This window comes from Diuraphis noxia, unplaced genomic scaffold (assembly GCF_037042655.1).
Source record: "Diuraphis noxia isolate RWA-SAM2 unplaced genomic scaffold, SU_Dnox_SAM2 contig0002, whole genome shotgun sequence".
In the NCBI taxonomy this organism is placed as follows: Eukaryota; Metazoa; Arthropoda; class Insecta; order Hemiptera; family Aphididae; genus Diuraphis; species Diuraphis noxia.
Window position 1 is genome coordinate 42,761,832 of NW_028301712.1, and position 121,896 is coordinate 42,883,727.

Genomic DNA, 121,896 nt, shown 5'->3' on the forward strand with positions numbered 1-121,896 from the left:
GCATACCTATACGAAGAGCGGAATATGTCGAATATATATGTATATATATATATATATATATATATTATATATATTATAATATACACACATGTTTTATTGATTACTATCATTTATCAAATATTGTTATATACATGATTATCGATTGCACGACGAATATTTTATAAGAAATACAATATATCTATAGTTTTTAATATTGACAGAAATATTCGCTAAACGCATAAGCAGCACTTGATAGTTTGGTTATGTTTAAACATCGTGTAGGTGAATTTTTTATTTGAAAAGACAAAATTGATTTAAGAAATACCTGCATCATATAGCGGTACCGCCGTACCACCACTTGTAAATATGTATATTGTACGTATATACAATGTCATAATAATAGTGTTATAAAATATAAGACTCTTTCGAGGAGAGAAATTATGATATTGAGCTGCTAAATAAACAAACAATTTCCACCTTTCATAAACATTAAGTGGTTTTAATAAATTCCAACGCAAGGCGCTTATAGACAATTCTCGTTATTGTGAACTATACCTATAATATTATAATTTATGAAGTTTAAAATATTTGTCTTCAAATAATGAATAATAATTCATAATGCAAAATATACACACTGGAATAAATATCGTAATTTAATTTGTGTTTGTCTTAAAAATTTAGTGTTTTCTTTTATATTCTTTTTTCTATACGCCCTTTAGTGCTTAAATTTTAATTTTTTAATTCAATCAAACTTTCCTTTAAAATTTGAATTTTAAACCAACTCCACAACAATAAGATTGAGTGATTGACAATATCTTCACGTAAAAACGTTCAAAAAAATTATTGTACAATAGAATCATTATATGTATTTTATAGTAGTAAAAACTAATAGTAATAACTAATAATAGATGATTAAATTTTCTGCAAAATATGTTTAACTGAGGAACATTTAAAAATGTATTATAGTATAGGTACCCAGAGAATTTTTAATATTTATTTTCTGAAAATTAAAGTCAACTTAGTGGTATTTCGAATTTTCGACACTTTTTTAATTTGTTCGTTACACATTTTAATATATAGTATGCAATATAGTATACTTAAATCTAAATAATAATAAAATGAAAAACGCAGAATATCTAACATATTCAAGCTAATAAAAATAATAAATACCTATATTATATGACACTGCATCAGCAATAAAATTACTTTTTGATTTTACAACTATTTGTTATTCAACTCGTTTGAGTTATTTGCCATCACTTTATAACGATCCTATAAAAATACCGTATTATACGTATATGCAACTGTCGAAAACCCATTATTTCAACTTGTACACACCCTGTAAGTCTTTTAATTTTAATTTGTATAGTGATTCATGTTTGACTTCATACTATATATTTAGCACTTATACAGTCGTACACTAAATTTTGAACATCTTTTTTCGCTTTTCCGCCAGCTAAAATGCATACACATGTGCTAAAATGAACCCCTTCATTTTATTATATATACACAGCTGCAAACGATCTGTTTAAAGTACATACTCGACTTGCACGTAGTACGTAAAATATGTGACTTGATTATACTGCATTATGGCCCTCGGCATACAACGTTTACTACAAAACTAGTACAATTTGTGTACACAATTTATTATACGAAACTTGAACCCATCCCACGTTTAAGACGATTAAAATCGTCAAAACATAATCTGACAAGCAACAAGTGTAAATAATATACTGCTCTTATGATGCTCTGTATTGATGTAAATATATATAAATTGCGATGACGTGAACGGATTTTTGTTTTTCCTAAGAAGTGTCCAAGTCCTAATAGTTACTCGCTTACACTTGATACAAACAACATAGTATGTACGAGTCTATAATATTAATGTGACACATATATTATTGTACACGCAATCAAATTTGTATTCGAATTTTTCTTTCTCTTTCTGTGTTTATTATTGCGTCTCTTTAGCTGTTTAGAAGGTTCAGGACGGTGTAACAATAATAATTATATAGGCACGGTAAAACTATAAAAATATTCAACAGAGAACTCGTCAGAATGCTAAAACAGAATAATGGTATCGATTTTATGGCTAAATTATTAGGGAATTGTGACTTTATTATGGATGTGATTTCGTGAGGAGAAATTTATGTCGGGGAACCTGGTAAAATATACATATAGGTCATATACATAAATTTTGGATAGTAAGAGCGTCTGTATAACTTATGTATACTAACTTTGGCCATTTTTCCGCATCGTAAAAAGAAACATAATTATAAATAAGAGAGACACAAGCAATAGTCCGAACAAGATTGTGCAAATAACGTATTAACACGTAATGTATATGGAACCAACAATCAATAAATCGTAATTACAACAAGCAAGAATATTAATTGTGATTTTTTTTATTTCAAACACATGTGTAGAGGCCACGTTCAGGGTATCGTACACATGTGATATATACAATGCGTAATTGCAAAAAAACGTTTTTCGTTCTACGAACAAACGGGTTTTTTTATAGCAATAGTTATATTAATACTATTATATGCCTCGTTTTGTTTTGATTACGGAGAACAAACGGAACATTTCAAATATATTAAATTTAGGACCTTCTTATGCATAATACTGACCTCAGTCAAATCAGTCATTTAAAATTGTTTTTGTTTTGAATGTTTAGGCTAACCCGGCGTGACCCAATGAGTCAATTACATCGATTGATTGTATGTTGGTCAAATGTTTATCAGACAAGAGACAATATTGTCTGTGTACGATTTATAAACGCACAGAAATAGGCACAAGAAAATACAATAAGCAAACGTTTTTTATTTTTTTTATTTAGGTATTATTGTGCCATGCAAACAAGATTTTGACATTTTCGTCTTTCATAAGGTCCTGTAATATTTTATTTTAATATATTATATTATAATATATATATTGTTTTTTTTTTAATATTAATGCAATTATTGTTATATACGCAGCCGCGCCGATATTATAAGGCCATAATAGCATATCCGCTAATCAATTTATTGATATTGTCTAATCGTATTAAAATATATTATGCATAATGAGTCACATTTATTTTATATCGAACGCGCCAAATTATTCTAAATACCAATGTACGATCTCTCTCTCTCACATTCCTTCTTGTAAGCGACTTTCGACAGACAACAATACATTTCATCATTGTACCCGACCTCACGCGTGATTAATTGGCACAATAATAATATTATTCTTATTTTTTTTTTTTTTGAGCACAAACTACATGGACGTATCGTTTCTACTAATTGTCGTAAAATCAAAACGGTTTAGTTTTCGTTTCCACCGAATAATTTCTGTTCGAAAATAATCATTTGAGAACCACTAGCCTAATCATAGTTCTGGTTACTGTTAAAATGGTGTTCTTAAAAATATATTTCCGAAAATAGTATCTACCCCCACTGTGTGGTCCAATTTCAGTGATAGTTACGCAGAACAACAATCAATCGCAAATCATTCCATACGCACATTCCAAGTCGAAACGGTTCTTCAAATCGTATCGCTATATTACTATATTTTTATGCATCTTTATTACAAGCGCTCATAATAGTGTGTTTACAAGTAGAAACATTTTAATTTAAATATTCAAAAAGATAAAATATTTAAAACAAATTAATTATCACATGCGCGTCAACTACAAAAACAAAGTATAAAACTACAAACATTATCCGAATGGAATTTTTGAAAACAGTATACCCTATATACGCATAGATTTAGCCGAAACAAAAATCAATCCTTTTTCCACTTTGATAAACATTTTTGTTTTCGCGAAAACGAATGATTTCCAACTGTAAATAATAATGGTTTACATTAATTGATTATTAACATTAGGATTAAATTGATCTATACATTCATCCTGACTATTAATAATTTGCGTTTCCTAAAGGTTCAATGTGTATGTAGCTATGTTATATAGGTTAGATTTCTGTACAGATTTTCGGGTGTGAATAATTCCTCCTTTCCGGTCTCTATAGAAAATTTGGACAGTGGACGATATAAATAATATGTGTTCGACTGTATACGCGTACAGCAGTACAAAACGACTTACATACTGGAGGTTCCGTCTTGGCAATAATATTACTATATATATATATATAAAGTGCATACAGCAGTGAGCATATGAATATCATATATGAATTGAATGCGTTTAACGGATTTTGAATATACCACCGGACTCACTCGCGACCAATCCGCATATAATAGTATGCATCATTTCGTGTGCAAGACGCGTATTGTAAAGTAGATAATTTATTGAGTTTTATTGTATACATATTTATTTGTGTTACACATATTATATTCATACACTTACTGGCACTTACATACGTAATATGTATATACATGATGTATACGACATGGAAGCAGGGCGCAGTTCGTTTTCACGGCAAATTATTATTCGGTCGAGAAGGGTTAAGGGTCCAATAAATCACGTGTGCCACCTACTATTGTCGCTTTGTCGCAGTCATCATACACACACGCACACATACATAAACGCATAATGTACGTATATAATATACGCATCGTGTTGCACAACCACTGATGACTGCACGTGGTGCACGGTCCCGTACATTTCGTGACATTTTGTAAAAATGCAATATAATTTAGGTCCGCCGAGAAACCCTTTTTGGCCGGATAATAATGGTCGAAGGACGAGTAGATGGTGAATTTATTGGTTTGTGTCGAGCGAAATCGTTGGACACACGGAGTGCGGTGGGAAAAAATAAGAGGAAAAAAAGATCGGGCGCTATATCCCCCGCATTGTCGGCGACCGATTTTATTTGTGTTTATAACAAATTTTTTCACTCTAACCCCGGTGTGAGGGTCAAGCGGATTTTTTTTTCTTTTATATTGTTTGCGTGTCATCCGCCGTATATTGCGTCATTTGGGCAAACGGTCGACGTCGTGTTTCGGGTTATTGAGAACCAAATATAGGAGGTATTTCTAAATAATATATCATGTACTAATAATATTGTTCGTTTCGCTATATATTCTCTAACTATACATATAATAATAATAATAATAATATGACGTTCAAAGAAATCGGGACTTTTCTTCACACGCAGGTAATCGCTCTATTTGTCGGCATATGTGGACCGTATTATATAGGTACAGAGCCAAATAGGCTTAGGTATAGAATATAGATACACAACGAACACTATACACGGCTTATCGTTGTTATAGAAGTACTGTCGATACACCGCCGGAGGAGAAGACGTCGATTTATTTGTATCCACGAGCTTCGATGAAAAATATGCGTTTTATATATAGCTACGCGTATTAATATACCATAATGTATAGTAACCTTGATTTTAATTTAATAATGACGATTTTATACCACAGTTAAATAATAGTTGTCTTAATGTTTAAAAGAACATAGATTATTGACACGTTAAACGACGATTCAGAAGAAAAATGTGCGTTTTTTTAATCTCAAACAACAATATGATATTATCTAAAGTATCGATTTTAATTAATATAATTTAGGTATGATTCTAATTTATATTTTATCTGCAACTACAATTTAAATGCTGGTATTGTCATTTGAGTATTTGACGTCATAGATTAAACATATTATAATTTGCATATACGCATAATGTTCTTTTTCGAATTAATAAAAGTAATTGTATAGACGTGTTGATCACCTATTTGTAATTTTTTAATTATACATTCAATAACTGACGAAATTTATAACTAGCTAGCCGATTCGTGTTGTCAAATATTTTTTTTTAAAGAAAGCATCATTATCCAGCTTTATTATATGTGTATGATTTAAAGTTATAAGAATTTCAAGAAACAAATATTGATAATTGTTCAGTAGCATAGGCGTGTCTCGTCGAAATATTATGAAGGGTTCTTCAACACACCCTGTAGTTGGGGTCTTGGATTTTCCCCAATGCATTTATTATTTGACGTCAATAATTATATATTAGGTTTACATACGCCGTTTAAAAACTTGATACCTCCAAATAATATATAAATTATTTTAGGGGCTTAATGTTTACAGCAAATTGATATGTTCACTGATTAGTTTAAGTTTCAATTAATTTTTCGTAATCAATAATCAGGACCAGCCAAATAGGCTATAGACTATAGAGACACCAGGCATGAGTACCGAAATAACTCGCGACTCTCTAAGGTTTCCATATTATATCACCACCGCACTCGAAACTCAAAAGTTAACAACTGCTTGTACGAACGATGTATATATATATATATATCATAGTCTACAAAACTCGAGTACCTCTACATATATAGGTAATGCTCAAAATATATGTTTAGTATGACATTTTGTAAAGTATAAAAATATAAGGTATAATATTATATATTCGGTGATTAAATTTAAAACACTGTCTGGCCCGCCTCGGCCAGACGATGTTATCAAGTTGTTGCTCAAATAACGATTAACGAGCGAGAGATATACGCACACGAGTAAAGTGTTATTATACTCGGAGGACGCGATCATCTGTTTCTCAAATGTTTTTGCATTTGATCATTTTTTTCGTCAATATTTCAGGACAAAAATACAAACAAATTTCAGTACCTCTGACATAACGACGTGCACTCATTCTTAGAGGCTCAACTACCCTTAAAACAAAGGTGAGTACCCCTCCCCCCAATGATTAGCGAAGCCAGCGATAATATATCAATGTGAAGCCTTTTTCGTAATTTTACCAAAGTTTTTAAAAACAAATATTTTTTAATCGGCTTTATAACGTTTAATTGAATCAAAAAATGTATAAATAATAATAATTATGAGTAACCTTTATACTTGGGTGTTAAAAAGTTAAGTGGTTCAACGTTATTTCTCAACATTAAAATCAATTTCACTATAGCTGTTTGGTATAAATTCAATAATTAACACAAGAAAATTATTTCTGCGGAAAGAATTTAAAATATATGATAATCTTAAATCTAAACAGAAGTATCGGGAAATAAATTACAGGTCATTTTCAGAACATTGAAAATATTACAGAATTTTTCGTTGAGAGTTTAACAAAATGTTTTAAATTATTGTGAAACAAATCAATACCATAATATTACCACTTATTATGTCCCGACTATTCGTATCAATTAGTATGACATCTGTAACTCCATAAAATATTTCTTTAATCCTATATAATTCCACATTATTAGAAATTAACTTAAAACCAATAACCAATCATTACTGATTATAATGATCATTGATTAGTTAACGCACTGGCATTTAGCTAATCGATGGGTGATAGCCGATAAATGTCTACAGTAAGCCAGTAACATTAATATGACGTATATATAATACATATTATGCATTTCATTTTATGTGGTGTGTATAATATATAATATTATTTCCTTACATCATTTAAAAGAATAAAAAAACAGTTTCACGCGTAATGCAATTTTTCAATCTACATATTATATTTTTTAAGCTCGACGCCGGGGCGTGAATCCCACAAGCCACACCCCTCCCCATAAGAGTGACCCAAAGTCTTCGGGGCTAAGATATACCTCCTTTAAACGATACAGTATACAATTTATACACCAATGATAGGGAAAAATATTAAATGAGTGCGATATTAGGTAATAATGTGACCTATTCCAACCGACATCGTGTGCAGTGCGTATATATTATATATTATTATTATGATATGATATGCGCGTAATCGCCGAGGTATACGACTCGGGGAAAACATTATTATTATGTGTACACGTGTTTTCGTGGAGGAAAAAAACTGTATACGACTTCCCACTCGTTTAAAACACTACGCCTTCGGCTGTCCTTTTATAATAATATTCGCCCGACAAAACGTATAATTTCCTAAACGTGGGGGGCTGACGACGTCGCGGTAAACGATACAAATAATATTATCATCATTATTATTATTATATACCTACATAATATACGATGTCCAAAATATCGCCGAGAAGGGTAACTTTATATAGGTAGGTAGATATTTACTTATATACATATATACTATCATATATATGTATACTATATTGCGGTAATTTACTCAAAAGGGCGGATTTATATATAATATCATCGACAGATAAATCGTATTATAATGAAAGTACACGTGTATGATAAAAATTTACATTTTTCCTGTGAGGAATCGGTGAAGTGTATACATATACCTAATATAATGTATTATAATATTATCTTATAGATGTATATGATATTATAATGCTGCAGGAACAAGATTTTAGCTTTATTAAATGGCAACCCAGCAGGTGTTTCGAGAACGATGCGTGTGAATGAAAATCATATATATATATATATAATATATATATATACATGTGTGTGTAATATAATGATGATTATTGTTTTGATGAATCGCCTAACAAGAATACATGTACGTCGCACTGTTAACGATGCACTAAATTAAGTGATAACTGACGAGTGGTATCTTTTTTTTTTTTGTATTTGTTTAGTAGAAATTATCCTGAAAGTCAAGTTCTAACGCGAGAAATGTGTAAATTCGACTTGCGTGATAAACAGTCGAGCAATATATTATTATTATTATTAATATGAAGATGACAAATTATAATATAATATAACGATTAACGAAACATAGCGGTGGAGCATTAATGGTAAATAGAAATTATGTAACAAATTAATACGTTTCTTATCTCGTCGTAATAACGGTATGGAATATTTTTTTTTAAATCGTATTAAATCCTATGTAAATCATAATAGACGCATCGACGTTTTTAGGCTGTACAAAATAGGTACAATAAATTCTTGGGAACCTATATATAATATTTAAGGTAGGTATCTATCACGCATTTTCATAAACCGCGTATTATTTTAACAATATATTATTTACTTTGTGTTTAAACCTTAAACCAACACGACTGACTGCACTGTGAATATAAAACAAACAGTAGGTAAGAAATAATTGAAATGTATATGTATTGATATTATAATCGTTCTCAACTTTGTTTGTGTGTATCCGTCAATAGGTGTTTTTTTTCTTCTTTTTATTCCGCACAATATTATCAATTTACCGAGCTAAAGTTTTGTGGTTCGAAAAAAGATACGGAAAAAGAGTAAAAATTATTTATTATTGAACAACACCAGTGGTTCGAAAACAACAAAAAACTGGTCAACTCTTTACTCTTTCGTAATAATATTCGGTACGATACCTACTCACGCGAGAGCTGATGTAAAAATTTAAAATATCATGAAGAGAGGCTCGCGTTGTACAATGCGTTATTCAACATGAACTATAGTAATGCCATGGACGTATAGACTTTAAATGTACGCAAAATAATTTCCAGCTAATGTTCCTCTATTGTATTTATAATTTTCTTGGTCTAATGAATAATAATGATAATTTAAACACACAATGTTTGTTTTAAGGAACGGAACGGGTTCGAAAACAAAATACAAAAAGAAAAAAAAAGCCGCTCGTATATTCAAATTCCGACGAAGCGTGTTTTTACCACAAACTATCAATAGGTAGGTAGGTATACGAAAAACAACAATGTTGAATATTTAACTGTATCGATGGGAAATAATTATTTTTTGAATAACTTGCGACGCGAAATAACCGCCTGAAAGGAACGAAACATTATGCAGAATACTATTTCGTACTCGACAATGAAAAAATACTACACACACACTCACACACATATTATATATATATATATATGCAGTGCGTTATTTTGTGCCCAACCCAGCTATATACCTACTGCATGTGCGTACAACACAAACGTTCGAAACCAATAATAAATATGTATGAGGTGCTGCCGAAAATAATAACACGCGCACGTAACCAAGTGGTTTCTAAATCGAACATGATAGTATGGGCTCATAATAATATATTATGGTATATAATATGTATAGGGTGACTAATGTTTATAACCGAGTTCGTCTCCCTGTCGATAGTATTCTTAAATTTTTTTTAAATAATTTTCTTAGTTGTATATTATTCTGACTTCCACGCCTCAAAGTATGTATTATAGCCGTATAGGTTTTGGTCCATCGATACAATAAATATTCAACGCGAGTGATAAAAACAAACGTTTATCATACTGATTCTCGGGTGCCTATCATAGTTTCTTACAGTCTGTTATATAGTCTTGTCATAGTCTTGAAGCCGCGAAGCACACTATTACTAACTTATATAGTTAATACAACTAATCAATTAGTAGTTTATATAATATAATGTTTTTAAATTATTTGCGATTGCCGCCAAACGATGGCCTTTCAAATCCATACAAATTTCGTACTAAATTGTGATGTAGTTAGACGAATGAGTTTATAATTTTTAACTCTGCAATGTGGGACTGGAATCACATCATCCCCCCCCCCCAACCCATTATTTTTGTCCTATAACGGGGAATCTAAGATCGTACAAATTTTGAAAAAAGACGTAGGTACAAATTCATAAAATTACGTACTATAAATATTGGTAAAGAGAATTTTCAAAAATTTGAAACGGGTGGGACCGAGATGGTGAGCGTGAAATATTTATGATGGTCGATGATAAATAGACGGGGGGGGGGGATGAACGAACAAACAGGGGATAAAAAAGTGACAGTGAAATGTAAAAAAAGGTCGCTGTAAACTGTGATAATTGTTTTGCAATTTATTCGAAGTTATAACAACGATGACGTGTATATGGCTTGTGCATGCAGGTACCGTCGTCATGGGAACACACCTATATAATATTATGTTCCGTGCTGCGTGAGTGGTGCGTGCAATTGCCGTATAAAATTAATGTGAAAAATAAATTAGCTTGTGCAAGAAAATTTTTCGTAATCGAAACTCCGATAAACCGACATCGATGATGTGCATTGTGCAATTTAAACGTAAATTTACCGACAAAATTCAGTAAATTTATATATTTTTTAAATAACCGTCATTTTGCCTGTAATATGTATAACTTATATTCCTTAGATTAGTTGGTTAATGGTTATAATTTATAATAATTCGAATCAAAAAGTTAGGTTATTCTACCCATTATCCTATCTTTTCAATTTACCAATTTCTCTAGGTACATTTCCTAATAATTTCAAAAAATGTGTAATTTTTCCTTAATATAAAGTAGGAGATTCTAAAAATATCACTAACTATCGTCCAATAGCAGTATCCTTAACTGTATCTAAGATATTTTAAAAATGTATAAATTATAGAATACTATATAGAGTTTTCAAACAAAAATAAATTCTTCTAAAAAAATCAGTTCGTTATCTAACGATGCATTATTTCTTTAAATCAACTTATACATGACAAATTAGACAGCGACTCCGATAGGTTCTAGGATTATTTCTAGATATTTAAAAAAAGCGTTTGATTGTGTTAACCATAATACACTAAAAAAAAACTTTATTATTGTGGTTTAAGAAACAAAATGTATAGTTTATTAAAATCTTACCTTTCTAAAAGGACACAAATAGTTAAATTAAATAATTCAGTAAGTACATCACTTGATATAACACATGGTGTTCCACAAGGCATTGTTCTCGGCGGTTTGTTGTTCATAATATATATAAATGGTCTTTTAAATATTAATTTTGATGCTGAAATAATTTGTTATACAGACGATACAGCTATCTTGGTTCATAGTAGTTCTATAGAGTCATATATAAAAGCAAACAATGTTATTAAAGATATTTTAAAGATTGGTTTGAATATAACTTATTATAATTAAATTTAAATAAATCTAAACATATTCACTTTAATATTAACTCGGACGTAATTAGTCCAGAATTAAATATATGCATATGTTCATATAAATGTCGATCTAGTAATAGTGATAATTGTGTTATTCTAGAGAATTCTAATTATATAAAATACTTAGGCCTTACCTTGGATAATAAACTTAAATGGAATAATTATCATATTCATTTTCTTACAAATACAATTCGAAAAATGTTTATGTCTTTTATGATTTAAGGCATATATTATTTGGTATTGATATGAAACGTATAATTTATTTAACTTTAGTTCAATCTATTTTATGCTATGATATTGCATTTTGGGGGCAAGCATATGAGTCGCATAAACTTTTTAAATATTACTTTAAATAACCTAATCAAATTTATATTCAATTAATCAAGGCTACTTACTTTATACTTATAATGAATTTGTGTACAATGATTTTAATCTACTTAATATTAATAATTATAATAATTATATTATAAGAACGTATTTATAATACTCGTTATAAAACTAATATTTATCTAAATGTACCTCTATACCAAAAACTTTTTGGCTTGAAAAGTGAAATTTCAATGGCAATCTGATTGTGTAGAATAAATACACTAATTGATATGTGATTATCAATTAATAACATATGATGTAATTTTGTAAATTTATTTTATTAATATGTATTAAATTATCAGTAATTGAATTCAAATAAAACTCCCCATCACAAGTTATGCTTATTGGGGAGTTGCAAATCTTTGTATTTTATCTTATTTTGGTACATTATTTGTACATGTTTATTGATTTGCGTGATATACTATTATTATTATTAATAAAATAAAAAATATATTCTGAAAAATTCAATCCATATAAATAAACAACGATGTTATCGACATAAGTGCAATTTCAATGAAAAAAAAAACTAAGAGTGCAGCTTAAGCTATGCATTTTCTCGTTTTTGTTTTTTTTTTGAAGAAGAAGTTTTTGAGACATAATTAGGAACAGCGATTGAATGTGCTAATTTTAAAATTGAGCGGGTTAATACCCCTAAGCCTCCCCACTATTTTCACCTAGATTTATCTATATCAAATGACGTGTTTAAAACAGTGTTTTCCTTTTGAAAATAGATATTATGCAATAAGACTAAGTACGATACGTTATTGGTGACGTTGGTGTATAATTATATAAATAGTACATATTAGGTATACCTAAACTATAATATTGGTGTTATGCATGTAAAAAATCATTTAAAATGGTACAGCATCTAGTATTTAAAACGGTATAAAATCCTCTATATAATCTACGAAATATTAACTATATAGCTCACGTTTTTATTAACGCGTATTATATATGATGTTTGGTAGGCAACGACAGCGATCGTGGTGAAACGTCCGCCGGCAAAATATTTCTATAAAATTTTGCGGTACGAGCCGGTTTTTATCATTAATTTTTTCTTTGCTATATTGTATCTATGCCGTCCGCTATCGTGCGGTCGATTATGCTCGAAATGGCAACTGCAGTTCGGAATACGAAACGAGGCTCGAGGCGGTGGTTTTCTGTGCACACATAGGTATTATTAATATTATAATATTATTATATTTAGAGAGAGATACCTGCCTACTGCTAACCTCTTGCATTATAAATTCGTACACAATATGCGTTACACGGAAATAATAACGCGTTTGCGTCGCGGCGAGAGAGGCGTTTCCACAAAACTGTCGAAACTAATAGTAATAATATATCATGTACCACTACGCTGCACAATATATCCATCATACCGAATCTCGGTCGTAATACAGGGTGTTTGGCAAATAGCGTCAAAATAGAAAACGCGATAAACATACAGTTTTTTCAAAAATTAATTTTTCATGTATTTGATTTGAGTATGAAAATACAATAGGAGCAGTCGTCGTGGATACAAATGTTTATGTTTCCGCAAGGACGATCTTAAAAAAAATTCATAGTGCGTGAGAGGGGGGTGGGTAAAATTCCGAATTTTGGAGTTTGGAACCAATTCAGCCAACTGAAAGTTTAATATTGCTAATAAGAGTACGTGTGGATAGGGAGTAACTTGGGACCATCTTCCGGGATATAGCACCGAATTTCAAATCGGCATCACCGTTTGTTCCCAATAAGAGGGTTGCTTACCATATGGTCCGATGGTTTGTTTCATATTCAAATCGGAAATCTTACCGAATGTGATCACAATAAAAATGTAATTTTTTGAGGTACCTAAACCGAATGCGATGGACTATTCCGAACAGTGGTCACCCTATATTCGACCCCGCGGTCGCGGTCGTCCACGGCGAATTATAATATTATACAAGCTCGTACTTATAATATAATATCGTATTATCATGTTATCATGCCGTAGTGTTATTATGATTATGATTATTATTATTATTATTAACTATCTCGGGTCGGAGATCGGCGGAACTCGGTGTGCGGTTGCGTGCGCCGCCCCGCCGATTTCGTTTTGCATACAGATGTTTCGCGCGGCGGCGGCGGTTTGACCCGTTTGCGCGGCGAAAACTAGTTCCGAGAGAGGAGAAGTGGAAAAGAAAAAAAACGACGCCAACGTTAAATTATTATACGCACTGGCTTATTATATTATGCGTGCGTATAATAGTGTATATTTTATTTATTATTATTACTGCCTTTTTTTATTTTTTATTTTAGCGAACATGCGCGAAGCCTACGGGCCGCCGCCGCCATATTATCTGCGAGGCCGTTGACACCGCCGCCGCCATTTCCCCCCCGAATGCCGCTCGCCCGCCGCTCGGGGCGATCGCCAAATTATCGGTTAGGTGCCGCCGCCTGCCTACCCGAATCTGGTTGTGAAAACGTTCTCCGTGTCGTTATAATATTTTTATATTCTTTTCGTTGTCTCGTAATCGCGAGTCCGACGACGGTGGTCGTTTAAAATAAATTACTATTATGTTCGTAGGCATAACAACAATACACGTGACGATAATTGTGGCGTTATGCGCTCGCGTGGAATTCACTACGACGACAAGCTATGTGTGCTAAACCTCGGCGACTTCGATAAAATACGATTATCATAGCCTATAGGACAATAATATTATTATGTCTCTTGACAAACATGCGTGCAAGGGGTTTGGAAGGATCTACAAGTCACAAAACTATAAACGTTTATGGTTTCGTCAATAATTCACACGATATAATATGCAGCTATGTGGGTGATGCGAGCGGTGGAAAACGGTGATATGTGGTTTAGATGACTGGTGAAATTAGGTAGAGTAATGCATATTATATTGTCGTGATGATAGAATTAAGTAAACTAACATCTCCTTTGGTCAAATATTTTTAGATTATGTTAGTCCGAACTTTACTGATACATAAACTTGGATAAAAACAAAATTGATAGTTCAAACATCAAAAATCAAAAATTGTAAAAAGTTGGTCATTAATGAATGATTTTGACTTTTTTCACGTCCTATACGTCTAGATTTTATAGACTCGAGGACAAGGAAACCTAGGAAATCATACTATAAAATAATATTGTTGTATTGGCTGGCCACTGCAAGGAGATTCGCATTAGTAATTTATTTGAATTATTAGTCTAGTTTTTAAACTGTCAGGCGTCTCTAATGGGTGGCTATTCTTATTAAAAATTTGCTTTTTAATTTTATTCAGTCATCACATTTACTTATTGTGCTAAGAAGCATATAGATTGTGTATTAAATATTAATTTAATGAAAAAACATTTCAAAAAAGTTTCCAGACAACACCAAAGAATTATATAAACAATTTCAAATATTTCAATCTATCTCAACCCTATCCTATCAACCCCCCTCCCTTTGAAAATCTTTAAGTACCTACACTATACTTATGATGCATATTTTATAGATGACGAATTACCGTGCGAGCTATTATTAATTATGATAACAAATGATTATTATTGTTATTTGTTATAATCATACGGTTGCTGTTACTTATTAGTTATAATATTCATTTCACGTTTGTAGTATATTATAGTTAATTCTAAGCGTTGAAGCATGCACGGAAACGCGAAAACGAACAAACGATTGTCGGTACGAAACGACCGACGTTTTCGACGGTGTCCATCGCGCGCTCCTCTCCGGAAATGGGTCCGAATAGACCTAACCACGTCCGCCACCATGCGATGCGATACCTACGCTGTTATGTTACATGTATATGTAATATTACGTATATAAGTATATTATTGTGGATGGTACATCATAAACTTATTCTGATGACTCCTAAATATATACGAAAATATACACAGTTTGTATTACAATCCCTGTGAGACGGGGAAGAGTTTTTGGAATTTTTTGAATAGTACTTACTAGTTATTTATTATTTTTTATGGCCAACAATAGTAACAATAACAATAGCTTTACTATAGCAATCACTAACGATTTACCTAATGTACACAGAAACAGAACGAGAATGGAAATGACAATAATTGCGAATCTTCTATTACCTAGTTCTATTTAAGAATAAAATATAACACGATAAAGGAAAAATACTATGTCTAACTACCATTACAATTAATGACACCAATCAAAACCATCAAAAGGTAGCTATATAAACTTAAAAGATTCGCTTTCGTTAAAAAATCTTTGAAAAAATCGAATATCCACGATAATATAGGCATATATTATTTATTTTATAGTAAAAGCATTTAATATCTTATAATATTATAATATTGAGATGTGTTTACTATATATTATACTAATCTTATATATTTATATCTTATTCTCTTTCTATGTTTGGTATAACTAGATTACTGAATTTGTGACAGGGTCGATCTTTTGTACCTACATTATAAATTTTAATTCTCCTCAAATCAAATCAAAAGAAAAATAACTAATCATAATATTTCATCCGGAATATAAATTTATAATATATTATATTTTATACATAGATTAAATAATTATTGGTTATCATTTACATTGAACATTGAGCGCACGAAAAAGTTGCTGAGACATTGCGAGGAAAAGCATAGAAGCTAAACCCGTAAATTGGTGCTAAGCACACGCCCTTGATCGCATCGATGGGAGGTGATAATATTGGCTTACAATCTAACCGTTTGGATCACTTAATATAATGATTGAAAAATTAAAACATATTACCAAACGCTTTAATCTTTTGTCATTTGCATCAGTTCGATGCAACCACGCTTGACGTATTCTGTTCTTATTTCACAGTTCTATAACGAAATATCGTAATATTTCGATTATGATGATTTCTTAGTTATTTTATATTAGAAGCAAACGCGTTCACTAAAAGCCAGCATTAAATCCATATACAATGTATAATCGTACAGACGAACACGTGGGCGCATTTTTAGGGGGAGTTGAGTTTTTTAATGAACAATATAAATATGCAGTCAACTTTTGAGTGCACCGTACAGTAATCCAAACGAATACACTTAAAATGTATTAATATATTATTATGTACGTTGCAGTACATTACAGAATCGGTAATATCACAGTTTATGTACATTATAACATGCAAGTTTTCGATGTAAACCGAATTGTACATAACCGAATTCGTATTGTGTTTAACTCAATATTTCACTACGGCAAACAAAATTAATATTTAGGTTTGAACGTTTAATTTAGAAGTTGTTTACGAGTTTCTCAATTAGCATAAACGTGGCGTCACGTTCTTATTTTCGAGCCAAGCGTTCGAAAGTCATCTGTGTACTTAATCATTGACATCATGATCGAGCCTACTTTGATTTTTATAAACCTACTTTTTCCACCTGATTGTGCAATTTCAATCTAAAAAAATAATACGCCTATATCACACAAAACGTTCGCCTACATACACGCTCGTGGTGCTCACAGCATTATGTCATTATTTTGACGCGTTTATCTATTTTCCTCGGCAAGTTCTCCGTTCGGGCGTGAAATACTGCACCGCTGCAGTGGCTTAATAATTAATAATATATAATAATGTATTGTTTAAACATTAAGTTCATCCAATTCGTGTTGGATAATTTATTATAGCTTGTAAACGAAAATAAATTCTTTAGTATATATAGCGATTCTCGTAGAAATATTGTAATAAAATATAATATTATACTAGCTGTTCTGCGACTCACTTCTTATGTGTAGTGTTTTGCTTTGCCGTCAAATCGTCGTAATAGGTTATATAATATTATCATAGACATATAACACTCGCGTAGAGCGCAACGTACGCAAATATAATCAGCATGAGCGATTCGGGGCAAAAATTGGCCGTTGTTTTTGCAGTCGTTGAACCCTATACAAGTTGTTATCGCAAAATAGGTTCAACGAAATCATTTGTTAAGAGTGACTACACATTTACATAACGTCTAAAACTACATAATATTACATAATATAACATAAGTAATACACATAAAAATTTATATAATATAATGCATAATATATATTTGTTGAAGTTAAAATCGACAGTACTTACTACGTCGTCTCATATTATTTTTAATTAAAATGATTTCGATAAATTAAACAGTCTATTAGTACATAGGACATATTATACCATTTGCTTTTGTACATATTAACCACAAAAATATTTGAGTTGTTGTATTTTTTTTTTCAGATGTGCAAACAATGTTTAATTTAAAAAACATAAAGTCTGATCTAATTTTAATCATTAAAATATAGATTAATCAAAGAAGTTTTAATTTTTTACATCGTTGTTAAAATTTTTTTCCAAATAGTAAATAATACACTAAAATGATTAATTTTCTGTTTATAGTTTTTATTTTAACAATTGTCTAATGTTTTGAATATGACACATTATATAATGGCATATCACAAGTTAAAAAAAGAAAAAACGTGCTCATTTTTCTAAAGGAAGTATATTATCATATTTTACATTAATATCGTTCAGAATTATCTATTTTAGCATATTATTATACATCAATATACATATACATATTAATTTTTCAAAACTAAATGCATCACGAACCACATTACTTGTATACGTTAAATCAACACTGTGATAAGAATTGTGACAATTCAACAAATTGTGTAAAGTAACTGAGTACTTACCTTTAACGTTTCACTAATAATTTATATGGTACCTACACTTGAAAAGTTTAGAAAAACAGTGAACTTGTTGTTTCAACTCCACTCAACAACTGGAATACTTTATTTTTTTTTTTAATAGATTAGTCTATATTATCAGCTAGTATTCAGTACGACAGTACCTATGTCTACAATGTCGTATTTAATATTGTACCTATATTATAATTGTATTGTATTGTGTTGTTATGTTTACCAACATTGAATATAAATATCGCGTTTAAAATTTTAAATGCTAAAAATTATTTTGATTCCAAAAAATATCATGGAATGTATAATTTATATTTTATATTTTATATCATTATATATAGATGCAGAAGAACAATTAAGAAGTACATTTTAAAGATAGTGGTTCATATTACCTATATATGTTTTAGATTCTGAGCGGAGTATTTTTATATTAGGTACCTATGTGTCATAAATTTTGAAAATACTTTTAAATTTGTAATAACCATATAAGCTTACTAATTAGTTAGGTATACAATAACTAGATATTTTCATAAAAAGTTATAGATATCTAGTGTTAACAAACTAGAAGATATTTCTTCGGAAATTCATAAACCTGGTTAATTTTCTGAACAAAAATAATTTTCATTGAAAAATGTGTGGCGATTATACCCTCAACTCTCAAGTCCTGACATGTATTTATATTATATCTATATTGATATATCAAATATTGGCGATATTCCAGTTCTTAATCAACTGTTACAGAGTGTAAAAATGCTAAAATAAACACAGTGATTTTGAGAATGTTTAATGTTTAAAGAATTCGGTTATTTTTTTTCGGAGAGAATATCAGTTAATCTGCTTAACTCACGTTGGATAAAAATGAAACAAAAATAACGACAATGTCCATGTACTTTTAGCCTTTAGGTCCGTGTATAATAATAGTTGCATGAATATTAGATTCTCATTTATATAATATATTATTATGTTATATTATGATACGTAATTTACGTATTTAGTGTGCTACTATATGTATGTATATTCAACTCAACCCTCTCAACCGATTGCGGGTTGTCAAACCTAATTAGAACCGCACGACCGGTTTGTTAAGTTGAAATATATTCCTGTTACCTATACGCATTTAGATTGGTCATACATACCTGCGTTAACATTATTCTAGCGATTTAAAAACTTCGTATGGAACTGGACTTATACTCAATTTATTATTTTAATTATTATACAATATTATAACGTGTTTAATTGCCTTGGTTGTTTTTTTTTACATATTTTATGGTAGTCTAAATATACGATGAAAACTCGCGTGGTTAAACACGTTTACCCTTTTAGAAATGTATTTTTTTTTCTTATTGAAAGTAAAAATAAATATACAAAAAATGCAGTCCTCTTGATTGTTTTCAAACCATATAGAATGTATACATAATGTAACATAGAACAATAATCAGTTTAATGAAGTTTATTTGAAAAAAAAAAACACTAACCGATTGAATAATACGTAATTTATAAGGAGGCGTGTTTTGACGAAGCGAATTGTTTTATTTCATCTATAGATGAACAAAAATATCATAACCTGCCGGCGTCAGTCACTGAAATTTTTTAGTCATAACACTCACAATGGTGATCGGTGGACAGTATTTTTTACGGCAAAGACACGGACACACCGACGCAGAGAGAGAGAGAGAGAGAGAGAGAGAGAGAGAGGATAAGAGAGTCTCTCAAAAAACGAAATAACAACTGGTACTAATTAGTAATTACTTTATAATATACGCATTGTACACTTGTATATTATAACGGATATACTGTATCCGTGTATGACAACAACACACGACCGACAATATGTCAATATATCGACTTTGTTGCAGTTTGTTATCTGCAGTGTGGATAAACTGTATAATATATTATATTATACGCACAAGCAAAATAATAAACCACGTCATATCCTCTGCTGTAAATCGTATCTACTCGTACATAATAAATAATTATATATATATATTAAACATAACATAATAGTTTAATTGTAATTTGTAACACATATGCGCGTATATCGTCCGAGTTTATTTTATCCGATATTATTGTATGATTGTTGGGCACGTTATCGTCGCGTGTTTCGTAAAACAACATCACTCACACACACAGACACTCAACAAATATTTAAATAAATAAAAATATAATAATATACGCACACGTCGCACACCCCTTGCCATGTATAATACAGTAATACACACTTGGCTACTCAATCTTAAATATGTCTCCAGGGGTCGCCAAACTATAGTTATCGTATAGTGTATAATAGTCTCGCACGGCTCGTGATTATGTCTTACCGCGAGACGCAAACAATTCTTTTTACCGATGTATTAAACATGTGTTTGAAACCGAAATACTTAGTACTTCATAATAATATGGTATATAGGTAAATTTAATAATAACAAACAACTGCAGGGACAATTATTGTGTGCAATAGTTTTCGTGTAATTAACGGTAGTCGAGAACCTTTTTTTTTTACATTTTATCTTTGAACTACATATTATTATTATTATTATTCATTTCATTGTGCGGCTCGCGAGTATCTTCTCTCGCTGGCTACCCCTGAGATGCATTGTATACATATATGTACGTATCGCATATATATTATATATATTGCTATATTATATTATTTTATGTACAGGCGTACAGCGTAGAGGGAAAGGGTTAAAAAACTTTGAACAAAAATGCCCAGGATAATAATATACACGGTTATACGGCGGCGTAACAAATCGCAGACAGGAAGTCCTTGAAAACGCGCTCCGCTATACACACCCGAGCAGTGTCACGGTCGAATCCGTTGCGTCGAGGCCACGCCGAGGATGATTTCAATGTCTGCTCCGTATACAATGTATATAAATGTGTATGTGTGTGTGTGTATGTTTGTATCACACAATGTACGTAGAGCCGGTGTTATTATTATATTATTACTATTACTATTATATTACTATTATTGTTCCAGTTCAATTAAACCACTGTTGAGAAGGTCCGACGACCGTAATCGATGCACGCCGAGATTTTCCACGGTTATGTGAAAAACAGACTGTCAGAGTGTCATCAACAGGCAACCGGATCGCTGTCGAAAGAGTATATAATAACATATTATAATACTAAACTTTCCGGGGTGATTTTTTTCTTGAGAACACTCGGCGACTCATCCCCATCGATGACCCGATCTCTTTTTTTGAAAATATTTTTTATAAATGATTTGAAATTACAGTGGACTACAGAGTAGAAACGTTTTAACAGGCTAATTTTGCACCATTATCCACTCAATAATCATCTACTGAAATACAATCGGGGTCAAATTTATTATTTTTTTTATGGTGTGGTGGAGGCGAAGTCGTGACTTCGTAATTTTTCCTTTAATAATCTGCTGGGTGGACATTTTTCAGAACTCTTCCACCAAGTTTATGTAATCGTTAAAGTAGATTCTAATAAACATACACTGTTAATAATATTATATTTATTTAAATTAACAAACTTATAATTGAATTTAATACAATTTGTCTGTTTTTTAAATTATTTATTTCCAATATATCGTCTTTCTACAATAATAATTAATAACAACTGTTTTAATGCCAACACCAATATCTTATATCATGAATTTATATTTTATGTATTATTATCTGTATCTTATTATATTACATTATTCAATATTATACGTGTTATTTATGCAATCTAAACCTTATATAAAAATTGATTCTTGTTAAGTTGGATAAGTGTAACATTTAGGTTAAATATAAATATTTCTGTGAATTATATTGGACTTAGTGACCGTAAATAAATAAAATACTAAGATATGAGAAAAGTTAAAACAGCAACAAATATACTCGTTCTTAAGCCAATAATTGTTTGCCTCATTGAAGATTATACCTATACATTTTAACTTTCTTTTTATATTTTATACCCATAATTTAAATTTTGAGGAAGTATGAAAATATTTGGAGCCTTATTAGCATCAGTAAAAACGTACAGCTATACATATAATATATATATATATATATATATATATAATTATAATAATGATGTTTATTCAAATAACTAAATAATTGAAAAAACGGCTCTAGACCCAGTGATACATAGTGGTTAAAATTTCACTACTACTAATATTTAGTAAAATAATAATATTATATAAATAGGTAATATGAATAAACAAAAACAATAGAATAATATTATTATATAGTTTAGCAATAATAATTAATTAATCACAATGGCTCAAAGTACAATATCTATATTGTTTAATAAGTCAAATCTTAATTTTAAAAAATATTTTGTTATTGGGGCACTTATTGCAAAGTGTCAGTGCTCTTGAAAAGGATGAGTTGGTGAGATAATTTGTATTGTAAGGGATACAGAAAATTGGGACAGAACGGTTACTGTAAGAAGGGACATTAGAAAGATAGAGTTTAAAAGAGGAGGAAAACTAATGAGCCCGTTAATTAATTTATACATAAAAGTTATGTCAGATAGTAGACGACGTAATACCTAATAAAGTTTGAATGTTCAGCTTAGATATAATCGGATTGTAATTGTGATTAATAATAGGTATATTAAGTTTGAATGATATGTATTTCACATAATTAACTATATATTCGTTTAAATTACGATTTTTATCAATTTGAATTCTCAGTAAAATATTTTACTCAAAAATATAAAATTAAAAATGTAGAATAATGAAAATAATATATTATTTCAAAGAAGTTTGTTGAAATAATGAGTGTTCAGTGGCATTATAGTCACTGTTGATATTATTAAAATAATAATCCTAACTACTGATTTTTTTGCGGGAAACACATTAATTATTAATAAAATATATTTATATAATATAATATACATGTAAATATATAATATATAAAATAATTGATTTATTCCATAATTGTTTCTAACAATGTATTTACAATATTTTTTAGTATAGGCGTGTAGCATAAAGATAAAGTATGTTTAGTGACGCATTAATTGAATAAACTAAAATGCGAAATTATTGATAAGTTTTAATTGTACATAATATAGTCTTTGGACCATATTTGTATTTTATAAAAATACAATAGCTAATATAGGCAATATTTCGTTTGATGAATTGTTTCTATACGTAATAATTTATACAAATAATCTCAATTATTATTTTTAAACGATCAAATCAAAACCCATTAAACCTCCTATAAAAAAGATTATAAAAAATAATAATATATTTTGATAGGTACATAAATAAATTGCTAATTACATTTACATTACTACAAGGACATAGTATAGAAGTATAATATTACAAAATTAAACCACGCACATTGTTCATAATTAAAGCAAGTAGTTCAACGAATTCATTAAATTTAAAATAATAAGTTGAAACTGTTTGTTCAACAATAAATGTATTTTCACATATTACTAAATTTGTATAATTTAATATGTTAGCTATATAATGGCTATAGGTATATTATTTATTTATGAATCCTAAACAATAATATACCATCATTGAAAGAATTAAAAGTAAAAAAACACTGCCACAACTACGCCGATGCCAAAACATATCTAAACATTCTGGATCATCTATATGAAGTACTTGGACCCAGTCTTGAAACCAACAACAACATTATAACATTTCTACAAAGAACCAAACTTTACAACCTTATATAAATAAATGTGTCAATGTATCTTTATTAATGTTAATGTTACCTTAGTTGTTGAGGCTTAAATACATTTTAAAAAAAAGTAGAAAAAGTTTATTATTTTGTATAGGTAATCTGCCAATAAAGTATATGTAGTATATGTACTATTATACTATAGCCTATATACTGTCGTACAAATACTTTATAATGTAAACAAATCATACATAATAAATAGGTAAATAAATATATATTATTTATACTTAATTCCAAATAAATTTATAAGCTTAATAATTTAAAAATGTCTGGTATAAATATAATCCAATATTGTAGAGCACACTATAATATATAACTTTTTTTCTTACCTAACGACAATTTATTTTAAAACTAATGAATCACATTTTAAACTTCATCCTATTACGTGATATCAATAATTTTAAGACTGATTGTAAATAAATTGCCTATAGTTTAGATTTACAAAAAAAAAAATACACGTTTTATTTACACGATTTCAGTAGAAACGTATACGTCATAAAATAAACTGCAGTGATTATTTAAAAAACTCTATTATATATTTCAATTGTCCTGTAATCTATGCTCACATTATATATATTTACAATGTTTGTTATTTACAATTGCACTTCGAGCGCCATTATAAACACAAATTGCATGTACGTTTTAAGAGCTTTTACTGGTGAAGGTTTGTATCACACTGTCCAAAGTGGCATATAATTAAAACAGTGTTAACGAAGTGGAACTGTTTAAATGATGTTTATAACATTTTTAAAATTATTAAGACAGTGCAAATAAAATTAAAAAGTAATTTAATATTTACTGAACTTATAAATTGTTAGAATCAACCGAAAAATTGATCATTTTTTAATTAATTTTGTTTTCTATTATTAATATTTACGTTTTAAAATAATTATAGAGTATTAAAAAAACATACAAAAATTATTATTTCACGTATTGAATACTGACATTGTAGTTGTACATATTATATAATGATAATTTAATAAGTAAAAAAAAAATGGGCTACAATTAAAAATGTATAAAAGTATACAAACTACAAAGTAAACTACCTTATTCTAATTTGAATTACCTACATGGGAAATATAAAATATTTTATATACACCTATATAAGTTTGTAATTTACCAAAAATAATGTTTTTAAGCTGCTTTGGCTGCATTTTTTTAATGGCACTGTGTATGTTTGTTAAATTATATGAATTTTATGGACTTATTATCTTTTTAATGATATTATTTGAAACCATTAAATAAGTGAACAAGCGAAATGAGCTCTCAGCACTGTGTAACAATGTTTTCCCCATATTTTCACGTGATAACAAAAGCCGAATTCCTACTAACAAGGTGATAACTTTTTTTAACTCTATAAATATATATATATATATTTTTTTTTGTGTGTTGCAATAATATTCGTAGTTCGGTATACGTTATCTCAATAAATGGGCGTATAAAATGATAGGTAGGTACATAATATCATATGTTTCCATATTGGCATTGAATACGTATTCCTACATACATAATTATATTATATTAAATAAAATATATTGCAATTGTATGTATATATCATACGAACAATTTCGGGAAATAATATAATTTATTTTTTATTAGCTATATAGTATATATAATATTTAATAGGCAATATCATATGTTATAGTAACCATGCATGTAAAAATGGACGTTTCTTTCTTTGACCACTATTTAGACTTAAAAACTATAAACGAAAATCGAATAGTTTTTGTTCGTAATGTAAGGGTTTCCATTGGTTACTTATAACGCAATAGTAATATCATGGTTGAATATAATTTTCCTTATTGTATTTTATTTTATCAGTTCGTCCAATAGGTATTCTATACAAATGTAAAATTGAGTAACATATATTATATATTATACTAGAGTCAAAGATAACGACCTATAACGATTGAAATATAGGTACTACGAAAATATTTGAAAAATGTCGACGAAAAACAATTGAGAATATTTAAACTAAAACAAAACAGATATGATAAAGATTAATTCTTATTGGTCAGGTTTTACTTATCTAAATTAGGTACGCATACTGTGCATTCACAGTTTTTCACCAATCTTCGCACCAAATGTTGCGGTACAAATTTTATATGAGATTTCGAGCGGGTCATATAAAATAATTGCAGAAACAAAAGCTACAACCCACAGGTAACAGATATTATACATAAAAAGTGTATAACTGAGACTTATAGAATAAAATTAAAAAAAGAAAGTTAAGATAATATGTATTGAATCAATTATTTTAGGTTAGCTTACTCACTATAGTCGCTATAATATCTGAGTAATAATATTAAAATCATAACCATATACGAGTATTCATTTATTTCTGCTTGTGATTATCACACGTTAGAAAAAAAGTTAGTATTCGGCGCAGTTGGATGCTCATCTCCGTTTCTTTTATCCCCTCTGACAACATTGGGCAATACAGCCAGTATATTATTAATTTATTATAAAATATATACGAGCTGAGTCTTTTTATAAATTGTAGGAAAGTGTAATATACCTAAAATTAAGTTAAATATACAAATATATAATTCGATAGAATATATTAATTTTTTTATATTATAATATGCAATAATAAAAAAATGTTACGATTATCATTTAACAATATAACATACCGGGCTACTGATCTTAATACTATGTGCTGCAACGTATATTAGATGTATCTCTATAAAAATATCTTTCAAAAATTATATAATAATACTACTTACTTAATAATATTAAATATTTTATATTGCAATGGTGATTGGAAGAATCATGGGTAGAAATCAATTAATTTAAATGGGGAAGTGGCTAACATTTTTAACATCAATTTTAACCCTCTGGCTCTGACCCCACACAATTGAAAAGCTATCTGTATTATTTTTTATTTTATTTTTTTTTTTTTGGGGGGGGGAGGGACTAAGCCCACCAAGTTCACCCGAATTCTGCATAAGCGTAGAATTTAATTTACAGAACTCTGTTATTGAGAACCCCTGTTATTAGAGTAAATTCGCATCGTACATTGACGAGAATCGTTAGGTTAAATTTGATAAGTGATATGTGTTGATATAACTAACCTTTATAGTGTAACATATCACAAGAGTTAAACAATCAAGTACCATTCAATAATGAATACACAGCCGTTGTAATGTTGTACACAAAAGCTTGACCGTTTAAATCAATGTTGCAGTACAAAGCTAAGCCAGCTATAAGGATCCGGACCCCCTCCCTACCTCTCAAATTTTTGATAATAGAAGATAGAACAAGAGTTTTCATATTTCAAACTTAAAAATTATGTGTTCAGATCCATATTTAAAAAATATTGCCCCTCGCCCCCCTCTCAATTTTTTTTACAATTATGGCCTTGGTTGTGTAACTACAACGTTAACCATAATGATGATAGATAATTATTTTAACAATTATTATTCATATAACATCATAATGCACTCACAAAATATACACAATCGTATAATTATGCGTAACGGCCATAACTCACATATTATTCACATTTCAATTAATTCTATTTCGTGAAACGTTTAAACAAAACATTATTTTTTATAAAGTATATGTTTTCTTGCAGATAATTTATAATTACACAACCATTTAGACTCTATAAATAGTAAGTCATTATAAAGACCTGTATTATGCATGATTATTTGATGGTATAAAAATAAAAAATAATTTTTGTTTTATAGATTTTTTTCAATTATTAATGGCTGTATCGCGTATGTTTCCGTCGTTATTTTTTCAACAACCTACAGTAATACCGAATATTGTAGCTCTGTTCGTGTATTATAGTTTAATTCGCTAACTAGGTAGTTTCAGACGAAAATGTTATTTTGTTAGTTTCCTTTTCTAATTTATGTGAACATGTGGCGCGTTGATAACCCATGGCTTATTAATGATTTTGTACAGTTGAAATTGCACGAACGTGGTACGTTAAATGTGGGGGAAATTAATAAAAAAAAAAAATAACGAGAGATAGCTCATGCGATAAGGGTTTGAATATTTATTTTTTGCTGCCGTTCTAATGTGAATTTTTTTCGTTTTTAAATACACAAATTAAATATTATACGTAACATACGTCTTAAAGATCGCATATCGCATAAAATAATAAATAAACTTGAACCAGCGTAATGTAACATATTTTTCATTGAAAACCAGGCACATATTACCATGTTTACCCACTACCTATTGGACAACTGCTCCCTAAATACTGCAGACAAGAGTGAATAGAGCAGGCTGAAATTATAATAATATTTGGTGTTGAAGTATAAACAAATAATAAGGAATATTGTAATAATTATTTTAGTTTATAATATTATGGAGAAATGGTGAACGGAATTGCTGTTCATTAGTCAACAGCAACAGATCATAATATTTGTGACATTATCCAAAATGCGACCTAATACGGATTTATTTTTGTGTGAATAATGTATATATTTGGACAATTTGGGTGTGACTATTGTTATATAAAATTATGACGACCCATAAAATTTAAGATTTTCAGTCGACCCAACATTACCAGCTATAATATATTGACAACTATATAGGCTTCTTGGGATAAACTAATTTTACTAATTGTATTTCTATACGTTACACTTTACCAATTTTGATCAATATAATAATTAACATAATATTGTGGCTTGGTGTGGGTGTGGCGTGGTTGTACGATCGACTGCGTGAACGCTCTAAGTGTACGTACCAGCCGGTGTCACTAGCTCCCGGATGGGTAACCAGTAACCACCTGGGTTTTTAGCAAAACATCGTCGCCATACATACAAAAAAAAAAAAACGTGAACCGCGCCTTCCCTCGCAGTCAAAAAACTTCTAAAAATAATCACAGAATGGCCTATATTAACGAAGGTAAAATAATAAAAAAAAAATTACTGAAAATGTAATAACAATACAGGCTTTGTTGTTTCGGTGATTTTGTCGGAAAAAATTGTTTTAAAGTTTAAGACTTTTTAAATATAAATAAAAAAATGTTCCTATATATTTGATAGTTGGTGAATAATACCTAGGTGGTGTAAGAATTTTTGGCTTTCGTTTAAAATTGTTGATAAATTTAAGTTGTCAAGCAAGTTTCCTATATTCCACTTTGTTGGTATATATAGTGTGATTAATTATTAATCATATATGGGTACTTAAGACGGACACCATTATATTATATAGGTAGGTAGGTATATAATAAAATTAAAAAATGAGAGTTACGTGTAGTTTTGGGACTTTGGGAACAATACAACGAAGTACGAATTGTTTTATGTGCGTTATAAAATTCTATGTTTGTATTATTTTTTTCGCGCACCCTTGTCTAAAGTCAATGCACGAAACATAGAACAATGTATGAATGTATAAACCTTATACATATATAACCACTGTTTTATACCTATCATTAATAGGGTGTTCGAGGGGGACATAAAACGACCCCTGCAGTGCAATGGGTTCGTGAGCTTCGTAATAACTAATGGTTTCGTGAAAGGTGCGCGTCTAGGTATATTATATCGAAAAATAACCACGAAAATATGGCAAAATAACAACTATATATATAATAGTATATTTAGTATACTGCAGTGCAGTCTGTGACATAGGGGAAAGTATATAGATCGATAAGGAAGCAAAAAAAAAAAAAAATAAAAAAAAATTAGGGTGATTTTCCAATGGTTGCTGAAGCCACAAATGGCACATGTATATATATATATATATAAATAATATATTTTACCTGCATAAATAGGTTTTACGCGTATTTTATTAAAGAGGGTGAACATAGTAGCACCACCCCGCCTATGCACGGGTATATATACGTATTATTGCCGAACTTAAATCGATATACATATATGTATAGTCATGTGGTTTTTTTTCTAGTTTAAAAATAAGCATTACATAAACAACCTTGCAATAGATTAGAATAATCTGTACAAATAATTCAACGTGTTTATCCAAAACGGTACACGGTCAGGTGTCTGCGGGGATGATATTATAATCTCCCGCACTGAAAACGCATTGCCATCGGTAGTACATTGCAGTATACCATTATTATTATTATCATTATATTATAATCTCTTTAGACACTTTACCGCGTATTACATACATTGATGTTCGCTATAGTGGTTACTGCCTACAGCCTACAGCCTACTGGTTCCCCGTGACCTCGAGTTCCCACGCAGTATGCTAATATTTCATTTCGTGACTGGTTTGAAAAATTCTATTGATCTGATGATGAACAATTACAATTTATACAAAATATAAATCAAATTTGAATTGAATTTAAATCCTTTTGTGTACTTTAATTCGCAATAATACAATATTGACTTTTTTTTTTTTACTATCAAAAGAACATTATTTGTGAAATGAGAAAAAAAATTATCCCAATTTCCTAATGTTGAGTTGCAGTAATATAAGTATAATATCCTATTCGCTTCTATATATAATGTCAATATAAATATCATTATTGGTCTTTTATCTTTTTTTGACGAATAGACTTATGCGTTAAGCCATTATCCATAAATGTAATCGTAATTGGTAAACAAAAACGTGTTGGAACGTACAAGCAGTTTCTGGGTGTGTCAAAAATACGTACAAATTATAATAGTATAAAAAGTACGCACCTGCCTTGTATAATAAAATAAATCGGTAGAATTAAAACTCAAAGAGATAGATATACGAGTATATATTTTTTAAACAATATAGGTACGTACTATATAATATGTATTCATAAATGCACAAATGTAATCGCTGTTCACAATAATTCAACTATTATTATTATTATTTATTAATCATTATTCAACATTTCTTGAAAATCAATCGAGTAAAAACATTTCAAGTTGAAGTTGAAAAAAATATAACAATAAATATTATGTTGACTTGAATATGATCGCGAAGGCACCACACTAAGATTTGTTATTTTGGTATGTCACACGCTGGCAATATATAGTAAAAAACTAAAAACTCGTTCGCACAGATGTGCTTTTCTTTCATGTTTATAATATGTGTAATATATATTATATGTCTTTAGCTAGACTTTAATCGTTTATAATTTTAATACTCGACATTTTTGGTATATTATGCTCAACATTCCTACACACATGAGAGATGAAATAAAAATTGCAGGTGTGGTGTACTCTAAAATTATACTTTAATAATGTGTTTATATTAATAATTCATAGGAGTATTTAGTTTGTTGGTTTTAATTTCACTATTGAACAATAATATCTGATGAGAATAACAATAAATGCCTATACATATAATAATAGGACTGTGCAATGTATTAGTTCTAAATCGTTGAAATTTCAATGTATAATATCATTTGAAATATTTGAAATCTATTATAATATACCTACACAGTAAATTGGTTTATCTTAATTTGTAATACTTCAAGTCACGAGTTGCGATAGTGTAAAAACACTACATAATACGGGAGTGCATTAACATTTAACATTTGATACTTATTAAGTATTTTCCACAAAACTCAGTTGTTGAATTCAACAACTAAGCAAGTATTTATTTTAATAAATTAATTTTTATACGAACAATTAGAATGGAAAAATAATATAAATCATAATAATATTAATGATTTACATTTATAAAAAAACCATACTTCTCAACAAATGAGATAGGTAAAATTAAGTATTTTAAATATAATAAAATAATAATTAGTAAAATGTAGTATGTATTGTTGAATTTTTTCAAAAGTTCTATTTTATACATAGTACATACAGAGACTGTAAAAGCGTGATTAGCGCGACCTCATGGCAAATCGAAGTAAAATATGATTAGATCAATGATTTAGAGGGAAATATTTTTTTCTAAATTTTGATTTATGTTTGAATTTATTTAAATGATTGAATGATTGAATAAACATCAAAAAAATCGAAACCCAAATCAGTACAAAAAATATAACATAATTAATTTTCTAGGTAATTAAAATAAAAGTATATATATATTATATATTATGATGTTGATAACTATAAAATTAAGTTAAAATACAAAAAAATTAACTGTGGGCTAAAACAATTATTATTTATCTTGTATTGATAAAATATAACTGGTTAACAAAACTTAAATTATTGATTCAAAAATGAAAAAATACAATATTTTAAGATATAAAAATTTAAAAAAATATTGCAGTTTTAAAATACTAAAATAAATATTCAACAGGAATTTCAAAACTCTTGCAATGTTATCTGACGCATAAAAGAATCCTTTTTATCACTATTTAAAAAGATGAATGCAAAATATTTATATTATTTATTTTTCATTTAAATATAAAATAATAATGAAAAAATTAACAGTTGAACAATTTTTATACTAATTTAGTATCATAGTAGAATACTTGTTTTTTTAGTTAAATTATTATTTGTGTGTTATATTTAAGAAATACGATATCTATTAGTATCAAACTATCAAAACAATTTTATGATCATTAAATACACCATTAAAATGAAAGAAAGTTTAACTATTTCTTTAATAAAACAATAAAATTAAAATAAATCTCAGAACTTTATTTGTTTTATACAATAAAATTATCACGATAGGCATCAAAACACTTAATATATCACTATTTATCCACAGTTTCTATTATATGGCTATCCTTCATAATGTGAGAATAAAATTATTCAAATCACAAACTGAATATTATAGCTTTGGGTCTGACGTAAGTTTTAACTATGTAATATTAATTTAATTAATATTTAATTTATTTAATTTACGCTTTTAGTAAATATTTTAGTTTATTAATAATACATTTTAACTTTAAATTTTATTAAATATGAATTATACACTGGCGTAAACCACATACACAAAAAAGTAAAACAATTTCAGGATCTTTTTTTTGAATTCAATTGCACTAATTCAATGGATGAAAATGGGTCTCTAAACAACATTTTGTATAAACATTTTTTTATACTTTTACATTTTAACTCTATTAAAAAATCGCATTCGATCAGCAAAACTGCCGATAATCAAGGCCTGCAAAAAGAATAAGGGTATTTTTTTTTACTCTAAGTTATTATAAAAATTGTACGTTTTTCCAAATAAAAAACACACGCACACCGTGTAAAAATGTACATTATTTTCTACTTAAATATACTTTTTATGGTACAAAATTTTTTCCGATCAACGAAATGGAGCACCAGAAAACGGACAAACAGCAGAACACTAACCGAACCGAACAAAAACAAAAACGGAAACTATACTCCAAGAGCAGTGTGCAAAACGATTGCCACGGGCGGACTGAATGCTGTTGTGAATAATTTCTGCTAGTTAACCCTTTATTTTTTTGCAGCCAATGGCCTCCCACTCCGGATAGTGCAAAAACTCAATTCCGTATAGACTGGTGGGGAGAACACGTAAGAATGTTTACATGCAAGAGAATTGTGCAAGGTCAATTATGCGTGCCAAAACATGGCGGAGTAGTGGCTCAACTCAACACAGATTGTCAATGGTCAGTTTGCAGTTTTCACGCCCACCCGTTTCCGGGCACCCCGGTTTATATAGACGCCACGTGCTTTCAACGCATACAGAGCGAGCAAATGTCGACGATATTCCCGAATAAGCTCAACGTTGTTTTAGAGCGCAAACTATATTTATACGATCGAAGAACAATTTTATACCTTAATAATCTATAATTATATTAAATTCCAAATGGATTTAATTTTCCTATATTCGCTCATGTGGCCTTGTTACATACAACACAATTTAATAATTTAAATTACAACCAATATAACATGTGTTACGCAATTTTTTATTGTCTAACTGCTGGTTTAAAGTTTAGATACTCTTAAAATTTTTATACCACTTCCTATACACAAGTAACTCAGAATTGTGTCAAAAAATAATAGTACTTAAATACGTTCCCACACTTAAAATTAAAATTGTTAGTACAATAGGCATATATACATAATAAACTATTAAAAACTTAAAATTAAGACAGATTAATATTTTTATTATATTCCGGAACTGGCAAAACTTGCTGTGATATAATAAGTTGATAAAAATTATAATAACATTGTACATATTCTACTATAATGCATAGTCCAATATCAGTTAAACATATTTTAAATTTAATTGATTTATAATTTAATATTGAAATAGAATCTTTTGGTATAATTAGCAAAACTAGTTTGTTATTTTTTATTTAAGCACTTTTTAAAAACCATCGTTATCGAATAACTACCGCAATAGTTAAAATGTGTACGTATATTGTTTGATCATTAATTTTTACAACACTCAAATAAACAATTATAAAGAATAGTAAAAATATAATTAAACATATTCTAAGGGGAATAATAAAAATAATATTACAAAAGACAGTAGAATAATGTAAAAATAATGTAAAAATAAGTATCCTCAAATTATAAAAAACAATTGAGATTAGTTATAGTGTAATTATGCCAATGTGTTAAATACAAAAAACAAAATATAATTATATAATTATTACATTGAATCTACTTTTTACAATTATCATAGACTATTTAAAAATTATGTTTATTTTCTATTTATTTTATTTTTAAATTTATTAACACATAAACATTTTATAAACATATTATGTATAATATATTATTACTTGTCCAAATAGTCATTATGTTAAGAAAAACATAATGTGGCTATCTATTGCACGTTATATATGTTATTAGGAGTATTATATGTATATTACATAACTATAAGTCTGTCGGATGGTACTACTGAGTGCTCTCAGTAAAAATCGGTCAGTCTCGCTATGAATATTGTTAATAAGTCTATCATTAAATACCATTTAAAATGATTAATATCATATTTTAGAAATTATTACGAACAGTTAGTTTACAAATGATATTTTTTTTGATCGAACAAAAAAAGTTAATGAAAGTTTGAATTAAAATTTTAAAATTATAGATCTAATTAATTTACTATATTAGTACTTATATTGTACATTTATATCCTATTAACGTTCAACTTTTACCTACAGGCCAGAATCACATTTCCATTTTATTTGATTCAATACGATAAAAAAAAAATGAAATAGTGAAAAACCAGTAGGTACCTGTAATATACCATAATAAATAATGAATTCAGAATAATTTTACATATTATTTGGATATTTTTTGCAAATAATGATAACTTCTATATACAATTTTATAACTGATATGCAATAATGTATAATTTTGTTTTTATCTGTTAACAATAAAAAACGAACCATCAAAAATTCTAATGGCTTAATAATTGCACTCGCCTATTAATTAAAAATTACTATATAGAATTAAATGTTATAACATTAACTTCAATTCTTTATATATTATTATTGTTAATTTATTTATTTTTTAGTGCTTCAAAATTATCTTTGGGCTATCAATTCGAGTTATTACACAATACATGCAGGTTTTATTTTATATGATATAATGTAATCGCGTAGGTTCCATATTGTATTATGGTATACGCGTATCATAAACGGCTCAGTATATTATAATATCATTAAACTACCTAATGCAAGACCCTATAAGTCTGAATTTTATGACTAATTCTAAGATCTGAGCAAAAAACTGCCCTTTTATTCGGTATTTCAAATCTCAAAATACTTCCGCCAAAGGAAGGTAAACCTTTTGATGTGTTCCGACAGAGGTTAAAACTTTCCCCCAAACAATATACATAATACATAATACACAAATAAATGAAATAATATTGGCATTAAATTCAGTACATCGAATAGAGAGTAATTGACGGCAATGTGTTTAACGAAAAATTATTTTATTGTACTACAGGCTCTACAGTTATTAGTGTATAGTTAGTTAATATATAGATGCCACCGACGAACTATACTTTTCGGCTTGATAATCAAAGAAATTGTACAGAGATTATTCACAATAATCATGTTCTCTATATCAAATATAAATTCCGTATGGATTATACACTAGTAAATTTTTATGACAATCCCTATTCCCTATGATTCTTCTATAGGTAAGGTATATGCATATAGGTATATGGGACATCTTCTCAAAAATATTCTTTCATTATTTTCGAATAATTATAATATATGTTCGTATAATCGTATATAACATAAATTATATACAGTGGCGTACCTGTGAAACATTTTTTTTTTTTTGTGGGGGGGGGGGGGTATAAATTAATTGCACATTTTTTTATGGTTATAAATTATAATATAATTTGAAATTGTATTATAGATTATTGTTAAATACTTAAAACGTGAATCATATACTACATTAATAAGTGATATCAAAAACTTTTGATATCAAACACGATTATAATCAGTAAAATTAAAAATATTTATTATTTAAGCTGGATAATGAATTTGCATTATGACATCAAAAAACTTCCCGGGGGATGCCCCCCCCACACCAGGCAAGCACGCCCGCAAGATAAAATCCCACTCGGGGCAAGATCAAAATTCTAAAACCAAATCAAAAAGAATATTTTAAATTTTAATATATTTCTAGTGTCTTCATTCTAAAATAGTATAGGTAACCTAAATAGAAAAAAAACAACATTATGTCATCACATAAGTCCCTTATATGTGTGGTTTAAAATATAATATTAATATTTTTTGAATGCATGTAAATGTAGATGCTACAATTTAATTATATTTATACGAGTATTAATCATCAAATAAAAGTTGTATGCGTCTTGGTTGCATACAAAATGATTAAATAACGTCTTCAATAATTTTTTTTTTTGCTTTTTAACAATGTCTTTAATATGCGTGGTATTAAATTAGCAAATTACTAATAGCAATAGTTTTAAAATATGTCCACTAGGGGCAATGGCCCCTTTGGCCCCCCTCTGCGGGCGCCCTTGTACCCACGTACGCCACTGTAACCAGAATTCTTAATAATATTATATAATATGATCATGGAGCGAAATGACGTATTAATAAAGCATATATAACGAGGAAACATAATAAATAGTTTAGTTTCAATAAAACATAATGTATAAAGAATTATAAGTATCAATCATCTATGTGATTTTTCGTTACTGCAGTTGTTTATGTACCTGAAAACAATCAGATTATTGTTCTGACAATCGACAAATTCCACGCGTGTACTGCACAATACTGTGTAAACGTATTTTATAACTCTAGATGATGTCACACGAATGAGTTATTATGAAAAACTCAAATTTTTTTGTAAAACCAATGAAACAACTGACGTGCGATATCTTCCGGGTCGTATATTACACGAGACGCGTTTCATTATATTATATGGTCCCTTGGCCTCGTGAATTATTACTAATTGAAAACAATATCGATGGGGGCCAAAGGGTAGAAATAGGATTATTATATATTATTTTACGTTCGCTTACGTACTGCCAACAGAAGACCAAATCGCCCTCATTCGTATTATCATTTATCTGTACACTGCACACAATATAATACAAACGACATAAACTGCACCACAATCGCCGCCGCCGCCTCGGCCGACATAATATTATTTGTCCGACGAAATATTGCAGTGGGTATTTTTCTTTGGTGTAACATATTATACACAATCAGACGTTACGATTTGTACCGCATGGTTTAACGGGTCGTAACACAAACAAGTATTAAATTGCTTGTTAAAACTAAGTGAACATACATTTTGAACCTCCGGCGGTCCTGTTTCTTTATCTGCATTGACCAATACATCCCATTATAACATTTTTAGTCCACCGCAGCCTGCACAGTGCCACCCTTTGTTTTCTGTTTTGTATAAGTTTCGATATTACACCAATAATAATGTTGATCTATTTGTTACCACGTGGTTATTAGAAAACCTGACTACGGAGTGTTTTCAAAAGACGTTAACGCAATTGAAAATGCTGGTATAGGTATAGGTGTTAAAATGTAAAAGCGGCAAACGCATAAACGTGCGTGCAGGTTATTATTCCGGATTCACGGATTTTTAGGTAGACTATAACACGGTTAAATGACACACCAGGGTTATTGTCAACATGTTGTTGTAACATATTATAATATTTGGTTATGAATTTATGATATACATTATACATATAATAGAAGGATTTATTTAGAAGTATTAATTAATATAATTCATAATTGGTGGTTTCGAACGACCACCTGCAAAGTATACCAAATAGCGTAGTGTATAATCTCTCTTGTATGTAATATATTATATATTATGATTAAGTCTCCTCTCTAATGTGAATTATGATATAGTTATTTTTATTTACAAAAACAACATTCACCTATACGAATAACCATTATAGCGGCGTTGATAAAATTTTAGGACCCCTGGTCTATAGGAAAAGAGGAACGGGAACACCATTAATCATTAAGGATTAGGGAGTCTGCAGTACAGCATTTTTAAATGTAAGTGTACGTCCATGATCTAAAAGTCATGCACCTTCAGTCCATACAATTGTCAATTACATTTATAACTTGTATTTTCACTTAATAAACTGCAACCATTTTATTTCAACTGATGGAAATGTCTTTGTTTAATTAAAACACATCATCATATATGACTAATATCTGGATCATTAGCAGAGCCCGTGCATGCTACACTATAGTAATATAATATATGGATATGAATTCAAAGTGTCTAGAACCTACCTATTCAATTCAGTGATTTTGCGATTTTTTTTGCACGTAAAAATGATTTGTTTTATAGTCGAATGTTATATAGATATTATAAAATTAATGTTGTTTTTTAATACCATACAAACTTCTACATCAATAATATAGAAGTATATTGATGTATTGTATTATGAACTATAGTCGATATAACAGCCTAATCATTTTTTTATTTTTTTATTTATTCAATCGCATAGGTATATTATTACTTATAGTTATACAGAACAACATGCAATATAAATTTTATATAATATATATCAGCAATGTTATCATTATTTATATACGTATAAAATATTGATTATAATTTATAATATATATGCATGGATAACGTAGGTATATAAAATCGACACAAAATCGATCACAGCGACTTGTTGTACATAATAATATACCGTGTATAGCGTTTTCTACATGAGAAATTTAGCAAAATGCATTTTTAACAGGTTGCATTGTGAATATTGTATAAGAAACTGCGAAAACACACGACCTTAGGCAAAACTATAATTTGCGGTCGCTAAGACAACATTTATGCAAACATTGAAGGGGTGAAGGATCGTATTATACGTATAATGTTATGTATGTATAAGCTATAATAAGGTCGTTGAAAAACGTACGGAAACCCACCATCAATATTTTATACAGCCATATAAGTATAATAAACAAGTCTATAATAATTTAATAACTATATGAACCACTATAATTTGTCTACATATAGGTCATGCAGGGGAAGTTTAATAGAATTTTTTTTTTTTTTAAGCTTTGTTACAAGTTATAATTTATTACGAGTAATTTTCAAGCTAAGAAAATAATTTTTTCTCATACACTGCACGTGACACTTTTATGCAATGCAAATGGTTCCACCCTACTCAAAAGGTCATCATATAAATAAGCGAGACCGGACAAAAGACCATAATTAGGCACGTACACCGCATGCAATTTACAATATGGTCATTATTTTTAGACAAGACAAAAACAAAACAACTTTATATAATGAATCCATTTACACTATATTTTTTGAACAGTGACTCAACTAGATCATACTCAATAATACATCTGTAGTTTAGCATTAAAATATCAATAGCCAGGCAAGTTACTCCGCTGTATATAATAGGTTTGAGTTTAACTTGTCAATATATAGTTATAGTTTATTGTAGATAATATATATTTCAAAGTTTAATTAAATGATAAATTATTGGATACGAAAAACAATTCTGAGCTGAGATGTATAAATCGTACATACCCATTACGACATTATTTCAGAGGACATTTTAAAATGTATTTATATTAATATAAAATATAAATACATAAGTAATCTGTAATACGATGTTTTGAACAAATTTTAGCGAAAATCATTGCATTTATGATATATCATCATGATGTATTCGTCATATCATATTACTATCTGTTTTAATATTATCGTAATGAACTCAAAAATTAATAAGTACCATATTTCTGTAGTATACTAGCATATAAATAGCTTTCAATTGGAGAAAATAATAATTTACCTACTATCTGTATTATCTATCAACAGCAAACAATTTCAAGTCCTTATGACTAATATTTTTTGAATAATAACAAAACAACTAAATTCATTAAAGGAAAAATGTTTTATGCATGTTAAAAATTAGGTAGGTACAATTCCGTCAAAACTAGAAATAATTTCCATAAAAAGTGGATTTTATACTAATGAATTTTCAATATTTTTAAGTGCCCGTAATCTTAAATTTTTTTTCTGAAATAGAAAATATAAACAGTTAACTTTCTTAGTAGTTGGTCGTAAGATTCTGAAGAAATCTAGAAGTATATAGTCTATACTGTATTCATCGACCATCACTTTGCCATTTTTACATTAATATAGGTATTATGTTACGTTATTTTCGATTATAAAATGGTTAGGAATGATTAGATATTTACTTATGTAATGATTAATGTCATCGATAATTTCCTATAGTATTTCTAAACATACGAGTTGAAATAATTGAATAAATAACTTGTAGTATATAAAATTAATGAACTACGAAATCAGAAAATCAATTTAATATAGGTTGTGTATTTGTAAAAATAAATCAACATCGTTTAAGTGGATTTAAATGATTTTAATGCAATTCAAAAATTATTGTGACATTTGATGCTTAGCATTTTTTTTTTACCGTCTTAAGAATTACAAGGTGAAACTGACTTAAACTACATAATATAATGGCCCGCGTAAGTGCAGTGCATTTTTGAAATCCTATTCGTTATAATATGCGGTGGACGGCACGATATCTAATTACGCTTCGACCTCGGAGTTGTTATTTTCGTATATACAGCTAATTTGTTTATTATTTGGCAATAATAAAACGCACTCGGGGCGTGCAACAAACTAACAATATTATTGTCGTATATTGCTCGACAACGGCCACCAAACATGGCATGCGATGTATGCATCTACCACATCGAAGTCAACTTTCTACTGCACATTCGTCGTTGTTATCGTATTTTCACGGGGCACGAACGACACGGAGAAAAAAAGTCATCCGCTAAACCTCACATAAATTATTGCAAAACATTTGCGAAAATGTGTAAAATGCATATCATGAAAATCACATGAACAGCAAACGGGTGATCGAGGGACTGCAGAAGTGTCGACTACAACACTGATGCACCGAAGAAAACGATAATAACTGCGTTATCAGCAGCTGCACACCCAACATTAAACCATCGGAAATAGCAATAGATTTACTTGTCCATAATATAACAACATTATTTTATTATAGGCGAACAACACGTGTGTCCGGCAGTTCGTAGGAGGTCCATGTGTCTGATGGTGACTTTATCATATAAGATGTTATAAATATAATATATTAATCGTCTTCAACAAACCAAAATTGACCTGATAACGAATTCTTCGAAAATAGATTATATTCATTAGTTGCAAACATAATGGTACAAATATGTTAAAAACATGCATTGTTATTGAAACTGCGGTTATGCCGATATGTACAAAATAAACGATTCGTGGAGAACAAAGATTTCACTTAATTTAGTGTAGGTCGTTTAGGGTAATAAAAGTTTAATGAACGAACACGTTTAAATGACCGATTAAAATCCATTTTTTATTATCCCGATTACGATAATGGTTTAATTTAATTTCCCATCTCTCCCTTAAAAACTAACCTAACGCCATGGAATTTATAACCAGTTTTAATTCTAATCTTCGTGTCTAGAACCGTCTTAGACTAAATTATATTAATTAAAAAAATATATAAGAAAATAGTTCATAAAAATAATAGCATACCACAGTGAGCATAATTATTATTATACTCATAATAACAATGTTATACACAATAAGCATAAATTGGAAAACACATTAACTATGATCGTTATTCAATTTTAGCAAATATAAAATACAATACAATGTAAACATTAGTCATAAAATTAAACGACGCTACGACATTAGCTACAATTAACTAATTTCAGATAAATTGTGTTTTGCTAATATGTTCAAGGTTTACATGCTATTAACACTATTTTTATGCAGTAAGAAAGTTATTCATTACCTAAACATATAATAATATTATACTATGTCGTGTTTAGAGTACAAATCTGTCACAGCTCGTAAGAAAATGCCAATTACCTTCAAGTGTGGGTTTTTAATTTTATAAAAAAAAAAAAACTATTGATCAGAACTGATTTAGAACTTATGTAGGTAACAAATATAATGAAAACATGAAGCACCTATAACCTATATCAACTTGAAAGAAATGCATTCAAGCGAACAACCAAAATTAATCCTTGGCCAGTATTGGAAAAGATATAGGCATTCTACTATATACAAAACAAACTGTTTACTGCAGCTTTAAGACTTGCGCAATTTTAAAAGCTATTATTTTAACATTTATTAGTTAAAATAGCAACCCAATATAGCCTTGGAAAATAATGTTAAAAATGTTAATCACCATCATGAATCACCTTAATACCCGAACTTCGCAATGTCTAATACCTACCAGTTTTTCCTAGACGATTTTGTTTGTGTAAATAAAATATTATATTGTATAATATAATGTAATATGGTTATAAATTATCATGTTAAATGATAAAATATACATTTTTAAAAAAGCTTGTATATAGTGGTATATTATTTTACATTTAAAAATAATGTTTTATGACGTTAGATAATAGGTCCTATTGAATACTGAGTAAGATATAAAGATTATTTCTAAGGTATGTGTTGTACTGTTGTGTATGGGTACTTGTGTGTATGCATTTTTTGACGAGGAATTTTATTTTGATCCAGATGAATTCTATAGATGGCCCGTTCCCCGTGCAAACTAAAATCTGAATGTAGATTATTTTTAAATGTTGTCTCAAAATAGTGGCTCCACTACTAGTCTAAAACACATACACATGTAAATATGCGATCCAAAAAAAATATTGTAAAACTTCTCGGGATACCAGTTTTTCTATACGTACTATATTATTGCCGGAATATATAAAAGCAAATAATAACGTAGATTATAATAATATTATAGTAGACAATAAGTTCATAATAATTATTAAATACAGTTTACTAAGTTTGAAATTATATGATAAATAATATAACTTATATAGTTATATTTTAATGTTTTTATGAACCGATAATTAATAAATAATGACCATAATATTATACAATAATTAACTTATTTAATTTTATCAAAATTGTAAAGATAAAACAGCTTTTAATACATTGATTGGTTTCATACATTACTTTTGTAATTAGATCACGTTATGTATCACACTGCAGAGTATGTCAACGTCAATATTCTATGTTGTTCAGGTAAGACATTCTTTTAGAAAAGTATTTCGAAGCGTTAGGTATATTATGATTAGCTTTGCCAGTGGCATAATTTTAAGGTTGCTAGGATATAGAGAGGTGTAAATAATTTTATTTTACCTTTTTGTTATATTTTATACATTCATTGTATTTAAACTTGCAATTTGGATAAGATCTAAAATACAAAAACAGCCAACGGCCTTCGCTGCCGAGGCTCATTTCTAATAAAAATAAAAATAAATACAAAATATAAACAAAGCATATATGGAAGATCCCTCATACTTCACCACAATAATTTAAATCCTGACTGTTGCAATTTACAAGTAGGGGTAGTTACAACTTATAATATTACTAAATCTTAATAGTGTAGGTATGAATTATTCATAAAATATGGATGTTTTTGTAAAAAACAAGACGGTTCATTATTTTCAAACCCAATCAAAGCCGCAAATCATTTCAATAGATGACCGATTGAAGCATATTCGTCGTATTGGTAGTGGCCTGCAAACGGGGGGGGGGGGGGGGAGATGGATTTCGGGTGTTCGTGCCCTCGTCAATCGCCCATCATCATTCAACACTAGAAGAGAGCCTATATACACACAACAACTTTAAAATGTTTATAATGATATTATGATGTATGGAAATGTCCGTGTAGGTCACTGCCGCGTGTTGGTAGGGTTGATGATATCGTACCAGCTAACGAATGGAGTAAGTTCGCATAATTTTGTCTCAACTCTCTCGTGTGTCGCGTGCAGTTTCACATCGGAAATCGAAAATACAGACGAATATTACGGTCGTAGCGGACTGCGACGAGTGCTCAATTGTCGTGCTCAATCGTCGTGCGCAAGCGTCGTTCGCAAGTGTCGCTCGGAGCATCGGTTGGGCGAACCGTTTCCGACGTCGCGTACTGCGCTTTGCATATTATTATTGTAGAATTGTTGTTGTCAGAGCCCGCCACGGCGGCGTCGCCCGTGAAATACTTTTCGGCGGCGGGCGTGGGCGTGGGCACGAGGCGCGAAAAGTCAAAGAACTCGACGCGCGCGTGCGTTTGTTTTTCGCTTCGGCCTCTAAAAATAGCGCGGCCGGGGCGGTCGTTTCGCGGTGTGCGCACGGCGAGAGCTCTCGTTCTCGTGCGACTCGTCGTCGGCGGCAGCAACGACTCGGCGACGGATCAAAATAATGGTAATAATAATAATAATAATAATAATAATATACCACGTACACGTGGTGTGCGTTCTCGGCGCGCCCGTGCAAAGAGCGTGGGCCTCGTCGCGCCGCCGGTGACCCCTACCGAATGCGACGTATGTGCGCGCGTATTTTGTGTTATTGTTATTTTTAAAGCGGCGGCGTCGGCCCGTCCGCACAATTTCCGCATCTCCAGCTCCATCACGTCTCTCTCTCTCTTTATGTATGCGTACAATATTCATTATTCACCAGCGCTGCCGCCGGCAAAGTCCACCGGCTGTTGTGTGTTATGTGCCCGAATATTCGATTCATTATATGACTTATAAATATTGTTCTGCGGTACCGAGAATGAAGGGTTCTCTGTTCCCAGAAATAAGTTTTTTTTTACCCACCCTTCCGCCGTGTAGTGTATTTATACCTAATGCCCCCTCCCCCCGCCCGTGCGTCCGAAACGGCGACGACTGATTCGAATGTCGTTTGCCGTCCGCGTAAGTTCTGCGTCAGGTTAATAACAAAAAACAATAATCATATTATATAGAATATTAGAATAGTAACATTATAGGCCTACACTTATTATTGAATTCTATGCGATCGACGGCCACTGCCCGGACGGTATGCCGCCAGCGATTTCGCGGTGATCGCGACCGACTTTGAATGACGCCAACGCGTCTTACACAGTTGCGCTCGCTTTTTTACCCCGTACCAAACGCAAACGACGTGTATAGTTTACGCGCGGACTCAAATAATTTTTAACAGTATTCCGTTTGTTTTCTTGACTATTTTTAATTTTTTTTTTTTGTCCTACTTATCGTTTAATAAATCGCATGTTGAAAATATGTTTTTTTTAAATTAATATTTTACAACGTGACGCGGGTGTGAGGGAATTTCATGCCTGATTAAAAATCGGCTGCTCCTCAAATCGCTTTGTGCGTATATACGCGGTATTTCAGTATATAATAATATACTGTAATATACTATATCAACGTTTCTTAAACTGTGTTTCCTGGAACCCTGGGGTTCCGCGTAGATCACTTCAGGGTTTCACGAAGCTAAAGTAATTTTTAAAAATGTTCAAGAAAATTACTTTAAAATATTCATTATGAAAAAAAATAATACTTGTATATTAAATAATAATGTATAAGCCAGTTGAAATAAATAATAATCTATCAGCTAACTCTATATTCAATAATCTATATACTTCTACTTAATATTATAATTTATTTGCAAATAATTCTAAAAAAAACCTAAAAAAAATAGGGGTTCCACGATAGAAAAGGACATCAAAAAGGGTACCACGGATAAAAAAGTTTAAGAAATTCTGTACTATATAATTACGGGAAGGGAAGACATTTTAAGTGACATGATGTAAAAAAAATATTTTATAATTATTTGTGGTTTTCAATATTGTCATATTACAGTACTATTATTACCTACTTAGTATTTAGAAGATACCAAAATGAGTATAAAAAAATATTTTGAAAACCACCGAACAAAATACCCGATATTTTATGGATTCCTATATATTATACTCTATACAAGTATTTTTAATTCGTTAGAGTCTTGTAGTATGTAATAATAATAAATAATAGGTATGTTTATGTGTGTGTGTGGGGGGGGTAATTTATTTTTATATTTAATAATGTGTGAACATTTCAAAGAACATTTTTTTAGTATCAAATACTTCAAATTTCTCCGACCAGAGCCATGTTTCAAAACATAAAATTCTAATGATTATTTTCGAAAAAATCTGAACATAATATGTATTCGAAAATGGCCTTTTAAAAGTATACAAACTATTTGTATGTAATTAGCATTCGAACAAAGCCACACGACTATTTATTAACTATTATAGAGCATAAGGTGTTTTCATTGACATAGTCCATATTATATATATATATATATATATGTTTTTGGACTGAGTACAATTTTTACGAGACCGATTTTTATAACATTTTGTTTATTGCTATAAAAACACAAATAAAAAAAAATGATTTTAATACAATTCTAACAAAATGTATATAAAAGTAAATACATTTTTTCCATCATTGCTTTATACCCAAAAAACATCTTTGATTTCTAAATTTCCATTATAAAGGAAAATTAACATCTTGTATCAGCTGGTTTGATTTAAGCCCTGATACACGTAATACCTACAAATATATTTTTTAATGTTGTCACCTAAATACGTGGAGTATCCACGAAATGTTTTAGCTATGCATCACAGTATGTGACAAACACATCTAAATATGAAACCATATAATATTATAACGGGTAATCGTAAAAAATGAAATCCATTAAATAATTTAATGAAGGACTCTAATAGATCATAATAAGGAAATTGTGCAACTAAATATTTACCTTATCTTGGAAATGTATTCTTCTGTTTCTTTCATGATTTGCCGAATTGATTTTTATTGTTATCTTGTTTACAAACAATAGCGTGACCTATGCCTCCTGTGATGAATAACGTCCTTAAATAGTTAAATGTACAGAAGTAAAATAAATTGTCAACATTAACGATTTCTATTATTATAGACATATTTTGTCAAAATATTTTACTAGTAATTTATAATACTAATTGGATTTTAGTATAAATTTCGTGAATCAGCTTAAAAATATTTAAATATATACAAACATAAAACATAATGTCATAATGTACCTACTTTAAAATTATATTAAATTTTTGCAAGATAATATATGATAATAAACAATAACACAATACGATTTTGGTTGACAGATTCTAAAAGTAGATAAAACGAGAAGTGAACAATATTCATTTTTAAATAATTGTTGTATTTATATTTATTTGTATTTTTATGTACATATATATATTAATATTTTAATTTTGTTAGGGTCAACAATTAATTCAAAAAATTATGTTAGCAATATTATAGTAGAACATTGATGTAAAATAAAAATTGTTCACAAAATTCGATATTTATTATACTACAATAATATAAAATATAATATGCAACTATAATACTAGTCTTTACAAGTTTATACAATATTATCATATTACGTATACTATAATATTATACTATACTGTCTATTTGTATTATTCAATACAATAAGTCGGTGTCACTGTCACAAATTATAAATAGTTACTATGATCATAAATTATTTGTGTTAGTAATTAATAATTGTGACCAGTATTCACAATACTACAATTATTAGGTATATAACTAATCTACATTAAGTATTTAATAAATTATGATAACATTAATTACATTTAGGTCTGGTGCTCAACGCAGAAAATGTGCTTAGTACATTTGCGTCAGCGATTTGACAAAAAAAAAAAATGTATCTTTATTACTATTGACAAAAGATTACCAAAACAGTACAATGCAGCGATCTTATAAACTTTGTGAACTTTGTGTACGCTGAACATTTTAACACAAGAATATAAAAAATTATTTGACCATTTGAATACAGAGTACACACGTTTATTAATATTCAACACGGTATTAGTGGGGAGGATACAAGATATTATTAAATTTAATATTTTATTAAAACATAAAAAACTATGAGAAACTTTAATTCGCAACGAGACGATTATTTTAAACTAGCTGTATTGTTTTTTACGTTTGTGTGTAATACAACTTATAACAATCGGAAATCATAATGATAATGATAAAACTAGAAAATCGTCGTTATTTTCTATCATTTCTTTTAGTGAGTTTTGTTTTTATTTAATAGGTGATATGTATTGATACGATTCGGGTTTTAGATCGTTAATTATTAGATCTTAGTAACCTTGAGTTTTAAAACAATGTTATTAGATCATCGATTTTAGTATTAAGGTTATTATTACAATCTAGAAGCACACGCAATTATAAGTCTTCGGCGCACAATATAATGTGAACAATTATTTTCTACTTAAGTCTGAGTAGACGGTTTCTGTAAAAATAAGTTTTGAATTCATCGCCACTAAATCGATTGACATTATTCGTTTGTCTGGGTACCTCGGGCTATAAGTAGGCCTACATATTCAGCAGTTTTTTTTTTTTTTTTATTCCTCGACCGCAAATCAAAAAACAGTTCAAAACACCGTTGTGATGGCGATATTGAAGTATTTGAAGTATGTGAAATTAGCCAGCTAAGCAGGGTAATAAGTAATAAGTAATAACTAATAAACCAATAAGACGTAATAAGTAATAACTGTGAAATGGGATAAACAATTTTTTCTCGTTGCAATTTAATGATTGAATTTCTTACATTTTGTGTACATTTATTCTACATTGCGCGTTATAATAGTTACATAGTAATACGTCATGTTTAAATGTTGAATAAATGTGTTCGCACTAATAATCTTATAGCTATTAATCCTTAATTTACAAACTTGCTCATTTACAATTTGTCAAAATTATACTAAAATCTTTTTAAATATCAGTATATTTTGTTATCCAATACCTAATCAGTTCTTAACATTATTAATTTTGCATATTTTATAATGCACTATTGCAGTCAAAACTTGAGTAGGTTGTTACTAGATAATAATAATAATATAATATTTTACCTAGAAAACGCATCTTTAATCAAACAATTTTTTATAATAATACAAACACTTTTGCTTATTGTTTACATTATATAATTAATCTAAAAATATAAAAAAATATTTATTTGCTGCGATGACCTTGAATTTCAATGTGTTAACATTGTGTTTTTTAACAAAGGAAATGCGAATTGTGTCAATCCTTATTGATTTAAAAAATTTTAATATGCAACATGAATCAAGGGAGTAATAAATTGTTGTTTATTATTTTATCTGAATACTTGTATTACAATGTCAGAATATTATATTATTAGAAAAAAAACCGAAAATTGTATGATATTTTACAATCAGGTCCATTTTGAACTAGTATTTAATCGTTTTTAAACGTGATTTAAAAATAACAAATTAGTAATAACGCAATATTTTTTGTACGTATTCAATTAATGTTCAATGATAAAAAAATCGTCTCCCTGCAACACACACATAGATATGCAGTAAGTATAATACTATTGAAACAACATTATTATTGTTGTCATTAAAAATTGGTAATATAGGAAGAAAATCACTTAAAAGTCTGACGGAAAACGCCGACGACGATCCCGTGATCGTGTGTAAACAAAAAATATGTTACGCGTGTCATTTTTCCTTTTCTTTTTCACTTCATTTTAGGCACCACTCCAGTTTGAATATTCAAATATTGTTGTGTGTATATATGTGTATGTGTATAGCATCCATGCGAGAGAAAGAGAGCAGAGCTCGCTGCGAGAGAGACGAAAACACACACATACATATATACATAAATACGAAAAGTCATAAAAAACAGGATACTCAAAACACATACGCATACACACACATGCACATGCGATATGCGTAAACGCACACACACACAAACGTATCCGCGTAGGACTTTTTCGGAGTAGGAGCAGTGCACACACACACACACACACACACACACATTCTCGCCTGGAGAAAGATAACGTATGGTGAATTGTACGTACATACGTAATATAATATACAGGGTGATCCAAAAGCACGCGCATCCCCCCCATCTTTCTTTTAATAGATAATGCAATTATTCAAAATCTGATTTTAGAAGTTTTTCTATACAATAAGAGACTATATTACTATACCATTCTTGAGATTTTTTGTACTACTTCAATCTTAAGGAGTGTCCTACGAAGACGATATTATAAAGTTGTATTTTTCAAACGAGAACCCCAATTTCAAATGTAAATTATGCACTTCTAAATATGTGTACTAAGAATAATTTATCGTAGATGTTTGATATTATGATATATGGGTTTGAAAGAAATAACTCAGTCCGACACTTCTAATCCGTAGTATAAACATTTCAAGACCTGAAAAAATACTCGGTGGAATTTCGAGTTATATTTACGTCAAAATTTCCAGAAAAATTATCAGGTGAGGAGGAGCGTTCTCCTTTGAAAAACAGAATTTTGTATCGCTACATGACATTCCCTTAGTCGTAGAACAAAAAAATCTCAAGATTTCAAAAATATGGAGCTTTGGTGTGTTTGAAAAATACCAAAATCTGAATAAATTCGTGATTAATTGAAAAAACTGGGGGTGACCGTGCTCAGCGTATCACCTTGTATAATAAATATTATTATCTGCATGTACACACACACACACACACGAGCAAACGCAACTATTACTACGACTCTACTACTATTCGATGACGGGGTGTTGGTGGAGCTGTCGAGGGGGGAAGGGGGGGAGAGAAAAAGTGCGTGAGTCGCGTGCGTGTGTGTGCACCGCCGCCGCCGCCGCCGCCGACCAACCCGTTTTTTTTCGGGAGAGAGAGTGCGTGTGCGTGCGAACGATACGTGGTCGCAACGTGCGTACGGGCGGCGGGGTGGGAGAGAGAGTGCGAGAGAGTGCGCGGCGGTGACGTTGCGCCGGAGAGTTTGTGCGAGCGGGAGAGAGTGCACGTGAATGCGTGCGTATACGAGTGCGGCGGCACATTATTATACGCGCGCGCGCTGCTCGCCGAAAGAGAGTTGCATTTATTCGGGCGCACCCTGTCGCCGGCGTTACAACCACCGCACTGCACACGCACGTCGCTCGCACACACCAACACACGTCACGCACACCGACAGTCGGCCCGGAGTCGAAGACACGACCGATACGCGTATACGGCCCCCGCCGCGAACGTCTTGCGACTCTCTCTTTCTATCTTTCACCACTTTCGTCGCTGTTGTTAAACGTATTTTATATTTTAATCGTATTTATTATAACAATATCATAGACAATTTTTATTTAACTAGATAATATAATTTATTATTTTTTTTTCTCTTATATTATTCTACTAAAACACTAAAACGAGAAAGAAAAAAAGTTGTTGATGTATAAAAATTATATGTCATAAAAGTTGTTCGTTTTTTTTTTTTCAATTTTTTAAAGTTTATCGTCGACTTATTTAGTATAATATTTCGTTTGTGTACACAATTCGCGTCGAATCGTCTGCTCGGGAGTGTGCTGGATGGGAAATCTGCAGTGGTCTTCCGGCTGACCCAGGAAATGTATCCTGGTACGTATTTACAAGTTCTAATTGGATTTTATTACACACACTTTGTATATTAATAAATCGTGTCGTAGTTACGATTAATTTATACTTTATACTGTGCATGCGGGTCTTATTATAGCCACTTGACGGGGTTGGCGAAATGTTCCCCGCCAAATATTAATTATGGAAATCACCGGATACCGCGGGTTGCATTTACTTTATTCAAATATTCGCTTATGCAAATAAACCGGTTAACCCTAATAATGTACCCTATACGGGTCACAGAAAATTTCTCGCGTTCCCATGTCCCGTATGAGAACCGTTTTTTTACTTGCAGCTGATGGTTTGCTATATTTTATATTGTCTCTTTAAACCAACGGTCTTGTAGACTGTCTCTGATTTTGAATACAGAGTAAAGTTGTAGTAAATCAACGGCTTAAAGTGATTCATATTTTTATAATACATAATCAAGCAGGGACTGCGACTTCCTACTGGACTATTTTTGTGTTTTCGTAAGCTTTTAAACAAATAATAGATATTTTCAAGAAAAAATTTTATTTTTCGAATACTGTCGTTTTATAAATAATCAGTGTAATCGGCAATCGACTGTCTGTCAAACGGTATTCTATGTTTACGACCTTTACACCTGTCATATGCTCAACACCTGTTAGCATTTACCTCACTTTAAGAAAATTTTGCTTGTATACAAAATTTGATTTTTGATCTAAATTTGAGAACTTAATTGATTTTTTGTACAGTTTATTGTTAATTATTAATTTTACAATACTAATTGTATTTCAATAAGTGGTATAGGAAATAAAACTAATAAAATGCTATCCATATTTTAAAATGATAAAATATTACGAAGACACGTATATGATCAGGTTCCGGTGATGAATTTCTTGGTGTGGAATCATCGGAAAGAAAATTATTTTTTTGCGATATTAGTGATATTCACTGGAAAAGGTGTGTTTCCAACCCCTCCGCACCTAATTTTCGACTGCCTCCTCATCGCTATCCTCGGTTAACCGTGCGCACTTCCTATTTCCCACCGATTGCGATGACGAGTATTATACAATTATATTATACTTGTTAGCTGCTTTTATATAACCAAACCATAAATACGAATATAAAATTAAAAAAAAAAATACTTATACCAGAATAGGGCGAATAATAATTTTATGTTAAAAATAATTACAATTCAAGTAATTTGCCGCCTATCATAGTACATGGTTGTTGGTTTGATGATAAATTTAAATTGGCGAAATATTCAAACTCTAGAATATTAAAATAATTATCTGCTTCTACGAATAATTGATTTTTGACACACTAAGATAACGAAATGGCGATTACGAGCATGGCGGGTGTGGGTGTAGGTACTTTAATTTTTAGGATAAAATAATATTTTTTCAATAGAGATTATTCCAACGACAAAAAAAATATCGCAGATACTTAGTAATTATTATATTTTTATGTGTTCTATAGTCCATTGCCGTTTGTTTTTAATGTGTTATAATGTAGGTACATATTGTGTATGTCAAAATGGATCATGGCTTATAAATAGGTAAAAACGCGTCTCTTCATTGTATTTAACTGCAACTATAAAGTACGGATTTTTTTTTTTTTTTTGAAATAACTGATTTGTTATTCTTCATAAATAATTTATAACATATAGCATATAATTATTATTGTATCTTTGTATCTATATTTCAAATTTGTTGTCATCTCCTATTTTCAAAAGTATATAAGTATTCTTATTCATTTTCGGCCTCTGAGTGAAAAATATTTCCGGTTTACTTGAAATGTCCTCAACATCTTATTGGTAATTGAAGGTACGGCATTACTCGTTGAATTCTAAATTTACGTTGCCATTGTAGCTTTCAATTATCCTTTCATATTATGAACATTATCGTATTATTTACTATTGATTTAAAATTTAATTCATCGCCAAAAATATACCATAATACCTATATCCCGAAAAATTATATTAGGAAAAAAATTTATTTTGTTTCATCAAAGTAGTTTTTTATCAACTTCATACAATTCCTTAATTCTAATTTTAGTTTATTTTATTTTATATTTCAAAATAATTTGTTAAATTATCATTACAACTAAATTGTAAGGATATTTTGTCTTACAAAGTTTTTAATGGGTTAATTTTAATATGCTCATAAAATAATAAAATAAAATATAATAAAATGCATAAAAAAATTAAGTGTGGTTCAACTTTTTAACATTTAATTAGTAACAGTATAAAACCAAGTTACATATAACACTTTGATCAATTTAATAATTTACTGACATGCGATTGATACTTATTCATATTTAAGGGACAATTAACTCAACATTGAGTAATTAAAAATCAATTAACAAAAAATGTACAGCGATTGTTTATGCTTTATGCATCAAGAAAACACAAAACCAAAATCATGAACTATTTTATACTTTTATTTTATAGATAGTAGCAAATAATGATAATATCTTAACATTTTGAAATACTTAATGTACCTACATGGATAATTATTGAATGGATATTATTTCAAGTTAGATAACTAATGAAAGTTTTTGGTTCATTTTCTTGAAAACACTTAGAAACGGGCTTAACTTAAAATTGAATTGTCCCTACTCAAGAATTGTTGTTACGGCGGTTGAAAGTTTTCTGTTTACATTTGTCATCAATTTAATTACGGATCGATATTTACAAAACGTTTTGAGTATATAGGGGTGACCATAAAAACTCGTCGATTGGCAAAGTCAACTAAAATGAAGCCATCGGGATACTCGGTGGACATATCTACCTCCATATGTCAAAACACGACATATTTTGTAAACTACAAATAAGATTATTTTTTGAATTATGTGGTACCGCGCCCGCAACGAAAACAAAAGAAAAAATAATACTAAAATAACAAAAAACATAATGTATGATAATCATAAAGTACCGTTTAATAACTGAATACACATTAGTTTACAAAAATGATTTATTTGATTATTATTATTTTTGGCAAGGGTTTATGGTGTTTCCAGACAACGGGTGAGCAGGTAAAAATGGGAAAGACATCACCCTCTGTTTCGCCAGACCCACGTTCCAGACACGATTGTCGTGTTTCGCAATTTTTTTTACACACGCTGATGTCTACCTACTTAAAACGTGAAAAATAGTTGCCACTGGTTGTGATGGGTGGGAGGGGTCCGTCTGGTCTGGCGGACTGTACCTAAAATACCGTGTCCCGTTCGAGGGTTGTTATGTCTGGGGCCGATTCCGTATTCGCGATGCCGTTATTGTATAAAAAACGTTTTGTTATTATGCGGGCGTGTGTGTATACAGAGTGTTTCAATTGCTTGTTGAATTAGTTTCTTGGATTTAAATAAAAATACGTTGGTTTTTCAATCATTATAAAATCATATAAAAGTATAGTTTAGGTATAATGATATTATTAGATATTAATGTATTTTAAATATTTAAATATTGAATATAATTCGTTCCTTCAAGTATCGGCCCCTTTGCCACGTTTGCACTGAATGCATATAGGTAATTTAAAAGGTTTAGAATTACATATATATGCCATATTAATTATCTTATAACTTAAGTTAAATCTTCCTGATCATTTTGTGAAATAATTAATACGTCATATAATATTTCTAGTCAATAAATTAATATCATTATATTTTAATCAGTCTGTATATTTATTTGCGAGTTTGTAATGTTACATTTTTGTTGCGTGGGAGTTGGTGGTCAGACTTTTGAAAAACAATTCAAATAAAAATAAAAATAATCAAAAATTATGGTATTTTTTTAATTATATTATATTATGAGAACATACTGTAGACAATTGGGGTTGTCGTTGTATACGGTTCATAGATATGGGGTAGACGAATGATGTTATGGTCTGTTGCTTATTCATTTTTTTTCAAATGTCAAACGATGTTAACCAAAACACAGGTGTCTTTTCTTTTATTTAACTATCATAATGAATTGTGTATTCTCTTTTCTCCATAACGGGAGATAAATTCAGACACATTTATGTTGGAATTTGCATTTTTTTTATTAGGTGAATCATCAGTTATTACTGTAAATGATTGAGGATTTATCAATGAATTGGCATTGTTTCAAAACAAACATAGTTGGTTACGTTTTTATATAGTAAAATTTTTAATTAATTTGCAATGCAATGTAATTATATTTTTGTGAAATTATATTTTGTGATGCTTTTTGCTATTTTCGGAGTTTTTAAGCAATGAAAAAACAAAAGATAAACCAATTTACCTGTATTGACGTCGATATTTAGATTTATATTTCATAATATTTTATTGGTAAATTTTACTGCTTTTAATACATTGAATAAATAGTCTTCAAACAAGTTCATGAATCTTTTTTATACGTATACTCAGTGGCGTAACAATACATTTTTCATAAGGGGGGGGGGTCTGATTAACCATCTTAATTTGTATAAATAAGTATAGAAGTATATGTTTTTACCTAAAATACTTATACGTGACAAGAAGGGGAGGGTGGTCCTTGACCCAGGGTCCACCCTCCTGGTATGCTTATTGTATTTAGTGGATACTGTACACAGATTGTAAATATTATCATTCTTAAAAATATAAATAGTAAAAATAAAAAGAGTAAATAACTGTAGTTAGCTGGAAGATAGTCTAAGAGTCGTTGTTATTGAATCCATACTTAAGTAGACCAATGCCTATTTATTTTTATTAAGAAAATAAATAATTTTTAATATGAAAATTAGTCACTTAAGATTACTAAATATTAGTTTATGTATGCAATAGATTAATAAAATCGTTAGAAGATATAACTAATTTATAAATTTATTTAATTTTTAGGTTTTTGAAAATTCAAATTGATGAACAGACACTAAATTATATTTTATCAAAATGACTAACAACCATTTGAATACGATTTCTGGACAAGATCAACAGTACTGTTTGCGATGGAACAATCATCAGACAAATCTAACAAATGTATTTGTTCAATTATTTCAATCTGAAGAATTTACCGATACTACACTGTTTTGTGAGGGTGGACCACCTGTCAAATGTCATAAAATGGTATTGGCTGCATGTTCGTCATACTTTCAGTCAGTATTTGCTGAGGTACCTGGTAAACATTCTGCAGTTGTACTGAAAGATGTTGGCCATTCTGAAATGAAAGCCATACTTGACTATATGTACAAAGGTGAAGTGAATATTGCTCATGATCAATTAGCCGCTTTGCTTAAGGTCGCTGAAATGCTTAAAGTTAAAGGACTCGTTCAAGACAATACATATCAACCACAAAGTGCAACTCCTGCCGTTGACGAAGACCGAAATATAATAAGTACTTCGTCTCCAAATCACGTATCACCTGATGGAAATACGAGCGCATCCAAAGATCTCGCCATCAATATTAACAATAATAATGAGCACAATGATTCACCTCCGCATAGTACTGGTATTACCCATCAATCACCATTTTACAACAAAAACTATTATGGGAAATCACCACCATTAGTTGACCATAGACCTGGAAGAAGTAACGTTCCAATGTGGCCAATGCCTACCATGCAGTTGTCTTCAACACCAGTGACAAATGCAATGTTTGGTGGAAGTTATGATGCTATGGTTGCAGGACATCCGGGAATGTCACCATTGCGACGCAAGAAATTATCTAGCATGTTAATGGGTCGAGATACACCTATATTGAGAACTGTGCTTGGACAGGGACAAGCTGATTCCTCACAACAACTTGCTCTGCCATTATATGGTTCTGAAGCAATGGAACATCATAGACCACAGTCGAATGGATCTGAAAATAGCAGCCAATTTTCAAAGGTCAGTATCTAATTTATTATTTTCCTTAAATATATATTCAAAAATACAAAACTTAAATACTTAATACAATAAATGTATTGCAGATTAAAATTGAAGGATCAGAACCTCATTCTCCATATCCTCCTGATATGTCAATGAATGATGATGAAGAAATTATAAGGGTAAATATTTAAAATAAAAAATACATATATCTATTGGTATATTTAAAACTGTTAAATTTATAATTTTTGTGTACACAAATTTATTTTTGTTTTGGTTATTCAAATTATTTGTATTAAAATTAAAATTTCAAGAGTCGACGGTATACTTAGATTAAATCATTGTTAAATATTAAATTTTTTTTTTAGATGGGAAAAATGAATAATTCATCCTCACCTCAATCAATGTATGGCGATTCAAAAAGTAATTATTTAATTAATTTACTTCTATTTTTAGCTTTAAAAAATATGTATGTGTTTTTTACCAAAATTGTGTGTATATTAACATAAATTATGTTACTTTATTAAATAGGTGGTATTGTAACTCCAGGAATTGCAACTTATGTCCCATCTCATAAGCCTGAGTGGAAAAGATACAAACAGTATACACGGCAAGATATTATGTCTGCAATAGATGCTGTTCGAACTGGCATGAGTGCATTACAAGCTTCTCGAAAGTTTGGAGTTCCGTCTCGTACTCTTTATGATAAAGTGAAGAAACTGGGTATAACCACAAGCCGTCCATTTCGTAGATCAGGAGTAAACAATGGCAATCTCGGCTTCGCGTATGGATTAGGTCCAGGTACTAGTAGTGTTATGTTCTCAGGACAAATGTCCGGAGCTGAAGATGAATCGGGTCATTCTACAGCCATGGAACATGCAACTGCTGGTTTCTTACATCATGCTCTTGGATTATCTGGAGTGCCTATAAAATCAGATCACGAAACTTCTAACAATGGGCATTCACCTCGTTCAGATAGAATGGATGATGGAGGCTCTCCTTGTAGCCCAGAACTGATCAAATATGCTGGACACAGAGAAGACACACAATCACCAACTCCGACAGATAATGATGACCAAGCACAAGATTTATCAGTTTCTCGTAAATCTGAGTCATCAATGCAAGCAACACCTACATCTAGAGTTATTATGGCGCCTATTAGTCAAACGCCCTCTGTACCTATGTTAGCCGCTGGTAACGATGATAGGGACTGAAATGGTGGTTTACATTGGATGGGCAGTATGTGCAATCCGAATTCAATAATTGAATTTAACTGAAACCCAAATCTTAGGTATAGGCTATTTGAAGTCAAACCTATTTTAGCTTTAGTAATGTCATTTTAAAATTTGCGTTAAAGACATACCAGGGTTAATTGGTGCAGAAAAGGTTGTACAATTAAATTGAGAATTTGCTCTTCATCATTCTCTTGGATTTAAATTATTTTAAGATGTTGACCCTATTTTATAAAAATTGTTAGTTTTTGTTTTATGGGTCAATCAAACTTGCAAATTTTGGGTATAACCTTAATTTAATTACGTACATTTTATTTACAATTTTAATTTTATGTGAATTCCAAGTCTGAAAAATTTAAATCAAAAAACATTGTTTCAGGTAGCTAAATAAATGGTTGTTTTTTACATCAAATATCAGGTAACATTTTTAAAAATGCCATTTAATCCCCACAACTGCTCAATTATCGTTATTTAAGAGTTCCTTGTATCAAAATATCTACCTAAAATTGTAGGTACCGATTGTAAATAACTGAATAATTACAAATGCTTATCCACTCTATTTTCACTTAAATGATTCCCTCCATTTATTATTATTTTTATTAATATTCATGAAACAGATATCTCAAACCGCATAAGACTGCTACTTGTTAAAATATTATGTAGTTAAGTAGTAATAATATACATGTATATTATATTTTGTTTAGTTAATTTAAACCAAGGAGACTGTATTTAATGTTAAATAATCTACACTGAAACTTCTAAATAATGTACAAATGTGTTCATGCAGTTCTATGTCATAATGTTACACAAACATTGTTAGAAGCTTTATTATATTCAATGCTCAGTGTATCATATATGAAAATCATGTGTTCATTAGTTTTAGCAAACACTATTTTGGGGGCCAATATTATATTTGTATGATTCAGTTACATTTCACATAGTTAAATAATAAGACTGAGTAGCCTTAATTATAAAAGAACTGATACACATTTTGACTGGTTTGATTTAAACATTCTCAGCTTTGTTCCTGCTGAGGTTTATCAATTTAACTACAAATCGCAATAGTATATTATTTATGATGTCTACAGGAACAAAGGTGTGAATTCAAGACTGAGTTGGTTTTTTGTTAAAAAAAAAAAAAAAAAAAAAACATTTAACTTGAATAGGGTTTAATAATTATATAATTTTAATTTTTGGTCATCTGTTATTGTAATATAGTTAATTGAATGAAAAAAGTAAAAAATTCACATTTGAATTTATTTGTCTGGGTAGGATGCAATTTAGACAAACTGGACTTTGTCGTTTTTATTTATTTGACATTTATTTGTTTTACACAAACTAGTATAAATCCTTAAAATATAATTTGAGGAAAAATGCTAAAAAATAAATTCTAAAACAAATTACTAATTTAAAATTTAAAATTTATTTATTTAGATGTACATGACTTCTAATTATTACAAGTATTTAAAATGAAATTAATAATATAATTAAAATGTATCTCATATTCTCATGTTTATGACCTTTTATTGTACATTTTATTATATATTACTATATTGGTATTAAAGACTTATGTTTTTATTTATTATTATTTAATAATTGTTTTGTTTTTGTTCGAGTTTTTTTAACTTTGGGCTTCATTAAGGGTATTTATTGTAATGCTAATTAAAAGTTTAGATTTATATGACATGTTGTTAAAATTATATTTACTATTTATTCTTTTTATACTTGCAAAAATTGTTCAATTATTTAATATTTTGGTAAATTGAAAAATTTATGTTTTGCGTTTTTGTTTATATCATAAGATTTCTACTATTTAGATTAAAAATTTAAAAATGTTAATTAAAATTTTTGTATTTAATATTAAAAAAATGAAGTTTTATATTTATTGTAAATGAAAGTTAAACTGATAAGTGCTTGAGCTTAATACATTTACATTTATGGAATATAAGGTTTAAAAATAAATTTAAGAATATTATGTTTTTCATTTGTACTAATAATACATTTGCAAATTTTAATGTTTTAAATAAGTGTTCTATATAATAAGTTAAAATTTTTTAATAATATGTTTAAATAGTTTAGATAGTTAGACTTACTATTATGATGATGATAATTTTATTATAATACTATTTTTATTTCGACTTCAACCCAGTTATAGTTTTTAATCTTTTTTTAACTAATTTTTTTAGGAAAATTGTTTACTAGGTATAATCATAAAATTTATAAATTATATTATATATATTACATATTAATAATATTACTATTTTATCTCATTTTTTAGAAGTGCTTATTTTTTCTTACATTGTTTTGTTACATCATATGCAAATTATTATCATGTATTAATTATTTATTTATTTTTTTTATTATAAGACTGAATATTGTTCTAAGTTTGTCTAACATAATTGATATAAATGTGTTTCTTCTCTTTAAATCTTATAAAAGTATGTATAGGGTTTATCCTTTGTAACAATAACTAATATGTTGTAGTAAGTTAGGTTTAGTAGTAAATCTTCATAGTTATATACTTTATAATATCAGCTATTCATCTGATTAAAAAAAAAAATTCTTTATAGAGCATGGTGTGTGTTTCATACTATCAATTATCATTGTATAGTTTAATAGTTATACATTTATTATGTAAATAATATATGTATTTTATATATATAAATAAATAATACAGACTACCTATCTATTACATATTTTTTAAATGTCTATTCATAATCCAATGGTAATAAAGTTGCAACTTGCAATTAGCCATTTTTTTTTTATTATAATAGACTCATTATGTATAACATTCATGCAATTAGTTAAATTTGTAAGTGTTAAACAACAATAATTTATCAATACATGCTAAATATTACAGCTCGAACTTGAAGATAAGTTTTTAATTCTATGAACATTTTAATAACCATATGGCTTGAATTACATATTTTTATTAAATCTAAATCCTGTAAACATAACTTTTTAAGTAGCCAGTAAGTAGGTATTTACAAATTATGGGAATTTAATCAATGTCTGATTGAATTTAGATACACTATCAAATTAATTTTGGGATTTGGACACCTAATTACTAATTTATACATTTGTCATTAGTCCATTACCTACCAAAATCTGTTACGTCATACATATATTCGACCAAGAAATATTATTGTAAAATGTAAATGAACAGGATAATGGAATTATCCTAAGTTTTTAGTTTTGAGTTTTAAATTTAATCGGTATTGCAATATCAAAGGTACCTAATAATATGTCAAAATATATTATCGTTTATATCTTAGACTTATTAATGTCTGTGATATTAATCACAGATCTAAATTACTTAAGTTAATTAACTTTGGTAATTTGGTTAATACTTGGCGACTGGGTTATGCATATACAATGCACAGCAGTGGCGTCCCTAGACCCTTTCATAGGGGGGGGGGGGGCAAACTTCATACATCACCTATATATTTATATGAAAATACACCAATTACTAGGTTTTTTACCAAATTTAACTCATCATCCGACATAGGCATAGTTATAGATACAAAAAACAAAGTATAATTAACAGAGTCACAGTTTTAAAATATTTGTGTACATATTGAATTATTAAATTTAAATGTAAATTAATGATATATTATATATATATAATAATTAGATATATTAAAGTAAAAAAGCAAAAAAAAAAATTTTTTTTTTCCTAGTGTTATATTTTTATAAAAATTATTAACATTTTAAGAAAGAAAATAGAGGTCATGGAGGGGGCGACTGCCCCATTCGCCCCACCCTTGAGGACGCCCCTGATGCACAGTCGTATGTATCAACATTTAAGTAGGTATATCTAAACGACGGTTATAACTGTGATCACAACAAAATTAAACTTCTAAACCTATACTACACATCAGAGCAAATTCCCCAAGTTTTTTTAAACAAAAACACTAAACAGTTAATAATTTGTGATCTTCCAAAAGGTGAATATAGTCTATATTATAATATACTTATGTATAATATATATATTAAAGGTCTGCACGGGCCGATAATTTACAGCCCGATCCGGCCCGACAATATTTTTTGACAGCCCGGGAATTGTTTTTTGTGAGTAAGCCCGGCCCGACAATATTTTTTGACAGCACGGCTCGACCCGGGAATAGTATTTTCCAATAGTATTTTCCACTCTAGTGACAATTTTTAAGAAAACGCGAAATTTTTCCAAAGTTGTTATTCATTGTAATTTTTAATTGTTTATAATTTTCACGGTAACCAGGAAACCGAATACCATGGTCATAGATTTAAGTATCCTACAGAATACAAATATCGGTAGGTTATAATATAACCCAGTGGTGCTAATCACCTAGTCTATGACATAAAAATCATGGAATATTTTTTTGATTGGTGGGGGGGGGGGCACCTTATGGTATTTTAGGGGTACTGCATCCAGAATTTACGTTAAAAATAAATGTTTAAATATTGTATTAACTATATGTAAGTGCTTTGATTTGCATCTGATGGTTACGTTTTTAAGAATGTGGCGTTGTTAGGAAGGGGAGGGGGGTGATGTCATAGTATAATATTTTGAACACTTCGACGTCACTGAATATGCTTGGTGAAGTCTATGCTTGTCTGAAACTTGTAGGCGCAGTCGGTGTTGAATAGCGAGACAACATATTTTGCAAATTTAAATATCTTAACAGTATCATTGAATAACGGGAAAAAAAATTTCTGATTGGGCCCGGAAAGTGATTTCAGCCGTCTATAGTTTACTAATTTTTTTTTTTTAATTAAAATTTATAAACACAAATTCTTAAAATAGCCGTTCAAATTCAATGTTTTTATTATACTAAATACAAAATATTATAATTATATACATAATATTGGAATGACAAGCGTAGGTATAATGTGAGGTGTTGGAAGTGCACGTGATGATAAATTAATTAAAGGAAGTAACCGAGACCTGAAATTAATTTAACAATGATGCGTTTTTTTTCTGTCAACGCCAAATATTTTTGGTATAATTAACATCTATTTTGTTGAGTATATTGTCTGTGAACATTCTTGTTAGATTTTACGCCACACAGATTGGGAGACGTGAAAAACTTATAATTATTTAATAAGAATGATAAACAGTTGTAAAAATTGCATTAAAAGCTACTAGTTCCAAATTTAAAACAATATTTCAGTTTATTAAATTACGTATAAATCAAGAAAATCTTATAAAAAATATATAAATATAGCAAATTTTTTAATTTAATTGTTTCTAATTAATTACAAAATAATACTTAGAAGATAATATTCATCTTCATCTGATGTAACTTGTGCTATTTTAATCTCAAAAATATACCTGAAAATTAACTCATAAATATGATGTCTACAAGGAAATTTGTACCATCTTTTTATATAATTGTATCTATATAAATATTATTTATTAAATCTGCAGGCGGCAGAACACGCCTTCTGAAAATGCAATATGTAGCCCCAGTTCCGATCGTTTGTACTTGTTACGTTTGTTCGTGTTATTTATAAATTATATATGAATTTAGTAATATAATAAATTATAATATTATGTCTCCAAAATATGTTTGATATTCATCGGTCGCTGTTTTCGTTGAAGCTATAACTTACTTACTACTTTCGTTCGGATATTCAGTACTAATAAGAATATTGAACATTGCAGTGATGTACGTGTTTTTACTATCAAATACGCCGGGCAATATATTGTTTTTTAACGAAATATGTAAAACAATTTATAATATACTACATTATTTCTAGCTGTATTTTATTACCCGAGGTTGCCAAGAGAAGTATAAGTATAACACCGAGATAGGTAATCCCCCTGCGTAGGGTTATATGAATTTACTATTACCTAAAACTTCCTTAAATTGCCCAAAATTAGTTTAAAATGTTTAGTAAGTAAATCTCAACCATAAATTAGATAATATGTAATATTATGGTTGTTACTCAATTTTATATTTATTTTGAAAAGTATTGTTAGCTTTCTGAAAACATAAGAATATTACAGAAAAATTATATACAATATTATGATAACAATTTTACAGTCTGTAAACAATTTCAATAATTTAAATATACAAAACGATTTTGATAGCTATTTAATATTAATTGGCCATTAATGACCATTGTAATGAATTACGTTAAAATTAAATTACATTGTTGCCAAATGTTCGTCAGTAAAATGCATTACACTTATGATAGTAACACTTCAATCCCTAATTTTGGTAGGTAGTAAATAATATGTGCTGGCCGCTTGGTGGTACCTTCTTAACGGCGTCCAAGTCAATCTCCAATATCCATAATTAGTATCCTCTATTCCTCCACCATCCAAAATCACCAGGTCACTAATAGTTTCCGCCAACAACCACCATACCAATCGGATCTTAGCATACAGGTTAGGTCACTTGTAAATTATATAGTATTATACAGTTTTTGTGCACCTGATCAGTGATTTATAAAAAATATTACCATCGTCAGTAACCAAGCTTTGTTTTGTTGTTGTTTTATCATTATTATTATTATACTGAAAACATATTCATACAAATTTTATCAAAACGATGTAGATACAAAAATTAAATGTTGACGAAATTAGATATTTTAATAAAAAATAACGATTATAGTTCCCTATTTTGTTGTAGGTATCTTCTATCTATTTCAAAACAAAGATTATTCAAAAACACAATTTCGTATATTATATATTATATAGTACACAGCGAATCTATAAATATAAAAAAATATGATTGTATACAGAGCATAAGATCTATGGATTTTTAATATTTATATCCATCATCTATGGTAAATACCAATCGTTGAAATTCATTGGAGAAAATTAACGGTTCTAATAATTTCATTGACCAAGAAAAAAAAGCCACCCATAGCCGAATTATTACTAAAGTATAAAAAAAATAATTGCATAATTCGTTTTATAAAATAATTTTATATTTTCTAGTTTCGTTATAAAGTGAGATGAAGACGAATGAAGATAGCTATTTCTTTGACGGTGGTGTACTGCACGTCTGTACTACAGGGCAGCTAGCTTTAACCGAATGAGTTTATTTTCCACGTAAGTTTATTTTCAAATTATCTTGGAGCTTAAACTTTGCGTTTACTTTTTAGTAGATATAAAAATAAGTATTTATTCGGTACCACGAATTTATATCAAGTATAATCTTCTAACTGCGTTACAAAAATTCATAAATTTTTATTCACAAATTCACAACGTATTAAATATGCGAGCCCGAATCATCCAAATCCCGTTTTAGTTTCACCCTCACACAAGGGTCGTGGAAATTATATATTTGAATTAATATATACTTTTATAAAAATTGTTACACATAAAAAACATGGGCATTCTTATGTTTGGTGAAATTGAATAATCATTATAATTATTTAATTATGAGGCCAATATTGTGGTTTCGAAAAGTTTACCGTAGGATTTTTTCTGGTTTTTTTCTGTGCTATTAATTTTAGATTCTGAACGAAGTGATGAATGTATTGATTTTACAATGATGTGTGTTTTTTTTTGTGTGTCTGTGTTCAGCATAACTAGTCGAAATAATGCTTCAACTTCAAACTTTGGGTGTGGTTTCCGATGTAAAAGTGAATATATTTGGTGCATTGTAGATGCAAAAGTAAACATTTTCCAACAGTTTTCAAAAAAATCTAGAAAAACAAAAAAAAAATGACAGAAAAACTGGAATTTTTACGCAAAACCAGTTTTCGACCAAATTGATTTTTTTATATGGTTGTAATTCAAAAACTAATCACTGTAAATACTTGAACTTTTCACAAAATGTTTATGTTAGTGTTATATATATATATACAGTTTAATTTTCAAAAAGTTTTGACTTTTTTCGAGTTATTTATAGACCACTGAAATTTTCGATTTTTATGAGAATTTTTTTTCGAAGTGTCGGTAAAAAATTTTGGATGACCAAAAAAACTTGAAAATTTAATACAAGGTTCCTTATATGTTGTTCTTATTGTAGCTAAAAAAAATTAAAAATTGTTAGTCACAATTTTTTTTTATAAGCGTTATTTATAGTTCAAATTTTTACGAAATATGTCGAAAACGAGAAGATTTGCAAGTAATTTTGAAGTTTAAAAATCATAAAATTTTTTCTGTTTATAACTAAGGATTAAAAATATAACATTACGTTTTCCATAAGTTTTCCTTAAAAGAGCTTTAGAGAAAAATCGAAGCGTCGTTATAGGAAAAATTTTAAGTGCGTTTGAATTTTAAATTTTTTCGAAATAGCGTAACGATAACGATATATCCTCAAACGATTTCAAATATTTGTTATTATTCAAAAAGTATAAGTCGTAGATACTTGAAAATTTTACCAGTTATTTAGATTGGCATTTTCTTTACATGATTTAATTTTCAAAATATTTTGACTTTTTTTGAGGAATTTATAGACAACTGAAATTTTCAATTTTTCTGAAAAATTTGTTTTGAAGTGTTGATAAAATTTTTTCGGTCCTATCAAAATACTTGAAAATTGAATACAAAGTTCCTCATAAGTTATTCTTATAGTAATTAAAAAATTATAAAAATACGTACGCACAATTTTTTTTTATTAGCATTTGAAGTTCAAATATTGACTAAATACGTAAAAATTACGAAAATTCGCAAATTATTTTAAGCTAGAAATTTATACAAAATTTTCTTTTTAAATCAAAGATTTGAAAATTTTTAATTATTTATAATATATCCTAGACTGACAAATCATCTCTGTTCAGAATCGTTTTTCGTATACAATGATACCTATCATTGCATTCAAATCTAATCTACCCTAGTCAGAAGTCCACCTCACCACCTAATGTACAGCAGAGCGACATCCACTTACCCGTTTTTTTTTTTAATTGTACCAGCACATTATGCTTTCGTATTTTAATTTCTTCAATAGATTCAATAGAAAATTTGCATTATTATATCATATATATTTGGACTTATATTATAGGCGTAAATGGTTTAATACAAAATAGGTAATCTATATGGCGATAGCCGATTGCCATAGTTGTAGAACACGCAGTCGATTAAAGAATATTAAATTACAATTAGCAAAGCATACGTACCTAAACAAAAAACAAAACTGCATTTCATTCATTTTTTTTTTATATATCCGAATATTTCAGTCTGATCTTCAGTACCTGTCAGAAGCGTTTCTACTTTGGCGTTGCAGTGCACTCGTGTCCACGGATACAACCAAAGCACAAAAGATTCGATATATAGGGTAAGTTTGTTTTCATATTATTTTGGGTGTTAGATTTAATTTTTGAGCTTTAATAAATATTTAATATCACGAAAAATATGTTATACCCAAGTATCGTTGACGCATATTTTATTTATGAACGCAAAACATATAGGACTCTTCAGACATTTTTCTAGGGATGGGTAAAATTAATGAAAAAAATAAATTAAGATTTTTTTTTACATTTTAAAACGGCGCGTTTCAGATAAAGCTTTTGAAAACAAATTTAAAATTTTAGGGGGTGGGAGGAATGTCCCGTTCTGCCCCCCCTGGCGTCGCTCATGGCACAAAATAAATAAATACGCGAGATCGAATAAAATAAACGACATCATCATTTTTCCGATTGACGGGAGTAGAATAATAATAGCTGATTTATAATTATGAACTGTATACATTTATTTTAAGTAGAAATCACATATTTTATTGACCATTAAAATTTATATAATAATTTATACAAAACATCGTTATGCTTCTAATGTATTAACACCATCGTAATCAATAATCAAATAAATAAATTTAGAGAAATAATTAAAATAATACAGTTATGATTAAAAATTAAAATGATAAACATTTTTGGTTACTTATTTTTACATCACATTTATTTATTTAAATGAACAATATTCATAAACTTGATACATGAACCTCTTTGGTATGAAAAGTTTGATTATAATATTATATATCTTTGGAATTGTCATATTAACGTAACAAAATACAATCTATGGCGATTATCAAAGTCGTCGCAGAAGACGTATTCGATTAAAGATACTAAAATTTCAGTTCGAAAACCAGACATAAACAAAAAAACATAATATACTGCATGACGAACGGTTTAATTTTTCAAGAACAACAATATTTTCAGACTTAAGTTTCCAAAGTGTTCCTACGTCGGCGTCGGCGTTGCAGTGCACAATCACACGTCTCGGATTTCAAAAATTTTTGGAAGCGTCGATGTTAAAGTAAGTTTTAAAAAGATATTATTTTGGTGCTTAAATTTACTTTTTATGATTAAAATAAATATTTATTTGCATGAAAAATATGCTTCCCGATGATTGTTGAAGCAATAAATAAGAAACAAATTCTTAATATCACGAAAAATATGCTGCCCAAGTCAAGTATCGTTGAGACGTTGACGCATATTCATAAAAAAATAAAATATCATATTCAGAAATAGAATTTGATAACGATGCAGTGTTTCAAAGACGAAGTTTTATAGCAGATATTGATTCGGATATGGGGTATGTATTTTTCTATTTTTCAGTAGGTTTCTTTTTAATATTCTGTATTATTAATCAGTGAACACATTTCTTGTAATTTTTCTGTTAATTGTATTGTAATTACTGGCATACACTATTTCGGTTATCGATTAAGTCACGATAAAAAATAGAAAATTGGTCAGGTACCTATATAAGATTAATAGATTTCCTTAATGATATTTAAATATTTTCACCCATTATCAGGTACGATGACCTGTTAGGTTAGGAGTGGTAAGAAAGGGGGGTGGGTTGGTAGAGAGGAATAGGGAAAGAGAGGGGGACAGATAGTGAGTAGGGGGTAAGGTAAGAAGGGGAGAGGGTGACAGATAGTGGGTAGGTGATGTAGGGAAGGGAGATAGAGGCAGAAGAGAGTGAGATGGGGGTAAAGTAAGGACTGGAGAGGGTAAATGAAAGGGGGTGAGGTAGGGAGAGGAGAGGGAGTTGGATAGAGTGGGTGGGAGATGTAGTGGGAGTGAGAGGGGTAGAAAAAGAGAAATAGAGAGAGAGGGCGAGTGAGAGATAAAGAGAGAGAGTGACAGGGGTAAAGTTAGGGAGAGTTAGTGGTGGTGAGTGAGAACGAGTGAGAGGAATAGGGAGAGAGCGAGAGAGTGAGAAGGTTTAGAGGGTTAGTTAGGTTAGGTGGCAGAAGGGGGAATAGTTAGGTAGAATAGTTGTGTTGACAATGCCGAATACGTAGGAAAGGATCTTGAATTGCATTGGTTACTCGACCTTTTGGCTGAAACTACCAAGTTAATAGGTTTACAACCTTCGACTTATTGGATAGAATAAAAAGAGTAGGTTGGTTACGCCGGTTAAGAAGATGTTAGTGCATTTCTTTTTTTTCTCACTGGCCCACTCACAACATAACAAATTTTATGTTCTTTATAATCATAATAATTTCTAAAATTGGAGTGAAGAGAATATTTGGATTATTATCTAGGGCTTATCATAAGCTTTTTAGTATATTTTGATTTATAAGCGAGTTACTAAATAATAGAATTGAGCCTAATATCGTCGTTGGGCGAGTAACAAGTCGTATCTCAAAAAAGTAAAATGTTTAGGAGAGACAGAAACGTGTTTATAAAATCAAGGTTAGCTGATAAATGTCAATTTTTTTTTCTCATCATATTAATATAATAATCTTTGATTGTAATATTACGGCACTTTCATATCAATTTGTACTTAGAATGTTTTCTGTGAGATACGATGTATTTCGATTTTTTATTTTTGAGATACGACTTATTTCTTGTGTATAAATAGTATAATACTATTCAGAATAATAAAAAAAAATGCAGCTCATAATAATATCAGACATACTTAGTATAATTCCTTTTTATTAATATTAAAACTTTTCAGAATTTTCAGGACCTGCTAGGTAAAATCATATTCTTTTTATTATTTAACATTATAATTTATAAAAACAAGTAACAATGAATAAAATACGTATCAAAATTGTTCAAACATAAATAATTTTTTAGTACCTACTTGGTAAAATCACATTCCTTTTATTATTTAACATTATAATTTATGAAAATAAGTAACAATTAATAAAATAAATATCAAAATTGTTCAAACATAAATATTTTTTAGTACCTACTTGGTAAAATCACATTCCTTTTTTTATTTAACATTATAATTTATGAAAATAAGTAACAATTAATAAAATACTTATACAAATTGTTTAGCACCTACTTGGTAGTAGTACATTTTATAATCATATTATAAAATATACATTATTTAAAAATATCAAATCGAATAAATATTAATAATAAAAAAAACATTTTTCAGTATAAATATAAAAAACATTTTTACAAGTGGTTATGTATAAAAAAACTATTTTTAATTTAAGGTAATAGCTTTGTTAATACTTTATTTTGTTATAAAACTCATGGCAGTCTTTTGGGAGAACAGATTTAAGCTGTTGCAAATGTTCCCACTTGGTTTTCTGAATTTTTAAGTCAGATGTATGTAGTGGCCCATATATTGTAGGAGATAAAGTTTTACTTGTTTTTTTTCTTTGTTTTTGAACAGAATTCAGATCTAAATAATCATCATCAAAATTAAGTTTAAATTCTATACTTCCATCACAGTTATAGCGAAGAGCCTTAATATTGGTAACAGTAGGATCTCCAGCCTTTTTACCAGGTCTTATAGTATCAAACCTGTATGAATCAAGTTCATATTTTTAAAAAAAATTTACATCACAATATTTTACATTGTATGGGAATGGTTTAGTCCTGGCACTTTTTGTTATCCTCATATAATCAGATGGCAAATAGATATCGGTATTTCTTAATTTATTTTCAATTGTTGAATGGACAGAGTCACATTCCATCTGTGTATGGCCTTTAGTTAAGTACTTTTGTTCAATAGAAATTGTATTATTAATGGCAAATTCCAATAATGCATTTGATAAAACACAATTTCTGTTTTGGTAACAGCAACCATCACTCCAAAGTATAATATTTTTTAATGGATATTTTAAGTTATACTCAGTTATTTGATCTATTATGCAACTTACAAAAGATGATGCAGAGAGGTCTGACTGTGTTTCATCCCACCAATAGCATGTACATTCATGAGAGGATAAATTATACATGGTAAAATTATGTACACATAATTTACACTTGTAGTATAAAGCACTTGCTTTTAAATTTGGGCAAATTTTTACTGCCTGGAGGTCCATAGTGAATACAATGATTTCATTACACTTAGCTTTTTCTTTGTCTCTATTTTTTTCTTCCCTGCTTCGATCTTTATCCTTTATATGTTCATTCCATTCATCCTCCCCGATATTTTTGGTTTGGTAAGAACAAAAAATGTCACATTGATCCTTTTTAGGGTGGTAAACAGAAAAATTTGTTTTGTTATAAATCTCATTAAATATTTTTCTAGACACTGGCTGTTTATTTTCTTCATTACACATTAAACCATACATATTGAACAATTGAGATATAGATTTGATATATGGCTCAAAATATAACCTTGAGGTAGATTTCCTACAATAATGTGAGGGTAGTTTTGGCAATTTTTCAAGAAACTCAGTCACAAATTTCCTTTTTATTTTTTCTGGAGTAATTCTCATTGTAGATCTTTTGTTTTTTTCTTTATTTGTCTCACAATTATTCAACTCAGTATCTTTTGCAGTTAGGCACCAAGTTAGAACTTGTTTTTCTCCTAATCCAAGTGTATTTAAAAACATTGTCTTACATACACATAAATATGCATCATTAACTTTTAAATTGTAAGACATAGTACTGTTTCTTCGTGATGATTCGACTGTTCGTTGTTTAACAGGAGTGGTTATTATTAAAGATGTTACATAAGTTTTTTTTTCATCCCAGTTTAAATTTTTCCAAAAATGATTAAATATTCCTAATCTATTTACTTCAGCTATTTCATTGCATTTTCTTTTTTGAGATTTTCTACATACATCACTATTACAAGCTGGCCGAATATTTTTACCAACTCTATTAACATTTTGTAAAATTTGATTCCTCTTTGACCGGCTATACCCTAAATATGGGTCTCCAGTCATCCTTAATTTCTGATTGAGTTTTCTTTTATAACTGACTGCCATACTTTCTTTACTAACTGTAACTGCATAATCCATATCCAAATCATTACTATCATCAGCACTTAACACCTCTACACCATCAAAAACAAGCTCATCTATATTGAAATTGTTATAAAATTGATTGAGTATTATAACATTAATATTATTTATTATTGTATAATAATTATATTATTTAGTTTAACAAAAAAACCTACTTTCGTTTGACAGAGAAATTTCCTCATCAACTACATTTTTTCCTGTGTTCTCAGTAATATTTTCATCATTCTCACTATTAATTTCATCATAACACAATTTCTTTCTAGCACTTTCAACATTTTCACTAGCAGATGTTCTGGGATTAACAGTATTGTCTACTTGAATAATATTATAATATTGCGTATTAATTAAAAGAAGTAGAATTCATTAAATACCTATCAGATTTTACTATCAAAAACTTACTATAGTTTCTAAGAGTGCACTCAACATCATTATTTGTTATATCATCAGCGTTATTCATTACAATATCATTACTACTCATATCCATATCTAAAGATTTTACACGTTGTTATTGGACAAGAATCATTTTATATTATGCGACAAAATATTATAACTAACCATAATCTGACATGTTGTCCATTTCGTTCAATAGTTTATCAATATCTTCTTCGTCCATCATAATTAATATTAAAAAATATACTTTTTTTTAATAACAAAGTATGGAATATAATGTAACAATATTACACTTAATTGACTAGTTACTTACTAGTCATATTTAAGGCTAGGATAACACATTTAATTCGATTTCAGTTTCGCCACAAATGAGTACACACTAATATTATTTCTAATAATAATATTATGTTAACATGCCATATTAATTAGTGATATTATCAAAAATCGTATGAAATGAGATACGACATATTTCATGATCAACATTTTAATAACTGAGTTACGACCATGATACTATTTTATTTCTAACCTCTTTGAAATTAAATAATGATAAGATGTAATTTTATCAAAAGATCTGTTATTTTTCCCTGCTTTTTTTGATGTATAAAACGCAAAATCGATTTTTTTTGAGATACGACTTGTTACTCGCCCAACGACGATATGAGATGTTCTAGATAATAATCATACCTTTAAATTTTTAAAAGAAGCCATCTCACTCTAACTTTAGGAATTATTTTGATTATATTGAACATAGAATTTGTTATGTTGTGCGTGAGTCAGAAAGATAAAACAGAATGCACTGACATCTTCTCAAGTGTTATCAATATGACCAGGCTATTGATTGTTGACTGTATTATTAGAATTTTGTACAAGAAACTTTTCTAAGTATCCAATTACAGCCGTGTATTCAAATTTAAGAACCTAATATAACATGAAAATGTAGCCCATGATGGCGCTGCTCCTACACTCCACATATATAATGTCGCCATCATGCCAAATGTAGCTATGTGTAGTGTGTACTTTAGTAGTTTTGAGATATGTTCATCATTGATTTATAAGTCCAAAACTTAACGAATATTTAAAATGCATGTATAACTATTATAACATAATTCTACAAAAGTCAATCTTCATAAATTTATTTAAACTAAAAAATCTTAATTTACTAATTTAAATTAATAATAAAAGTTGACCCCTTGACAGTGTTTTACTTGAGCACTTATAAAAAAGACCAACTAAAAGTATTATTTTGGTTATTTAATATTTTCTTAGTATAATTTTAAACAAATATTTTATTCACATCTTAAAGCTAACAAATTTTATATATATTTACAACGTTACTAAACATACTATAGCTTTATTTATCTTAACAAAAAAAAAAAAAAAATGAAATTTTTAAAAAATAACATAAAATTATTATAACAATTAAAAAAAAAAAATCAAACAACTTTAAATCATAGAAGTGATTTGCTATGGTGTAATATTATTGTGGTAGATTAGTCAATATGTAATTATATCCGGGTAACCGTATGGGAAATAATAGCATTACATTAGTTATACATAAAGTGATGAGCTCAGCAATTGGACAATAAAGTTTTTATATAAGGGCGTGATGGCGATTTATTAAATTCACTAAAAATAAAATAAGTTATGGCATAAATAATATAATTTGTATACTTTTCTTAAAATACTTTACGTCTTCATAAGACTGGATATCAACTTTAATTAAAATAATAAAATAGTATTTGGATATTATAACTCAAAGATCTGACTTTTTATATGTTACTCCATGTCATATACCCTTAAAAAAGCGAATCTCAGACCATTTATACTTTTTTTTATTGCCATAGATAATTGACTTATGAAAATAGAAGGACGATAATATTTAAATACAATAACAGAATTAAAAAAGATTTTGGACAGTTTTTTTTAAAAATGATATGAAGTTGTAATATAAATATATTCATCATTTAATATTTTAAGTAACATACGTATTGTAATTATAATCTTTTTTATCTTACATAAGAAAATTATGTTATTAATTTTTGATGGTTTCTATATAATGTATAAAGTATATTTGCGTCCTGGTAGGCACGATGGTTGGCCACGTTGGTGACTTGTTCTGAGGTTACGTATCGACCGACGTCGCTAGCTCCCGGATGGGTGACCACCTGGCTTCTTAGTGACGAATCCTGGTCCTATTTACATGTGCTTCAAACCAAACAGTAAAAAACATAGCCATGCAGTTTATGCCTTAAAAAAAGGAATTAACCTCTGGCCTGCTATATGCACACAACACTAGATACTATGTACCTGCAATCCCAAAAATAATATAATCAAACCTAATAATTGGGTACACAAAAAGTGCATATTGGGGCTTAGTGTGGCGCGGTGATTGGCTGTAATGTTAAAAGTGTGTCAAGCATCGTCTGGCGTCACTAGCTCCCGGATGGGTGACCACCTGGGTTTTTAATGACGAATCTTTGCCCCATATGCTCATACGTGTTTCTAAACCAACCTGTGACCTACAGAATGCTAATAGGTAGCCATAGTTACCGAAATTATTTTAGAAAATAAAAATGTATTATTTAATAATACAAATGATACGAATACAATATTTTACATTGCTTAAATCTATAAGCTATAAAGTACTTTAATTCATGCTAAAAAATTTCAAGAATATTAATTAGCAAATCGTATGTCATTTGATATATTATAAATGATTGAAATTTTTTCTGGACACATTATCTGTCTTTATGAATTTATTGTTATTAAAAAAAAAAATGTTTAGATCATTTATCATAAGATTATAATAATTAATTATTTCTGGTGTTGAGGGTCGTTTTTATATAGACACAATGGAAACATAAAATAAAATTATCATGATGCCACATGGTGATGATTGGCCGGTGCACATATATTGATAATAAACAGATTCCTTAGTTTTCAATAGTATTAATAGGTCAACTAAACCCTATACGACTTGTAAGTTAGATACAATACTGGAGGATAAATCATTAACAATTGTTTGTCGTCACATTTAAAATGTATATATAAATGTATGACAATATGTAATATGTCATACATAATATATGACTATACTCGTATGTATGAATATGGCGACGAAGTCCTAAAAATCTAAAAGGGTGAAAAATATTACAAGAGGTCCAATGTATTAATATCGGCAAAAATAGAGTACCATGTAGAGGAAAGTGGACAATATACCGTCCTATCCTAAATTTTAAAAATAAAACATTGGAAAAGGGTTCGGTGCCATTGATGGATGATTTAAGTTCTAAGAGGTTAACAATCAATAGATCAACTTGATATGCAAACACTTATGTCGGAAACCAACTAAGAATCTTTTTATTCAAAGTGTCCAAGGTAATCTCTGTTGGTCACGCGATACCTAAGTACTATTTATCGTTGTACCACCACTCAAATTGATACTTATTAAACTCAGTGCCGTATCCAGGATGCTACGGCACTGCCTTCCCCGTGTGACTAGCAGATGGTTACATAAGTCATAGGAAGGTATTTGTAAACCTATGGTGAGTTGAAGCTATGTGATGATAGATGACTATCATCACTGTCGTTACCTTTGCAATGATCTTTTCCTACTAACTATCAAGGTATTCGACATTGTAAACATAACAACGGGAGAAAATATATAAATATTGTTGAAGAAATGTTTTATAGGTACCTGACTAATATTACCATAATAGATAACACGGTTTTAAAGCCGAATTAGCGTAATAACAGTATTACAATCGGTTTAAGATTTTGAATATTAAACACTGCACTTTGTACTATTCATATTCTTAATCGATCATTTTTTTTTTAAATTTTTTTTTTGCTTCTTGAAATGCGTTTGCCTGCAGTGGGCACCAGGTCACCCCTCCGCATTTTTATTTTCTCTAAGTTCAATAAATTAAATTTTTTTTTGTTTCATGAAATGCGTTTGTCTGCGGGCGCCAGGTCGCCCCTCCGCATTTTTTTTCCATTTTTTCTCTAAGTTCATTAATTTAAAAATTGTTTTTTGTTTCTTGAAATGCGTTTGCCTGCCGGCGCCAGGTCACCCCTCCGCATTTTTTTTTCATTTTTTTCTACAAGTTCAACGTGTCCCCTTCACAACTTTTTTCAAATCATTTCAACAAAGTAAATTTTTCATTTCATAATTTCAACATTGTTAACCTGGTGCTCTCTCAACGATCATTCTCGAATAAGCTTATAATTATCAATTGTATTTTTTGTTTAAAAATTTTAACATTACACACTGCAGTTTCTACTATTCTTATTCTTAATTGATCATTTTTTCTTAAATTTTTTTTTGTTTCTTGAAAAGCATTTGCCCGCGGGCTCACGTGTTCCCCTTCACATTTTTTTTCAAATCATTTCAACAAAGCAAATTTATCATTTCATAATTTCAACATTTAACAATGTTAAATTTTTTTTTTCGTTTCTTGAAATGCGTTTGCCTGCGGGCGCCAGGTCGCCCCTCCGCAATTTTTTTTCATTATTTTCTCTAAGTTCAATAAATTAAAATTTTTTATTGCTTCTTGAAATGCATTTGCCTGCGGGCGCCAGGTCGCCCCTCCGCATTTTTTTTTTCATTATTTTCTCTAAGTTCATTAATTTAAAAATTGTTTTTTGTTTCTTGAAATGCGTTTGCCTGCGGGTGCCAGGTCGCCCCTCCGCATTTTTTTTTTCATTTTTTTCTACAAGTTCAATAAATTAAAATTGTTTTTGTTTCTCGAAATGCGTTTGCCCGCGGGCGCCAGGTCACCCCTCCGCAATTTTTTTTTGTATGTACTTCTCGCATTTTTTTTTCATTACTTCTCCAAGTTCAATAAATTAATTTTTTTTTTTGTTTCTTGAAATGCGTTTGCCCGCGGGCGCCAGGTCACCCCTCCGCAATTTTTTTTTCTAAGTTCTTCTCGCATTTTTTTTCATTACTTCTCTAAGTTCATTAATTTAAAAATTATTTTGCTTCTTGAAATACGTTTGCCTGCTGCGCCAATACCCTCCTTCTCAATTTTTTTTTTAAATTTAATTCTACATCATTTTTGTGTACACAATTTTTAAACCTTGAGTAACTATATAATGACCTCTAAATAATCATTCTCACTATGACCTGGAGACTACACACTGCAGTCTTCAATATGTATTCCTATGCCCTTGCCCTTGCCCTCGCCCTCGCCCTCGCCCTTGCCCTCGCCCTCGCCCTCGCCCTCGCCCTCGCCCTCGCCCTCGCCCTCGCCCTCGCCCTCGCCCTCGCCCTCGCCCTCGCCCTCGCCCTCGCCCTCGCCCTCGCCCTCGCCCTCGCCCTCGCCCTCGCCCTCGCCCTCGCCCTCGCCCTCGTCCTCGTCCTCGTCCTTGTCCTTGTCCTTGTCCTTGTCCTTGTCCTTGTCCTCCTTTTACTCCTTCTCCTTCTCCTTGTTCAATAAATTAAAATTTTTTTTTTGTTTCTTGAATTGCGTTTGCCTGCGGGTGCCATGTCACCCCTTCGCATTATTTTATCATCATCTAATTTTTATTTACAAGCATTTCAAATTAAATAGGAAGTAGGAAATATAAAGCTTTTTCTTAGTTTCTCTGGAAAGAAGCTTAGATCTGAATAATTTACTCATTGCATAATAGCCACGATTTGCCGTATTTAGCCTCAATCTGGTTAGGTTAGGTATATTATTATATTGTATACAGTGTATACACTGTACACAATATGACATTCTTAAATGAAATTTTTTTTAGTGCAATTGTTAGACTAGGTTTTGCCAAAGACACTACACCTCTGCTAAGTTCAAACTTCTATGATATGCAGTGGCGTAAATACGGGGGGGGGGGTTTGGGTGTCGTATCCCCCCCATGACCTTTTTTTTAAAGATTGATTAACTACATACCTATGTACTTCATTATCTAATAATATCTAATAATATTATTATTTTTTTTTTTATATAAATGTATATATTGAGTATATATTGAAATCAAATACCTCGGAGAATTAATATTATTATAAATAGCCTATATTTTATACTTTATAAAATAATACAAAAAAAACAAATCCTTTATGCTAGTTGTACATAAATACTTCATACCTAGTTCGTTAGGTTAGGTGCAGCCACGCAATTTTATAAGTATCACTATTGCAATATGAATATGTTTTGTGTAAGTTTTGAGTTTGTTAATACATTTGTGTAGTGGTACAAAAATAAACCACCGAGCCGTAAAGTATTATTTTATCGTGGATCGATGACGATCGAAAGAATATTGTCATATCTGTCCTATCTTATCCTATCCTAATATTTTTCCGTAGTCCTATTGAACTAAAAATAACTTATCGATTTGTACACTTAATCGGAATTTATTCCATGTCTCATGTGTACATAAATATATTATTCTAAATTCTGAAAGGTGCTTATAATAAATACTTTTTATTTTTTTTTATGGGAGGGGGGTATAGCCGTATAGGTAAAATGTTAAAATATTTTATCCCCCCCCCCCCCACAAACATGGCCAAATTACGCCACTGATGATATGCACAATAGAAAGTGGAAATCATCATATTTAGGTCCTTTTGCATCAAATTTGATGGCCGTACCTACTTAACGATTGCCTCGGCGAGAAAAAAGTAATATTTTTCGTCAATGAAATTCCAATGACTGTTGATAAGTATGGATGTACTTTATGTCCATGTACGTTGATCGAAAATATTTTTGATCCCATTGTTTCTAGTCCATCGTGTACGTTTGATGAAAATAATTCACCAGCTTCCATGAGTGTGTACAACAACGAATATACTCTTTCTAATTTGTTTATTAATTTGTTTTTCTTATTCTTTTTACTAATAACAATTATAATTTATGTATATAATGTATAACATCTTAAAATTTTGTTTTATGAGTACAAATGCATATAATATTCTAATAACATAATAACCACTATTGCAGTTCGTTATTTCACATCGGTTATTCTTTAATACATACTTAGATGTTATGTACCTACGTACTACACTACTACGCAGTGTTTGATATTTGTTTCTGAGATGTGTGATGAATGTATTAATTCACCCGAGTATACCTAAGTGTCTGGTTGGTCCATCGTTTAGAGTCTACTTTAGACAGTAACCATATTCTTCACTATTAACTGGCAGCTTAAGAGCCGGCAAGAAGGTAACTACCTCCAAACATCTCCTGTATGTATTGGGTGGGCAGGTTTTGATAATATAGGTAATTCCATGGCTGTTGATATTATACACCATGTTCTATAGTTGCGTTTAAACAGGAATTTTTCGTAAGCTTAGAGAAAAATATAAGAAAGTTTCATTGAACAAGCATTGGGAATTCCGTGTTACAGATATTGTTCTTATAGTTGACAGGAGGTTGCTTTGTCCTTCAATGGCTAAAGGCCGACTAACTATAGTTTGCGACACGGATACAGTTTCACCTAGTGTTGAGAAATCGATGTCTGGCAATCTGAACCCATAAGTTTTTTCTAAAATTCTGGAAATCTTTATTAATAAAATAACAACCCTAAGTTTATTGCAGTGTTGTCAGAGAAGTCTTTGAAATTATTGTCTAAAGTACAAAACACTCATAAAATCTACATTTTTAGCAAATGGACCCCGGCTGTGAGGCAGAACAGTGTAAATCCAATGTAAGGTTCTTGTTTAACTGTAGACCTCCATAAGTCACGACAGACTGGTTAGAACCTGAAGGTTCATCGCTAAATGTATGTATTGTTGCCTCATAGAGCACTCCAAGACAAGGAATCTCCTCATACAAGTCGTCGATTCCTATGAATTATGTCGAATAATAATAATAATTTTAGTTATTTTGTTGTAAATTGCTTAAAAATACTGTTCATATTATACTGAACCAAAAACGTAATAATTTTTAATAGGCACATAGGACCTTATGTTATATACATATACCTAATAGTTAAAGGTAATAATGGCGAACATTTTACTATTTTACAATATTGTTAAATAATTACAACAAAATGAACACCCCCCCCCCCCCCCAATCAAAGAATTTTCGAAAACAGCTATCCAAATGTCTTGTACGTCATTTGCATGAATTTGTTTGAGAGTTATTAGAATTTGTATGATATCTAATTTCGTCGAAATATGAATTTAAAATTTCTATAATAACTGTTTACATAATTTTTTGATTTTTGGTGACAGTATGAACAGTGTCGGCCTGGGATCTAAAGGGATCATGAGGAATTTTTTTCAAAGGGCCTCTCAAAAATACCGCTTTAACTTTTTTGTTAACAGCTTTCACTGTAGTAAAAATGTTCAAAATGTTAACAATATCTATATTTATACAATATGTAACCACAAAATATGATATACATATAAACAAATTAAATTACTTAATAGAACTAGATTGTTGTATTGTTTAATTTATATTAGTAGTCCTTTTTAATCAATTTGATGAGTTAGCCACATTGTCAATCAATTTTCGATTTCGATTTCTATATCTTTTTCTACAGCCATCATTATTAACGGACCCAAATGTTCTTGTTTTATAGTTGATCGTAATTTTGTTTTTATAATCTTTAGTTTTGAAAAAACTCTCTCGCACGAAATTTGTGTAGATGGTAAAAATGTGTAAAAATGTGTAAACTATAAATAAATTACAAAATAGATTTGATTCAAATGATAATTCTCGAATTATTACAAAAGCACAATAAATACAATTTCTGCATTTATTACAATCAGTTTTTTTTTGTTACTTCATCTTCACTCTCGGTATCATTAGATGATTCAGTTTGAGTATTTGTATTATTTTTGTAATTTAAATCACTAGAAGATTAATCTGGTAGGACATTTTTTAATTGAGAAGCATATTGTTTTAGCTCCAAGCATATTACTTGTCTGTCTATACTCCTTCTAATTCACAAATAGTTTTTAAAGCATCTCTATGTTTCATTGACTCGATGTCGGAAAATGATTTTGGGTCTAACCAATTGCAGTCTCTGAGTAAATTTGAGTAGCTTGGGTATCAGCACGCAGTGCGCACACGATCGGTAAATGTACGTTTGATTATACACTTGTATTTAAACATTTTCAACAAATGCAATAAGGCCTCATCTTGAAAAATACAGGTCGGGGCTTCGGATGCGATCGCCTCCTAGCCGCCTGGGCCAGCCTGACACTGAGTATGAACTACTTTATGAGAAATCTATAGTTTTAAATTTTAAAAACCCCCGTTTTCCACCATTTGTTTCTCATTTTTTACGACGCTTTTTCAAAATTGAAAATTACTGTGAATTCTTAATTTTGATCACTCAAAAGTACCTACCAATTAAATTCACAACACATATAAGTAAAGACGATAAAGTTGAAAATTAAAGCATCACCATCTCTTTTAAAAAAATGATAACGGACAGAAAAAAAAACACAGTACTATAAAATAAGTACGTTCATCGTTCTGTTCAGAATCTGAAATTTACATTAGTCTTTAAAAGCCTCGGAAAAACACAAACAAATAAAAATAAAAATCATAAGAGAAACTGAGAATTTTACATAACATCAGTTTTGTTTATTAGTGTTAAAAAAAATAAGAACCATGCATTCCATGAATCTGTAACTGAATGTATTAATAATTGACATATTATAGACATCGTACAAGCAGGCTCTCGTGTTATTCCGTGTTCTAATCTTCATGTTACCGATGATAACGTTATCAACGTTATCATATTCATTTCCGAAAAAATAAATAATATTATCTATATTATCTATTTTAACATTATCTAATTCAAAATTAAAAAAGTAAACAAAATTGACAATTTATTACTAATATTAGTAATATTTTAAATTTCAGATTAGTAATTAGTAATTACCAAAACTTACATTTTTTACTTTTTTCTGTCATATGCAATTGATTTTAAATAATTATTTAGTATTAGAACTAAAGCTTGTAGGTATTAATGAAGTGAACAATTTTTAGATTTTTGTAAAACATGAAATATAAGAAAATATCTTTGCCTTTTGACGAAAATTTTATCAGGTAAAAAATATGTAAAGTAGATAATCATATATATTTAAGCAAATTAATAATGGTTTAATTTTTTCATCATTTTTTTTATTTTTATAAGTTCTAACTATTTGTTTGTCGTTTTCTATCGCAATATTGCTTTATAATAATTTGTACATTTCTATAATTCTATTCATATAATATGTTATTAAGATATATAATCATTAGTTTAATTTGCAAACATATTTTACATAAAAATAATAACAATGATGTAGTATCATACTAAATGTACTATGAAACTAATTGTTGTTAATTTTTATCAAATCGATATAATATAGGCCAAACTTCAGAATAATTGTTTTATTTTTAATATCAATTTTTCTACAAAAACTAGTTTATTTTTATTTATTTATTTTAGTTAGTTTTCTTATGTTATAACTTTCTGAGATTTTAAATTTCTTTTTAAAAATAATATGATTTTAGAATGTTGAACAATATATTTTTATCTATTATAATAATCTAAAATTCTAACAAAATATTGATCATTAACTGTATACTTAAAGATGCTTATAGAAGTGTACAGAAAGTATATTTCTATGTTTAGTCAATTATTTATTAATTTGTTTATTAATATAAATTATCTTTATTATAGCTCAATTCAAAACAATACTAAACCAACTATTATTGTTTCTATATTTGGAAAATCTTCATTAATCTCAAAATCATGCAAGGCTCGATTTGTAAATGACTTCTATGATCGTCCAATATTTAATTCATCTTTAGTACAAGCGACTTCAATTTCAAAACTCCAGGTAAAAAATTCAAAATCTTATTAATTCATTTGATATTTTAAATGGTCAGTTTAAAATTTTAATATTCTTTATTCCTATACCTTATTAATAATTTGATTTTTGAACATTCTATAATTTTTTATTTGATATCTTTAACTATGTAATGTTATAAACTCATAAATAATAACATTTCTTCATCAATAGATATTAAGTTTAAAAGAAGTATTCTCATTTAGTGTGAACCTATATCACTTATGGCTATTTTAATTTTAAATTACATAATTTTAATGATACGGTTTATTTTCAGTCATCAATTGAGTGTTTTTATGACGAACCAGGCGGGATTGTTTATCTTCACTTAACTGGTATTTTTGATAGTTATACAATCACCCAAAATATTGATGAACTATCAACCGAAATCGAAGAAAAGGTAAGAAAAATATATTATTTCAAATTTTATTTGTACTGAATATTTAATAATATCTTACATGTTTGTCTTTTTTTAAATATTTTTAGGGTTTTCTGAGAGTTTGGTCATCATTGAAGTACAATTATGCATGTTCATTATTGTTTTTGTTTAATGTATCACACATTCTTGTACTTACAAATCCGGTCCCTGTATTTGACACTAGCTACTTGAGTTATTTCAAAGCTCTTGATTGTTCACGGTTAATTTCTTTTTTTAAATTTAACTTTCTTTGCAATTCTCATTGTATTTATTTTAAATATTCTAATAGCTGTAGTATTTTTATTCTAGATCAAAATTCTTCAATGCAATAAAATCTATTTTGTCAAAAATACCTAATGTATCTGCAAGTTGGATGGAAAACACCAGACTATGTTCACCAAGATTATTATTTTATTATGAAACATGTCCAAATGAATTTAAAAAAACCAAGTAATATTAGTTATTATAGAAATTTATAGAAATAATAATTTTTTTTATTTTACCTAGGCAAACAAATGGACCATGTCACCCAGGCTTAAAAAAAGCTGAACATTCTTTAGAAGACCAAATTTACTGTATACTCAGAAAAAGACGAATTATTTCAAATATAAGGTATTCAAATTGGTTAATTTATTAAATTATTTTACAAATACATGTTATACCTATGTGTATTAATTTTTAAAAATGCAGTACTCAATCAATTTTTGCTATCCCAGCTAATCAAGAATATGTATTTATGGATGACGCACCTGATCAGGTTTTAGACTGGGATGAGTTTTTAACCAACTCATTGATAAATTTATGCAATAGTTCATCTGTTGGTATGTATTCACTACATAAATGAGATATTTTGCTGTATAGGTGGATAATAATTAATAATTAATAATTTTAAAATTTGTCATAGAAATTAAAGATCGTTTCATCGATTGTGAAGTTAAAGAAGATACTGAAAATGATTTTTTAAATAAAAGTTTGTAAAAAAAATAAAACTACCTTTTATAGGCAATTAAATAATAAGGAACAAAATATAATTAAGTTTATGAAAATTTGTTTCAGGTCATAATATAAAAAAATTTCTATTTGACCATATTGATGTAGCTTTCAAAAGAGGATTTGATGATAATATAGGTAGACATGCTATTACAATTCCAAACTATTTTGAGGTACTAAACTATTTTAATTTGATACAAGATAATTAATTAATCTAAATTAACTAAAAAAAATGTCAATCGAAATTTTTGTAAAAGTAAATTATTGTTTTTTCCAATCTGTAAATTAGTATAATGCATAATTATGAAATGTTCCTCCATTATTATTTATTCATTACTTTCATTTTTTTTTTTTATAATACGATTCTTTTCCTAGATTCCACATAATTTAATTTATATACGACTGCCTTGATCTTCATCTACTTGGTTTCTTGGTTTCCCTTTAAGAGGACGTGATACCCGCATGTGTTGTCTCCGTCTTACAAATGCGTAACATGGTACATTTTTCGCTCAGCAGAATACGTGTAGCTCCGTTAACTTAAAAATTAGAGTGAACTGACCTCTTATAAAATTTAAAGGTAAGATTATTATCTAGACAACCTCATATGCTTTTTATTTTATATCAAATTTAAAGCAAGTTACGAGTATTTTAAAATTGTGAATTTTTTGTGCATCTTAAAATACTCATAACTTCCTTTAAAATTTAAATATATTAAAAAGCATATGAGGTTGACTAGATAACAATCATACCTTTAAATTTTATAAGAGGTCAATTCACTCTAATTTTTAAGCAAACGGAGCTACACGTGTTCTGCTGAACGTAAAATTTACTATATAATGCACTTGTAAGACAGAGACAACACATGCGGGTATCACGTCCTCTTAATAATTTTAAGCTTGCATTATTCTTTTTGAGATTCCATATCCACTCTCTTCTTTCTGCAGTTGTCATCTATATGATTCTCTTTTATCTCATAATTTACTTCTTCATTTGACACTCGATCTATCTAAGAAATTTTAATACAAATTACTAATTTAGCTTACACTAAGTTTCACAAGCTTCTATTTTTATTCAATTAGTATTCAATGTAGTGCATTACTCTATTCAAAATAATGTTATAATCTATTTTTGTGTTTTTCTGATGATTATGTTTGTTTTTTTGTTGGTGAATTGTTTTCTCTTTTTGAAAAATATAATCTTAACTTCAGCTATTCACAATTAATATCCATTGAACTTTTCTTTTCGCTTGTAATTTTACTTCCAAGGTTTGTAAAACTGTTTGTTATTGTCTACAGTTATATTAATGTCTACTTGTTATCTAATATGTACTAGTAATTTTATCTCGGTCTCATTAATTTTCATGTTATCGTCCTGTTTTAGTATCTTATTTATTTTTATAGCATTCTCTATACCTTTTTCACTGTCTGCTATCATTGTAATCTGGTACACAAACCTCAACTTTCTCATGTTTTCATGTTTGTTCTAGATTTAAATAAAATAATGTAGGTGATAAATTACACACTTGCCTTTTTGTATTTTGCTTTATCTTCTTCTTTTATTATACCTCATTAATTAACATAGGCATTAAAGTTTATATATTATTGACATCTGTATAAAAAGTTTATCTATATTTTGAATTGCTCGGTTATTCCTTTATCTTTTTTTCTTAAATTCAAATTGATTGTGTGAAAAATGTTCACCTATTTTTATTTCTATCCATAAGTGTACAATTTCCGTTAAAATCTTTAAATGCAATATTGGATTTATTTTTCTATGTTCCTCACATTTTTGTTTGAATTGAACCATAAATAAGACATATTAGGTATTAGGTGTATTCATGTATGATGATACATTTTATCCCTGTGAAATTAAAGAAGGCATAAGTGTTATTTTTTACTTATTTAAGTTTAAAATTTACTTGTTGTATGTTATATTTTATTTATTATACTCATTGTTTCAATGATTATTTCAATGTTTTTTTCCATTATTAATTATTGATACTATTTTATATTTGGATTTTCAATTATTGTTCTTAAATTTTTTTGCGTTAGGCTCCAGCTTTCGGTACATGGTGTCTAGTAGCAAATGAAATGTACAATTTATTTGTCTTGGCAAACAATCTTGATGAAGAGTCTAAAATTGCTATGGAAACGTTGAGATCAGTTTTAGATATTGATACCAATTTTAGTGAGAGACGCTGCCGTAAAGTTCAGCCTATTGCCATGGCAGCCTATCAGGAAAATTTGCCATCTCATTATAACAGAAACTATCATGACACTAAAGTATGATATGATAAGATACAATAAGTAGTTTAAATAAGATGTGTATAATTTTTTGTATTTTGTAGGTAGCTCAAGCACTTTCAGTATTCGCTCAACATGCCCGTGGGCCTTTACTCGATGATTATATTCAAATTTTAGTTCAAGATTGTGATAAATTATGGCAATCAGGTCGTCAAATGTGTGAAACTCTTTCTTTAACTGGAAACCCATGTACACAGCCTTTACATAAAGGGGGTACTGTTGATGGACCTATCAAGGAACCAGAACAAGATGACAAGTAGTTTTTATTATTTAAACCAGGATGGTTAACAATGCTTGCTATAATATAATGAACTCTGTTACTTGATATTTATTCTTGCAATAGAAATATTTGAAAATATTTTGGCTTATTTATCGCATTATTTTTATAGATAAAAAACTCAATGGCAATCAAACATTTTCCCAGTATACCTACTAATATCATTAATACTATGAAATTTATATTTTAACATGAAAAAAGGCTATTTAAAATGAATATTTTATCCGAGTTGTTAATAATGAATAAATAATTTTAAATTAATCCCAGTTTCTATTTGTTTAACCTCCTATGGGTTTATATATCTCTCATACAAAATCCAGCCACTCGAATAACGCTTAAATGTATTTTATTTAGTTCTATAGTCTATTATTTTATAATATTCATTATAATAATCATTAACTCTCTCCATAAACTATTATAATATTCTAGTATGTTGTTTAAAAATATGTTATTGGACACAAAAAACAGGTTTTAAAATTAATAACAAATTTTTTCTTAAATTTTACGATGGACTAAACATTTTTTTTATTAAAATAATACCTGGCATTGTGAACTTTGTTTGTTAATATTAAATTTAATATTAGTCTACAGTGAATTGATTATTGTTTTAGGGGCTATTCTATACAATTCAATTTGTGAGGAACAATGTTAATAAATATTATATTTTAATATACTGATATTAACAACTCAGGTTTCACAATATCAAATTTCAAAGTACTTTTTATTTTGGTATACAATTTTAAAAAACTGATAACATAAGCTACTTGATAAGTGTTTTATTTGTTAATAATAAATTAGGATAAAAATAAAATATTGTCCACTAACTACATATTTGTAGATATATTATGTTATGGTTATCAAAAGTAGGTAATTAATAACTTGATTGAGTGTACATATACTTCAATACTTGGTATTTATAGAGTTAAAAGATTAAAAGTTTCTAAAATACTCAATCATACCTCTTTACCATTATATATTTATAGGTTTCAAATTTTTTTATTTTTTTAATAATTCTGCTTAAAATCAATGTCATAATAAACAAAAAAAGTCAGTAATTCAAAAATATTTTGTTTTAAATAAATGCAAATTTTAGAATATTATCATATTTGTTTTACTTTATACTAAAAAAATGATTGACATTTTCTAATTAGCAGCTAAATTATTGCTAAGATGTGCATTATTTGCATGGTGTGGAGTAACATATTTTCATTACTTAATTAATACTAATTAGTAATGTTTATAATATTTATGATATTTTTTTATTTTTTGATACTTTTTAGTTAGCTGCATTAATTATTTCAGCGTATTAATATAAAGACTGTAACTAATATTATATTGACTGTCAAAAATAAAATATTGAAAATTGGAAGTTTTTAAAGTATATTTTTCATTGCTTATAAATGCATAATTGCTTAATGTTCATTTATTTACATAGAAAAAAATCCTTGGAAATAATTTTAGTTGTTCGTTGGTTCAATGTATATTTTTATTGGCTTTACAGCCATATTAATAGAGACGAACTACCTACTATGGAGCATTCAAGTAGTGTCATGTACTTGTCAGCATGCAACTGTGGTCACAAGCAAGGCACTCGTGAAGATCCATTTACAATTAGAACAGCTAACTATGATTTTTATCAAATTATGGCCAATGATTGTGTCTGTGGTTGTTTAGATAGAATTAATTTTCCAGTGTTTCAACCTAGTACACAAGATTATAGGTGAGATTTCTAGAAAAACTTATGTATAAACCTATAATGATTAAATTGTTGTTTACATAGAGCGGCACAATTGTTTGCAAAACCTCCTGTGATTGCTGGTAGAAAGAACAGTGCCAGTCTGTTACACACACCAACTCAAATGGGTCATACACAAGTATTAAGTTTAGGAGGTAAATAAATGTTGTTTATATATTATTTCTAAATTATTACATTATTTTTGATATTTTTTTCCATTTTATGCATAGGAGTTTTTGCCAGTTGTCATTCTGTAGATCCAATAAATGAAATTTTGGGTGAAGCATCTCGAAATAGAGAAGTTCCTGACAGACAGGGTCTGACTTCTGTTGAATTGACAAACATGCAAAAAAATGAAGATATCAGTTCTGGAAATCAGATTGTTATTAGAGTAACTGATGCAGATGGTGATACAAAAGGTAATATTAAATATTTTGATAATTTGTTAATATATTGACTTCTTATATACATATATGATGGATCAATTTCTTCAGAAAAATCATTAGTTCGACAACCAAGCACCACAGAATACTTACCAGGCATGTTGCATACTGAATCACCAAATAGTTTGTTGCCTCAGTTCCCATCTTGGTCCTTAGTATGTCTAGGCTCGTCTTGCTTGTACTCGCATAATATAGGACTTCAAGAAACACAACATCCTGGATTTTTAAATTCTACAGCTTATCTTCTACCTTGGGATGTCACTGTTCGATTAGAACATCATCCTAGAGATAGGTACTGGAATTCTGATAAAAGTAAAATTAATTCATCTCCTATTCAACGTGGAAGAAAAACAAAAGGTTCTCGAGGTAATATATAGCAATTTAATTAATTAATCCTAATATCAAAAGTAAAAAATGTAAATGGTAAAATTGTTGCTGTAGAATTTTCTGTTAAAATTTTCATCGGAGTTGAATATGAATGCCCAAGAGGTCATCGGTTTATGTGTTCAGCACCTGACAAGATATTAACTACTGCCGGTAATGGTATCGTAAAGGAAAATGGAAATAAAGTGTCTAATTCAGATATGCCATTATATTTTCCTTGCCCTTGCAGGTAATTAATTAATTCCAATTTTATTGTATTAAATGATTGATTTTAAAATTAAAATATTATTTATTTTACAGCTCAGCTCCTTTGATAGCTCAGCTAATGAGAATCCATATTGTAACTCCTAAAGCACCTGTACACGTAACTTTAAATCCTATGGTACAACCTGATGACAATGGTGGTCCAATATTTGTAACTGGATTTGATACACCTATTGAACTTACACAGAGTACATATTGGGTACTTCGACTTCCGTATCCTTTAGATTTTTAATTGTTTATATTTATTATTTTGTAATAAGTACTATTATATTATCATTCTAAAGATTGTTTTGAAAATTGCTTTCAATATTTATGCATATATCATATACAATACCTTAACTTGATCGTGTTTAGTTATGTATATGCAGGTGATCGAGGTCCATATCTTCCACCAAAAGATCCATCACAGATAGGTCAAGGAAAACTCCTCAAAGGGGTTTACAGTGTAGCAGAAGCAACAACAGATAACAAACTTAACATTTAAAATAAATCAATACTTTATTTTTGAAAATATTTTTATTATTTGGCACAATAATTATTGGAAGGACTTAATTACATTAATAACACACAATTTATAAATAATGAAAGCATTTAATTTTTGAGTACAGTGAAACAAATATCAGTGTATAGTATTATTTATAATAATATTTATAAAATGTAAATAATTAACTTTTCGATTGAAAATTACTCTGAAGAGTGTAATGGAATAAAATTGATTAGTTATAATTATAATGAAAGACAATTTATTTTAATTAGTCAAAAGGGGTTTTTTAAATTTTCTCTGTACTTTTTACAAAATATTTGAAAATTAGAGAATTACTTAAAAATTAAAATGTTATTTTAGCCAAGTTTTATTTGTCATCAGAAATGGCAGTTAAAATGCAATCAGATGTAGTGCTTTTTGGTATACGTGAATTTTTATAAACAAGTTGTAAGTGTTTCGACAATAAATCAGCATTAGCACTCTCTAACATAGCCACCTTTTTATGTAATACACTAAGGTGTCTGGCCATATTTCGTAACTCGTTCTCCGACATTGAAATTCTAAGAAAATTACAAAACATAATTTTGAATGTAGTATCACATATCATAGGTGTTATATAATCTGTGGTGATATAAAAAATTAAAAACACTACAAATTAGATTTTATTATTACCGAAAATCAATATTGCGTTTTTCTTCTTGCAAAGATCTGTAATCTGTTTCTACTTGTTTTCGGAACTCTTCTTCTGTCTTTAATCTGCGTTTTTGTATGTTTAATTGTGCTTTAAGTGATTCTATTTGACACTGATTAGCTTCCAAATTACCTCTGGAAAATAAAAATAAAGAATTAAAAACAGAATATAAATATATATACAGGGTGTCCCACAGAGATCTGACATTCTGACAAATCAAATAACTTTGTTCTAATCAATATTTTTAAAAAATTTCTTTTAAATATAATTCATAGACACTTGCGCTACATTTTTTATTTTTTATTTTTTAATACTGAAAATAAAAACTTAAAAATTGATAAAAAATGTTTTCGAAATATTCAATATAGCCAATTTGTAAATCTGATTTTTAGAAAAATGTATATGGTAAAAACACGTATTTAAGTCAAATGGCTGATTTTTTACAATTTTTTTAAATATCAATATTTTCGTTAAGTAAATTACGATCTAGTTCATGTTAGAAACCTTGTAATTTCAAATAATAATAAAGTTTTTTTAAAATATTTTATAAGAACATTTTTAAATAAGTGCATGTTAAAATCTAATTATTTTTTTTATTGTATTTATTTTAATAATATGTGATGTATAAACTATAAATTACTATAATTTACCTAACGAAAATATTGATATTTAAAAAATTTTTTAAAAAATAAGTGTTTTTACCATATAAATTTTTCTGAAAATCAAATTTACAAATTGGCCATATTGAATATTCCGAGAAAAAAAATTTATCAATTTTTAAGTTTTTTATTTTCAGTATTAAAAAATAAAAAATAAAAAATGTATTCTATAAATGTAGCGCAAGTGTCTATGGATTATATTCAAAAGAAATTTTTAAAAAATATTGATTAGAACAAAAGTTATTTCATTTGTCAGAATGTCAGATCTCTGTAGATCTCTGTGGGACATCCTGTATATATTATTATAAGGGAATCAGGTAATTATTGAATGTTCATTGTTTACTTTAAAGCTTCAATTTGCATTTTTCTTTTTGACTTATACTGTAAATGTTTAAGTGCCAGTACATTATATTTTTCACCAAGAGATGATACCAAGTTCTTGTGGGCATCTAACTCCACCTTAAATCGTTATTTATATTATTAATACAGTATTAACTGATGCAATTCCAAATTATTGGAAAGCTATTTTTTTCTCACATAGTAGCTAATTTTATTATGTAATAGTTTTTAAATTTGTATATGCTGAAGCAGGCCTATAAAATATTTAATGCTTATAAGTTATGATAATACCTTAATTTTTTTTAGTTCATCTGATTGATTATTAAATATCCCATTTGTTGTAACTGTTGAAATTTGTTGCGGAGTTGCTAATTCACTAGATAAAAAACTTGGTGATGTTGATTCTGGCCTATAATTTTCATAAACAATTAAAAATTGATTTTAATAATATTAAACAAATATTTATTATCCTTATTTTAAGATAAGTCACTGTATGGATACTTCTAATATAAACCATACAAACCTTTGGTCAACTTTTATAACCTGTTTAGTGTATTATTAAAAATATAAAATTTGTTTGAATCACAATCCTCTTAAATCAGGGTTAAGAAAAATTAAAGATTAAGGTGTTTAAATTGAAAATTGGTATATATAATATAAAATGTGTAGATGGTTTTTATTATAAGTATATTAACAGTATTTTCAAAAGTGAAAAATGTACCCAAAAGTTCTTGTTATTTCATTAACATTTTGTTTTTGATCATCTATCTTTTCTTCTTGTGCACAATTAAAAAAATCATTACAAAAATTGCTTGCTGATTTTGTTCTATCACTGAAAATATTATAAATAAATTTTATTAAAAACAATATCTCATATTATACTAGTTAGTTCCTCAATTACCTAAATAATTGGATGCTTATACTTGATGTGTCATCATTTGTTATATTTCTGTTCCAAGATATTGAATTATCTAAAAACAATTAATTGAATAGATAAAATGTGTATTAAAATTAAGATTTTTATTAATTATCTACAAAAACCAAAATTAAGCTATCTATATCAGTAACACGTTATTAAGTGAAATAAATAGGACAGTTAATATGTAATATTTTTAAATTTAAATTATTAAAACGATGAAATTATTTTAAAAGATTTTGTTATAAACTAACCAAAATTAAAAATTACATGCTCTTTAAATGGAATTTAATAAATATATTAAATAAGTATTAATAACATAGGCACTAGAAGTAATATTTTTTTAGGCCATGCATTCAACTCAACATGCTTCATTTAGAGTTCAAGAATAACTATGCAATTATAACGTATTATTTAAAATTTCATAATATATTCAATTACATGTTGTAAATATACAGCAAAAATCCAAGGAAATTTCCACAATTTTTTTTATTTAAACTTGAATTATATATTTATTCATTAATTTATTAACTGTTAAAAAGTATTTTTAACTACTCAGTTGTTATACAAAAAATATGTAAATATTTATCATTCATGCTCATATTTCAAACATAATATAATTTAAATTACATATCATGCACAAAAATATTAGATTTAAATTAAATTTGGTTATTCAGAAGTTGATAATTTTTTTTTTCATTTTTAATATTTATTAAAAAATAACATATAATATGATTATTAGTTTATCATATTATTTATTAATTGAAAATTCTCAAATTTTTACATTTTCATCCTAAAAAACATATTTTGTTCCTAATAATAACTTTTGGTAATATTGCATACAAAATTCAATGATGAAAAGAAATTTTCAACTTCCAAACTTAAATAATTAATTATATAATCTGCTATAACATAAACAAAAATTATTATTTTAAATTTATTTCAGCTCAAAATTATCAACAGTAGAAGTATAAAACTATCAAACATAATTGTAACTCATCACTAGAAATTGATTACACAGGCAAATCTAGAAAAATATATCAATTACCCAATAATGAATCTTTCCCATCAATTTTGTTTGAACTTTCTGATTGCTAAGATTAGAAAGAGCGCATATTAAATAAAAAGAAATAGATAATAATATTTTTTTTTTAATTTGTATTAAATCGCAACAATATTTTTACTATTAATTTTAATTGTTCATATACTTGCTAATAAAGGCAATGCAATATTAATGCAATTAGTTGAAATTTTGTTTCTTATTAAAAAAAAAAAATAGTTCTAAATTATTTGTTATTTTATTATTTTGTGTCTCAAATAGGAAATATAATTTATTTAATAATATGTTGAAATAAATATACTATAGAACGCATCACAAAACTAGTCACTTGATTTTGACACGTATCTTAGCCATATCTCTGTAAGGGTTCTTAAAATTATGATAGGAGGATAAGATAAATGTTTAAAACACCTGAATTCCTAAATACAGCAGGCGCGCTGCAATCAAGTGACTAGATTCATGATAGCACTATAAAATAGTACCTCCATAGATATTAGTTGAGTATTATAATCTGTTTTATTCATGTCATAAACACTTATCCGATCTTCTAATTCTTTAACTTGTCTTTTTAAAGATTCTTTTTCAGCCGAAATCTAAAAGTAAATTATTTGTATTTAATTTTAGTGTTATGATAGGCATATAAAGTGAATTGTTTACTTTAATCATTTCAACTATTAAAACATCATCAGATCCATTACATATTCCATTTATATCAAAACTTTTAAATTGTTTTAATATATTAACTTCATTCAAAAGGGATGTGTAACCAAGAATCAAATTTGAAACCTAAAAGAAAAATAAGTATTGTTAACAAACATTTTATTTAATAAAACGATTAATATTTTTCTACAACATTATGATATTACTATTATTTCAGCATCAAATTGTATGCTTCTAAAGTTAAAAAAAAAAAATATAATTAATTGTAATTAACATGGTATAATCTCTTCTTAATTTACTATCAAATTCCCAGAAAAATTTCACAGAAGAAGGGAACTGATCAACTTGTATAAAATTAAATTTAAAATAATACTTTTCAATTTTTAAGCTATAAGAAAGTAATATGTTTCAAAAAAATAATGATGTTTATTACATTTATTTTTACCCCATACTTCAATATTCTTAGCAAAAGTTAAACATTTTTTTTTATTATTATAAATGTACGATAAATAATTTTATATTTAATAAAGCATATTTAGTCTATCATATTTATCTAGTATTACCTTGTCGCAGACGTTATCACCATCTATCGATTCTAAACTGTTTAATTCACATTCAAGTCTTGCAACTTGCTCAGCAAAAATGGACATAGTTTTTTCCATATCATCAATTCGTTTATCAGCAAGCACTCGTACATGAACCATGTAATTTTCCATATCCTAAATATCATTTAGTTAATGTTTTTGAAGTTTAAGATTAAACTTATAATAGAACATACCTCCAATTCTTCATTCTGTTTAAAACGAAGTTTTTCAACCATTTTTCTTGCATTCTGTAAATTTATTTCAGCATCAACTAACCATCTCCAAACATGAATCAATTTCTCCTCTGTCTTCAAACGGCTATAGTCAATGCCTTCTTTTTCAAATCTTCTTTCAATATCTGACCATTCATCTTCACACTGAAATTGTTAGGGTTAAAAAAATGTCAAATACATATCAAAAAACGTCTTACCATTGTATTTTTCTAATGAACCTTTAAATTTCAGTTTTTGATTGAACTCAGGCTTTTGGTCTGAGCTCCACCAGTTTTTTAACTGGGAAACTTAACGGATAATTATATTAGATAAGAATTTTATAATGTACAATGTAGGTACTCATAGTAAATTAAATACTACGGAAGTACGGACTACTACCTATATAGCTTAGAAGACAAATTAAAATAAATCTAAATTGATAATCTTATCAATAATAATTTTTATTATAATCACAGACATCTATATTCTATACTTAATAACATAATATAATATATATAATTATAATTATAATAATATATAATTATAGAAGTCTGTGATTATAATAAATATCACGATAAAAATATTAAACGTAATTTATAATGCTGTTGCTCGGACACGGTAAGTTGTAAGTTTGCGCATCATTTCAGCGCAATCTTTATCACTTTTATCAGTTAGGTCAAGTTTTATTGAATTCTGCATACCATAAAGATTAGAGATAAAGAGATTAGAGATCTCTAATCTTCATGCGCCATACATTTGAATTTAAAATTTAAATGTTTTAAAATACAGGTTTAGGTAAACTTTAAAATTGCATTTTATCACTCATCGCTTGATAAATTACTGTAATTTTGATTGGTTTCATTTGTTGGTAGATATTTACTTTTTCTTTATTTTTATGACTAGTTTTTTCATTATATTTTTTGAATTGAACAGTGACAGTTTTAACAATGATAAAGTAGTATTATTAACTAAAATTTAGTATTAAAGTTTTAATAACCAAATTTATCAAGATACACGTCATGGCAATCTATTTAAAAGTTATGGAAAATTTGAAAAAGCTTTAAACGCTTTCAAATAAAAAACAAAAACAAAATTTGTTGACTATTGCATAAATTATAAACGATTGCAAGACTATTCACGGTAGGTACCTACTGCCTAATTTGATGAATTACTGCTTTACTGAACTTGGGCCATAGCGAGAGCAAATCAAGTCCGAGTTAGCTGAAACCCCACAAGGGCCATTACAATGCTCCCCTATAAGGCTACAATTCCCTATCAAATTCTAAGTTGCTCCATCACATGTAAAATATATTTCATGGTACAAAATTCACTTTAGCTACCAAGCATTTATTAAAAATTCATACGTATTTCGATGAGTTAAGGACGGTGGTGCAATAAGAAAAAATTGCGGAAACCATTATATTGGAAATTATATCCATCCAAAGTTTACATTTTTTCGTTTATACGCCTGCGCCCAACATTTTGCTGCCACGCTCGACGTACAGCACAGAATTTTGATGTTTAACGTAATTATTTAGTGTATAAAATATAGTTCATAAGTTATGAATCATAACACGTCATACACAAAGACAATGTTTAAAATATATCATATATTATAAATCAACTAATTAAAACTGTTTTTATTTTAATACTTCTACTTTCCCTGCTTTGAGCTTAATTGCGTTAATAATACATATATTTAGACAGGTACCAAAGTATATGTTATAATATTATTTTGTATATTTCATTTTCAGTAATTTAATTATACCTACATAATTGTAAATTTGTTATTTGTATTGGTTTTCCTTCTATATTTAAATCAAATGTCAACATCGCTATTTTATTACTCATATAAGGTTGATATTATTAAATTTTATATTAATATTGCATCCCAACTGACGCCGATTTATATAGGCATCAACGTATAAATTAGCTCTTGATGTATTTAAATATTATGTTGTTTATTTAACTTCATAAAAATAAATATAATTATGTGGTGAGCGCTGTTACGACCTGACTCTGAAATGTATATAGTTAAGAGTGTGAGTGATTTTAGTATTTTACTACCTGCCTCCAAGTGTCTTGTTTAGCCCTATCTGCTACCCGTTTGGTTCACATTTTATAAACCGTCTGACGATCTCTTATCCCCGTCTTCTTATGTATCATTCGGTCATTAGCAGTGATGGTGATGGTTGTAATGGTGGTGATCTCATGATTCAACTTAGTATGCTAACTGTAATGGATCCTTTCTCATGAATTCCAATCATTTCTGAAAAGTGAAGTATGAAAATACTTATGATTTGGTAAATTTTAGGTACAACCTATTCACCACGCTCCTATCGTTAACCTCCACATGCTTTTGATACTAATGGCTTATTAAAGTTTTTGATGTAAGCTACACGGCTACACCAATATAGTCATAAATGGGTGGTATCACGTACATATTTTACAGGTACGTAAAGTCACTCGCTTTAAAATAAAAATATAGTAATAAGCCTACGAGAAGCTCTTGACAATAATTTTACCTTTAATTTTTATAAGAGGTTAATTCACTTAAAATTTTAAACTCACGGAGCTAAATGTGATCAGCCGAGTGTAAAATTTGTTATGATACGCACTTGTAAGATGGACACAACGCATGCGGGTATAGCGTCCTTTTAATTGCAATAAACTATCAAGATTCAAGAATGATAAAATCATGTTTAAATAATTAATTTGAAGGCACACGGTTACTATAATTTAACAATTATGTGCACAAAATACAATTAGTGTTAAATTATGAAAAAAAATGAGAAGGGGTACATGGGCGCCCGCAGGCAAATGTTTTCAAGAAACAAAAAAAATTCAAGACTGCAATGTGTAATCTCAAGATAATCAAAACCAATTAAACATTTAACATAATAAAATCATAATAGAATTATTATTTGAAAGACTCATTGATATTAAAATTTAAAAATTGAGTACACAAAAAAAATTAAATTTAAATTAGCATAAACAAAAAAATAAAAAGGGATGTTTTGGGCCCGCAGGCAAACGTTTTTCAAGGAGCAAAAAAAAAAAAAAAACAATCAGAAAAAAATATGATGTAAGAATTCACACTAAAGACTGCAGTATGAATTCTCGTGAAAATTAAATTAAATGAACTATCAAGAACAATAAAATCATGATAGGTAGAATGATTATTTAGAGGGCCCATGATTGCTAAACTTCAACAATTGTGTGCACAAAATTCAACTACAATTTAACTATATATGAAAAAAAATTGTGAAGGGGGTCACGGATACTCGTAGGAAAATGTTTTTTAAGAAGTAAATAAAGAAAAGCGGGTAAGTGGATGTCGTTCTGCTGTACATTAGGTGGTGGGGTGTACCTCTGACTAGGGTAGGTTAGATTTGAATGCAATGATAGGTATCATTGTATACGAAAAACGATTCTGAACGGAGATGATTTGTCAGTCTAGGATATATTATAAATAATTAAAAATTTTCAAATCTTTGATTTAAAAAGAAAATTTTGTATAAATTTCTAGCTTAAAATAATTTGCCAATTTTCGTAATTTTTACGTATTTAGTCAATATTTGAACTTCAAATGCTAATAAAAAAAAATTGTGCCTACGTATTTTTATAATTTTTTAATTACTATAAGAATAACTTATGAGGAACTTTGTATTCAATTTTCAAGTATTTTGAATTTTATCAACACTTCAAAACAAATTTTTCAGAAAAATTGAAAATTTCAGTTGTCTATAAATACCTCAAAAAAAGTCAAAATATTTTGAAAATTAAATCATGTAAAGAAAATGTCAATCTTAATAACTGGTAAAATTTTCAAGTATCTACGACTTATACTTTTTGAATAATAACAAATGTTTAAAATCGTTTGAGGATATATCGTTATCGTTACGCTATTTCGAAAAAATTTAAAATTCAAACGCACTTAAAATTTTTCCTATAACGACGCTTCGAGTTTTCTCTATAGCTATTTTAAGGAAAACTTATGGAAAACTTAGTGTTATATTTTTAATTCTTAGTTATAAACAGAAAAAATTTTATGATTTCTAAACTTCAAAATTACTTGCAAATTTTCGCGTTTTCGACATATTTCGTAAAAAATTGAACTATAAACGCTTATAAAAAAAATTGTGACTAACGATTCTTAATTTTTTTTAGTTACAATAAGAACAACTTATAAGGAACCTTGTAGTAAATTTTCAAGTTTTTAAGGTCGTCCAATATTTTTTTACCGACACTTCAAAAAAAATCTCAAAAAAATCGAAAATTTCAGTGGTCTATAAATAACTCAAAAAAAGTCAAAACTTTTTGAAAATTAAACTGTATATATATATATAACACTAACATAAACATTTGGTGAAAAGTTCAAGTATTTACAGTGATTAGTTTTTGAATTACAACCATATAAAAAAAATCAATTTGGTCGAAAACTGGTTTTGCGTAAAAATTCCAGTTTTTATTTTTTTCTTTTTCTCGATTTTTTTGAAAACTGTTGGAAAATGTTTACTTTTGACCTCTATAATGCACCAAGGGTCTTCAATTTTACATCGGAAACCACCCCCAAAGTTTGAATTCGAAGCATTATTTCGACTAGTTATGCTGTACACAGACACAAAAAAAAAACACACATCATTGTAAAATCAATACATTCATCACTTTGTTCAGAATCTAAAATACAGAAAAAATTAAGATGAAAGAAAAAAGAATACATACTAAAGACTGTAGTATGAAAATTAAATGAAATAAACTATCAAGCATAATAAAATTATGTTTGAAAAATTAATATGAGGGCACACGGTTGCTATGGTTTAACAATTTTGTGCTAACACTTAACTTAAGTTTAATTATGAAAAAAAAATGAGAAGAGATACATGGGCGCCCGCAGGCAAATATTTTTTAAAAAGCAAGAAAAAAAAATGTAGAAAAAATTATGATGTAAGAAAAAAAGACTGGGATGTGTAATCTTAAGATAATAAAAACCAATAAAACATTTAACAATAATAAAACCATGATAAAATGATTATTTGAGGGCACACTATTGATAAATCTTAAAAATTGTGTGTAAAAACTCAACTAAAGGTTAATTTTGAAAAAAAATGAGAAGGGGTTCACGGGCACCCGCAGGCAAATGTTTTTTTAAGAAACAAAAAAAAATTCAGAAAAAATTAAGATGTAAGAATACACACTAGAGACTGTAGTATGAATTCTCGTGAAAATTAAATGAAATAAACTATCAAGCATAGTAAAATTATGTTTGAATAATTTATGAGGGCACACGTGGTTGCTATGATATAACAATTTTGTGCTAAAACTCAACTAAAATTTAATTATGAAAAAAAAAATGTGAAGGGGTACATAGGCGCCCGCAGGCAAATGTATTTTAAGAAACAAAATAAAAAATTCAGAAAAAATTAAGATGTAAGAAAAAAGACTGCAATGTGTAATCCTAAGATAATCAAAACCAATAAAATATTTAACATAATAAAATCATGATAGAATTATTATTTGAAAGACTCATTGATATTAAAATTTAAAAATTTAGTACACAAATAAACTAAAGATAATTTAGTTTAAAATAAAAATGGAAAAGGATGTTTAGCACCCGCAGGCAAATGTTTTTTAAGAAACAAAAAAAAATTTGGAAAAAATTATGATTTAAGAAAAAAAGACCGCGATGTGTTATCTTAAGATAATCTATAAATCAATAAAACATTTAACAATAATAAAACCATGATCAAATGATTATTAGAGGACACACTATTGATAAAGTTTAACAATTTTGTGTCTAAACTCAACTATACCTCATATTAATTATTCTATCATGATTTTAATATTCTTGATAAAATAATTAATATGAGGGCACACGGTTGCTATGGTTTAACAATTTTGTGCTAACACTCAACTAAAGTTTAATTATGAATAAAAAAATGAGAAGGGGTACATGGGCGCCCGAAGGCAAATGTTTTTAAAAAGCAAGAAAAAAAAATGTAGAAAAAATTATGATGTAAGAAAAAAAGACTGGGATTTGTAATCTTAAGGTAATCAAAACCAATAAAATTTGTGAAAAAAAAATGAGAAGGGGTACACGGGCACCCGCAGGCAAATGTTTTTTAAGAAACAAAATAAAAAATTTAGAAAATATTAAGATGTAAGAATACACCCTAAAAACTGTAGTATAAATTCTCATGATTTAAATATTCTCAAAATTAAATGAAATACAACTATATCAAGAATATTAAAACCATGATAAAATAATTAATTAGAGGGCACACGGTTGGTATGGTTTAACAAGTTTGTTCCAAAAATCAACTAAGGTTTAATTATAAAAAAATGTGAAGGGGTACACGGGCACCGCAGGCAGATGTTTTTTTAAGAAGCAAATTAAAAAAATTTAGAAAAATTATAATTTAAGAATACACACCGCAGGATAGACTGCAGTCCGTAATACATTTACTAAGTACTAATTATTGTGATTATTATTATTATTATTATTATGTTACTAATAATCCAATTTGGAATTTAGTTAATAATAATACAAATTATGAGGACAATGTGATTATAAGTTGAGATGCAAAAATCAAAATAATGACGAAATAAGGCTCGCAACCCATCCATGGACTGCAGTCAATTTTAAATTACATTTCATATTGTATTGAATAGATACATTATAATTAAAGAATAAAATATGAGCAGAAGACTCATTATTTAATAAATGATTGACGATATTTAGCTGTAGGAAATACTAGTTTAGCACTAATATGGCATTAAAATCATGTTAAGAATTATGGTAATATTAATTTTAATTTTAATTATAAAGAAAATATTATTGATAAAAATATAAAAAAAAAATAATTTATATTTCCTTGATGACTTTTAAATATTTTTTTTCATTGTTATGTTTACAATGTTGAATACTTTATTAGTAGGAAAAGGTCATTGCTAAGATTACGACCAGTGATGATAGTTGTCTATCATCACCATAGCTTCAACTCCCCATAGTCTATTTATAGGTACCTAACCTAACCTTCTTAGGACTTAATCAACCATCTGCTTGTCACGCGGGGAAGGCAGTGTCGTAGTCAGGGTTAGGATTTGGAGAGGGGAAAAGTATATACAGTACTATACACCCAATATCCCTCCGGGAAGGCTGACTACGCCACTGGGTTTAATAAGTATCCATCTGAATGATCGTAGAAAAAAATTATATCTGGGTAACGCGTGACAAACGGATGGTTAACTAGGACAATTTGAATAAAAAGATCCTTAGTTGGTTTCTGATAAAAGTGTTTGCTTATCAAGTTGATCTCAAGATTGTTGGCCTCTTAGGAATACCTCCTATTATTATTAAGATATTGGGACTCTTGAAATATTTTTCGCACAACTAGATTTTTAGGACTTTGGTACTATTACCTCTTGGATAAAATATCATTGATAGAGCCATGCATGCCCATATTTTTGGTGAATATAATTTTAAGCACATATCTAAGTGATGAGTGTCTGACCGAGATCCGAGATTAATGAATACGTTAAGGGAACTGTCTGCATATAGGCTCATTCATAGGAGTACATAGTAGCTAATTCGAAACAAAAAAAAATTGATCTAAACGCGGAAGTATGATTGAACGTAAATATTGTAGAAATAATAACTAATAACTAATAACTAATAAGTATTGAAGATACCAGAAGTTGAATTATTACAATTTTAAATATTTTTTAAGTGAAATAATCTAAAAAAAAAATTTTTTCACAATTTTTCTTTACATTAAAATGTAATATAATTTATTATATTATATATATATATATATATATATATATATATATATATATATAATATTTTGCTGTGTGATAGCTAGGTAATCTTTACGTCATAATGTCTTTTACGTGATATTTATGAAATATATGTTATTAAGATAAAGTTTCCACAAGAAAAATGGAATCATCTAAATATATTTAAAATTACATACTTATTGTTAATTATTATGCTTGAAAAGTCTTACAATGATTTATAATATCTCATATAGACTTAAACAATGTCCAATAGCAGGATTCGTATTATTATTATTTTTTTTTTTATGGTTAGGGCTTCGAAAACTGAGGCCATTAGCCTGGGGAACTGTAGGGGAAGGTACTGTAAGGTTTTAACTCGTGGGTTTTTTTGGCAGAATTTTGAATGGGCACCCGTGGGTTTCTGCCATGCCCGGTTGGGGGCCGGTGGCCTCTCTCTCCAGACATCGCGAAATGCCCAAAGAGCGATGCCGCCCGTGACCGAGATTCGAACCGGCGACTGCGTGCGTCGCAACCGACGCCTTAGTCCGCTTGGCCACTCCACCCCCATTATTATTTTTATGAACACACATATAATACATATTTTAAACATTAGCATCGGTATCTAAATGGCTATTAGCATTTTGTAGGTATAGTTACGGGTTGTTTAGAAACATGTTTGTGTACAGGGAAAGGATTCGTCACTAAGAACCCAGGTGGTCACCCATCCAGGAGCTAGTGACGCCAGGCGATGTTTGACAACGTTAAAGACTATACGGCAAACCACCGCGCCACACCAGTCCCAAATTACACTTTTTGTGTACTCATCTATTATATTCGAAATAGAAATGTTATTTTTGCTATTCGTATACGACTATTGTGTATATATACCAGGTCAGAGACAATTTTTTTATCAAAGTATCAACTACATAGGCTAGCTGGTTTTACTGTTTGGTTTAAAATACATGCAAACAGGGTGAGGATTCGTCACTAAGAACCCAGTTGGTCGCCCATCCGGAAGCTAGCGACGCCGGTCGATGCGTTGACCTCAGAACAAGTGACTGCGATCAACCATCGTACCACACCAGGCCTCATATTTACTTTTTAAACATATAGAAACATTATTGAAACCATAACATAATCTATTTCATGAGATAGTTACTACTTGTACGTCTATTGTTACGATTATTTTTGAAGTTTATTGAGATAATAATAACAATATGTATGTCATTTAAAATATTGAAAAGGTAATAAATATTACGTGACAACTAAATATTTTTTTTAAAAACGTCTAAAATTTAAAATTTAAAATATCAATTAGACTAGTCAAAAAAGTAAAGGACTAAAACGTCTCGACTAAAATTATACGTTTAAAAATGACTGTATCCCTCAAAAAAATCATCTATCACCGTATTTTATTTCTTTCTTGTATAAGAGATTTCGATTAATTTTAAAAAACTATTAATAGAAATTGCTTTAAATTTCGTTACGTAATTCTTATAATTCTTAATCACATTCAAAAGTTGTTTTCTTTTATCTGGACAAATTACTAATATACTAACCTTTATTTTATCTAATTTTATGTCTACTAGAACAAGGACTTTTTATGCATTTTATATGTTTTATAGTAAGCTTTATTGTATGCTTATTGCTTAGTTAGTACACAGCACATTTCAAAACGTATATGATCAAATTATAAATGTTTTTAAAGCATATTTTGATTGTATATAGAAAACCAATCATTTGAGTAAATATTTTCATGTATAAAGGAATAATTTTAAGATCTATTATTAAATATAAATTAAAAATGAAATTTATACTGGCTGTCAATTTTTTTTTATATATATTTGTGTATATATTATATAACATATTACAAATGGTAAATACATAACAAATTAAATTAAGTAATTTTTGGTATAATCTAAGAATGTAATTTCATATTATATTTGATGAATTTTTAGTGCATAAAAGTCCTTGCTCTACAGTTATTACTTATTACTTTTACTTTCAATCATGTCTACTTTTGAGTTTATTGTTTTAATCGTAGTTAAAGTCCAGCTTTGTAAAGATGTACTTAAATAAAAATATTCAAATAATTTTTAAATACTTTTAAATACTTTTTAAGTCTTTATATGAATACTTCGACAATGAGAATTTAGAATAATTTTTTTTTTTCTATGAATTATCATCTACCAAAAGCTCAAATACTTTTTTTTTGATTAAGTATTAAAATACTTTTCATAATTAGTATATGGTAGCTATAATTCATAAATTCATGTAGGGGTGTGGTCAATACACAATACTCTTGATATTGATCAGAGAGGTAACTAAAATATTTAGTTTGTCTGCGTTTTTTTGTTTCAAAGAGTTTTAAGTTCATATTAGTATTTATTTTTCAAAAAAAGTTATAATAATGTATTTTATTTATTTTTATGTTAATTATTTTTATTTTAAGTTATAATATGTTTGATAAAATTGTAAATATAAATGAAGTTTGTTATTTTAATAACGATTTAAATAAAATATTCATTTGATTGATTAGATATTTCAACAAAATACATGTTAGTAACAAGATCATACTTTTTACTTAGCCCTCCCTAATATTGTAACACACTGCTGTAATGAATACTTTAAAAATTATCTTTTACAAGACTGTAACAATATAAACAATCAACAATCAAGAGCTTTTTAAACTTGATAACACTTAAGAGGATTTCAGAGTATTTATTTTTTCTCTTTTTCACCCACGCACAACATACCAAATTTTGTGTTCACTATAATAATAATAATTTCTAAACATAAAGTAAAATGATGTCTTTTATAATTTAAAAGTACCTACTTATGATTATTATCTAGACTATCTAGAGTATCTCATAGGTTCAATTTTAAAGTGAGTTAAGAATATTTTAAAATACTCATAACTCACGTTAAAATTAATATTAAAAAAAAAGCCTATGATATGCTCTAGATAATAATCTAACCATTCATTTCACTCTAATATTGGAAATTATTAAAATTATTATTATTATATTGAACAAAAAATTAGCTGTATTGCGTGTGAGTCAGAGAAAAAATATCGCTGACATCCTCTTAACCAAAAACCAACTTTTTTCTTTTATTCTATCCCATAAGTCGAAGGTTGTAAACCTATTGACTTTGTAGTTTCTGCCAAAAGGTCAAGTAACCTTTGCATTTCAAGATCTTTTCCTACGTATTCAGCATTATTAACATAACTATTCTACCTAACTATTCCCCTTCACTAACCTAACCAATCCTAACCCTCGCCATCTCTCTCTCTCTCTCTTCACCCTCTCTCACAACCTTTCCATATCCAACCCTCTCTCCCTCTCCCAAACCATATCTATCTACTTATCTCCTTATCCTCTCTACCACCCTCATTCACACACTATATCTGTCTATCTATCACCCTATCTTCTCTACCATCCTCAATCTCATCCTATCCCTCTATATTTCCCTCTTTCCCACTTTATTTCTCTCTATACCACCTCTCTCTACCAAGTCCTCTCGTCCCCATTTTTCTCTCACACACCATATCAATATATCCCCTCAATATCCCTCTCAGCCCGTTCTCTCTCTCCCCACTCTCACACTCCCAGTCTCTATAGTACCTACAGGCCATCGTACCTGATAATCGGTGAAAATATTTAAATATCATTGAGGAAATTATTAAAAAATATTTTTAAATATTACACTTGACTAATTTCCTAATTTTTATCATGACTTTATTTATAACCGATAAAGTGTTATACCAATGGTTACAATATAAAAATATTTAAAAATAGCGGGCAATGTATCTTCTGATCAATTAACAATATAAAAGGAAACTTACTAATAAAAAATAGAAAAATACCTACTTACCCCATATCCGAATCAAATTCTTCTATAAAACTAGGTCTTTAAACACTGCATCGTTGACCCATTTCACACTGCTGAATACGATATTTTATTCTTAGTTGGCAAATTTTCTCTGACGAATACTATATCTGAAATTATTCGCATCAGTCAGTAAAATTTTCAACAATCTTTTATAACCTACATATATGCATTACATGGATGATAAATAGCTAATATAACCAATTCAATTTTTAATTTTTATTGCGTCTACCTAGTTATTATGTATTAATTTGTGTTTTAAATATCTTATTAAATAACTTATTAATTTTATACAAATATAAAGATGTAGCATTTCTTCACAAGCAAGTCAGTTACCTACTAGACCTCTGGTACCGGTTCTTTTTTATTTAAATAATTACTGTCTATATATAGATTAATTATTATTGCTTATTAGTTTGATCATTTATTTTATTTCAATTATTTATGAATATTATTACATAAATTAACTATAATATATATAATTTTTTGAAATATTATGCTTTCGAAAATAAATTATAAATGCGATTGCAATAAATTAAAATTATAGGTTATTTACCTATAAGGCTATAACCTTTCGTACCTACATACAAAATAATAACTGTAAAATGTTGAAAAAATAAGAACTCCTGTCCGCCTGTGTGTATGTTTTAGGTAAGTACAATATTTATATATATAAACATATATACGAGTAATTACAAATCAGTAAATTTGTCATAACCGCACACATTGCAGGGTGTTCACTATAATCAGAATAGACAGTTTACCATTTGGTGTACATTTTTTTTTACGTATACCTACAAGGTTATAACTTTGTAATCTCTGTGGTATAGATATTTGGTGAAAAATAAAAGTTATAAATGACTAATTAGTAATCACTAATGCCTAATATAACAATAAAATATGTTTTATACTAAATTAATCGTTTCCTATGACATCTAACGTTGGATTTGAAACAAATTTCCAGTTACAAATTAAAATTATGTCTTATGAGTTATGACGTTCTCAATTGTAAGTTGTAATGGGCATTTCTATATTAATTATACAAAAATATCTATTTTAAAAACATGCCTATTGGTTATAATTATAAAATTATAATTTATTACTCTACGTTAAGCAACTTGAAAAACAACGCGGTGCGTATATATATAAATAATATATATAATTATTATACATAATATTCAATCTCGGGAATTTATTCATTTTGCGCTCAGAAATACAATAATATGTGTTAACAATACTTGGGTATTATATTTTTCGTGAAAAAATTTATTTTAAGCATTGAAAGTAAATTTAAGCACCAAAATAATATTTAAAATAACTTACTTCAAACATCGACTTTTTTGGATTTTCTGGGATCTGTGCCGTGTGTGTGTGCACTGCGACGCGCCGACGCCTACGCCGACGTATGAAAAAAAAATACTAACACTTTAGAAACTTTAATCTGAAAGTGGTGTTATTTGTGAAAAATATAATCGAACGTAATGCAGTGTGTATTTTGTTTATGTCCGCTTTGCGAATTGAAATTTTAGAATCTTTAATCGACTACGTCTTCTGCCATGACTTTGACAATCACCATAGATTGTATTATATTATTACGTCAATATGATAATATCCAAAGATATATTTAACATAATATTATAATACAATTTTTAAATACCAAAGAGGTTCATATTTATGAATATTGTTTATTTAAATAATTAAATGTGAATATGTGATATAACAATAACCAAAAAAGTTTATAATTTTAAATTTAAATTATAAAAATATATACTTATGACATTATTTTTCTTAATTTATTTAATTGATTATTGATTCAGATGGTGTTTAGATATTAGAAGCATAACCATGAATCATATGAATCATTAAATAAAACTTTAATAGTAAATAAATGTGATTTATACTAACCATAAAAGTATATAGCAGTGAATACATCAAATTTACCGTACCGGCTCTACCAACTATAGTTTGTAAAATACCCACTTAAACAGCCGAGCGTGAAATTAATAATCAATATTTAATATAATAATTTTAATTATATAAAGTATGTATATATTATATTTTTAACTTTAAGCCCTATTCAAGAATATTTAAAATTTAAGACTTCCTTAGTTCATTTCCAATAGATATTAATTAAAATATTTTTTGTAAAATTCTTGTAAATGCAATATAAGGTTCCTCATAATATGTTTGTTTATTATTAGTTTTAATGTATAATGCAGTTTTAAACTATTAAAATTAAGTTTTTTTAAAACTTTTATTAACTACCTAGTACTTTCTGTGCACTTTACGATTTATCATGAATATTTTTTTAATAGGCTTATAATGTAGTATGAATAATTTTAAAAATATTGAATTAAAAATTGAAGCAAATATTTGAAAAAAAATTCAAGTACCTATGGTTAATAGTATTTTTTTTTTTAAATAATTACCAAATAAGAAAATCTTAGTATGAGAATTTTTTAATTTGCCATTTGCTGGTGATTATTCAAATTTCGAAATTATCTTATGCCTTAAAATGCCATCATATTAAGACACCTATCATATTTCGATTTAGATGATAAATTACTATACAACGATTTAAAAATACTAACTTTTTCAATGATTAATTTTGTTATTTTATACAAAATTTAGTCTGATTGCACTCATCACTTATGTTAGATATAATATAATATATTGAATTAGTTATTATCATCAGTGAAGGATATTGAATTTTACTATTTTAATATATTATTATATATATTTTTTAATTTTAATACATTGGGTTAGGTTAATTATTGTAAATTATTGTGTGTCTATAAAGCATATCCATTAAAATTATATTTACATATCAAATTCCAATACCAATATGCATATTGTTGTTGTGTGTAGATACTGTAGATATTTATACACCCTAAAATCTTATTATCTAAATATGCATGTAGTTATTTCCTATAAAATGAAAAAAATTAAAATGTAAGGTACATAAAAAGTGGGGAAATATGCATGTTACAACTTAATCAGTGTAAACATTTATTTTATATATAAAGTCATATTTAAATACATCTTTTCAATCAGTTAAATATAGTTTTAAAATTGAATGCAGTTTAATGCTAGCAGTGTATTTGGTAGAGGGATGTCTTCTATGTCTGCAGTAAACCAAATGACTTTAAAAAAAACCCCCCTAAATGTTGGTATTATCATTTACTTTATAATTAAAATTGTTTTTTTGGTATATGTATATTTATTTAATGTGGTACACCCTCTGAGAAATCACCCAAAATACACTAATGGCATCATACATTTTTTCTAAAATGTGAATCTGAATTTGAAATAATGTTGAGTTTTTTTTACATAAGAAGTTATCTAATAAACAACAGTAAAAATATTGTTTAAAATATTTTTATTATTTTCATTATACACACGATTTGAAACCCTACATTTAACAGAATGTGCACATGCTGTATGTAATATACATATTATGTTTATGATTTATCCATAGACATTTTCAGGTAGATTTAATGGAAATATAATAATTAATAAAAATAATATTAAACACAAAACACTCATTCCATCAGAACTTTTTTATAAGCTATGAATAAAAATAATTCAGTATTTTTTTTTTTATTTTGCAACTAACATACAGTATTACATTATTAAATATTAGTTCCTAAATGAATAGGTATTTTTTTATTAACATTTATTTCTAAGAAACGAAATTTTCACCACATAAAAAGCAGCATTTTGTCGTTTTTATTTTTTCGATATCACTTATACAAAAAGAGTTCTTATTGTTTCATAATACATTATTTTTGTGTTGTTTAAGCAAGAATAACTTTTTTTGTATAGTTTTTATATTGCAAAAATTAAAACGTTATTGCACAGATAAAATTCTCTTTTTATATGGTGAAAATTTTGTTTCTTAGTTATAACTGTAGTTTTCTCTTTTCTAATTTATGGTATAGCCAGTGGCGTATTTTGGGTGATTTATCGGAGGGTTTCGCGCATTCAATGAATATACATATACCAAAAAAACAATTTTAATTATAAAGTAAATGATAATACCAATATTTAGGGGTTTTTTTTTAAAGTCATTTGGTGTACTGCAGACATAGAAGACATCCCTCTATCAAATACACCACTAGCATTAAACTGCATTCAATTTTAAAACTATATTTAACTGATTGAGAAGATGTATTTACATATGACTTTATATATAAAATAAATGTTTACACTGATTAAGTTGTAACATGCATATTTCCCCACTTTTTATGTACCTTACATTTTAATTTTTTTCATTTTATAGGACATAACACGGAAAGACGGGGACAACACATGCGGGTTTGGCGTCCTCTTAATAATATTAAATTAAAGCATAATATTTATGACGTACGTCAGTAAATAACATTGGGTTACCTCCACCATCTAAGCCATCAATGACGACTGGTATGTCAGCATTTAGTGATAAAGTTCAAAAGATGGCCAAAAGGCTCCTCTCTTAAGGGCGGGTCCGGCATAAAGGCACCAAAAAAGTATGGATGCATTATACCAAATACAGAAGAAATAATGAAGTCCGTCGTGCTGAAGCCACTTGAACAGAGGATAGCTGGAAACCGGGTTTTAAAAAATTAATTAACTTTACTCTCAATCCGAATAGTAAAATACAGTTTATCAATTTTTCAAAATTAAAGAATTGGCTGTTTTCCAACCATCTATTAAATTGTAATTCAATACATTACTCTCGATTCTTAAAGAATTTATCAACTTTATTTTATAATACGAATTGACAGAGACGTTGATTAATTCTTTAAAACCCGTTTTCCAAGTCATCCTCTGTTCGGGTGGTTTCAGTACGACGAACTTTAGTATTTCTTCTATAATTGGTATGCATCCATACATTTTTGGTGCCTTTTGGTCAGCGCACCCTCGAGAGAGGAGCCTTTGGCCGTCTTTTGAACTTTATCACTAAATGCTGGCATACCGGTTGTCATTGAGGGTGGTGGAGGTAATCTAATGTTATTTACCGACGTGTGTCATATATATTATGCTTTAATGTAATAATTAATACGTTACTCTCGGTTTTGTAGAATTTATCAAATTTATTTTATAAACGAATTGAGAATATTGAGATAGATAGATGTTGATTAATTTTTTAAACACGTTTTCCAGCCACCCTCTGTCCAGGTGGTTTCAGTACGACGGACTTTAGTATTTCTTCTGTAATTGGTATGCGTCCATACATTTTTGGTGTCTTTGTGTTCGGCCAGCCCTCGAGAGAGGAGCCTTTGGCCGTCTCTCGAACTTCATCCCTAAACGCAGGCATACCGGTTGTCATCATTGGAGTAGGTGGTGGTGGTGGTGGTGGTGGTAGCGTAGGCGGTGGAGGTAACGTACAATCTTTTGTTTTCGAGGGTGGTGGAGGTGGAGGTGGAGGTGGTGGCCTAGGAACTTCATTTGCCGAAGACGATTTTGTTGGTATAAATGCCGAACACGTTGGCGTGTTTAGTTGATGGCAAGAATGCGTGTTTGGTGAGTTTTGAGTGATTCGGATTGAAATTCGATTCTTCGATTCTCCTAGATGAATGTTAGGTTAAAAAATAATGTTTAATACTATTGTAGGTAAGTCGATATATTATATATTATAATATTACTTTTTATGGACACCAGTTCTTTTCTGAATAATTCCATTGTTTCTAATGTGAAAATATTTTTAATTAAAGTACAATAAATATTTAATATATTTTAATTATATGAAAAACTAACCTTCTATAGATTTCAATCTTTGCTCTATAATAATTTGATTTGAATCCTTTTTGATTATTTTAATACTTCTTAGTGACTCTGCATCATAAAATACGTCCTCATCCTATCAATGTAAATAGGTATATTGTTAGGTACTATTTAGTTGCACAACGTAGGTAATCATGTATCACATTAAACATTATACTTTTAAACTTTAAATAATATAATATTTACCTATACCAACCTAGTTTATTGTATTTAAATATAATGAATCACATATTATACTAGCTGAACCCGTAGCCCGTTAAAAATCGTACTTCTAATATGTCTCAAATTGTGTGTTAAATTCGTTACCTGTGATTATACTAGCAATATATTTTTATATATATAGATGGATAACGGTTAAAATATACTAAGTAATAATCTAACAACGATAATTAATTTAGATTATCATTATGTAAATTTATTCGTTATATTAAGAAGTCTAACAATTCAAATATTCAAGTGAATGATATTTAGGACGCCACCTTTTAATAAGTTAAGATAGGCAAGGACCATCTTTTACACATAGGTCTAATAATCTCTGTACCAAATTTAGTCTCAATCCGTCCAGCCGTTTAGAAATGCATAAAGGACAGACAAACAGACAGATAGACAGGAATTCACGATTTAATCGCCCTCATAGGTACATTCAACCGGTTTTTAAATACTATTATTGCATTGCTTCTTCAATCAAGGCAACCAAACCTTCCTATGTTTCCCTCTGTTTATTGTGCTTATTGTAAAAATATTTGATACAGATCGTAGAAATTAAAATAAACATGACGAAAAATGATATTTTATTTACCTCTAAATCCTCAATTATTTGATCCTCGTGATTATTTTTTGATCGGTTCTTCTTCTTGGTTAAATAACAACTTAGCATGCCTGCCATGCCTATAACGCCAAATATAAGTCCAAATAACGATTCTTTTGACATTTTCCAATACAACTTTAGACACACAATGTATTTATAAAAACTATATTTGTAAATGAACAAATTAATAAACGATCTATTTATTTGTAACTATGCATATATTATAATATTTATTCCTTCCCAGCGTTTCCTGGGCAATGATTTGTTTATGTTAAATGTATAAGTATACCACGCACTGTAAGTGTTAACAATTTGAAAACTTCGCAAAATATTTATTTCATTACCAAAATTCATCTTAATACAAGTCCATCCAACCAAAATATTTAGTGTTACCTTAAATCGTGATCACAGTATCACACTGTATATTGGTACAAATCACATACGTACTTATATAAATGTTAATGATAGTGAAATTACAAGTAATAAAATTGGTGCAAAACATCATCTCTCTACCACTTCAACTTTTCGTGGTCGCCTATTATAACCTCAATGTACCCAAATTGCCTGTACACGGCAATGATACAAAAAATAATATTATTATTTATTATTATTATCGTGTTAATATTATTTGTATACTAAAAAAATATTGGGAACAATATATTATATTTCTATTACATACCAAACGGAAAAACTTACATCATATTATAGTTGTGCATTTAAGAATAAAAACCAGTGGATTAGATGTGAACAAAGTGAATGAAAAATCATTTTAGACTGTTAAAATTAACAGTCTAGATGCACTATATCAATTCCAGAATACGAAAACTAAAAAAAAAGAATTCTTAGAAAGAACACTTACAAATTTTAAAAATAATGAAATATATCAGTTAGTGGATACGTTAAACACATAAGTTTTTTATTAAAAAAAAAAATAATAATAGATTTATACATTTTTACATTTTTATACACTTTTTTGTGTCCTATGGTAATGCTAAATGGTTCTCAAAAATATTATAAGAAAATTATAATATGTATGAATAACTATGACTTTAAGTTTGGGCATACCTATACATAATGTATTATTGTAGTATATAAAATATATATATATATAGTATATACACATTATTGTTTGATTTATAACCATAATTTTTTTTTATCATTTGTAAAATTAAAAATTAATTCTAAAAACTAAATTTCAGGGTTCTTAAAACTGAAAATCAATAAAATTATTTCAGTTTGCGTTCACAGGGTTAGGTAATACGTAGGAATAATTTACATTTTTATGGATTTAACCATAAAATAAGTAATTTTATTTGAACTTTATTTACCAAAAACCAAAAAACTAATAATAAAACTGTTTGAAACACATTTGTTTTGAATTTATTAAATTTTGATACTATAAAATATCAATGGAATATTGATATTCAATGAGATGAAATAATTTTATAAATATTTATCATAACTTTAAAACAAAATATTGTTAATTATAAACATTTAATATGGTAACAACATATTTTTACTATTTAAATAATTAATTCTGTGGACTTTTAACTTTTGGTGGCTGATCTGCACACCGAGTACTTGCGTTAGAAAAAGAAACCATGATGTCGGTCCAGTCGAACTTCAGATATAATTGTCATAATAAATTGCCACACGTTTTAATAATATTTTGATAAAGTTTAAATAATGTATTTTCCAATAGATCCCTTTGTGTTTGAATAAATTACCAACAAAGCTTAACGTTTTAGAAAATGTTCGATGTATTCAACCGTTTTCATGCCGTTGGCATTTTGATAATTTCGCACTATTATATAATATAACCCACCTATACTATTTTAAAGTGTTGCTTTATAAAACTGTAAAATATTATATAAAAAACTCCGTCATCTGGTCTCTATAATGCTATATGCCTGCAAATTGCAATAGATGTAGAGTATACTATAATATTGTAATGTATTGTTTTGCAATCAAAACGACGGATCAAATGGAATCCAAGAACGTTATTCGTTCCAATCAAACCTGCAGAACGAATGAACGAAACGTAGTTTTTGCTCAGCTTATGATGTGGTATCAAAATATAATCGATCGATTTTAATTTAATGATTCAAGGATGGTGTTGATAATAGATTGAAACAGTAAATTATTTTATGTTGGCGTACCGGCTATTAATAATATTAAAATTATAACAATTACGTATTATGTTTATTTATGTTTGCAATTGATTGCACGTAAGACAAAAAAATTACTCATTAGTCATTACTAGGGCTAGGATTTATATGCAATAAAAAATTGTAAAATATGCATTTTATTTACCAAAATATTCAAAAACAAATTTTTATTATTATTTATTATAATTCATAATTTATTATTTTTACTTATTATTAGCTCATATTATTACATTAAATATTAGTTTAATTAGATTTAACTTGGCACTTTTACTTTGAACTTTTGGCATACTGGTCACTGTTATTAAAACCATTCAAATTATTAAGTATAAACGTCCGCACATTTACGCAACACACGACGTACTAATACAATCATTCTGTGCTGTCTCACTGTATAACAATGTGTAAGTAATTCTACCAGTCATCCGACCAACGATAAGGTAACGAACGGATATTATCCGACCTAAGATAAAATAGGTAATATTTATGCTAAATATATTTACGAAAATTCAACGGATAAACCAAAAACTGTCGGTTTCGTGAAGTACCATTTAAAACTAACAATCTATATATATAAAACTGAAATCAAGCAAAAGAGGAAATCTTTGTTACGGTTTGGCTTCGAAACTACTTATTGGATCGTCTGGCAATTTTTTTTAAATTAAAGAGGACATCACAGAGAAGGTTTTGGGCATGAAAAATTTGAGAAAGTTACCGGGTTAGAGGAATACGACGAGGTGATGATGAAATTACAGTATCGCCATCTGTCCAGCAAAAAATGAGCAAAAAAAAAATATATATAAATATTGTTCACAAAGAAGTATTATAACCTTAATAGAAATATGTACAGAGATAATATATAAATTAATAAATAAAAAAGGTACAATATATAAGAAAATAGTAATTTTTCATCCTCATTTTTTAAATATAAAATAGTTGAATACCTTCCGGGCTATTTTTTTTCCCTGGACAACGACGGGTAATTCAGCTATCTATTTATATGTATAAAAATATACTGCTAGCATAATCAAGGATTTTGTATTAATTGATTATATTAATTCACCGTTAGTGGAATTAAGTAAAAATGGAAACTCATATGTATATACATATAAATTTAGTACATTTAACGGGCAACGAAGTGCACGAGATCAGCTAGTAACTTATAAAAATTAAAAAATGTTAGTTAAAAAATATCGAATTCTAAAAAAATCTATGAATATGCAATTATATGCATTATGTACAAAATATGCAAAAATATACAAAACAAAATTGGTCCTATTTAAACGAGAATAAGCCAAATCGTGGACAAATCTGACAACCAATCAATTTGGACTTAAGGAAAAAAGTATGCAAACGCACATAAATCCTAGCCCTAGTCATTACTCAATACTTATCCGACGTAGGTCCGTAGGCATAGATTACCTGTCTCAGTTTTAATTTTTATTTAACCACGGGATACGCCTGATGGTAATACAAGCTGCATACAGCTATTTACCTTATAAATAAATTCTTGATACATATTAGATATATATATTATATTATATATTATATACTTAATATATTTGAATTTTAAAAATCAAAGCTAAGTTAACGCTGTCGTAAAATGTGTTTTATAGCACTGTCTTCGTTGTGAGGTGTGAGACTACTGTGACACGATAATCGACAATAGATACACCGAACGGCGCGAATAGATATTATATAGAAGACGCCACACCGGGTGATGTGTAGATAAGAGAGCAATGCGTTCGACGATCTGTTCGAACGGTCGACGCGGGAGCAACACAGCGCAAAACGTTATGCGGTCGCGGACAAGAGATTACGCGGTTCTGTTACCTTTTTTTCCGAGGCAAATAATAGTGGACGCAGCTCCGCGCCCTTAGTCGAAGTCATTCAGACAAAATAACGCCATGCGGAGATACGTCACGGGTTACCTAGTTCGGTGATCGGTGGTAAGATGATCACTAGCTTTCTTCACCGCCCACCGACACTATGCAGAACGAAAACCATATCATAATAAAGTATCAAGTGTCATGAGTATCAGTTCCGCGGTACACCGGTACCACTTCTTTGATCCACATTTTGTTATTTTTTTTTTTTTTGTGTGTCATCGTCATTACCGCTGCTGTCGTCACATAAAACACGAACTAATCACTCGGCGGATATCGTCACCCTCGAAGCCGCACCATCACGACACCTTTTTTGATATTATGTTATTCGTCTGCCGGAACGGTCGGCGACAATATTTTGCAGCGGTGAGATAGGTTCAGTGGCCCACAACTGATTATATACACATCTGTGCCAAATATATGTAGTCGCGTAAAGGTGAGACCCACTGAGCAATATTATTCAGCAATTTTTACGATTTTGGTGGCACCAGTCCCGCGTTTTTATTGTTTTGTGGCGAATGGTTTTAATCGTCAAGATGACTTCGTTCAACTCAAACCGCGTGCGTAAAATACTTTTATTCAAAAGTTGAAATGTTTAAAGAACGAATATGGGTACACGCATAGGCGGTACTAGACCTTCTTAGCCGGGGGGGGGGGGGCCGAAAACAGTTTAACTATACCGTTTTCCGTTAGGGTAGGTATACAATCGTGATTAGTACATATCACAATTTAAGATACTATCTATTATCTATGAAATCGTGATATAGGTACATACATAAATAATATATTATCTATGGGTACATATTATTCTATTTTTCGCGCAAATCACTTTATCAGTTACCAGCAAGCTGCTGCATTATGCATATATTACGAGCAAAAGTCGAAATCGGGCAAACCTCAGAAATGCCCGGTCAAAACGCGAACTGCCCATAATCCTTAGCAAAACGTCATATTTCGGCTTTTGACCGGGCAAACCTAATTATGACCAACCTCATTTGGGTAAAACTGTAGTGCTTTATAATATACGTTCGCTAATATTAAATACAAATAGTGATTTTTATCGTACGATTTTATTACGATTATAAATGCGCCAATAAACAAAAATATTATTTTTTTATTATTATTTATGTGTATTCAATTATATTTTTACAATATTTTATGATAATTATTTATTTGTATTTAATATAAGTGAAGTTATTTAAGACGCTACGGGTTTGCTGAAATGAAGTTTAATATTTAAATGTATTAATTTTTTTAATACTTTATTTTAACATTATAGTAGTACCTACCTAATATTATTATCTGTTAATTTTTATTGGAGTATACTTAATATCATTATATTTTTATTGTTATTTAAGTGTATTCAATTATATATTTTGTTCAATAATATTTATGTTATGATTATTTGGTTTTGCCCTTACGATAAAAGTCAGTATACAGTTTTGCCCAAATGAGGTTGGTTAGACCAGATTTCCTGGTCAAAAGCCGAAATATGACATTTTTCCCAAGGATTGTGGGCAGTTCGCGTTTTGACCGGGCATTTCTAAGGTTTGCCCGATTTCGACTTTTGCCCGTACCTAACACATACACTGAGATAGATAAGAAGCTTATCTCAGTGCCAGCATACAACAAACTATATTACTATTATACTATAGTACTATTATAAAACTATACTACTATTATTATAATATTACTAAAATACTAATTACTAGGTAACCGAGAAATGATAGCAGTCTTGTAGCATTAATAAAATATTACAATGTAATAATATATGAATGTTATTATTGTAAGCCCGAGGTATGGTCCACAGGAGGGGCAGTTGCATACTCTGCCCCACTAGTAGTACCGCCGAATTAAATACAAATAAATACAAATATAGCCTGGATTGTACTTACCATCTATAATCATCTCTATACTTAAATCAGACCAACACTGTTGAATGATAGTACTACTTTTATGACCAGCGTGGAGAGGGTTCCAAATTAGATCTTCTAACGCAGTTTGAACGTCCATTTAAAAATTGAAAAGCATGTGAAATCTGTGTTCAAATGACCATAAACAGGTGTCCGTGAGCCGTGACTAATTGCGTAAAGCTGATGCGCCAAAAAATATCATAAATTTATTTTTATTTTTGTATTATTCCATCGCAAGTCGAACGCATAAAAGGTTAATCACAATTGGAACGTTCAAAATTGATTCCTTCTACATTATAATATGTCAATTGTATTTTACCATTTAAAAAACTATTTTGGCAAAATATACTACTTAAATCGAATATTTCAAGGATTTTTTTCTTGCAAAAATGTAGCATTACACTTCCTTAAACTATCTAGAATAGTTTTGAAGGTCGCTCGGAAACATTTCCATTTGAAAATATAAAACATCTGAAATTTGTGTTCAAATGACCATCAACAGGTGTCCGTGACTAATTGTGTGATACTAATATGCAATAAATATTATCAATTTCTTATTATTTTTGTATTAGTCCATCGCAAGTTGAACGCACGAAAGGTTAAATGGCAGTTTGAACGTTCAAAATTGACTCCTTCTACATTATAATATGTCAAACGTATTTTACAATTTAAAAAACTATTTCGGATAAAAATACTACTTAAACTATCTAGAGCAGTTTTGAAGACCGTTCTGATATAATTCTACCTGAAAATTGAGAAACATTAAAAATTCGTGTGGAAATAAATTTCGCCCAAGACTGAAATTGCCTTCCCGCGCGAGCCACACATACTATTTTTTGTCACGCCCCTGAGTTCATTGAAAAGGTTATGCAGGGATCTATGCAACAACTATAGACTATTCTACAAAAACAATTTCATGGAAGACATTTTATTTTATTTCAAAATTACAATTTTTAATTTGTATATTTTATTATTGTCACTGATAAGATAATGATAGGTAATATACTATATTATAACTAACGCATCGTTCGACGCACTTATTTAGAAACAGTGCAAATTAAATATT

General features: G+C 28.8%; 5 protein-coding genes and 2 long non-coding RNA genes across 12 annotated transcripts; 4 read left to right on the forward strand and 3 right to left on the reverse strand.

The window, feature by feature from the left end:
* The first annotated feature begins 8,435 nt into the window (after positions 1-8,435).
* LOC149058488 (uncharacterized) lies at positions 8,436-22,268 on the forward strand. The gene is made up of 3 exons (XR_016190442.1): positions 8,436-8,577; positions 21,335-21,587; positions 21,653-22,268. It is a non-coding gene; the product is annotated as an uncharacterized LOC149058488 (long non-coding RNA).
* Positions 22,269-51,357: 29,089 nt separating this feature from the next.
* Positions 51,358-61,779, forward strand: LOC107169839 (uncharacterized). The gene is made up of 5 exons (XM_015519764.2): positions 51,358-51,897; positions 56,716-57,702; positions 57,786-57,863; positions 58,050-58,104; positions 58,213-61,779. Exons 2-5 carry the CDS (start codon positions 56,767-56,769, stop codon positions 58,893-58,895), a joined length of 1,752 nt encoding a protein of 583 aa, XP_015375250.2. The 5' UTR covers positions 51,358-51,897; positions 56,716-56,766; the 3' UTR covers positions 58,896-61,779.
* Positions 61,780-65,661: 3,882 nt separating this feature from the next.
* On the forward strand, positions 65,662-68,119 carry LOC149058489 (uncharacterized). Its single transcript, XR_016190276.1, has 3 exons — positions 65,662-65,789; positions 65,845-65,958; positions 68,034-68,119. It is a non-coding gene; the product is annotated as an uncharacterized LOC149058489 (long non-coding RNA).
* A 776-nt stretch (positions 68,120-68,895) lies between these two features.
* Positions 68,896-91,528, forward strand: LOC107169102 (nonsense-mediated mRNA decay factor SMG8). Of its 3 annotated transcripts, XM_089219212.1 has the most exons (19): positions 68,896-69,384; positions 83,356-83,415; positions 84,035-84,194; positions 84,481-84,603; positions 84,690-84,841; positions 84,931-85,071; positions 85,129-85,233; positions 85,312-85,442; positions 85,526-85,591; positions 85,678-85,784; positions 87,663-87,893; positions 87,959-88,170; positions 89,693-89,911; positions 89,972-90,081; positions 90,157-90,345; positions 90,421-90,735; positions 90,811-90,982; positions 91,054-91,230; positions 91,372-91,528. In XM_089219212.1, the coding sequence occupies exons 2-19, from the start codon at positions 83,369-83,371 to the stop codon at positions 91,499-91,501; spliced, it is 2,787 nt and encodes a 928-aa protein (XP_089075338.1). In that variant the 5' UTR covers positions 68,896-69,384; positions 83,356-83,368; the 3' UTR covers positions 91,502-91,528. The 3 variants fall into 3 exon arrangements, with proteins under 3 accessions (XP_089075338.1, XP_089075339.1, XP_089075340.1); XM_089219213.1 differs by lacking the exon at positions 83,356-83,415 and having other exon boundaries at positions 68,904-69,384; XM_089219214.1 differs by lacking the exons at positions 68,896-69,384; positions 83,356-83,415; positions 84,690-84,841 and having other exon boundaries at positions 84,054-84,194.
* Positions 70,894-73,805, reverse strand: LOC149058490 (uncharacterized). Its single transcript, XM_089221361.1, has 4 exons — positions 73,574-73,805; positions 73,418-73,504; positions 73,174-73,332; positions 70,894-73,074 (listed from the first exon to the last, which is right to left on the reverse strand). The coding sequence occupies exons 1-4, from the start codon at positions 73,632-73,634 to the stop codon at positions 71,588-71,590; spliced, it is 1,794 nt and encodes a 597-aa protein (XP_089077487.1). The 5' UTR covers positions 73,635-73,805; the 3' UTR covers positions 70,894-71,587.
* Positions 91,497-109,862, reverse strand: LOC107169103 (uncharacterized). Of its 2 annotated transcripts, XM_089219215.1 has the most exons (14): positions 109,616-109,862; positions 108,278-108,402; positions 98,690-98,891; positions 96,605-96,787; positions 96,390-96,545; positions 95,824-95,952; positions 95,649-95,759; positions 95,155-95,200; positions 94,092-94,161; positions 93,912-94,022; positions 93,482-93,599; positions 93,195-93,310; positions 92,174-92,326; positions 91,497-92,061 (listed from the first exon to the last, which is right to left on the reverse strand). In XM_089219215.1, exons 4-14 carry the CDS (start codon positions 96,644-96,646, stop codon positions 91,869-91,871), a joined length of 1,245 nt encoding a protein of 414 aa, XP_089075341.1. In that variant the 5' UTR covers positions 96,647-96,787; positions 98,690-98,891; positions 108,278-108,402; positions 109,616-109,862; the 3' UTR covers positions 91,497-91,868. The 2 variants fall into 2 exon arrangements, with proteins under 2 accessions (XP_089075341.1, XP_015374228.2); XM_015518742.2 differs by lacking the exons at positions 98,690-98,891; positions 108,278-108,402; positions 109,616-109,862 and adding an exon at positions 96,841-97,125.
* Positions 109,863-112,553: 2,691 nt separating this feature from the next.
* On the reverse strand, positions 112,554-121,063 carry LOC107169097 (uncharacterized). Of its 3 annotated transcripts, none has more exons than XM_089219947.1 (5): positions 120,813-121,063; positions 114,858-114,946; positions 114,032-114,134; positions 113,920-113,961; positions 112,554-113,842 (listed from the first exon to the last, which is right to left on the reverse strand). In XM_089219947.1, the coding sequence occupies exons 1-5, from the start codon at positions 120,928-120,930 to the stop codon at positions 113,421-113,423; spliced, it is 774 nt and encodes a 257-aa protein (XP_089076073.1). In that variant the 5' UTR covers positions 120,931-121,063; the 3' UTR covers positions 112,554-113,420. The 3 variants fall into 3 exon arrangements, with proteins under 3 accessions (XP_089076073.1, XP_089076075.1, XP_089076076.1); XM_089219949.1 differs by lacking the exon at positions 120,813-121,063 and adding an exon at positions 117,265-117,404; XM_089219950.1 differs by lacking the exon at positions 120,813-121,063 and adding an exon at positions 115,563-115,671.
* Positions 121,064-121,896: the final 833 nt, after the last annotated feature.

Excerpts from the sequence above, each read along its gene's own strand:
- LOC107169839 (XM_015519764.2), top strand. The coding sequence starts at position 56,767 with ATGACTAACAACCATTTGAATACGATTTCTGGACAAGATCAACAGTAC. Across the intron at positions 57,864-58,049 it reads ATGATGAAGAAATTATAAGG|ATGGGAAAAATGAATAATTC; the intron begins GTAAATATTTAA and ends TTTTTTTTTTAG. Across the intron at positions 58,105-58,212 it reads AATGTATGGCGATTCAAAAA|GTGGTATTGTAACTCCAGGA; the intron begins GTAATTATTTAA and ends TTTATTAAATAG.
- LOC149058490 (XM_089221361.1), bottom strand. The coding sequence starts at position 73,634 with ATGATGGACGAAGAAGATATTGATAAACTATTGAACGAAATGGACAAC. Across the intron at positions 73,505-73,573 it reads GGACAACATGTCAGATTATG|ATATGGATATGAGTAGTAAT; the intron begins GTTAGTTATAAT and ends TAAAATCTTTAG. Across the intron at positions 73,075-73,173 it reads AATTTCTCTGTCAAACGAAA|ATGAGCTTGTTTTTGATGGT; the intron begins GTAGGTTTTTTT and ends ATTTCAATATAG.
- LOC107169102 (XM_089219212.1), top strand. The coding sequence starts at position 83,369 with ATGAAATATAAGAAAATATCTTTGCCTTTTGACGAAAATTTTATCAG. Across the intron at positions 85,785-87,662 it reads CAATTCCAAACTATTTTGAG|GCTCCAGCTTTCGGTACATG; the intron begins GTACTAAACTAT and ends TTTTTGCGTTAG. Across the intron at positions 89,912-89,971 it reads CCTAGTACACAAGATTATAG|AGCGGCACAATTGTTTGCAA; the intron begins GTGAGATTTCTA and ends TTGTTTACATAG.
- LOC107169103 (XM_015518742.2), bottom strand. Across the intron at positions 95,760-95,823 it reads TAATAGTTGAAATGATTAAA|ATTTCGGCTGAAAAAGAATC; the intron begins GTAAACAATTCA and ends ATTTACTTTTAG. Across the intron at positions 93,600-93,911 it reads GAAATAACAAGAACTTTTGG|GCCAGAATCAACATCACCAA; the intron begins GTACATTTTTCA and ends TGAAAATTATAG.
- LOC107169097 (XM_089219947.1), bottom strand. The coding sequence starts at position 120,930 with ATGGACGTTCAAACTGCGTTAGAAGATCTAATTTGGAACCCTCTCCAC. Across the intron at positions 113,962-114,031 it reads AAGATTGAAATCTATAGAAG|AAACAATGGAATTATTCAGA; the intron begins GTTAGTTTTTCA and ends TTTTCACATTAG. Across the intron at positions 113,843-113,919 it reads AGAACTGGTGTCCATAAAAA|GAGAATCGAAGAATCGAATT; the intron begins GTAATATTATAA and ends ACATTCATCTAG.